The sequence below is a fragment of the Tauraco erythrolophus genome, chromosome Z, assembly GCF_009769465.1.
Source record: "Tauraco erythrolophus isolate bTauEry1 chromosome Z, bTauEry1.pri, whole genome shotgun sequence".
Lineage (NCBI taxonomy): Eukaryota > Metazoa > Chordata > Aves > Musophagiformes > Musophagidae > Tauraco > Tauraco erythrolophus.
This window is the reverse complement of record NC_141496.1, coordinates 79,010,489-79,154,667: the sequence shown is the minus strand read 5'-3', so window position 1 is coordinate 79,154,667 and position 144,179 is coordinate 79,010,489. Positions and strand designations below refer to the sequence as shown.

At 41.7% G+C, this 144,179-nt stretch overlaps 6 protein-coding genes across 13 annotated transcripts in view; 1 reads left to right on the top strand and 5 right to left on the bottom strand.

The window, feature by feature from the left end:
• FRMD3 (FERM domain containing 3) overlaps nt 1–1,359 on the bottom strand; it is a 156,162-nt gene extending 154,803 nt beyond the window's left edge. The window contains exon 1 of the mRNA XM_086629910.1: nt 1,261–1,359. Within this exon, the coding sequence (XP_086486036.1) occupies nt 1,261–1,359 (99 nt within the window). The remainder of the gene's footprint in view (nt 1–1,260) is intronic.
• A 15,957-nt stretch (nt 1,360–17,316) lies between these two features.
• Nucleotides 17,317–22,231, top strand: IDNK (IDNK gluconokinase). Its single transcript, XM_086629745.1, has 5 exons — nt 17,317–17,357; nt 17,536–17,566; nt 17,961–18,047; nt 19,600–19,643; nt 21,871–22,231. The coding sequence occupies exons 1-5, from the start codon at nt 17,317–17,319 to the stop codon at nt 22,229–22,231; spliced, it is 564 nt and encodes a 187-aa protein (XP_086485871.1).
• Nucleotides 22,232–28,965: 6,734 nt separating this feature from the next.
• Nucleotides 28,966–62,411, bottom strand: UBQLN1 (ubiquilin 1). Of its 4 annotated transcripts, none has more exons than XM_086628691.1 (11): nt 62,242–62,411; nt 43,819–43,970; nt 39,672–39,787; nt 38,233–38,495; nt 37,281–37,439; nt 36,404–36,647; nt 35,791–35,933; nt 34,707–34,790; nt 32,097–32,212; nt 31,594–31,762; nt 28,966–30,158 (listed from the first exon to the last, which is right to left on the bottom strand). In XM_086628691.1, exons 1-11 carry the CDS (start codon nt 62,398–62,400, stop codon nt 30,003–30,005), a joined length of 1,761 nt encoding a protein of 586 aa, XP_086484817.1. In that variant the 5' UTR covers nt 62,401–62,411; the 3' UTR covers nt 28,966–30,002. The 4 variants fall into 4 exon arrangements, with proteins under 4 accessions (XP_086484817.1, XP_086484818.1, XP_086484819.1 ...); XM_086628692.1 differs by having other exon boundaries at nt 28,966–30,155; XM_086628694.1 differs by having other exon boundaries at nt 30,087–30,177.
• A 2,487-nt stretch (nt 62,412–64,898) lies between these two features.
• Nucleotides 64,899–96,220, bottom strand: GKAP1 (G kinase anchoring protein 1). 4 transcript variants are annotated; one of them, XR_015222932.1, is made up of 13 exons: nt 96,144–96,220; nt 89,367–89,630; nt 82,901–83,044; nt 75,615–75,692; nt 73,866–73,995; nt 72,823–72,845; nt 71,979–72,131; nt 71,468–71,569; nt 69,486–69,549; nt 67,899–67,969; nt 66,914–66,991; nt 65,220–65,509; nt 64,980–65,002 (listed from the first exon to the last, which is right to left on the bottom strand). XR_015222932.1 is itself a non-coding variant. In XM_086629414.1 (12 exons), the coding sequence occupies exons 2-12, from the start codon at nt 89,583–89,585 to the stop codon at nt 64,955–64,957; spliced, it is 1,110 nt and encodes a 369-aa protein (XP_086485540.1). In that variant the 5' UTR covers nt 89,586–89,630; nt 96,144–96,220; the 3' UTR covers nt 64,899–64,954. The 4 variants fall into 4 exon arrangements, 2 of the variants coding, with proteins under 2 accessions (XP_086485540.1, XP_086485541.1); XR_015222933.1 differs by having other exon boundaries at nt 72,030–72,131; XM_086629414.1 differs by lacking the exon at nt 65,220–65,509 and having other exon boundaries at nt 64,899–65,002.
• A 2,917-nt stretch (nt 96,221–99,137) lies between these two features.
• On the bottom strand, nt 99,138–130,703 carry KIF27 (kinesin family member 27). Of its 2 annotated transcripts, XM_086629397.1 has the most exons (18): nt 130,341–130,703; nt 128,090–128,290; nt 125,831–126,789; nt 115,194–115,337; nt 113,093–113,299; nt 111,630–111,805; nt 111,141–111,274; nt 110,477–110,632; nt 110,046–110,183; nt 109,201–109,406; nt 107,084–107,281; nt 106,613–106,726; nt 105,376–105,552; nt 104,530–104,745; nt 103,304–103,510; nt 102,283–102,481; nt 101,654–101,818; nt 99,138–100,000 (listed from the first exon to the last, which is right to left on the bottom strand). In XM_086629397.1, exons 1-18 carry the CDS (start codon nt 130,648–130,650, stop codon nt 99,537–99,539), a joined length of 4,371 nt encoding a protein of 1,456 aa, XP_086485523.1. In that variant the 5' UTR covers nt 130,651–130,703; the 3' UTR covers nt 99,138–99,536. The 2 variants fall into 2 exon arrangements, with proteins under 2 accessions (XP_086485523.1, XP_086485524.1); XM_086629398.1 differs by lacking the exon at nt 110,046–110,183.
• A 2,184-nt stretch (nt 130,704–132,887) lies between these two features.
• Nucleotides 132,888–143,307, bottom strand: QNG1 (Q-nucleotide N-glycosylase 1). The gene is made up of 4 exons (XM_086629464.1): nt 142,971–143,307; nt 141,693–141,952; nt 134,598–134,793; nt 132,888–133,357 (listed from the first exon to the last, which is right to left on the bottom strand). The coding sequence occupies exons 1-4, from the start codon at nt 143,305–143,307 to the stop codon at nt 133,125–133,127; spliced, it is 1,026 nt and encodes a 341-aa protein (XP_086485590.1). The 3' UTR covers nt 132,888–133,124.
• Between the last annotated feature and the right edge of the window lie 872 nt (nt 143,308–144,179).

The following is a 144,179-nucleotide window of genomic DNA, read 5'->3' as shown; positions in this document are numbered from 1 at the left end:
TGCCCTCAATACCATGTTTTAAATTTTGGTCAGACCTGAATTGGTCAGGCAGTTGGACTAGATGATCATTGTAGGTCTCTTCCAGCTGGAACTACTCTTTTCTGTTCCAGTATTAAATGGCTCCTTTGGAACTAATAAAAAATAGAATTTGGTCCAAGCGAAAAATGTAGCTTGCGTCTCATGGCACTTACGGTCTCTATAGAACACCAACTTGATTTAAAGCTGTGGATACTACCATAGAGATAGAAAGATCAACTTGTGAGCGACAAACAGCTTCCTAAAAGACCACTCATACCTTCCGATCTGGATGCCAAGCTCATCTCAGTGATTCTATGAACACCATGGAAACTTCAAAGTGAGTAACCTGGTTTCTAATGCTGGCAGTTCAAGAATCTGTAAGACTTCCACAAAGCATCACAGTTGGGGTCTTGTCAGGACACCTAGAATACCCCTGCTTGCACACACTACAAACATCGCTGCTCCACCAGAAATCCACAGCCTCCTTACTCTTTGCCTCCTTATCCTTATTACTTGAAGCATAAAAAGGGACTAAGTAATTAGGAAGAGGGACTACAGTAAAATTGCTTGCTCTCCAGCTGCACAACTACTATCACTGAAAATCCCTCTGTAAGTTATCTTTTGCCTTAAATTAAGAGGAAGGGGGAGCCGCACTTCGTTTTGAACTCTGCCCGCTATCTTCGGAACAGCCCTTCCCGGCACCGCGGGCCTTGCTCCCAAGGCAGGGCTTTCCCGGCTCCGGAGACCAGGTCCTCCCGGCACACCGCCTCCGCAGCAAAAAGTGCCCACCGGGGCGCCCGGTTACCGCGCCGCGGGACGGGGCAGGCGCCGCCGGGGTCTCCCTCCTCGCCCGGGCCGCCGCTCCGCGGGAGCGCCGCAGCCCAGCGGGCTCCTCCTGCCCGCGGGGGTGCCGCGCAGGGGGTACCGGAGCACGGCGGACCCTGCGGCTCCGGCAGCCGCCGGGCGGGTTCCGCGCCGTGCTGTGCTACGCCGTGGCGCAGCGCCGGGCGGCGGCGGAGAAGCCGCGGCTGCCCGCGCCGCAGGTGCGCGGAGCCCCGCGCAAGGGAACGGGGCGGGCGGGCAGCTCCCGCCGCGGCCGCGCCGAGCCGCCGCCCGGCCCCTGCGACCGGCTCCGCGCCGGGGCTCCGCTGCCCGAGTCCCGGCCCGGCTCTGCGCCCCCGGGCCGGGGCACCGCTGCCCGCCGAGCCGCCCCGCCGCCGCCGCCCCTTTCCGCGCCGGCACCTGGATGTGGCAGGAGATCTCGGAGTCGTCCAGCAGCCGCACGGTGCATTTCATCTCCGGGCTCAGCGACCTGATGCTGGAGCTCCGGAACCGGATCATCCCGGCAGCCCGCCCGCCGCCGCCGCCGCCCCGCAGGCAGCCGCAGGGGGCCAGCCTGCAGCGGCGCCCGGCCGACCACGGCACGGCGCGGCGCGGAACGGCGCGGAACGGCACGGAACGGAACGGCGGCGGCGCCGCCCCTCAGCCCCGCGGCGCCCCGCCGCCGCCCGCCATCCGCCTGCCCGCCGCGGCTGGGGCCGCCGCTGCGTCAGGCTGCGCTCCGCTCGCCGGCCTGAGCATCCTGCGCCCGCCCCCGGCACGACACGACCCGGCCCGGCCCGGCCCGCGGGGGCACCTCTCCGCCCTCACCTACTCCCCCCGCTCCTCCGCCCCACCGACCCCGGCTGGGCTCCCTGCGGGGCTCCGCTCCCCCGGGCGGGGGAAAAAAGGCAGCCCCGAGAGGGAAATGGCCAGCGCGTTTGTTTGCCTTCCCCGCCACGGCGTGCTTCGCCCGGTTTTGAGTGCACCTGGGCGACTGGTACCCGCGTGGGAGAGCCCGGTCCCCCTCAAAAGGGGGGCACCCCCACAGCTGCCGCCGGGGAGCGAGGTCCCCAGGCTGCCCGCCCGCCCCTCTCGGGGGTATCCCAGCGCAGCCCGACGCAGGAGGAGGACTCTGTGAAATACATGTATATTTCGTTCCACGTATATCACGAAATTTACCAAAGAAGATGGGTGCACTGTAAGGAAACAGGAGGAAACGTAACGCAACTTTATGTAAGAGTGCAAGTCTTGGAAACTTGTTTCCTTAGGGAAAAAGAATGGTCCGTTAGGGAGGAGGAGCCTCATCCCGTCTGTTGTGTAAGTGGGAAAGACAACACAGCATTCGATGGCATCACTATCATGTTTTCCACCACAAAAGGCTATACGCTCATGTGCAAAACCATGCAGGAAGCAAGCACTGAAGTTGACCAGCCTTGGAACAGGCATCAAAACTGTGGCGGAAAAGGGGCACTTCCTTTTTCGGCGTTAAATGAAAAACAGCCAGTGCCAAATGGGATGTGACTGGGAGTCTACGAAGAGAAAAAAAAATACTGACAGACACACACAAGGTGTATTTCAATCATTTTGCCTATTGGTCCTTGATCACCTGTAAACTTCCATGTTATGAAAACAGTTCTGTGTGAATGTAACATTCTTTTGAAAATCTAATGGTAAAGCTGAAGCACCACTACTCCTGTAAACCCTTCCTTTGGCTTTCTGCTGGACTGCTTAACAGCAGGAAATACAGACAACCACAAACAAATGAGAAGTATATAATGCTCACTGCCATCGGCTAATAAATATGCAAAGCCCTTTAATGTGGCACATAAAAGAAAATCTCTAAGTATATGCTTCTCGTAAATGATAAATGCTTCCAATTGCATAGGGAATAGCGAAGCAAACCAGTGAGTGCTTAAAAGAGATTATTCACCTCAATAGCCACAGTCAGTCCACAAAGTATGGAAGAAGGTCCTTATCAGCCAAGACACCAGCTGTGGACACCCACTCATTAATAATAAAAGAACATTTTTTGTCCTACAGTCCTGCAGTATGGGAGCTCAGTAGGGGCAGGATTTCAACCCACGTGTGGATTGACTCTCAGATGACACAGATTTGTTTCCGGCCTACAATAGAGAAGGAATCTTTACTTTCTAAGCTGGATATTTTACCTTTCCCTTCAGTCTCTGCGGCACGCCTTTCTCCATCCAAAACGCGAACTAAAACAGGGAGCTGAGCCAATGATGAAGCTTTAGGGAGCAGGTCAAGGTCCACCACTGTCAGAGTGGTTTCTGTTTTACTCTTAGGACCATGTGGAGAGAGATGAGCTGCTCAGGAGTTCTCAGAGTTACACAGTGATGACCTGTCCTGGTTTCATCTGGAACAGAGATTGTTTTCTTCTTAGTAGCTAGAATAGTGCTGTGTTTGGGATTCAGTATGGGATTTGGTATGAGACAAATGTTGACAACACACTGATAATTATAGTTGTTGCTAAGAAATGAAGGACTTTTCAGCTTCCTGTGCTTTGTCAGTGTGCAGGAGCACCAGCTGGGAGGGAACACGGCCAGAGCAATGGACCTACAATAGCTGGCTTAAGATGTGACCTTAGATTTAGGATTGAGGCCCAAATTGGCCAATGGAATATCCCATATCGTGCAATGTCATGCTTAGCATATAAATGAGAGTTGGCCAGGAAGTTCACTCTCTTTGGGGCTCTCGCTCCTCTGGGATTGCAATTTCAGGACTTCTCTGTTTCTGGATCACTAGCTGGGGACAGGCCGGGCATTGGCCAGCAGATGGTGAGCGACTGCACTGTGCATCACTCATTTGTATGTATTATTATTTTTGTTAAATATTACCATATACTATTATAATTTTTATTATTTTTATCATTATTACTTTTACTTTTATTTTATTCCAATTATTAAATTGTTTTTATCTCAACCCACAAGTCTTCTTTCTTTCTCCCCTTTGATCCTCTTCCCCAACCCCTGGGGATGGGGGATCAGCTGCGTGGCTTTTAGTTGCTGGCCGGGTTAAACTACACGACAGCAGCGTAAAATTTGCATCTCCAAACTGACTGTTACACATCAAGTGTGACCTGGTGTCGTGGTTTAGGCCGATCCAGCAACTAAACTCCACACAGCCGCTCTCTCACTCCTTCCCTAGTGAAGTGGAGAGGAGAAAAATATAATAAAAGGACTGAGGGTCGAGACAAGAACAGAGAAGGAGCACCCACCAACCATGGTCCCGGGCAAAACAGACTCCGCTTGGGAATAAAGCGAAACAATTTATTAACAGGTACTTGAAAAGATAAACAAAACCAGTTACTTGAGAGGATAAAAAAAAAAAAAAAAAGAAACAAAGCCAGATCTTAAAAAAAAACACCTCCCCCCATTCCTTTTCTTCCTGGCTCTACTTCCTCCTCAGCGGCGCAGGGGGACTGGGAACGGGGGAGTGCAGGTCAGTCCATCCCATGTTGTTAATGCCGCTCCTTTTCCCAAAGGAGTCCTTCCACCCTTTTCCCTTGCTCCAGTGGATCCCCTACTCACGAGAAAAAATCCACAGACTTCTCCAACGTGAGTCCTACCCGCAGGATGCAATCCTTCCCCATCGGATTGCTCCAGTGTGGGCCTTACCACAGTCTCAGATTCTTAGGGAGTTGTTGCCACTTGCTCCGGCGTGGGTCATCCCACGGGCTTTAGATGCATCTCTACCTTGTCGTGTGTCCCATTCTCCACAACCTCTCCAGGCTCAGGCATCTATTCTCTAACGTGGGCTTCTCCACAGGCTGCGAGTGGGTCTCTGCTCCACCGAGTTTGTCCTGGCTGCACCTGAAGTCACCAAATAAATTAAACCATCAAAACCAAATACTCCACCCCATAGAAAACAAACAAACAAACAAACAAACAAACAAACAAAAAAACAGGCAATGAAAGCAAACACTCTGCCAGTCAGAACAGCAGAATGAAAATTCATCAGATAGATTTTGCATTAGATATTAGGACTGCCATCCCATCCTTGTTCAAAACACATTATAGGCCTTTATTTTATTTCCTGCAAATAGGAGTCTCTTAAATGTCTCATACCATTACAAGTGATACAGAAAAACCCACAAACATATTTCAACAGCCATGCTTGACTGAGTGCAGCCCTTTGTGCCGTAACTTGGAGGCCAAATCATCCTTATGCAGGTAGCATTCAGAAAGATCACCTGAAAAGTCAGGTAATTAGCATTAACTAGTAGAAACCAATATTAGAAAACTCGGAGCAACACATAGATAAATTCAATTCAGTTACCAGTGAATGTTGAGCTGATGGAGTATAAAAAAAAAATACACTGCTTGTACACTTTCCACTCTTAACTGGTGGAAGGTTATCAGCTACTGCTTTTGCTGCCAAGATCACGGCATATTTTAGAGAGGTCTATCCAAGCACTCACCTGGCTTCATACTGCAGGGCTTGGGAGATCTGATGGGAGAGCTCAATGCCAGGTAACTATGGCTGCAGGAACAAATGCCGGTGGGTAGGCACATACTTGACGTGCATCTGGTATCAGGACTGTACACTCAGTGCAATAGCTGCATTCTCCATAGCCACATTCCCATTCTTTCATCTAACTATTCATAGAATCATAGAATCATAGAATGGTTAGGGCTGGAAGGGACCTCAAAGATCATCTAGTTCCAACCCCCCTGCTATGGGCAGGGAAATCCTCCACTACACCAAATTGCCCAAAGCCTCATCCAACCTGGCCTTGAACACCTCCAGGGATGGGGCATCCACAACTTCTCCGGGCAACCTGTTCCAGTACCTCACCACCCTCAATGTAAAGAATTTCTTTCTTATATCTAACCTATATCTCCCCTCTTTCAGTTTACATCCATTACCCCTTGTCCTGTCACTACACGCCCTTGTAAAAAGTCCCTCTCCAGCTTTCCTGTAGGCCCCCTTTAGGTACTGGAAAGCTGCTATGAGATCACCCCGGAGCCTTCTCTTCTCCAGGCTGAACAGCCCCAACTCTCTCAGCCTGTCTTCATAGCAGAGGTGCTAATTAATTCACTGAATTAATTTGCTTTCGGCTAAATACATCTGGATAGGGTAAAGGACAGTAGCCTATACTTCCTAGGAATTGCTGTCAGATATGAATTTAGATTCAGGGATAGCAGGGAGCACTAATGAGCTTGAATAGTACTTTGATTTCTGGATAATTCTGCATGGAGCCGAACTACAGAATATAATAGTCAGGGGTTTTTCCTTCCAGTGGCTGATCACTGAAGCAACTTCAGTTCTTTAAATTAGTGTTTATAATTTAAGCAAGTACACACACACATATGTATTTCCAAGTACTCAAAGGTTAATCCATAAATGCACCTGCTGCAGCTATAAACATGCCTGCCGTGGGTCAGACACTGGGTTCCGCCATAAGTAGAGCACAATTCATTGTCCCTCCAAGAGTGCCCCACACAACACATTATAACCTCCTTCTCCCAGGCCCATACCTGCCCATCGCCTTGGGCACTGGCCCCTGGCGAGGTTCTCACAGCCAGGCCATGCAGCACATACAGCAGTGAGCTGTGGCTAGGACTCTCAAGAGATCACAGTGCCACAAGAAAACAACAGTGACTTCATTAAAATTAATGAAGTCTAGTACAGTTCAGATTTGACTCACTTGCCTTCTGCAATAGGATTATGATCTACAACTCTGAAACATATCCTAAAGAACAGAGGGTGGGGGCTGAGCTAGCAAGGAACCAGTATTTGAGGAAGCAGTTTATGACAGCAAAGGGAAGGGTAAGTTTTGCTCTCAAAGTCACAAAGTCCACAGGAAAGCTAGCTTCCTGGGTTCCTAGAGGTCCTATTACACAGAAGATTCGGATGACTTCTGAAGGACCCAGTTCAGCAGGCAACTTGTTCATATGAACACCCCAAATCTTTGTGCATGTGCTTTGTTTTATTCGATGGAATTGTTGGTGAGACACACACTGTATTTGTGTAAAATGTATCCAGAAGCCAAGCTGAAATTAGCAATGAGCTAACTGAATAGAGCTGAGCATACCGGCCAGCACTCAAAACATGAAAACAAACAAGGTCATCAAATATTATGTGCACAGAGATATCCCACACCTACAGAATGCTTTTATTTCAATCTTAAGTAAGCATTTGGAAGGGAAAAAAATCTATTTCACTTGATAGCAAAAAACAATTGTAGGGAAAAAGGGAACTTTTGCATTTTGAAATAAAAGGTCTCTCACATCTGAATATTACATCAGTAATTTGAAAACTGTATATAAAATATTAATGCATATTTCTATAATGCCTATTACTGTACTGACAAACCCTGAGAGTACTTAAAGATACATGATTTACAAAGAAAAAATATTTAAATAGCTGAAGTCTTACTGATTGCAAAGAGGGCAGAGTTGAGCCAAAAGCTGAAACTTTAATTCACATAGGGTTTCTATTTTCTTTTACATTACAAACACAGTACAAAAACATCACATATTCATTGCATGAATGAGAGGGCAACAAGATCCGTAAAATATGGCATTATTTGACAGCAGTACCAAAGCACTAGGGATTTTCATGTTTGTACTTCAAAGGGAGTTTCTATTGTGAGCCAAACGTGCTCTCACTTCAAATCTGGTAAGAAATACAGGGCTATTAGTGATATATTTGGCTACAGTCACCCCAGCAAAAAGTTCTATTGAAATCTGTAGGGATGTACCACACCTTGCATGGTGCTGGTGGTCCTGCTGGCTTCCAGGTTCCCTGGGTGTAGTTGTGAGGGCAGCTGCAACCGTGGCTCACCGAGGGAGCAGAGGTGAGTCAGAAGAACGCATTTTCTTCAACTGCTGAAGTTTAGCAATCTCTGCAAAGACTCAGAAGTAAGTATGGGAAGAACGTTACAATACTCCCTTCCAGAGGAGAATGATGGGTTGAATTTACTGCACAAACTTCTTAGTAAACTTCCTGCAGATGTCACCTGGAAGCTCAAAGATCAATCAGCATTTGTCCAAGTTAAACCATATTGCATAATACCACACTTGAAAGTTGCTTACTGGAGCAAACTTTACATTGGTTTTAATTCACATGAGACAACTACCATGAAGGCAACTGTCAGCTGACAGCTGACAGTTCAGAGTGTACAAAGTCAGTGAGACGATTATCGTGGTTTGCTGGGTTCTGGGACTTGCCAACATGTTTTTACCAGTAGGGATCGATTTGGTACACTCTTCTCTTTTCAGGGAACATACAGTCAGTCTTGTTTTTCTAATACCACTGTCAGAAAAACTACAGAAGGCAGTGTACTCTCTCAGAGTTTGGCATGCTGCCTCTCCAAGGAGTTCCTCACCTCTGAGCACCGTTTGTTCCCAAATACTTCTTTTGCTACTGGTTCTCTCTAGCTGCTTTCACACAATCCATGCAGTGAGCTTCCAGGCTTGTTAACAGCCCCAGAGAAACACTGCAGCTCGCACCGCTGAAAGACTAACAGGTTTTACATGTGACACAACTGGTGGTTTCAGATGTCTGCAGTTAATTCAGTACCTGCAGGAACCTGATTTGCCTCTTGCTGAAGGCAGGGTGGCCGCCACATCAATGTATCTCCCCAGCCTACGATGAATTAAAAAAACGTTCCTGCACCAGTGACTTAGTAATCCAAATACAGATACTCTACATCTCCTGATCAAGCTGAAAATCAGAGCTCTGCTCTCCTGTGTTTTTGCATAGCCAAAGAATATAGCAATGCACGTCTGCCCATCAGAAAAGTTTTTTAAAAGAATTTTTTAAGTAGGTAGAGGTATATTTGCAGACAGCATTGGCAGGTGGAGAAAAGACGTATTGCCCACCTGTCACTTGAACAGATCCTCTTTTTAGTAGTGTTTATCTAAATGAATGTTTAGTGAGGCTCCAACTCAAAACACAGGATAATGTTACACCGAATAGTCAAGTTTTTTCAACTTTGTCATTTCAGGGAGGATAAAACCAAAGGTAAATGTTAATCTTTACTGTAACACTAACACTAGTCATAAAATATACAAAAAACTGTATTAGCATCAGTTCCTAGGTGACCAGTCCAGAAAACTCTTCAGAGCCGGGCCTTGAAGAGTTCTCGGTATCCCAGAAGTGTTACTTAGTGCACAGAGAAATAATCCCCACCACACACCTATTTCATGTGTTCTTTTATACTGTCTTGTTACTGGGTAGAATTTGGAGGCTGATGGGCAGAATTCGCTTGCAGTAACATCCTGTTTCCATCACTGCTGCACATGCACTTTGAAACAGCTGAAAGTGCTTAGACCAGTTTTGGCTGTTTCCATAGTTCCCTCTTCTCTTTTGGAGTTATTCTGATTTTTGATACTCCCGTCACAGAATTCCTTTGTCTGCACTGATAGTTGTTTAACTTCAAATGTGTTTAAAGCACTTTTCCAACCAGGAATGCTCCTCGAAGTTGGGGTCTGTATGAACAATCAGATTTCACACCATGTCTAATTTGCACAAATCAAAGCGAAGTCTAGCAAATAAAACTTCTGCTTTGCACATGAGGTAAGTCAGGTTCCTGGTACATTTTGTGAACAAAGTAAGTAGTGCAGGAAAAACGTGTATCATATACAACAGGTATTTCAAGTTTGTTAATCTTGCCTGGATCTAATCTCTACCCAGAAGCTGTTATTGAAATAATTAGCACGGTGATTTTTAAATAATAATATGCAACATTATTCAGTTTCTGACACAGCTCTCTTTATAGCAACTGATTTTTGTCATTAATTCGTTTCCAAATTACTGTAAGGACTATTGCTCTTTGTTGATCTGGCTCTTTTAATTACGTAAGAGCTAACAAGGACAGTATTTAAAGTTGTAATTACCTTTGTTGCCAAACTTCCTTGCACATGAGAGGCTCTATGGCGTAAGAGCTAAGTATGTTCATAAGTGATTGCAGAATGAAGGTTTGGCTAGCGAGGGAAGAGATGTGGACTAAATGAACAAAAAAAACCATCAGAGACACTAAGAAAGCACACTTCAAAAGCATTAATTAGTAACTGCTCAGTAATAGGAATCTTATGACCGACTTGTAGGAGCAGCATTTTAAGATACATGTATTTTCTCTTTGCCACTTCCCAAAGCCAGTGAGTAGCTACATCACACTAAAGCTTTGCGTGCTTTCAAACTTAATGGTTCTACATCAGTGTGTCCTGTTGCTATCATAAGTAATATCGAAATACAGAGTATGTTAACTTTACATCCTGGGTGTTAGGAGACAAATAGAAGATGAGAAGATAAAATAATAAATCTGTTGCAGAACCTGTACTTCCAAGGGAGGCCAGAAGCCTTCAAAGTAATCCTGGAGAAGCTACTTATAGTCTCACTTAGACTGGAATAGAAACTGTACAGCTCTCCTGATGTCCTCTTTAGCTATGCCTGGCTTCTTTAAGAAGAGACCAAAGAAAAGAAAATTGTCTTCCTATACCTCTTTGTTTCCAGCCTGCCCCCGCAGTAACAGCGAAATTACTCCAGACTGCACGTGGCTGTGGCCTGCCAGCAGTAGCTGCACACTCGCCGTGAGCGCTACGTACGTCGGCAGCCTTCCACACCTGGGTAGGAAGATCCATGTATTTTCCTGACTCTGCTCCGAGCATCAGATATAACCCCTTGACTTTCACAGTCGCTTTTCAATCACACTGCTGCAGCTCTATTTGTTACTCTGGACTGAAACCACTTTAATTTTCCCATTTTTTTACACCCTCAACATGACAAATATTTTATGACCTCAAGGTTTCAGACAGATTTTGATTTTTTGAGCACTTAAAAAAGTGCTCCGGAGTCTTTATGTTAATGCATTGATTTTGGTCATGTCAGATGGAGAAATTTTTATGTGGGAAAACAGACTTTGCTTTCTTATACACAAATAAATCTGGCAAGATTCTTGTGCAAACCTGGAGTTGATATTGAAAGATTTACTCTGGATTACACTGTTAAAGTATAGCCCATAAAATGAAAATGTTTTCAAAACCTAACAACCATGTAAAAAGACAAATAATCTTCCACCACTTATCTACATTAATTTTCTTGAAAGTGAGTCAACTAGCCATTGCATAAACACATTATACTATTTCCTTTGCTACTGCGAGAAAAATAAAAATGAATTAACAATAGCTCCTGTGTTTAGAAGTATGTGTATTTAACTTTTAGACCAATGTTTTCTTAAGCTTCTTTATATGGAAATTAGCGAGCTAGGACACGTACAGGTTATAATATGGTATGAAGCATTGCGTTCTCCTTTTACCTATAGCTAGGTTCAGTTAATTTCGTCATTCCTTCAGCTTCACAATCAAGCTGAGAACATACTTATGTCACTTAGAAGCAACAAAGTAAAGTCAAAGTCACTCCCATTTCCTCTTACCTGTTTGAGTTTTTTTTTTGTACTGTAAACTGGAAAAATAAGAAAGTCTTATTTTTTCTTTCATGAACCTCATATCCTAAAGCTCTGCACTTCGGTATGAAAAAATAGGATGAAGTAGCAAGTACAAATACTTAATGTGGTTTTGAAAACCTATAATAGCTTTAGTTTGATTTACTGATCCCAAATGTCTGCAAGCTTCACAGATTCATCAAACTGATGATTTTTTTCCCGGTACTGGGAAATCCTGTTGGGTGTAGAGAGCCAGTTTGTACTAAGTTCACCTCAACCCCCCAGGTATCTACTGTACAATCAAAAGGAAAGGATTTCAGACAGTGTATTGGTGGACTTTGCATTGCATAGAACAAATTCTGAAAATTGTTGGCACAGTTTTGATTAACACAGCCATAATTTGAAGCTGATTTACTTGATAATGAGGACTAACTGTGACTAATGGAACACCCCAGCATAGGCTATTTCAGCAATTCTTTTCACAGTGAACGCTTCTTACTGACACTCTGTAACTTGTATTTACTGTCGATACATATCCAGGATTTAGTCTGAACCCCTAAAAGTCTAAATAAGTTTGGGCCTTAGCTGCTTGAAAGACAGTCTTTCTCTCCTTAAGGTTCAGGAAGCTGAGATTACCCAAAGTATCTGAGCCCTCACTTTTTTAAGGAACACACATCCATCATGCTGGGTGTTGCTGGCAAGCCTTGAGAGGTCTGTGCAGTTTTACAGTAGTTCACCATTATACTTTGATAAGTTTCAATCAGGAATTAGAGTGAGAATGGGTTTTTTGTCTACTTTGAATTTGGCAATATTCTGAATACAAGAGTCTTTTCCTACTACCTTGGAGCGGGTGGCAGATACAGTAAAAGCAAGTAGAAATAATTCAGGAAAGTAAGATTATTTCATTCATATTTCATGTTACCCTTCTTTAAAAATAAGCAGATGATTTAAGTAGGTGATAAAGCTTTACTGAATTCCTCAAATTCAATATCAGACAATTAGTCAAACTAGAGAGGCTCAGAAAGACACTGAAAATACTCCGAAAAGCCATAAAATAGACTAAACACAATTTTTAAAAGTGTTTTAAAATACAGCATCTGAAAAATTCTTTAGGGGCTAGAAGGACATGATGGGTTTTCTGGTAGGTATTCTTGAGGTTTTTTGCCTTTTAATTCTGGACTGTTCATCCTTCACCATTATCTTTTCATTTCACTTATTAAATATAACAAATAAAACATCGGAAGGCATTTACATTCCATTGTCTCCTGTTTCAGCTATCTGAGTGCACCCTGGAATTCATGAAACCATACAGATTTTTTATACAACTACATCAGAGCTTCAGAATCAAGTTATGTATTTTGCCAACGTTGGAAATAACAAAAATTTTAAATGCTAGCGAAAAAGCAGCCATGCCAATTACGGCAAATGGTCTTTGATGGAATGACGGCATCAGAATAAATTTCCTAAGATGTACATACATTATTAAATGACAAAGACTAATATGAAGCTCCTGCACGTATTAAAGAAACACTAGGTGCAAAAAACATTTATTTTGTCTGTGGCTAGGATAGACTGGAAGGGAAATCCTCATTCAACTCAAACCAAAAGGATTCACATATCTTATTGGATCTACAAATTAATTAAACATATCTTTTTGTCTTATCCAGTCACGTCTCCAGTTGACTACTAACATGAGTTATATCTGCACAAAGCAAATGAACCACACAAGAAGGAAGTCTGAATATAATTGCCTTGTTCACGTTGCCTATAGGCACCAGTGTTTGTACAATTTGATTAGTTTTCACCCTCTCCTTTTCCCCTCCCTGCAGCAGCATCTGCAGAGCACACTGCTGCCTGGACAGCTCTGTCCGTGCGTGCTCATGGCTTGTTATCCTGGGCTCGAGTAAAAGAGAACTCTTGGCAAGACTTCCTGCAAACACACCGATATAAAATAGCTGTTAGGTGACATCACACCAGCCCGGCATGGAACTTTTTATAAAATGCAAAGTTATGCATCATGAAAAAAAGCTGTCAAATAGAGAAACAGGTGTTTTCTCTGCTTTGTAGCAATCAAGCCGGATAAAATTGTGATAATCTGGTTACAAAAGCGGTTGGGTACGCACTGTAGGTGGAGTAGTCAGTTGCTCTTGATGTTAACAAAATCACAAGGACTGTTGTGATGTGCAATTAAGGTTTTAATTCTGGGAACGGGCATAGCAATTGTGATAATGCTTCCAGGGTCAAAGCAACCACAGTTATTTTTGGGTTTGTTCATTTGGATCTCCCAAGAGCTCTCATCCGAATGAAACATTTTCTCCCACCTCACAATTAATCAGCCAAGAAATTGAAAAGATACAGGCAAATTCAATTACTTTAGCACAATCATACTGCTATTACAGCATAATTCGTACTCAGTCACTGAGCACCTTAAAGGAATCATTGTGGTCTGTTAGTAATTTGAGGACTGGGCTGTTTGAGTAGTAGCCTAATAACTTGGAAGGTTCTGGTCTTTGTTAAGAAGCTTGTAATAGGTAGGTGAAATACAGGCAGTTCCAACCTCAATGAAATGGTCAGAGACAGATAACAGTAAAAAAAATCCAAGGCGTCCATCATTCATAACGTTATTTGAAGTGCTCTGCGAAGGAAATAAAATTTCATGCAGACTGGGAGACTTAATGTACTTTCTGAGAATTTCTTCCAAGGCTTGATTCATCTAAGGTCACACTACCCCTTTTAGCTTCAGGAACTAGGATTGACTCAATATCTTCTTCATTTTGGAGAAGGACTTCTATTTCAGAAACTAGTGATATAATCTACTTAACCGATGCACATTTAATAAGTCTATTCCTTCAAAGGAGGAGCTAACTTGAAACACTAGTAAATAAGAAACAAATGTAATTTATTTCATTAAGAATCACCACCACTATCAGATCTCTTATCTAAGTAAAGTTTTGGCTTTGGTGTTGCTTTTTTTTTTTCTGTCTAGTGTAATCAATTTACTTATTTTGCAATCACTTAGATAGCCTTTCCTTACAGGAAAAAAACAAAGAGGAAATTCAATGTATATAATGAAAACAGGTAGATATTTTCCCATAAAAGCAAATTTTCAAATTTCAATACATCTTTCGTTACGGCAGTGCACATTAAACTATTTTTTTTAATTAAAGAAAAATAAAAAAACTCTTCCATCTATCCCTACGCTAGCAGAGAAATCAGAAGGTGAGTTGCAGAAGGAAAGAGTTAAAACTAACTGGATGGAGCAGCATTATTAATAACATGTTCATTTAAGATCTCTTTTATTATTTCGAACCACAGTTTCTCATGCAGAAGCTTGAAGCCATGGATAAGTGAGCAAGGTACAGCATTTCAAAATCTGTACCACAGCATATTTGAGAAGATATTATAAAAACACCATGATTTTGAAAATCCAGGTTTTTTTAAACATGGATAAGTCTATTATATTATGTCAAAGAATAATGACCATGCACGAAACATTCGATCAGTATATTCCCAATTAGCACTATCCCCTGTAGCGGAACAACTCAGTACCTGTAACCAAAGAACATACTAACTACGCACTACTCCACAGTGATAACTGTGGCCTCCGAGGCATTAGCAGTGGACTTCCACAGCGACAGTGAAACATTCAATACGATACGATCACCTTCGGTGTCCAGCCAGTGTTGCCGTTTTCTCAGTACCCGCCAAGTCCTTCCCTCTGGTGGGATTACAAGACGTCTCAGCTCAATTGGCCGTTACCTCTGCTTCCACCAGCAAATGGTGTGTACATGGAATATATGGACCTTGGACAAGAATTTCCAGACATTTGGTGGTTTAGTTGAAGTGCCAATTCAGACTAATCTGCCGAAGTCCATAAATCCCTGCCATATGCACTGTGCATGGACAAAGCAACTTTACCATTCACATATGGCAACACGTGGCCTGTGCAAGGGTAACACACACAGTGTCTACAGTAACTGGCAACTCGCTGTTCACGCACAGGTGTCCTGGTTTTGACTGGGACAGTGTTAGTTTTTCTTTTTAGCGGCTAGAAGAGCTCTGTGTTTTGTATTTGGTCTGGCATTCACAATGAGAAGAATGGTGATAGCGCACTGATGTTTATAGTCGGCACTGAGACATTAAGGACCTTTCAGCTTTCTGTGTTTTTGCCAGTGTGCTGGAGCACAACAGGATAGGGGGATCATGGCCGCAACAGAGGGCCCTCAACTCCCCTTATGATTTGAATTTAGACTTAGGATTAAGGGCTAAATTGGCCAATGGCATATTCCATATCATGGAGCATCATGAACAGTATATAAAGGAGGGTTGACTGGGAAGAGGAACTCTTGCTCTCCTGGGAACTCTGTTCCGAGGGCTCTCTCTCACAGACTCTCAGTCTCTTGGAGTTCTCTCTCTCCCCCCCACCGCCTCTTTTTGGGCCTCTCACTTGTCTAGGATTGTGGTGTCGGGACTTACCTGTTGGTAAGCAATTACACTGTGCATCCCTTGTTTGTATATATTATTATCATCACACATACGTATTCATACATTACATACATACATATCATTATCACTTTTAATTTCCTATTATATTGTTATCTCAACCCATGAGTCTCCTTCCCTTTTCTCCTATAATTCTCTTCTCCATTCCGTGGGGGTGGGGGAGGATGAGTGAGCAGCTTCGTGGTCTTTAGTTGCCCCCTGGGCTAAACCACCACACAGGCCATCAGTCAGGAGCACGAGGTGCAAGTTTGGGACATCCCACATGCGTCAAATGTGCCCGTTCCTCTGACTCTCTCTACCTCATCTCTCTCAAGAATTATTGTTCCCTCCACACATCCACCTGAGGCTCAGACCTACTACGACACTTGCAAAAAGGAAAAAAGAAAAAAACTCACATTGCTCTGCTTGCACACTCTTGTCATCCATATTCTCTATTTAGGCTGCAGCTTTTCCCGTGAGGAGACTGTCATTATCTGAGTCTTCTGTACGTGCAGGGATTTCTGTTATTCCCAGCTACTACCATGCCACAGTCCTGTTTTCAGCAGTAGCTGTAGGCAGCAATTTCTCCACCTAGGACATGGTGCGGTCCTGCAAAGATGAATCTTAAGAGAGGCAGCTGAAAACAAACAAAACGCAGAACACAAATGCTAGGTGTTTTCTTGGTTATGTTTCAAAATACATGTCTACAGACAGCAGCAGCCTTTTTCTTGCCTGACACGAAGGCAGGGCACGCACCAGGCTGCCAACGCTGCTCCTTCACTCACAAAAAGTCCATCGACGCTGGTCGGCAGCACCACCGCGTTTGATCCTTATACAGCAGCCCAGATATACCAACGTGCTCATAGCAGGAACACTTGCTGTCGAAGAGCATGTCCACAATTTAAAAATATGACTTGATTAATCCTTAAAAAAAAGAAATACTCAAATAGAGTTAGCCACGGCATGGGTAATGGGTTAATTGAATTGTAAAGGTAGACCTTTACGAGCAAAGGGGAAAGTAGCGTGCAACAGGCATTAAGGCACGCTTTAACACGCATGGCTGAAATTATTATTTCTATTCATCCGCGTGTGTCACCGAGGCTGCAGACAGTGAATACAGTGCCCGGGATCGCTGGGAAAGAGACGCCCGGCCGGACAGAAAAGCTACGGACCAGAGGGGTTCGGGACAAAGAACATCACGTAACTTCAGCAGAAGGAGAAGCCGCTTGGACAAAAGCGCGGTGGACACCACACGCGTGTATCGGTGTCCCAGAGACGGTGGGTGCGAAGCGGGCGCCGAGGACCCGCGCGGAGAAGCGGGGGCGAGGCAGGAAGAGCCGGTTTCAGGGCCTCCCCCCGCCCCCTTCCCGCGGCGCCGCCGCCGCCAGGGGGCCGGCCCTCCGCGCCGCCTGGATCCCGCGGGCGGGCCCGCACATGCCTCCCGCGGCCGAGGGCGGGCCGGGGCGGGCGCCAGGTGCCGTCCCGTCCCGTGCCGCCCCGCCTCGCCGCGCACAGGGCCGGGCCGGGGTGGCTGGAGCGGAGCGGGGCGGGCGGAGCGGCGGAGCTGCGCGGCGGCCGGGCTCGCCATGGTGCTGGTGGTGGTGATGGGCGTGAGCGGCTGCGGGAAGTAGGTACGGGGCGGGCGGCGGGGCGGGAGAGCGGCGGAGCTCCGGCGGCTGCCCCGGGCGGGGGCCTCCGGCTCGCCGTCGCCGGAGCGCGACCGCGCGGGGTCTCGGCCCGCTGCCCGAGGGCCGGTGGCGGGGCGGGGGGCGGGGTTGTAACCCGCTCTCTGTGCTTCCCTGCAGGACCACGGTGGGGTCGCGGCTGGCGGCGAAGGTACGTACGGCTGCGTTCCCGCGCGGGTGTGCCGCCCCCGTCCGCGCTGCGCGGCGGGAGGGCTCCCTGCCCGTGCCGGGCACGCTGTGGCCGTCGGGCGGCGGCGATCGCGCTCGGCGTGCCCGGCCCCCGGGCGCGTTGCGGTGGCCGTCGCCAGCGCCGGGCCGCCCGCGCCGGCTGTCGCCGAGTGCCGCGGTGCGTCGGCTGTTGCTGCTACTGAGCTGACTTCGTAATTTTTGCTAATCGCCGTGGCATAAGCGGTGATTCATGCGGTGGTGTGAGAGGCGCGTAGCTTGTTAGGTGTCGTCTTTGTAAATTCTGGGATCCTCATTTGCTCACCTGGTTTGACGGAATGATCCATAATTTTACTTTGTTTTGTTTTTTTTTCCTTTAGCTGGGATGGAAATTCTACGATGCAGACGATTATCATCCTCCGGAGAACAAAAAGAAGATGGCAGAAGGGATACCACTAAATGATGAGGTACCTGAAAGAACAATTATCGACACGTTTATCTTTGTAACCTCTGGCACATCGTGTTGTGCTTTATGTGGACTCGGCTGACTGTAAGCATAAGCTGAATTTATCTTCTGTCTGCAGCTGGTAAGAGCGGGAGGCTTTTTGTGTTATCAGGGATTCTGCATTAAAAAGCAGGTTTATCAAAGTGTGCTTAGTAGCTCACAAACGATTTGATGCTGAGTCAGGATTTGTCAGAAATCTCTCCCTCTACATCAGTATCCAGTATTGCAGCTTTAGATTACATGCTGCTTCTTTGGGTGAAATACATAAAGACAGACAAATGTTTCTGCTGAAGTACGTTTCATCACTTTCAGTTACTGCAGTGATTACTCCACAATCTTCTGTTTTATGTGCTCCTACTTAAAATGTGCTTCCTTCCCTTCAGCCTGTTCTATAGCCTAAACAGAGAAATTGATCAGCTTTAGTTTTACAATACTTATGAATTCAGAGACTTGAGAAATTAGAAGTTACAAGATTACACCTCTTAAACATTTTCTGGACAATCTCTAGAAACATAAAGATGAACTCAGGAGTTCTTCAAAGCACTCTCCATAGACTGAAAAAAAAAATTATTGATTCTTGTTAAAAACTTAATCTTTCACTAGTGCTTGGAAGCTCATATAAGCCAGTACGTTGCCTAAAGCAGCACTGCACAACTGAATGACTAAACCATGGGTGTGTAGTGCCCAGCAAGAGGGAAGCATCTCTTGTGAAACACCAGACATGTAAAATTGTGAGGGCATTCTTGAATGCCAGCGGGAAGTTATTCTGTAATGAAAATAACAAAGAAAATGTGGCATTTATTTGTCCATTTACTATTTGTTGTGCTCACCCAGCAGTAACAGCATTGAAAGACGAAATGGGACTGATTATTTAGTGCTCAATAGGTATCACAAAAGTTTGTGGGAGCTTAAAACTTAAAGTGAGGTTTATAATGAGAAGCTGATCAACCACTTGCATAGTGTTTGCTTAACTACTGAGCAAAGGTGTTGCAAAATTGTGGCTATGACTATGTTTATCTGTGATTGCCACTGACATAAAATGATAGAATTAAGTTATTGCAGACAACTAAATTTAGATCTGTCTTTTCCTGGAAACCTCAACTTCAATCCAAAGCGTTGTGTGTGTATGCCAAGACATAAGGAAAAAGAAATAACAATTTGGGCTGAACATTGAAATTGTGTAATAAAAGCAAGAGAGAAGTTGACTGTCCTTCAAAGGCTTACAAGGTACATATAACACGTAAATACATATTACTTCCATCAGATAATTGTAGGTATCTATAATATAAAAAGTATCATTCCACTAAAAACATCTTATTGATAACATGCCTAGCATGTCTCGTTAGCCTCCAAGAAGTGGTAGCATATCTATGTTAGGAAAAAAGAGAATCAAAATTGAACTTGCTGTACAGTTTAATGCTAATTTTCATCTTTAGTCAGTGTTCTAGATGTTAGAAGCAATTGTTTCAAATCAATTTCATAAACAATTTTGAACTAACTTGTTTTCTTTCTAGGACAGGATGCCCTGGCTTTGTGTATTGCATGATATCCTAAGGAGGTAGGAGAACATCTAGCTTTAAGGAGTTTGAGCTAAAGACAAAAAAAGTAACAGAAGTATTTTCCCCCTTGCATTCCAAAGCAGAAATGGATGTAGTAGTGTAAAAACGTTCTGCAGGTAGCAAAGCGATTTTGTTTTCACTAATCTGAGCCGTCATAATAATTGCTGAAGGTGAGATAATCCCTGAATAATAGTGTTGGGAAAATTGTTGCTAATTATAGTTGTTTTTCTACTGTCTATGTAAAAATAATTTCAAGGATCCAGTTTGACAGTAAACCTGACAGTAGCTACTTACAAAGGATATAACCACAAAATACACCGAATATGACAGTAGGATAAAATTTTGTAAAATATCATTAGTTTGAGTAAGATATGTGTCAAGTTTGCTTGACAGCATCTGCTGTAGCATCTTCGTAGGGAAGCTGATGGAAGTATCAGCTGAATGAGCAGACAGAGGTGGAGTGAAAACTGGCTGAACAGCCAGGCCCAGAGGGCTGGTGATCTGCGGCACAAAGTCTAGCTGGAGGCCGGTAACTAGTGGTGCACCCCAGGCATCAGTACTAGGTCCCATCCTGTTTGACATCTTCACTAATGATCTGGGTGATCATTAATGATCTAATGATGGGGCAGAGCTTTCCCTCAGCAAGTTTGCTGATGACACCAGACTGGAAGGAGTTGATCAAGAGGGACCGTGAGAGGCTGTAGAAATGGGCTGACAGGAACCTCATGCAACTTAAGAAGTGCAGAGTCGTGACCGTGGGGAAGAACAACCCAGGCACCAGCACAGACCGTGGAGGGCACCCAGCTGGAAAGCAGCTTTGCAGAAAAGGACCTGGGGGCGCTTGGTGGACACCCAAGTCGAACATGAGCCAGCAACGTGCTCTTCTAGCAAAGCAGGCCAACAATATCCTGGGCTGTGTTAGGCAAAGTGTCACCAGCAGGTTGAGGGAGATGGTCCTGCCCCTCTCCTCGGTGCTGGTGAGGCCACACCTGGAGTACCGTGTCCAGTTCTGGGCTCCCTGTTACGAGAGACATAGACATACTGGAGAGCATCCAGTGAAGGGGCACGTAGGTGATGAAGGGACTGGAGCGTCTCCCAGATGAAGAAAGGCTAGGGGAGCAGGGACTGCTTAGCCTGGCCTTACACAGTGGCTGTTACGTGCCTGTGCAGGTCAGGTGAGCATGGGTTAATTCACTGAGAAATTTATCTAGCTGGGTTGTTAGCTGGATCTGTTGCTTTATGTTACATGTTAGCCCAAGGCCACTGCCCAGCTCCAGAAACTTTGCAAAATCAAGTATAATTTTAAAAAGCCCAATGCCAATGCTTGACTAGTAGTACTTGCAAGTAGCTGAGGCTGGTATTGGCTTACCTAGATGATAATAGTAGGTGTGGTAAGTTTTTATTTTTCTGTGAACCAGTATCTGATAAACACAGCATGATTTTTAGATAGGTTTTTACCTAATTTTAATTTGATTACAGAATGTATTTTTCTTAGGCAGACGTTTCAATCTCTCTTCATAGAGACAACTAATTCTGGATTTGCTTTTTGGTGGAGCAGGCACACCCCCACAGTTTAATGCTTGCTTTATTTTAAGAAACCTTGCCAGTAAAATACACATGTGCAAGGCAATAATTTATCTGCATCCATTCTCTTGTTTAACTTGAAATGGGCATATATGCAGTGCTGCCAATGAGTATGGTTACAGGAAACATAAAATGTAACATTACAGCTAAATCTAAGACAGTAAAAATAAGTGTTAGAAGTATACCAGCATATGTATTGAAGAACAGAGCTTTTTACTGTTCAGCAGCCACTTACTCTCTAGACAGATTAGTATAGTAATTTTATAGATAATGGACGGGAGTTTGTATAGATATTCTGTTGCTGCTGTTCTCAGCAATTAAGGAAATGATCGTGACACTTCCTTGTGCTAGAATTGAATTTAGTTTAGGAAGGAACGGTGGCTAATAAAGAAGGTTCCGAGATGGAGGTTTTACCAGGAGGCTGGCTAGCCTGACCTCACTTTCAAATCACTTCTTTTCCCACACTGGAAATTTGGTTTCAAAATCCTGTCAAAATGACAAAAAAAAAAAAAATAGCCAGTACTCCCAAGGCTGCCCTCTGCAAGGATCCAGAGCTTGTCTCCCTTGTTCAGCAGAACTGACGAGCCATTTTGTTATACCACATATGGATGTTTGTTTTTTTTTTTTTTTCCTTTTTGATAGAGAAGACTCATCTAGACAAGATGCAATTCTGGCCTGTTCTGCACTGAAGAAGATGTACAGGCGTGTATTAGTTAGTGGAGCATCTGCAATGGAAAGCGACCAGCGAGAGCAACTAGGAGAAAACGCAGCACTGAAGATCCTCTTTGTTCATTTGGATGGGCCTATAGACATCGTTGCTAGCCGCCTGGAGAAAAGGAGAGGACATTTTATGCCACCTGAACTTCTCAGGTCTCAGTTTGACACTCTGGAACCTCCTTGCGCACCAGAAAACTTTATTACTGTCAGTCTAGAAAAATCTCTCCCCGAAATAGTGCTGGAGATTGAGCGTGCCATTTTTCAGGGTGAGGCTTTTCTGGAGTAAGTTTCTGAATTACACATACAGAAATTCCATTAAAGGTATCAAGGATATGAAACAGCATTTTAATTATTAAATTGATTATTAAATCAAAACAACTCATTTTCCCAAAAATTAAATGGATTGCAATGTTAAGAGCTGTTGTTTTTTTACTACTGTTGGTATTTTTAACATGGCTCTGTAGAAGACATACCAGATGAAATTTTCAAAAACTGTCAGCTTTTTAAACCCTTCACCATATGAAGTTAAAACTCCCATTCGAGGAAGAGCCAGCTTTTGAAAATCCTGCCAAGGGTCATACACAATAATTTAACTTCTTCATTTTAATTTTTACTCTGTCAAACATGGAGATGGCTGTATCTGCTATTAAGTGATAATTTACAGCTTTGTTAGAAACAATACATTGATTTTTCTAGAAGTGTAGGACGCAGAAACACGCATGATTAAGTTCTATGGCTGACACTACCACTGTCTCACTGCTAGATTCTCAACAAGTTGTAGTTTCTGCGTTTGTGTCCTCGCTGACCTCACCAGGACGCTGGTGACTTCATGAGAGCTTTCATGAACTCTTCTCGTATGCATTTAACATCGAGTGAAAAACGTGAGGAAAAAAGGTAGTGGTGGTGAGACAACATACAAAATATAATTGTATGGAAAGCCTTAGAAATAAACTGTTAAGTGGCATCATATTTGCTCTGAACTCACATCTTTCCTGTACGAAGCATACCAATTGAAGTGCCAGTGTGAGTCCACCAGTGATGTAAGATACTGAATACAAGATTGATTCATGTTTCCTTCTTTTAGAAAAACTAACTTACCCTTTCACAGTTGGACCTTCTCTTTCGCTTCTCTTTTCTGGTGTGCTTTAGTCTTCCACCTCAACCAATGCCCAGTCCAATATATGCTTATTATTATTATTTCTACAAGTGCTTTAAAGCTTAAGATCAAACTATATCTAACACATTTTTCACATCTTTTGTGATCAGAAAACTCTAAATATCTAATCAGTTACCTAACTCTCAGAATTTAAGGTTAAAATCTTTTTTTATTGCCAAAGTGATTTCTAAAACTTAATTCTTTATGCCTTGTTACACAAGAGGTGTCTTTTAACTTAATGAAAACTGCAGATAGTTTCTGTAAGAAAGATTTGAGTCCGATCTGAATATCCCCATGTGCTGTTCCACATGGATTATTTTTAGTGTGTCATGCCTTTTTTTTTTTTATTTCCAGGATGATGGATGAACTCCTTTAGAAGCAAAACTCATGTTTCAAAGCATCTTTGGTGTAATTTTTACCTGGATAACTACTTTGGTCCTCATTTTGGATGAGTAGTAAGGGCTTTGTGGTTTACTAGGCAAACTACTGTGCTTGTATCAGTGCAATAAATGGGCATTATCTGACTGAAAGTGGGCATTTTTAGATGCAGATTTGAGATGGTAGACATTAACACACCCATCCAGAAGTGGCCTTTTCCTGTTTGTTTGTGACCTGAGGGGAGAATACCAGGCAGTTACCAGTTTTATTCTGCTGCTGTACACTACAGCAGCACTCGAAAAACTTGCTCTCAGTTCAGAGCCTGTTTATTCTGAGAGTTAAGGTGCAAGCTTAGGACTCGGAGGAAAGTTAAGTGCAAGAGACAGGCATGCCTGGCTGATTCTTGACACCCCCCTAAATTTCAGAAACCAAGCACTTCCTCAGACCAAGCGACTCGACTCGTCAGAACTGTAAAATTAAGTTCCGTAGCTATGAAACTCAAAGAAATGGCACCCTCTTGTGGTACCTCTGCTTTTAATGAAGACTTCGAATTTTCCCGATACGCCGTTTTACGAACAAAGAGCTTTTCTGATAAACTCATTACTAAGTACAGATTTATGCTCACTTTTCTCAGATGCAATAAAACTAGATCAGATCAGTGTACAGTGAGGGAAAGTAGCTGCATCCTGTCACAAACCGATGATCAGACCTTCAAATAAAAAGAAATACTGGGCATCGTTTTCAACTGCGAGTGCCAAAAAGGCTAGACTTTAATTTTCACATCTGCTTGTCAGCATTTATAACCTGCTTACGGAGTGGCTGGCACTAACAGAAAATTGTACTCAACACTTGAAAACCATTCTCTCTTAGGGAAGTCTGTGTAAGCACCTTGGGTTTTGGAAGTCTTTTCTAAACAAAATTAGTATGTTCTTTCTTACAGCCAGTTCATGCTTCTTCAAATTAGGTCCAGGTGTTTCTCACTCTTTGCACCAATGACGGGAATATTTCCTTCCCTTAACCTTTAAAATATTCGCAAAACAAAGTTATTTCCACAGTTGAAATGATGCTGGAAGGACAACAAAGTCACCATTTAAATTAACATGCCATTTATCTTGTGTATGACAGGTGCAGTTTTTACTACTGGAGTTCAGTACTTTAGTCTACTACATCCTAATTAGCGGTTCTTGAAGGCTGTAATTCCTGCTTACATCCTTTTATTAAAAGAAGACACCTCTGTACCTTCAGTCTTCTATCCTCTGTATTAACTTGAAATTATCATCACCTAAAGCTAGTCCTACTTTACAGACCTAGTGTTCATGAGAACCTCGTTTCCAAGAAAGGGCAGCTGGCAGTACATGGATGAACACAGTAAGATGTTAAACATACACAAGCTTTTTCCGAATGCTGATCTGAAAATAAGGCCAAGCATCTGCATTTCTCTCTGAATCTTTGAAGAGGAGGGAGTTTGCCTCCACCTTGCTCCATCTCAGAGCGTGACAGACATAGCCAAAATAATTGCAGAACCTGCCCTTCTCAACAAACAGGTAGAAACCAAGAAGCCTTTACTTTCTCTGGAAAGTGCGCATTAAATCTTCAGGAACACAACTTCTTATAGATGCTTTCCCCCTAAACTCCTCCTGCTTGCTTTTTATTTAGAAAAAGAAGGTTGCAAGACTCCTGGCAAACTTTTCATTAGCTCCATCTGATGCCTGATTTATTTTCCCCAACACAGGACCAGGCTTGTGTACTTAGCTGGAGAGAACCGTTGAAATTTACTGTTTCTTAAACTTTTGCCACAGTGCCACATCTCTGAGCTTTACAATGCTAAATCCACAGTGGCTTGCAGGAGCGGTCAGCTTTTTCCCTTCCACAGGGAAAGCCTGTTTGGTTGCCACCAGCCTGCTCACACGCACCTGCAGGAATTCACAAATTGCTTAAAAACAATATTGAACTTGCGTTTTGCAGGGCAATCTGTTGACACCAGCTCCACAATTTCAGACAGTTCAGATACTGTATAGAAAGTTGTTGTCAGCTTAAGCAGTCGACTGTTACCCGCTATTCTGAAAGACAACAAAGCGTTACTTCTGTTCACTTATATCCTGTGCATCATAAATTAAAGGATTAAAACGTCAATCATCCAAATGCTAACCACATACAACTGCTCTCCCATTTTAACGATGCTGTGCATGTGTACAGTGGAAGGAAAAGATCGCAGAACAATCCCTGTACTTAAGTTTGCTTTACCTGCCCAAACACCATCCTACATAATTTCATTTACTTACTGGGTTTTTTTAAACTAATTTAACACTGTATTAGGGATGTTGCATTCAGATGAGCTGCAATTCATGTTAGTTAGGCAGGTGTCGTGGTTTAACCCAGCTCGCCAGTAAACACAGCGCAGCTGCTCGCTCACCCGCCCCCACGCCTGGGGCCTGGGGAACAGAATTCAAGGGGAAAAGGGAAGGAGACTCGTGGGTTGAGATAAGAACAATTATCAGAAATAAAAATTAATAATGATTAAAAATAATAATATATAATCATATATACAAAGAAGTGGTGCACAGTGTAATTGCTCATCAGCCACTGACCAACACCCGTTCCATCCCTAGCTAGTGATCCCAAAGAAAAGTCCTGAAACCACAATCCCAGAAGAACAAGAGCCCCAAAGAGAGATGCGAAGAGAGAGCTATTCAAAGACAGTGATCTGAAGACAGCGAGCTTTCCATAAACCCTCATATGCATACTAACCATGATGTTGCATGATATGGAATATTCTGTTAGCCAATTTGGGGCCCAATCCTAAATCTAAAATCAAATATTAAGCCAGCAATTGTGGGTCCGTTGCTCCGGCCGTGCTCCCTCCCAGCCTGTTGTCCTCCTGCACACTGGCAAAGCATGAGAAGTCCTTGATTTCTTAGCAACAACTAAAAACATCAGTGTCTTATCAATATTATTCTCATACCAAATCCCATACTACATCCAAAACACAGAGCTCTTCCAGCTACTAAGAAGAAAACTGTCCCAGCTGAAACCAGGACAGCAGGTTATTTCTATGTAGCTCAGGTTATTTGGATCAAGTTTTCTGTCCATATTTTGAAATCCATTTAGCAAAGGCAGCAAAAACTAAGGAGAAAACATCTGAAGTTAGAAATTGCTTTTACTGTCTCTGCCACGAGCACAGTTATCTATGGAAGGTTAATGCACTATATGTCCTCAAGAACGTGTGCGGAGCAGTTTGTAACAAGCTGTGTGAACACTGTACCTACTACAGTACAAGCATTTTGCAATGCTATAAAGAGGAAATAAAAATGAAATGTTAGATCCCAATAGCAGTATCCGTTCATACATAAAACACAGGAAGGGCAACGGAGCAGAGCCAGCTGCCAGCCAACTCAGCTCAACACCGAGGCGGTTATTTTACTACATAGGCGCTGAACCGAGACGAGAATTAGACCACATCCTTTACGAAACCAGCCACCTTGCTGTCACATTCCCAATAACAGTGTTTGATTTGAATGTATGCATCTGAAATCTTTTAAACAGCATCCGTCAGTTCATACTTCCGTGACTCAGCTCTTTTCTTTCTGCAGCAGTTACTTTCTCTAGCAGTAGCTCGATGATCAGGCAAGGCAGTTTTGTAGACGATCCTATCAGATCATTTGGTCCAATGCAGGGGAAAAGAAGAAAGTAGGAAAATAAAGAAAGTAGGAAAATAAAGAGACAAGGCACACATGCCCTTCTTCTGGTCCAAGATGCGAGCAGCAGTTTTCAAATACAAGTCACCAAACTGATCAGAGTTAACTACACGATTGCATCTGAAAGGTGATGCTTCTGAAGAAAGAATTTTAAAAAGGGACAGGAAAAGGGGCAGCGATTATGAAGGTGGCAGGCATGAACAGCAACATCGTAATAAGCTATTAAACCAACAAGCGTGATCTTCCTTGTATAGTTAAAAGATGTAGCAAAAAGTCTACCTTGCCTATAAACCTTGTTCTACTTACTGTGTGTTCTGACAAAAGTAAAATTTCTTCTGTACAAAAGATGTCTCAGTGTTTTACCACTACTTACCAGAAAGTTAGTGACTGTTCTTACTAGTCGACAGTAGTTAAATACCAACGGTTCTTCAAGAAGGAAACTTAGCTCAAGGGCTCATCATTAATTTAGGTCAAACTTCATCTCTTGTTGATCTGCAATTTGCCTTCAAATATAGTGTCTCTTAGTTTGTATGTGCAACTGAAATACACGGCTGAACTGAACGTTGTCTCAAAACAGGTGTTCACGCTTGTTAGATCCATTGTTTTAGTGTCTTGGTAAAAAAAGGTTATTCCCATCCCCACCTCGCTCTCACCCTTTCATTTGGCAGTAGCCTTTTTGGATGTCATGCATTGCATTCTTAAAAGGACCTGCCTTCTGAATGACAAGGGGTCTTACTTTTTTAAAGCGAGGTCCCAGTAAGGCACACTATAAAGTCAAGTTAAATTAGTTACTTTGAAGATCCTAATAAACAGTCATTGTGAAAGCAACTGCAAAAAGGTAGTGATTATTCTACAGAAACTACTTGCTGTCTGCCACTTCCCTATCACAGCGTTGTACTCAGTGCAATGAAGGCTACCCGCCCAACAGAAGTCACGGTGAAGGTATGATGATGGGCCTGATCACTGGCTAGGAAATAAAGACGATAATAATTTTGTACCTAAACTGTAGGTATTTTAAAAGGTTTTGATTATATGACATTCATCTTACCAACAGATTCTGTTTTAGTTTATTTCTGTTTATTTAACACTCTGTGCTGCTGCTGCAGCTACGCCACTCTGATCCAAAGGGCAACCAAGAGATTTTCTTGAACTTTTCCACTACCATGCATCAGCAGTATTTGATCAATTTACTTACTGGCAGAGTAAGAGACACGATTACTGGGCAGTGAGTGAATCTTCTCCTCTGTGATAACAATATAATGCAGTTACTGCCAAAAGTTTTTGAAATTTCTCTATAGGCTCAAGTGTGCTCAACTTCTTCCTTTAGATCACATTATAATTTTGCTTCATCAAACTGATTAACAACTTTGAGTTAAACTGGGTAATGCTACAACTCTTGCAAGCAATGATTTTTAGAGCAAACTGAATTTATACTAGTACCATCAAAAGCCAAAGATTGTTCAAACCAAGTGTTTAAAAGCAATACAGGAATTCAGTGAGCATGTTCACAGCCATGCTTACGTAGAAGACCAATAAAAAGCACATGCTATTCAGTAACATGCACCGTAGTGTCCTTTTTTCTGCTACCCCCACTTTATCTAGCTAGTAGTCTTCAACATCACATGCCTCTTACTCTCTTCCCTCCACCATATGCTCCAGGAGTTGTTTACTAATCTTGGCTCAGAGCTGGTGAACATTTCCAGAGTTTACAGTAAAATGCCAACTCTTAAGCTGGTCAGTCATCTTGAATTCTAGGTAATCATCAACTGCAAACACACTGAGACAAGATGCTTAAAGATTTTTTCATTCATTTATTACCTGTGCACAAGAGAAGTAACTACCAATAAAACTTCAAAAGATATACAGTATTTTTTACATGGTGATTAAAAGTAATTAGAGTATCACATGACCATGAATGAAAGTAATGATTCCAATTACAAATCAGAATACATGTGAAAATCCCAATGGAACAAGCTAAAAAGCCTTAGAAGCAGTTCCAGAGCACAAAGCAGTGCCCCTTTATTTGCACAATGACAAAGGTAATGTACACTTAATCTGTGAATATTGAGACAATGTTACAATGCAAGTTTCTGTACAGTTAGATGTAAAGAGATAACCAGAATAGTAACTAGTGCATTTTAACTGAACTTGCTTAAGCATTTTTGCTGAGATGTTACCAAAGATGCTGGAAGATTCTACATCAAAAACATGTCTTACGACTTTTTTTTTATTAATATCCCCAGTTTTTCTGCGTTGCTTATAATCTCATTCTATTGCAACGTGTAAATCTCTAGAAATGAGCTGTCTCCATTGTATATATTGTGTTTATACTTTATACAAATTAAAGCAAAAAATGGTAGATTACTCAAGTGGTATAAATCTTACACCATTTTGCTAGCAAAAAAAAAATACATGCCAAAATCACAATAAGCAGTATTGGTACCCACAAATTGTAGCTTCAGTTAATTTGTTTCCTTTTTAATCTGTATTCTACATAAATTACTACTGAAAGCTAATGTTTAAGTAGTAAATAAATTGGACAGTTGTAGGTCAGACAAAACCTGTTCACCCAACTGTGAAAGCTGATATTTAAAAAAAAAAAATCACAAATAATGAAGAACAAAAGAAATGTGATGCATGCAACAGAGTGAAAATGCATTGATTCCCACTGTTTGAAGAAAACTACTGCACTCCACCTTAAAATGCATGACTGATTTTAGTTATAACAAGACAATCTCAAGAGTCAGAATGAAATAAAGCAAATATTTTAAAGATTTAAGAGCTGTTATCAAAAATAAATTACATTTTTTCAAGTTAAAGAAACACTGCTATGAAGGCTGAGAGCCAAGCAGCCTTTCAATAGCTGCATTGATGTCTCCTCCTGTTGCTATTAGCGCTTGTAAGTTTGCTTCACGGTTCAGAAAGCCCATTGCACTCAGCTGCTCCAGTTGTTGTTGAAATCTAACTTCTGGATTTTGTAGCTGCTAAGAACAAAATTTCAAGCTATAAAAGCATAAACACACATTTATCAAAGTACAGGACTTAAAACATAGTTGGTTCTGCACCACACCCTGTCTTTACTAATTTCTGACTACAACTTTTTCAAGATTCTAAAACTACACTACGACATAAACTCAATGCACAATTGAACTATTTTTTTTAACAAGTCAGAGCAGCTTCAAATCCTAGTAGTATCTACACTTAACATAACATTCTTGAACTACAGGAAAAGAGGCTTTTTTGATAAAAAAAGATTAAAATTAAATTGGGTAAATTTATGTCCCATGAACAGTTTCTTAAAGATATGCACAGAGGTATTCTTTTTTAAATTAAACAGAGTTCAACCTAGTAACGTGCAACAGCAAGGATTACAGTGATGTCACTGTCAGCAATCGTGAACATCACAGGCTTTTTTTTTTTCCTTGACATAAAAATCATCTCTTTTTTAATGCTCCAAGTATTTGTTGACTAAAATTACAGAAATTATAATTTTTAGAAGGCTTCAGTCTAAGGCTAACTGATAGTTGTGCTTTATGGGACGATCCTGCTTACACAAACTCATGGCAAAATTCTGCGTGATTTCAGCAGTATGATCTTCGGTTCAGAGGCATTTTTGAATCAGAACAATTAGGTTAGATAACAAAAGAACAAAGTCTGTCAGATCAGCAAACTGAACTAACTCACCCTGTGGCAACAGAGGAGGAAAAAGCAGGACCGCCTCTTCCACCAGCAGTGTGCCACTACACTGGGTACGTATCATGGTGCAAGGGTGCCATCTCACACAGCTCTCTTGGCAGTTAACAGCATGTCTCCTTTAAAGCCAGTCTTGCTCACCACCCTACAACTACTGGCAAATCTGCTACCTGTGCTTGACCTCTGGAACTCTCCAGAAATCCTTAATTCCACTCAGGATGTTAACATAATGCACTGCAGTCTGGACCTGCAGGACGTCAGTGGAGCCATAGAACAAATTCAGTCTTCAAATAACCAGCGTGTGGCTATTCCAAAGTGTGGGGCAGAGGCTTAGTCACAGCTAGAGAGTAACAGCCAGCAATACAGACAAAAAAACAGAGGTAATGGTGCTCAATATGCTTAAGCTTTTCTCTTGCTGGAGCCCACACTTCACGTGCCAGTGAATCTTAGCACCTCAATCTGTCTCAATCTTTCCAAGCATCTCAGAAATTCAAGAGTATGATGATAAGTATATAAAAATCAACTGTTCAGAGGCCACCTTTACTCAAATTTGACGTTTTTCCAGCATTTACTTGCACAGCTGCAACACCACTCCTCCTCTGCTCTCTTTCGATCAGAAGCATCCAAAGAGCTCTCCTCTCAACTATCAGCCTCCTGTCTAGTGGTTTATAATGAAAAAATAAAGTAAAAATTTAAAAAAATCCATAATATAGTGATGTAATTTACCTGAGCATTTGCACCAGCAAGTGCCTGCAACATCTGCTGGACAAACTGCTGGTGACCAGGTTCAGCAGTACCTGATGCTGGACTTGTATTTTCACTGGGAACAGAACTGGGTACAGTGGACCCTGTAGGAGCGCCGGTGCTTCCCAATCCACCTAAACCAGGATTAAATCTGCATAAATGACAGAAAAAGAAATACACCATTTGAATAGTAAATACTAGCTTGTCTCTTCTCATGTATTTCATTAGAGGAAAAATGCTGCCAAAGAGGGGATGACAATTTAAGCAAAGTACTGACTGAGATAAAGATCAGAGTCATCACTGTTCAGAAGCCCATGGCAGGCAAAAAGGTAATAAACTCTAAACCAAGTTTAGTTAACCTAAAAAAGGCAGGAGGAGGAGAAGGAGTCTTTGATAAAGACTTAGTAGATGTGTACATGTAAGAAGAACGAACAACATAAAACGAGATAAAAGTTCTTGTCTAAATCTGAAAGATCAATTCTTACCCTGGTATAAGCCCCGGTGCTTCTGTTGCTAGTGTCTGCAAGCCCTGTTGAATCTGTAGCAAAGCCTGCATTGCTCTAGGGTTAGACATGGCTGACAACGTGTCAGGATTCTGCATCTAAGACAAGGAAAGAAACTGTTAATTATATGCAGGTGTTCAAAGTTAATCCTTCTCACTGGACATTTTATAGAGCCTGATATAATCTCAGAACTTGTTTTTTAACTTTGTGTTTGAATATATACATTGAATCCTTCAGGTATTTTTTTTTTTCTGAGAAAACTTTCACAGGAGATGATCAATGAACTCTCTAGATGCAGACAAAGCATTTCAAATGAGAAGTATGCAAGGAAAAGTATTTTTCATTACCTCTTCTACCAGAACTCATCATCTTTCAAAGCCATAGGACTGTATTAGTCCAACATCATTCTAGGATTAGTCTCCTGTATCATACTACTGGTAAGCAACAACGCTGAATACAATGAAACTTGACCAATAGATACCTAAGAAAAAATTATAAAGTATTTCTTTTTCCTAGCTAACTTCAGGCCACAGCAGTTTGAGCATGACTATTTGTGCTTGTCTTCCAACCTCCAGTGCCCTCACAGCCTAGAGAAATGCAAACAAATACACTGCAAAACATACTAGCAGGAAAACATAATATTCACAGGCTCTCACTCTAGTGTGACTTCAACTAAAAACTGGCTTTCATATCCACAGATAAACTTTCCACTTCTGAAATTAAATGTCCAGAAACCTGAATATTTTAGATACAAAACCAAAACTAATGGCCTATGCCTACCTCTGCTTAGAGATGCCACAGGTAAGCAAAAAGTAATATGATTCAGTCACAAGAGACAGTCTTGGTAGCCAGGTCTACTTCAAATAGCAGACACGCTTATTATCTTAGCAGCCTTCACTTGACAACTAGACCAAATTCCTTCTGCTACAAAGACGTTTTTGATTCATGTAGAAACGTACAGATTAAGGTCAAACCTCCTCTGACGCAGAGCAGAATTGCAGAATAGGACACGAAGAACTCTGATCTCGAATATGGGTGCATAACAAGACTTAAGGACAGCAAGTTGTTAATAATCTCCACTCATCTCTTGAATTTTATCTTCCTGATAGCTTAAAGTTAGAGAACAACTAAATATGTAGCTGGCAAAGTTTACCCAAATTTTAAAGAGGAAAACGTTTTGGGTTCTCCAAAAAAAGCTGCTGCAATTACTTTAAGAAAATATTTAAATCACGACTTAATGTCTGGTATTTGGAGCTGTTTTACAGAAATAGTGGTTCAACAATTCTCAGAGCATTTAAGTGACCTGAACCTTGTCTGTATCAACGTTATTAATTCCACCTGTTACGTAGCAGCAATTATTGTTAAGCCTTGCATAAAAGCTGCAGACAGAGTAGCTCAGAGATGAGTTTTCTTAGTTCTGCTGGGCAAAAAGATGCCTTCCATTATGCAGAGGAACATTCCATGGTCACCCAATCGCACAATATAAATGCCAGTGGATAAGCAAGGAAGTACAAGCTGCAACATTGCCAACAATCCGAGAATACCCCGGTATTTCTTCACTTTACTTAAGCTGCTAGTCATCTGACCTAACACAGAGGATACAACGGAGAACTAGCTGTGCAGATAAACTCCAAGGTGATACTGACAGAAGGAGATGTTCAAAGGAAATAGAAATGATTCCTACTGTGCCTTCATTAATTACCATTTATTCACAGATTTCAAAACGTACATGTGGTACTACCTCTTCAGATCCTACTGAGTCATCACAAAGCAGTGGCATTATGAAACACTACAGCCATTCATGTAGTTGAAACAATCTGAACACTGAACTTGCTACTGTAAGTCATTTACGTGTTAATTATTTTACTTATAAAACTGCCTGTGTTCAATCAGACCTCGGCAATGCACGTTTACTCTGATGGAACTCATGCACTGGATTAAGTTTTTGATTTCTCCCCCAAAAAAAATCTTGTTTGCTTCTACTTAGGGAACACAGTACTACTACACACTGTGACAGCTAATATCAAGTATACACCTGGGCTGCAAGCACAATGTTGTTAAAGAGGGGAAGACAGAGGTAGGGCAACATTTACAGGCAAAACACTTCTTAGCCCACTTCTTTTGCATTAGCTAATGAGTTGGGCCTTTCAAGGTATGCTGTAAGATCTCTCTACCTAAGCACCCAAGGCAGGTTTGAAGATGTAAAAGAAAAGCACAGCGAACTTTATTCTAGTAGAGGGAAAAGTACCAATGTTTTTAATTTGTGAAACAAACCATGTCACAAACAAGTGTTCTCTGGCTAGTGTGCAGTAAAAATGATTATTTCTTCTTAGCAAAGAAGCAAGAGCAAATCTAAGTGGTTACGCTAGCCACAGACAAAAACATTCACTAAAAGTCAGGTTTAACTTGTGAAAGGGATGGAGACATTAAGAAAGAATTTATTATCAAGGGATAATCTAAGTTAGTGACTAAAGCTAATGAGAATATACTACACATTCTAGCTTTTAGCCAGATCAAAGAAAGGCACCAGTTTATTGAAAATATTGCTCATTGACTTGCAGATGTTTATCAACAGCTAGTATCTCATCTTACTTGCTGAAGAAAAGTAGGAAGTTGTTGTCTCATTTGTTCCTGAAGTTGAGGATTTCCAGCAAATAGAGGATTATTCAACATCATCTATGGGACAAAGATATTGAACTTCAAGATCAAGCAGTAAAAACCACAGGGGGTTTTAAGACAGTATTTACACAACAACAGTCTATGAAAATAACCTCACAAAATAATAATAATCTACCTCTCCTTTGGCCGAAACTTTTTAGGAACCACCAGCCTGAACATATTTGCAGGGGTTTCTGGGTTTTGGGTGTGTGTTTTTTATTTGCTTGTTTGTTTTTCGTTGTTATTTTGGTATCGTTTGGTTGGGTTTTTTCATCTTTTAAGTGAATGGATTGCAAGACACTTGCCAAGATAACCTCATTTGTATTACAAGAAAATCCTTTTCTGTCAGCCTCTCCTACAGATCTAAGTGATAGTTTCCCTCTAAACATCACTTGAAGTCAGAGAGATTTTCCAAGTGAGTATTTAATAGAGAGAAGATAACATTTTTTTTAATCTTGGTTCAGGATTTGACTTTGGATATTACTGCTTTAAGCAAAATTTGAAAGCACTTCTAGGATACCATTTATAAAACAGCATATGCACTTTTACACTGAGCACAGGTCACAAGAGAGAAGTTAAAACCAGAATAACATCTAGATATGGCACCAACTCCCTTCCCTTCTCTTCTTCCCTCCCAGGCTCCTCAGGGTATTTATTTACCAGCAGATCAACTTTAATTTACATCCAAAGCATTTGTTTTGTCTAACTGCTTCCTATGCTGGGTCACAAGTTTAGGGCTGTACAAAACATATACAAACTTACAAGTTACTTTAGAAGCATGTCTAGCATGATGTCCAACTACAAATTGAAGAAGCTTGCTGCAACAAATTGTTAAATGTAGGTAGATCATAATTTCAGTGAGTTAGGCATTAACACTAAAAACCGGGCCATTCACTACAGACAATCGTTGAGATGCTGGCACAAGAGAAAATTTAACTCTATCACAGGTTCAAATCTTCTTTTTTTTTTTTTTCTAACTTCAATGCACACAATACATTACTACACCAAACGCATTTACCTGTACTGCGAGATCAGGATTCTGGCTTAATGACTGCATCATGCTTCTCATATAGGGCGCAGACAACATATTCTGCATAAGTTGTGGGTTTTCTGTTATCTGCTGTAATAAGCTCTGCATTCCTGGTGTGTTGAACATACCAGCTTAAAAAAAGTAAAAGGCCACTTTAGTAAACGTCCTGACTATCATCACATGAATTAGACTACCTAAAACCAGGACAAAACCATTTAGTTTCTATGAGTTTTAGTCCCTGAAATACACCTCAGTGTGGTTCTGCTTACAGGGACGCATCTACCCTAGAAGTTAAGGCAGAGGCTGTACCTAAAAGCAGTCCCACAAAGTATCTACATTATTAGCTGTTTTAGGAAAAACACTGTCATTCATCCAGGAGATTCCTCTACCTTTGCCATTTTAAGGCAATACACAAGCACTATTACCACTCTTCGTTTACTTTTCATGTTTGTTTTTCTCCAGAGGACTTTGATACTAGTCAAATGTTCTACAAAAGTAAATGGTAATAAAAACTTTGAATTGAAAACTCTCTCTCTAATGAAAGAATCTTTTCAGCAAACTCCCCAGTACGTGCAAATACATGCAATAACAACAAACACACCTCCTAGTCCAGGTCCCAAATTCGGTACAGTCGAGCTCTGTCCTGCACTGCCAGAAGTGCTATTTCCAGCACTACTACTGCCACCGCTCTCACCACTGCTGCTGGTACTTGTCGTGGAAGTCTGTGAGCTGGACTGAGGAGCCCAGGGATTTGGTAGAGGATCTCTGTTTTCTGTACGAGATGGCTGACTTTCCCCTCCTGCTGATGCATTGCTCACTAAAGAAGCAAACGGGTTACCTCCAAACTACAGAGGAAGGAAAGCAAACATGTATCATCTACTAAAGCCAGCTGTTTTTAAGTCTGCTATAAACAGCAAGTCACCTTTCCAAAACTACACATGAAGATAAATGTTGATGACAGCTCTTGATCAGTTACAGTCACAATCCTACAGTAATTCTTTGTAACTATTCTGAAAAGACACCAACATTGGAGAGATACAAGACCTCCAAAAAATTAAGTTTGTTTTTGAAAGCAGTGTTGCTACTACGCTGGTGTTTTGATCACAGCAACATTGTATCTTGCATACTGGTTTCCGACTTCAAAGCCTTTTTTTCTTCCAAGTTACTAAACATACCCTTAAAGAAATTTTCTTGGACCTCAGAATTTTAAGGCAAAGAATTAAAGGAATTCAAACTTAAGTAATACAGAAATTCATTAACTTTAAAATAGCTTCTCAAACAAGCAACATCTGTATTTCTTCAAGCTTAGAAGAGCACAGAATTTTTAAAGTTCTTTCCTCTTAAGAATAAGAGGTCACATAGTCACTTCATGCTTTAAGAAATGTTTTGTCAAGCAGACATTTGAAAATTAGCATTACTTACACGCTTTTAATTTTAAAAAATATTTACTTTCAGTGGCATTTGCAATTTTTCCTCACCTGCTCCTGTGCTGCATTCAACATTGGCTCCTGAATATCCGTGTACATACGTCGCAGTGCATTGTATCCACCTGGTATGCTTTCCAGGTTGCTCAAGGCTCGGTCCTGGTTTCGCATCATTTCCTGCATCATTGCAGGGTTTCTAGCAAGCTCTAGTGTCTAGGGAAGTGGAACGTTTAATCTGCATTAATAAGAAATTCATTCTAAATTTAAAACATCAGCATTTGGCAATATCTCAGTTATCACTGTCTAACCCAGTTTGAAATTAGGATAAAAGCCAAATCAAGATGTCAGCTTAGTGGGAGTCAACTAAGATATTTAGCCAGCATTCTGCTGCAACCATCACTATGCTGGTTGGGTCACAAAGCACAGCAGAAAAACCTTGAATGAACTATTATTTTCTTTCCTCACCTTTTCAACACAATATACTTCTACCAGTTCTAACACTGTTAGAGCAGGTAGCCTATAATACTAACTTTAAAATCCTACATCTTCACAAGTATCCACTTGTTTTTTGATACCTTCTGCCACACTGCATATCTTACATAAGATTAAATTTTAAAAGCCCTCAGAAGTACCCACAGTTAGATAAAATGAAAATGTGTAGTATTTTGGAGAATAATTACTTCTGGTAAAACTCGTTGGCTAGACAACAGAACGTTGCAAGTACCTGCAGGGACATCCAACTCTAACCTCAGCAGACATGATTACACAGTCTTCCATGTCTTTCAAAACTATGCTGCAGATTTTCTGAATTACCAGTCTATGTTGGACCTTAACAACTAGAAATACAAACATCAGTTGCCTACAGCAACCTTTTCTGAATTTCCTAACAAGCCTAAATACTTCAAGAATGTTTAAGCACTCAATTAAGCCTGTCCAACTCCTACTCTGCTGTTCACAGTTACAGTATCATCAAAAGTCATGAACTTACAGAGATTCTTCTACATACCTGTCTCATTATATCTGGATTATTCAGCATGTGACTGATTTCTGGATTTCTCTGTATCAGTTGCTGCATTTGAGGGTTAGCCATAATTAACTGTCTCATCAGGTCAGGATTTGAAAGCATGCTCTGAACAAATGGATTTTCCATTATCTGAACCATCATTTCTGGGTTGGACATAAGTTGTCGTTGCATCTGACTTTGCAACTCTGAAAAGTTTGACGTATTTAAGCCCAGGCTACTCAGACCTGCCAAACCTCCAAGGCCACCTTTAACAGGATGAAAAAAATATAATTGAACTTTCAGCTTCTAGTATACTTCTAAACACATCCAGGTTCTTTCTAAACACAAAATACTTGAACATATCCCATACTTCAAAATAATGAAAATGAATGGAAAGACCATCTTTGAAAGGCTGTTAAGGAGTTATGCACTAAGAATTTGCTTCTTTAAATAACAATACACATAACTAAAAATCCAAACCGCATCTGAAATACAATTTATTACAATTCTAATGGCATTTCTTCTCATTTTCTACAGCTAACATACACGGGATGTTTGAGTTTTGGAGCCTTAGTTTCCATCCCCAGCCTCCACAACATTTTCCAGTATATTTTAAATAATCATTTATCTGTCTCCTCTTGGTTAAACTATGACCAAGAGAGATCTCCCAACAAGACTCATATTCCTTGTTCTAATGAAAAGTAGAGCTGGTCTTACTAATGCACCAAGAACTAATTATGTTTTGAATTCCCCTCCTTTGCTGAGTCTAAAGAACAAAATTTAGGAGGTACTAGTCAGTCTGAAGAACTGTTTACATTTAAGAAAGTAGTTGTTTACTATGGTTAGCTTTTCCAATTCTGTTTCTTCCCCGCCTCCTGAAAGCAAATAAGATGAAAAAGAATGAACCAAAAAACCCACCGTGATTATGGAAATAGATAGTATTTTTAAGTCAATAGACTGCAGCCTCTCTGTTAATGAACGAGAAGACTGATAACGCTATCAGACTTGGAACCTGAGAAATACTGAATTGTAAGATTAACAGCAATTTTGTTAGTTCTGTTCCAGATCTTGGCTTCATGTTACAGGTCCAACTTAATCAATGCACTCCTCACAGTAATTCAGATGCACTTTTGAGGAGTGCAATGACACTGGAAGGAGTTTCATTACTCATAGTGCCAGAATATAACACCAGTGGCACCTTACTACTGAAGGTGAAACAGCACAAGCCTAAAGTTCTGCATATAAAATTAAGGATATTATTTTCCTCTGATAACTTACTGATCAGAAACCTTCTACAACCAATATCATAGATATCTGTAATCATTTTTTTGGGGTAGTGCTTTGTTTAGGGTTTTTTTTAAGTTCTGTCTACATGGAATAAAGCTTCCATCACCTGAATCCAAGAGAAGATACCCACCATGCTACCTAACAAACATTCTTACCCAAGCCAAAAGGGTTACTATTTGTTGAAGCTGGTGTTGAGGTACTACTGCTTGATGTTGATGTGGTAGCAGTACTCCCAGTGGTGTTTGTCTGTTGAGCTGGGTGGTCTTGTGATCTAAAAAAGCAAGTTTAGAAGTTGCAAGTTTAACAAGTTAATTTAAATAAAGCCATTAAATACAGGGATAGTATCATACTTGAGAATCTTAATTTACATTTTGATTATTTCTCAAAAAAAAAAACAAACCACACTATTATCTCTAGATGGCTTCCTGTAACAAATCTCAGACATTCATAATGTCATGAGTTCTTCAGAACAGTAGTTTGAAACATTAAGAAAATGGATGGGCACCACTGCAGCCATTACCGCCTTCTCACCCTGTCCCTGGAATGTCCCCCAATGAATTGTTTGCTCTGTTCTTACCTTGCTTTAAGGATCCTTGCTTTACTCCACTATACTCAAATACTACTGATTACATGCCCCAAGCTTAAAGAAATAAAGCCTAGTAAGACTTATTTCATGTGACATCTTTAATAGGATCCTTTACTGAATGTGAGATACAGTTAACATCTTACTTCATTAGAAGACAAATATCAGAATCTCAATAACCTTTAAGAATTCAAGAACAGAGTGAAAACATAGTTACACAAAGTTAAAGCCAGCGTAATTCAGCAGAGGCACTAAAGGCTGCCCAGGTCTCATACTCACCACACCTTTCTACTGCAGAGCCATAAACACAGGTGCTGCCATGTAGTAGAAGAGATCAAGAAACTGAGCTTGTGTAAGGCTAACCTGGCTTTTATTCAAAAGAAGAGAGGCTAGTTTGAAAACTAGGTCAGTTCTCCAGCCTGATTCAACAATCAGTCTCAAATGTCTGTATTTGCAGAACTACAGCATCAAATAACTTGTAGAAACTATGAATTCAGACCTCACACAAAGATTTGAGGATTCAACAGTACACTAAATTTCATATCTCATCTCATCTCAAGAGTACCCTTCTGCTATAATAAAATTCTGTGCTCGTTCCACTAAAGTGAAGACCGGGACCAGGGCAGAGGCAGAGGGGGATATCACAACCAAAAAAACCCCAAACAAACAAAAAAATAAACCCCAAGCCCAAGAGATGCCTCCAGTTCAGAGGTTTCCCTGAGGTTTCTACGTGTTCTCTGACTCCAGGCCAAACATCAGCCATCAAAACCATACATAGAAACCAAAGGAAAACTTAAATACTTTGCGCCCTTCACAAGTTCTTTCACCAAATCATCAACACTAGCTTGTAAGTAGCCCATCTGTTGGTATACCCTGGTGATTTGATCAGTGTTCTTGCAAGCAGGTAAATAAAATAAGGCATGCAAAGTCATGAAGGTAAAGGATGCCATGGGACCCAAACATCTCATTCAAGTTCTTACTCATGTTTTGGGTTGTGAAGGAGGAGAAGTAAATTTGAGTCCACAGGATCTAACAGTTCTTCTCAAACTTAAGCCCATAGTGATTCCTATAAATTCAGTTCTGTGTGTTTGAATTTGTACTCCTTTCTTGTTTACTTTCTGGTCTACCAAAACACACATAGATTCTGTTAAATGAACCCATTGTAGAAGAAATTTTCCAGATAGACGCTAACAATCCAGAAAAGGGAATACCTGGATAATTGGCTTTGACATAAGCTGCCCTGACATACGTCATTGGGTGAAAATCTGTGCTCCAGAAGAATGAGAATTAATATTCTATAACGTTAACAGCAACTGCGAAATTTGAACACAAGATTGCTACTTGTTAGCAGCAGAGTCTAAGTCTTGCCTTGTGGGTCAAGCATAAAATCTAGATATTTTAGTAAGAAGAATATTGAGATGGTCAGGACAACGTTACACTTTGCCAAAGGCGATTTTCATCGTGCTGGCAATTCTCTTTAGCAGGTCTTAAGAGCATATTTTTCACTTAGGTAAGCAAAGCTAGCAAGTGAAAACATTACTGCCTCATTTGAAGACAGGGTAGATACACGCAAAGGGTCTGTAGTTTTTTGTTTTTACTTCCTTGTCTGAGACACGTTTAAAACATTCAGAAGATAACGGTAACACACTTTGCTAAAATTATTAAAAAAAGGTGGGAGACAGAGGAGGCACGGTTTGCAGTGCTGACAGGACACCACAAACTCCCCAAAAGCCATAAATGTGGCATTGCACATGGGTGCTCCTTTGCCCAGAGGCAAAGTGTAAGAAGGTACGAGAGACTGGCACTGGTGTTTCAGTACGTATAGTTACTGTAGGTCCAATCTGTGAACCCTCCGAAGACCGTGCAAGTCAATTTTAACAGAGACATGACTCCAGGACAGAGAAGACAGGCCTGCTACGATGTGAGCACGGAATTGAAGACATCAATTTCAACACGTGTCTACATTTAATGCTGATGTTACTAATAGGCCTTTGTGACTTTGTGAGGCTTGGAAAGGGAAAGTCCTAAATTCCATGCTCTTTCCCTCATAGAATCCTCTGGTTGGAAGAGACCTTCAAGATCATCGAGTCCAACCATTCACCCTCCACTGTCAGGGTCCCTAAACCATATTGCTCAACACCAAATCCACATGGCTTTTAAACACCTCCAGGGATGGAGACTCCACCACCTCCCTGGGCAGCCTGTTCCATATTTCACAACCTTCTCTGTAAAGAAATTTTTCCTAATATCTAACCTAAATTTCCCCTGGAGCAACTTGAGGCCATTCCCTCTCGTCCTGTCATTCATAACATGGGAGAAGAGACCAACCCCCATCTCCCTACAACTTCCTTTCAGGTAATTGTAGGGAGTGATAAGGTCCCCCCTGAGCCTCCTCTTCTCCAGACTAAACAGTCCCAGCTCCCTCAGCCACTCCTCATAGGACAAGTTCTCTAAACCCTTCACTAGTTTCGTTGCCCTTCTCTGAACCCGCTCCCGCACCTCAACGTCCTTCTTGAAGTGAGGGACCCAAAATTGGACACAGTACTCCAGGTGTGGCCTCACCAGTGCTGAGTATAGGAGGACAATCACTTCCCTGCTCCTGCTGACCACACTGTTTCTGATACATGCCAGGATTCCGTTGGCTTTCTTGGCTGCTTGGGCACACTGCTGGCTCACGTTCAATCAGCTGTCGACCAGCACCCCCAGGTCCTTCTCTGCTGTGCAGCTTTCCAGCCGCACTTCCCCAAGCCTGTAACGCTGCAGGGGGTTGTTGTGGCCCAAGTGCAGGACCCGGCACTTGGTCTTATTGAATTTCATACAGGTGGCCTCAGCCCATTGATCCAGTCTGTCCAGGTCCCTCTGTAGAGCCTCCCGACCCTCAGGCAGATCAACACCACCTCCCAATTTAGTGTCATCTGCAAACTTGCTGAGGGTGCACTCGATCCCCTCATCCAGATCATTGACAAAGATGTCATCATCTGACACTTTCCCACAGGAGGAGATCCTCACCACAAACAAGAAGGGCTTAAGTAGAACAGGAGTAAGAACACTTTCAGTCTAGAACAACAAACACGTTATTGACTAAGAAAGCTAGATTCAGCTGATAGATATCTTACCCTACTTGCTGAAAGGATTTTTTAGTTAGGCTTTTTCTTTCTGGGCACTTCACAGGAAGTAATGCACAGATGACATAGCTCATGTGACATAGCTTAGATGTAACTTTCTCATCATAAAGTTGCCTCACCAGAACAAAACAAATCTTCAAACCCAAGTGTTTCTGTTCAGCCAGGTAAATGAGTTGCACTAAAGCAGTTCTCTAATAAAATTTTTCTCTCCTCCTTTTACCAAAACAGTGAAAAACGACTCACCACAAGTTTTCATGTGTGAAGAGCAAAGCTGCATAATACATCTTTATGGACAGTAAGAGCTGATAGATATCTAAGAACTATGGAGCTGAAACACAGTCAACAGTCAGCACTAAAACCAGAGAGTTAAATAACAAAAAAGTAAGAGACTTAAATTTAGAAACACTAATCCAATTAAAATACAGGACAAACCAAATAAAAGAGCACTGTAATTTCAGACTGTTATTCTGTACCAACTGTGACTAAGGAACTGATTAAAGCAAGTTAGTCAAATCTAAGTTTACCCAAAAGAAAGCTGTTAAGAATTCAGAGCATTTTTGCTTCTTACAGAAGATCACTCATCAGTAAGGTTACCTGTTTTGTGTTTTGATAACCAGGTGAACAGTGAGTCCATCGTGAATTCCATGCTGAGTCAAAGTATCTTGGTCTTTTAAAATTTTTCCAGCAAATATCAACACAAGCTGATCAGTGTGGGTCTTGAAACGCTTAGAGATTTCTTCCTTGAACTAAACAAAAAAGTTAGTATCATACATTTATGTAACCGAATACAGAACTATAACTTTTTTAATGATTTAAGGACAAGTTGTTCTGTTCACCTTTAACGCATTAGCCCACTTGCACTGTTCATTCTGGTTTACACCACCTACAAAAATTTTGTTAAGTTTTCTCAACTTTTTTTACCATAGGAAGATGGGAAATAGTTATTTCTCTTTTTTTGTACAATAAATATAAGATTTTCATGTCTAGCACACTAGTTATGTAGCCAGCAATAACAAAAATCTGATTCAACTTAAAGACTACTGTGGCTTCAATCTGGCGCACAGCCATGACAATAAATATATACTAGTATATATACATGTATATACACACTGGAAAGTATGTATATAATTCTATACTAGTAAGTATACACTAACATATATACACACATACACACACACACTCGCCACTGAAGACATCTGTTGCTGAAAGACAAGTCAGTAGGCTAAGTATTTTTAAAAAAAATCCCAGGCAGTTAAGAAGTCCTTCAGAAGTTCACCCTACTTAACATTTTAAAATTAAGTCAACCATGCTACTTTAAAAAACATCCCAAATGTCCTAGGGAATTCTCACTTAATATAGGAAAATAAAAGACTAATCTTGCAGCTAGTTATAATAATTACATTTTATAAAACAGAGAACTGAAAGTAAAATCCTGCTGTGTTATGCTTTGAAGGTGAGTGTCTAATTGAATGGGTTTATAGTATAAGAAGAGGAAAAAAAAACTTTAAAAAAAGAAAAGGAAAATAAAAGAGAGAGAGAGCATGAGCCTGAGAGATAACAGAGGTAAACAGTTTCTATGTTTGGGAAGCAGGTTGTCCTTGGTTAGTTACAAGTCTGCTCACACAGAGCTAGTTCCAGTACTTGGGGAAACAACTTTTAAGTGAGCCTTTATACTTGCAATATTTAGAACTGCAAGTATTCCATTAAGTCCCTCAGCCTATTCCTTCCTAAAGTGGGTTACTTACCCAAATTATTCCTGACATGCTTATCCACTCTGTTCTCTGAGGTCTCCAGTAACTTTTTTCCAATAAACCTATTCCAGTGTTTCACTATCCTATTTCTCCGTTGTCCTGCCCGCAACAGAAAATGCAAACAGATTGTTGTTCTTATATTAAAGAGCAGCAATAAGGCTAACCTTTCCTTGAGAGTTGTTTTCTAATTCCATCATTCCAACCACTCTCTGGATTTTTCAAATCAAACTACATTGTTTGCTAAGCGTGGGGCTCAAAACTGGCCAAAATATTCCACATCAGTTCTTATCTATACTTAGTGGAACAACAGGATAAACTCCACATCCTGCAAGCTATGTTTCTACTTATAAGAAAAAGTGAAAAATCCATGTGGAAAAATATTCGTCTAACAGTGCTGACATTTAACAGCTATGAACTCTAGAACATTTTCTGCACAGCAACTCTTCAGCCAGTTGCTTCCTATTCTGCATTCTTCTGGTTAATTATTCTTAATACTCTCCAGAGGCTTGACTGAACAAAGCTATGTATGTCTTGAATTTTTTACAGGTTTCTGATGATTCTCAGGAATCCCCGATAATACGTCATTTTGGCTCATCAACCACCACCTGTGGGATGTCCCCAGGAGTCAAGGTTAGGGTTCGGGATCTACAGACAGGTCCATGGTCTGATCCCTGTGATCTGATAACCTGGGGACGAGGGTATGCTTGTGTCTGGACAGACGGTGACCCCCAATGTGTTCCTGCTCGTTGTGTCCAGGCTGTGCTGGAAAGTTTACCTCACTGAAGGATGGATGTTGGCTGAGTAAGCAAACCAATGCTACATCAATAGCATTGAGTGTTTATTAACTGATGTAGATAGTGTTAGGCATGCTACACTGCAAAACAGAGCTGCAATTGATTTTTTATTGTTAGCGCAAGGACATGGATGTGAAGATTTTGAAGGAATGTGTTGTATGAATACACAGGAGCATACAGCTCCTGAAAGATGGAGTTAAGAAATTGCAAGCAGATGATGGATGTGACTAGCTGAATAAATTGTTCAGGGGATGGGACTGTCTGGCTGGTCGTTATCATTGCTAAAACCAGGGTTGTTAATTCTGGTTATTGTTGTAGTTGTGTTATTAATGTCACCCTGTCTGGTCAGTTTGTTGCAAAGGGCCCTGCAGCGAACTGTCAGAGCAATTTTTTTAGCACAAATACAAAAAGGGGGAATTGTGGGAAACTACGTCGGGTCCGTGGATCCCAGGACAGAAGATGAAGAAATTGACCTTGGAGAGACTGCTGTGTACCCCTGAAGATCTGGAAACTCCCTGAACAGAAGAAATGGAAACAACCTGCAGGTGCTGGGAGAGCCAGGGAACCGTAAGATAAGGAGGAACTGTAAGATAAGAAACTGGACTGTGTTTTTGCACTAATTGCATGATGTAATGGATTTCCTTGGATTATATAGAGCGCGTGATCACCAATCATGTATTAGGCTAAGGTGCATGAACAGCTGTGGTTAACCAATCACCTAATTGCTTATGTCGTGTGCACTGTTAGAATTAGTATAAAAGTGTGCTGGAACCTGCAAGAGGGATGGAATTAATTATATAATAAATGAATACTACTTGAACCTGTGTATGTCGTGTCCGTCTCAACAGCAACATACAGCGACAATACTCATTCCAAAGTAACACAAAACCAGCAGAAATACTCACAATTTGGCACAAAGCTAATGCATAAGAACAAAAGAGTACCATACTGTGCCAAACCAACGAGTAACGTCATTCACCCAAACTCGTTTGTCATTGTATTTTCCATAATATGTTGTGACAGCGAGATCTACAACTTAATTCTCATCAGAAGGATGATGACGTAGTATAAACAACATTCATAGATTCATAGAATATCTCAAGTTGGAAAGGACCCATAAGGACTATGAAGTCCCTGCTAAAGACCACCTAAAACTAAACCATATGACTAAGAGCATCATCCAGACACTTCTTGAACTCTGACAGGCTTGATGCCACAACCACTTCCTTGGGGAGCCTGTTTCAGTGACAGACCACCCTCTCAGTGAAGAACCTAATTGTCCAGTCTGAACTAGAAGCTGCTATTTACCCACAAATTCAAGGAAACAAACCAGTGTTTCACAGACCCAAACAGTATCTAATATTGCTAGTATATAGGCATCAAAGGCTATACACTTCCTTTTCCCCACTTGCAAGTAATGCTGTCTAGAGGATCTGCAAAAACAACACTGCAGTAAAACATTAATGCAACGGCCAATGTACCAGGACCCCCGAAACAGCCTCTACAGCAACATACATGCATGATACAAACGGACAATAGACCTCTTTCCAGCCACAATAATAAATCCGTCAAGAATACTGAGCCAATTTTGGCTAACTGAGGCACATTTACATAAAAAGCCTAGCTGAGAGACAAAAAGAGCCAGATCTCTTCAGCAGCTTCACCCAAGTTCAGCCCAACCTTGAGACTTCTGAAACGACAAAGTATAAGCAGGAGCAAGCCCTATGTTTGACACTTCATCCACAGAAGACTAACACATAAAACCTAGGTCACCATGCAAAATGGTTTGCAAATGAGTCTGCTAATTACGGTTAACAGTCAAAGATACCATCAATGACAGAGTAGGTCCGCACACTTTATTTTTTTTCTGAGGCAGGGGGAAGAGAATCTTCTATACATTTGTAAAACAGAACACCAAAAATATTTTCAATATGTGTGGGCTGGTAAGTGTCCTGGGTTTGGCTGGGATAGAGTTAACCTTTCACAAGGAAAAGTGGGAGGCAACACAGCTAAGGCAACTGACCCGAATCAGTCAGAGAGCTGTTGGATACCATACTCATCATGCCCGGAGACTATATATTGAGGGAGCTCCCCAAGGAAGGGGCTTTTTTGCATCTTTGGTGATCGCTAGCAGGCGTGGCGAGCATTTGTACTACTCCTTCTGTATTTCTCTCTTTTTATCAATATTATCGTTGTTACTACTCTGTTCTCATTTTTTGCACTGTTCTATTAAATCGTCCTTATCCCAACTCATGTGTTTTACTCGTTTCTTCCAATTTTCTCCTCCCATCCCACCGAGGGGGAGGAGCGACCGAGCGGTGGCGTGGTTGCTGAGCTACCGGCTGGGCTAAACCATGACAGTCCTTTTTGGTGCCCAACATGGGGCTCCAAGGGTTGGGATAACGACAAAATCGACTAAAGTGTGTTAGAAAACAAATTTGTTACGTATTATTTAAATAGTCACCGGTCACAATGTTGTTTTGGCTGCTCACGTGGCTGTGCTATGTAAATGTTTACATGCCCCATGTATTCCCGGCAGTGCTGTTCATCACCGCTGGGAGAGCGGTCCGGGCTCTCATTGTGCTGTCCTGTGCAATATCGGTGTGACACGATCGCGGCGCTGGCCACGTGGCTGGGCTGGTCCATGTGTGTGGCACTGGCATCGTGCCCACATCTCAGTCCTCACCTCTCACAATTTGCAGATAATCGAGCCCAGTACCTAGGAAAGGCAGGGGAGGATCCCTTCCCCCAGCTCTTCTCCTCACCCTTCTCATTTAGGCTAATTACAACGGCCTTTGAGGATTTTGAATACTCTGGGAGTGTCCTAGCCAGTGCGGTGTTAATGCTCTGTCTCCCAAAGGTACTTCAGGTTTTGCTGGGGGTTAAACAACTATTTAAAAATACGACAGAGAGATCTGCTCTGAGGCCACATAGTTATGAGTGGCAGGATGTGTGGGAGAACATGGGCAAATGCCTAAGAGAGTTGGCACCGCCAGTGTTTTGGAACTTCACCTCTGAACAAGTGCAGAATCCTGAAAAACTAATAGAATGTTTGGGAAAAGTGTGCTGCCACCCTGGCAATCCCTGGGAGACGTCGATCAGTGCAATATGCTGGGGCCTGATCCATGCCTACCGAGCTGCCTTGTCTAACACTATTAAGCACCCTCAAAGGGGAGAGAAGGTCTCTGAATCTGATGATCAAACGACAGACACTGCAGCTGAACCAGAGAACTCACCTGGTCCTGTATCTGTCACCCCTGTACAGAAGAAAAAGTGCATAAAGAAACCAGTTCACCTAGCCTGAATGAAGTCACAGCACCACTGAATGCTGCTGTCCTGGATACACTGGAACTTCAATATGAACTGGAGTCAAAGGCAGCCCAGTGGTACGCTACGACTGATATCACTAACGTGTTTTTCTCGATCCCTTTGGCAGCAGAGTGCAGGCCACACTTCGCTTTCACTTGGCAGGGTGTCCAGTACACCTGGAATCGACTGTCCCAGGGGTGGAAACACAGCCTCACCATGTGCCATGGGCTGATCCAGACTGCACTGGAAGAGAGTGAAGCTCTGGAACATCTGCAGTACATCGACAACATCATTACATGGGGCAGCACAGCAGAAGTCTTTGAAAAAGGGAAGAAAATAGTTTGGATCCTTTTGAAGGCTGGATTCGACATAAAACGAAGTAAGGTCAAGGGACCTGCACAGGAGGTCCAGTTCTTAGGAATAAAATGGCAACATGGACATTGCCACATCCCACTGGAAGTGATAGCAGCTATGCTCCCACCGACTAGTAAGAAAGAAACATAAGCTTTCCTAGGCATTGTGGGCTTTTGGAGCATGCGTATTCCAAGTTACAGACTAGCTGTGAGCCCTCTCTACCAAGTGACCAGGAAGAAGAATGTTTTTACATGGGGCTCTGAGCAACAACAAGACTTTGAACAAATTAAACAAGAGATTGTCCATGCAGCAGCCCTTGGGCCAGTCTGGGCAGGACAAGATATCAAAACCATGCTCTACACCACTGCTGGGGAGAACGGTCCTACCTGGAGCCTCTGGCAGAAAGCACCAGGGGAGACTCAAGGTCAACCCCTTGAGTTTTGGAGTCAAGAATACAGAGGATCCAAAGCCCGCTACACTCCAGCTGAAAAAGAGATACTGGCAGCATATGAAGGAGTCCGAGCTGCTTCAGAAACGGCTGGTACTGAAATGCAGCTTCTCCTGGCATCTGACTGCTGGTGCTAGGTTGGATGTTCAAAGGAAGGATCCCCTCCACACACCATGCAATCAAGGCCACGTGGAGTAAGTGAGTTGCACTGATCACATAAAGGGCTCGGATAAGAAACCCCAATCACCCAGGAATTCTGGAATTAATTACAAACTTGCTAGAGGGCAAAGATTTTGGAATGTCACCAGAGGAACAGGTGCCACATGCTGAAGAGGCCCCACCATACAATGAACTATCAGAGAGGGAAAAGTGACATGCCCTTTTCACGGATGGGTCTTGCTGCATTGTAGGAAAACATCAAAGGTGGAAAGCTGCTGTGTGGAGTCCTACACAATGAGTTGTGGAAGCTGCTGAAGGAGAAGGTGAATTGAGTCAGTTTGCAGAGGTGAAACCCATCCAACTGGCCTTAGGTATTGCTGAGCAAGAAAAGTGGCCAGTGCTCTATCTTTATACTGACTCATGGATGGTGGCAAATGCCCTGTGGGGCTGGCTACAACAGTGGAAGAAGAGCAACTGGAAATGCAGAGGCAAACCCAGCTGGGATGCCCCGTTGTGGCAAGATATTGCTGCATGGGTAGAAATGTTATTTGTGAAGGTATGTCACGTAGATGCTGACATACCCAAGAGTCAGGCAACTGAAGAACACCAAAACAAGGTGGATCAGGCTGCTAGGATTAAAGTTGCTCAGGTGGATCTGAACTGGCAACATAAAGGCAAAAAATTTTTAGCTCAGTGGGCCCATGATACCTCAGGGCATCAAGGAAGGGATGCCACATACCAATGGGCTCGTGATCGAGGGGTGGATTTAACTATGGACACTATTGCGCAGGTTATCCACGAGTGAGAGACGTGCGCTGCGATCAAGCAGGCCAAGCAGTTAAAACCTTTCTGGTTCGGAGGTTGATGGTCAAAGTATAAGTATGGGGAGACCTGGCAGATGGATTACATCACACTCTCACCAACTCTCCAAGGCAAGCGCCATGTGCTCACAATGGTAGAAGCAACAACTGGATGGCTGGAAACATACCCTGTGCCCCATGCCACTGCCAGGAACACTATCCTAGGCCTCGAGAAACAAGTCCTGTGGTAGTATGGCACCCCAGAAAGAACTGAGTCAGACAACGGGACTCATTTCCACAACAACCTCATAGACTCTTGGGCTAAAGAACATGGCATTGAGTGGGTGTATCACATCCCCTACCAGGCACCAGCCTCTTGGAAAACTGAATGATACAACGGGCTGCTAAAAACAGCACTAAAAGCAATGGGTGGTGGAACTTTCAAACACTGGGACACTCATTTAGCAACGGCCACCTGGCTAGTTAACACCAGAGGTTAAGCCAAACAACCTGGCCCTGTCCAGTCAAAACTCCCACCTACTGTAGAAGGGGATAAGGTCCCTGTAGTGTGCATGATGAATATGTTAGGGAAAGTGGTCTGGGTTAGTCCTGCCTCAGGCAAAGGCAAATCCACCTGTGGGATTGCTTTTGCCCAAGGGCCTGGGTGCACTTGGTGGGTGATGCAAAAGGATGAGGAAGTCCAATGTGTACCCCAGGGGGGTTTGATTTTCAGAGAGAATAGCCAGTGAATTAAACTGTATTATGTTAGTTACTAAATAACCCTGTCGCTGTATGTCATCATCACTGCTGTTGCTGTACGCTGTATCAATGGTATTACAGTAAGAATCAGCCGCATCAGCGAAGGATGGAGTTTGATGAAACCGAGCAGAGCACAGCGATGATGGAGCTAGAACAGGCTTCAGCAACTGGTGTCCAGCAACTGCCCTGAGACTGACATTTTGAACCCACAGACATGAATGGTGCCAGATAAACCAGCCGTGAGCGCCAGATGCAGTGTGCAACAACCTAACACCACACACCATCTCTCCTGACCTAAGAGACTGTTATGACAGATGGAGCCTCGAAGTCAAAGATTAAATGAACTCAACAGACACATTAGAGGGATGGCCTGTAGACTAAGAGGATGATATCTGCAGATAGATAGGACCAGGGGTGGTGATTAAGTGGAAAATGTATGATCTGAGCATGATGCGAACGGTATAGAATAAGGGGTGGATAATGTCCTGGGTTTGGCTGGGTCAGAGTTAGCCTTACTGACCGGAATTAGTCATAGGTCTACTGAATACCATATGCGTCATGCCCGGAGAATATATATTGAGGGAGCTGGTCAAGGGAGGGGCTTTTCGCATCTTCAGCACTCATGAGCGGCCAGGGCTGCGCGGGGGCTCTGGCTTCCAGCGTGGTGAGCATTCGGACCGCTCATTTTGTCCTGCTCTCTTTTTGTTAATAAGAGCATTGTTATTACTCTTTTCTCATTTTTTTGCACTGTTGTATTAAATCGTCCTTATCCCAACCCACGTGTTTTACACTGTTTCTTCCAATTTTCTCCTCCCATCCTGCCGAGGGGGAGGAGTGAGCGAGTGGCAGCGTGGTTGCTTAGAGACGGGCTGGGCTAAACCATGATAGTGGGTTTTTTTAATTGTCAGCATCTAATTTGTTGCTTCAGTGGGGAGGGGGAGGTGGCGGGGAATAAATAAAAAGACAAATAAGTCAGTCTTCAGCATCACCTGATCTCTGCCAATACTAGAAGACAATTAGCCTTAGGTTAGAGTTCGGCACGAGTCACTGCTGTTTGCACTGCGAAATAAAGTCAAGGAGGGCAGAAGAGATGACTCTTTACTATCTTCTGGGGCAGATATCTATCTTCAGTATTCTCAGTCTCTCATGGTTAACAGTAACTGAACTGCAAGACCACTCCCCCCCTCTGAAGGGGAAAATCCAGAAGTTTCTTGAACCTCAGACAGCAACAGGACAAGAGAAACAACTGGGAATTGCTTTCTTACTTCCACAGACGTTATCTGTGTGGTTTTGATAGGACTCTCACTGATCTTACTGGCAACAAATAATTTGGGGGATAAGGTGCTACAGTGATATGGTAATGAAAGACAGCATAAACACTGAAGACAACTATCTCAATTTTCTTTTCCCTAAACAGAACCAAAAACATCCATCTAGTATGTATTGCCACAGAACTTCAAATTAAACATACATAATCAACAGCAAAGGGAATAAAGGAAATGAGATTATAATTATGGAATTAATACATATTTAGGGAGTTGTAAGAAAATAAACTTTGGTATTGTTTAAATCTTCAGTTTGCATAACTGAGCTAAGTAACACTCAGTAAACTACAGTTAAAATACTTTGTCACCTGGGAAAACCAAAAGCAGGAGGAGTTGAAAGCGTCACAGGCTGGAATTGATGAGCATTTCTGGCCAATTCCCGTACTGCACTAATTCTTCCTTTTTATTAGCATGTAAGACTCCAAGCAACGGTTTCAGCTGATTTGCTTTACTGTTCTAACATACAGAATTTACTTCACTGTAATAATACTAGGCATTGTGATATTACAAAGGTGTTCAGTTACACCTGAGCATAGAAAAGTACTTGAAGTTGTAAAAACAAAGAATGTTTCACCATACCTAACACCCAACATATTCACAGAAACCAGTTCATTGTAGTCCTCCAGTAACCGAATACAATAAAAATAATGTAAAATTGTGTCTATTTTAGACATTATTAGACGAATCAGTGAAGGGAAACACAATGCGAATCAGACTGAAACACAAGACTAACATCTAGAGAGAGGCCTGGTTTCCCTAGGGAGAAAAGGAGAAAGTATTCTTAACCAGAGTGAATTAATTTAAGGTCACAGCCGCCTCAAAGCATGGCAAGTTGTAGATTTGACATGAATTAGAGCAAATGTAAAGCTAGTCTTGTTGAAGCACCTTCCCCATGTTCCCATTTTACCTCAAGTTAACTTGTTTCTACCAACTTTTTTTGTTTCTGAAGGACAGGAACAGTGTACTTTTTTAGCAGCACACCAGCACTTCTTTACCCTCTCAATTTCTGTACCACACATCCTCATCTTCACACAACTTTAAAAAAACTCAGCCCAACATTCTGCTAACAAAACTTCGCTTTTTTGTTCCATGTTAATACAAAAAAAAGGCTCCATGAAGCAAGTTGGGACTTCTATCACACCTGCTCAACTTGATTGCCTCCAAGGGTTTTTGCAAGATAGGGATGGACACCACAGTGTTGATGCCCAGTGCATACTGGTACCTAAGCTACCTAAGGCAAACATTCTGTCACTCAACAAAGCAAATGTCTGAATACATCTGAAGTAGTAGAACAGCTAACTAAACCAGAGACTGTTCTGCACTGCCACTTTACAGAGCAGATCCATACTTTAAACATTAACCTATGAACATGTGACAAGTTGTCCCAGGAAGGGCCTGGTAAAAAGTTATTCGAAGTAAGGTAGAAATCTTAACATGCAAACTGTCCTTTGATAAGTTACCACCATGTAATGTGCTGACTCACTCTATGACATCAGAAACAGCAACTGTAATAACATTACTATCCACTCACATGACAAAGTGCTGTGAAAAAGGAATAAAAAGAGGAAAACAAATAAATGAAAAATACTTTCCCAAATCCTCTCAACCTTGGCTTAACAAGACATATTTAAAAATTAAACTACAGCAACAGTCTGAAACAGGCTGAGGCTGAAAGGGAATTAACATCCAATTCCCACTGAAAAGTAACAGAAAACAGGCCCCTAAAAACTGCAACTACTTTGAAAACACTAAGCTACAACTTTATCTAGATAACAATAAAAAAGCAAAGTTGCTGACTCTTCCCACACAAAACTCTATTTTGAACACAGCAGTGGATGACATGAAAGCAAAGGTTTGTATCTAGAGGGCTGAACTGCAGTTCACGTTCCCAGCAGTCCCTCCCACAGTTCTACTGCAAAGAAACATTTTTCAAATCCCATCATCTTTTTCAGCACTGCTGTTTCAAAACACACCCATAACCATTTAAACTTTCAACTGCCATTCCTAGTAACACACACAGTTAAGCGCATTAGCTGGACTCCAGGTCTTTCTTATACCCACATCCAGCAGTTTCAACAGAGGCTGACTTTGATGAGCTCCAGCTTTCTTTTACTCAACAGAATTAATGGCTACAGGTCTTCTTGACCCAAGAAGTAAGGAATCAAACACACTCACGGTGATATAACTGCTGAAGGCATCATCCTTTCCTGATAAGTCATACCTGGTAATCCTGTGACTGTGAATTGAAGTGAGCCAGTGAAAACAAGGTTTCATTGCACAATTCTTGGACACTATACAGGAAGGGGGACAAGAATTTGTGATTTCAAGCAGGAAAGCACTTTTGGCCCACAGCCCACAGTTTGCAGCAGATAAAGCGTGGTTAGAAAGCACACCCAAAATTAAGATTCTATATATGTGTGTTCTGTCTTTCATGACTCGATAGTTACTGTCTTCCTGCATCCTTGCCAATAACCCACGCTAGTTTCACAATCAAATTATTTCCTCAAATCTCTTGCAACCAAAGCAAACTCACAAAAAACTGATCCCGAGAAATAAGTTCAGATTCTTGAGAAGCTTACAAGGCTATTTGCCCATAAAGAAAAACTGTGGCAGTGCAAACTAGTGGAAAGGGCTCTGGACTCGTGCTCTAGCCAGTTCTACCCCTTCCAGTCATGCTTCAGCAAGCCACTCCACTCCTCCACGCTTTGACTTAGGAGAAATGGTTAGCAATACTTCCCTTCTCCATAAAAGCACTTTGCAGTCTACCAGTGGGAAGTGTTGTACTTGCAACAGAACCAGTCTGTTCTCTAGCAAGTCACTGAGACTGGAAAAGAGCATATACAAGGATCATTAGTAAAACGGGATTCTTGCACTAGAGCTCCTTCTTGAGAATGTTCCCTATACTTTCTTCTTCATGAGACAGCATAAGATGTTTTATCCTTCAACTTAACTGTGAGGATCCTGGGCAACATGCATCTTTCCTGAGGAAACACTGACATGTGAGTTGCTGTTGATAGAATCCCTTCTCATCTGACCTTCTAGGTAAGCATCTTTAAATAGTTTGACTTTAGCAAGCTTTATATTTAAGGTGAAACAGTACGTAATCACGACTGGACTACAAATATAATACCTAACATTTTTTTTAGCCTGTCAGCCATAGGAAACAATTAACCCCATCAACAAGAAGTCTAACCAAAGGCATTTTTCTCCATGTCACCATGTATTCTCAATTCTCAAGATTTCGGCCTCACCTTACTCCCAGGCAGTGACCCTCCTTACACAGTCAAGCTTTATAGTCACTAGACTGAGATGTTGACTGGGCCTCTAAAATAAGTATATAGAATATCTTTCCATGACACCTCTGTCACAGCTGTATATTCATTAGGGTTTTCTCTGCTGTTGGCAATTTTTAACAGTATGCAGGACAATCTTTAAAACGCCCTTGACCCATGACTCAGGTTGAAGGACGCTGGCAAAACAGACCCAAAGGAGATCATAGGAGGAAGGCGGGCCCTATTTGACATGGATACAGTTTAAAAATAATTAAAAAAATTGAAATATCAAAATGAACCTGCTATTGTACAGAAAAGCATCTGCACACAAGACACTTCACAGTATTATTTAAATAGATACTTTTATTTTTCTGATAAATGACTAGCCTATATAGTAAACACTTGCTAAGTACCATGGTTAGATAACTGACACTTTAGAGTTGCATCTAAATAAACGATCTGTCAGGAAAGTCAATATATTTTCTTCTAAAGATTTTTATTCTACCAAATAGCCATCTACTATTGCTCTAAAACAATTTTTAATAATTTGCCAAATGAGAAAAAAAAATAGCTGAAGAAACATGAATAACCAGAGTACACTGCAAGGTGGACTTTATAAAGTCACATAGATGTGTTTCAATGCACTGAGACACCACACAATGGAAAATCTAACACTAAACAATTCATGTACTCAAGTGTGTGGAGCGCCAATAGAAAGCTAAATCATAATCCCACAAAAGAAGAACAAACTGGACTCCGTTATATAGTTTCAACCTCTATTCGTTCTATCATTCAGTAGTCCCTGGACTACAGAAAAATACTGAGACAGAATTGGATTAAGTTAAAAGAATTTACATTAAACTGTTCTTACGAAGTAAAGCATTACATAAAACATTAAAAGCATATGCAAGTCAGGAAAGATGCTGCACTACCAAATCATCCAAAGTTCCTCTTAACATTTACACCTGTGTGATCTTTATAAGCAGAACATTACTAATTTGGGATTGTGAGAACCAGACATAAATCTGAAACCCTGGATTTATGGATTTAAAGCTTCAACTAGAAACTGTAGTGAAGTTGTAATCAGAGAGTACAACTTCATGAGATCCCCACTTGACCAAAAAACAAGTCTCAACATGTGTTGGGTGTGCGTGGCAGGTTTCGGTAGCAGAGGAGGGGGCTACAGGGATGGGCCCTCTAAGGAGCTGCTAGAAGCTTCACCGTCTCCAAAGTGGGACTCATCCCTGGTGAGGGATGAGTGAGCCAGTGCCTCCATGAACGGCATATTTAAGAACGGAGAAAGAAACTTGCGCCATGCTGGACCTGCAGCTGAGAGAAGGGGAAGACACAGGCGGTGGTCTGCACTGGGCTGCACGCCCCTGCCCCTGCCTGATGAGCGTGGGGGCAGCAGGGTGGCTTCGAGCGCTCCAAAGCTCCCTGCTCCCGGAGCGCCCACTGGGCGGAACTTGTCCCATTGGGGCTGCCGGAGTTCGTCGCGCTGGTCAGGCCACACGCAGCTGCAGCAGAGAGAAGAGTGAGATGTGAGAGAAATAACTGTGCAGAGACCAAGGTCAGTGAAGATGGAGCAGGAGGAGGTGTGCTGGAGCTCCGATTCCCCTGCAGCCTGTGGCAAGACCGCAGGCAGAGCCCCAGCAGCCCGTGGAGGTTAATGGTGGAGCAGTTCGTGAAGATCTGCGGCCATGGAGGACCCCATGCCAGAGCAGGTGGCTGTGCCTAAAGAAGCCATGACTCTGTGGGAATCCCATGCTGAGGCAGTCTGTTAGTGAAGGTCTGCACCTCACGGGAGGGACCCACATCAGAGAAGTTCATGGAGAACTGCCTCCCGTAGGAGGGACCCCACAGTGGAGCAGGGGAAGCGTGTGAGGAGGCCTCCTCCTGAGGAGGTAGGAGCAGCAGAAACAACGTGTGACGAACTGGCCACAACCTTCATTCCCTATCCCCTTGTGCCGCTGCTGGGGAGGAGGTAGAGAAATCAGGAGAAAACCTGAACCTGGGAAGAAAGGGAGGGGTGGGGGGAGGCATTCGATCAAAGATCTGGCTTTGTCTCTCATTATCCTATTCTGATGTGATAGGTAATGAATTAAATTGATTTTTCCCCAAGTTACATTTGTTTTGCCCATGACCACAACTGGCAAGTGAGCCCTTGAGCTTTTTGTTATATTTTCTCCTCTCCACTCCACCAAGGGGTAAGAGTCAGTGAGCAGCTGCGTGGTGCTTAGCGGCCGGCTGGGCTAAACCACGACACAACACAGCGTATACGCTTACACACATAATTCAGTAGGTCGGGTTTTTTACCCATAATTTAGTCCAGTACAGAAAGCACAATATCTGTGTGTTCGCTTAGTTTAAGAAACATATTGCAAGCTATTAAATATGTGATTACTGAAAACTGTATTCCACACTGAAGAGAAATTCCATAAAACAACTGAAGTTAAATAAAAATGAAAAAAAAACCACAAAAGAACCAAATCTGTTTTTCTGTGAAACTAAACTCAATTTCACTAATTTTTCCAGATGGACATTACTCTGAAATTTTCAGATAATCACAGGACTGACAATAATTCTCTCCAAGAACTGCAAGCTTCTGAAATTCTTAGTGCAGATTTGTTATACCCACTCTTTGTTGGCCTAGCAGTTAAAAACATACAGCAAGGAACGTTGTTTGGTTTCAGAGTTGTCAACACTCACAAAATGCACAACTCCGTATCTTGCAGTTTGCATACACATTGGTGGACAGTAACTCTGAAACAGTTACAATAAACTCTTGAACACTGTAAATGTCAGCACTAGGCATTACAAGAAGTGCACCATCAAGTCTTAGCAAACTTCAACTCTTTTAAAAATCCCTTCTGGTGTAAACAGCCTAAGTGATAAAAGTAAAACTGCTTTTCCATGTAACTGGTTCCAGCATCTCATCACTGAAACAACTCGTCATTCACTAAGACATTAAGATATGAGTTGTCCACAATAGCCTTGTGAACACGTTTTACCAACACACACTGTACTGAGCCAAAGTGTCAGCACCGTTAGGGTCAGTTAAAGTCAGCAGGCTTACAGGCACTCATCTTTACCCACCATGTATTAATTAAGTCTCTGCACAGAGCAAGATCAGTATCAAACCCAGTCAAGAAAGCAAGTATTTGGTCCTTGTCCTAATACTGAGCCAAACTGTGCTCAGCACAATCAATAAGGTTCCACAAAAAAAAGACAGATGGGTGGCACTTGTAATCTACTGACCACACAGAGTGGCTTGGTACTTAGAGGTTATTTTCCATTCCAACCTGCATACTCACTGTTTTAGCCACACAACACAGGATCAGCAATAACAAATTCTGCATTGCTGAAGTCTTCCAACACAAGGAAAAAACTTCTTTCACTTAGGATGGTGGCAAACCTGATTTATGTTAACAGAGCAACAGAAAACAAGCTTTGTGTAGCCCTAAATTTGGCCCTGATGACCAAAAATATTTACCTGAAAATCTACACTTTTTCTCTGGCAGTATTCTGAAATGACTGCAAATATATAAACAAATCAACTCACTAAGGCACAATATTAATTACAGAAATACATAACTGAATGGGGTTTATTTTGCTGAACGAGTTCAGGTTGGTTGTTGTTTTTTTTTTCAACCTGCAAATACGGCAGGTGTATCTATGCCAACAGAACAAACCACTTGCTGATCCCAGATGCATTTGAACAGATGTTCAACTTGTCTTGTATTTGAGATTAACCTATTTTCACGGCTGGCTCTAGAAACACCACATCTACTTTTGATGCTTATTATTAACAACAGCTCAATTTTACAGTTTAAGAGAGACAGTCAATACTAGTCACACTACAGGGACTGCATTTTTCAGCGCTAGCTATGGCATTGTGTGGGACTCCAAGCAAACGGTCGACCCACTGAGGCCATCAGACTTCACAGGAATCAAGATACAACTGCAGATACACTCTTTTAACAACTGGTCCAAGAGAGACAACATTCAGCATTTAATATGTCTGTGGACAACAAAGATATTTTCAGCAGTGCGTTCTATTAATTACCTAAACTTGCATGGCTGCTCTCAGTAAGAATTCATGTTCTTGCTAGGCTGTGTAACTATTTCATTTTTTTAAGACAATTGCTTATTTGAAAACCTGGCAGCCCCACTGCCATTCACAACTGAAACAACCTTGCTAGAGTCGAATATATTACAAAATTCACATCTTAAGTAAATCTATTTGTAATTCCTGAAGGACCCAAACTAACAGCAGATTGCTTTTCAGGATAGATGTGATCCTCAGGTTAGATCCAACATATGAAACTCTCTTTTAAAAATAAAAGAAAACAAAAATCCCAAAATCTGAAAAGACTTTTACAAAAACTGCATTGACACTGATCACAAATCTATGGAGAACAGAAAAGTGAAAAGCATCCCTTTCAGACTGAGAGTGCTGGGAAAGCAGTGGACAACACTAAAAAGCAAACACAGTCATTTTACCTTCGGGAGAAATGCCTAGATTAAGCTTGCAGAGAGTAGCTGACAGCACACAATACTGCAGCTGTCAAAAAGACAGAGTAGTCTCACCTCTGGCAGCTGGAGAGAAGACCTCAATGCAACTTACGTCTGGGATACTGACAAGCCAAATTCTGACACAAAAAAAACTCAATCTAAAACAGACTCAGAGGTAAAAACTTGAAAGAAATAACAGCATTTTGTCTCTTCACAGAAACTAGGTGGAGCAAGAGTCTGACATTCCAGCCAAGGTGCTGGCAGTATATTTTACACTTGGGAGCCTTTACTTCATCTTTTGTATACCCCTTTGATAACCACAAGGTATCTTTCAGCCCATCCATAAGGAATGATTTCAAGCTCTGTATCTAAACACTAGTGGCACTCTCATACCTGTAAACCTTTTTTTTGTGAGGTTTGCAGTTACCAACCATACCAAAAAAACGTGAAGTCAAACTGAATTGCCTCATTCCAAGACATTTCAGTGAGAATTTCAGAGAAATTCTATGGAAAATTAAGTAAGCTCGAAATCTCCTTCAGGGAACTTCACTTTCTGGAGCACTTTAGCATAGCAACATCTACATTCTTCACAAGCAGGACACTCTGGCTTTATAGAGCCCCTGCCTTACACTTTGATTACACTTTTTCTATGATTTGCATCTTTTTAATCTGAATAAGTGAAGTTCTAGTCAATACTAGCATGGAAAACCTCCAAGGAAAACAGAAGAGTTGCAGGAAACAGTGCCGATGATTCAGTAGGTGTCACTGCTTCTGTTGAGCCAAAGGCACCACGGGACATTGGCGTTCGGGAGAACACAGAAAAGACCCTAATAACTCAGAGTGAGCTGACAGTACTGCCATGCCAAGTACTGTATTAATAACTAGCACATTTAAGTACAGCAGAAGGCACAACTTAATTTGTATGGCAAATTTCACAAACACGGCCGCAAGACACGACTTCCCCAAAACGAAGACATCTTTGCACAACCTGGTAGCTGTCTTTAAAGCTGGTTTTAGATGACGACAACCACTGGGAATACAGTGCTGCAATGCAGGAGGCGGCGTATGTTTTCTATAGCCATGTCAGCTCGCCAGCCAGCCTCCTACCTGCAGACTGAGTCAGCTCGACGGGGCAGCTCGCAGTTAGAAAACGAGCTGCATCCGCTGGTCGGGCCAGCTCTCGGCATGGCAGGAGGGAGGAAAGAGGCTAGGGAGGAAGAGACGAGGCGGGAGGGAGGTTTCTTCACTACCTCCGCTAGCCTCAGATGGCAGCAGTCCTCTCCCGGGCTGGGATCGGCGCTGGTGCTCACCCAACAGCGCCCAGAGCAGCCCGGGCGAGCAGGAGCTGCTTTGTCACCGGGAAGGGCCCTCGCCCTGCAACGCTGGAGGAGGAAGCCGCGGGCCTGGGCTCTTTCCCCGGGACGCGCTCCGCCCGATGCCGAGCCCTAACCCGGCCGCGCCTACCGCCGCCGGGGCCCCGCTGCCCGTCCCCTCCTCCGCCGGCCCCCCAGCCAGCCCCGCCGGCCCTCACCTGCCGGATGCTGCTGCTTTCGGACACGGCGAACTCCTCCTTCTCCTTGGGAGTCTTTACCGTGACTTTGATGATTCGCGGCTCGGAGGCGGCGGAGTCTCGGGTGGGGGAGCCCGGGGGGCTGCGCCCCCCCGCGGGACCCTCCGCGCTCTCCGACATGGCGGGAGGGAGAGAAGCCGCGGCCTGGCCGGCTGCGGGCGGGCCGCTCCCAGCACTTCCAGGCGCGCCCTCCGCTCCGCCCGGCTCCGCTCGGCTCGGCGACACCCGCTCCCACAGCGGCGGGCGGAAACAGCCCGGCGGCCGGCGGCGCGCGCTGATGACGTCCCGCGCCGGGGAAGTTACTAGAAAGGGGCGGGGCCCGCGCGCCGCCCTCCTGCAGCGCGCACGCGCCGCCCGCCTCCCGACGGGCGAGGCTGCGGAGCGGCGCCTGCGCCCGAGGTTCCCTGCCTGGGAAGCGATTCCAACTGCCGCAAGGACGCTTGAGGTTTGTTTCCAGGTGCACGGGAGCCCTGTGCTTTTCGCGTTTCAGGAAAATCATGAAGGAGGTGACCAGGAGTTTCCCATGCTGCGGTTGGTCCGCGAGAGCTCTGATCCATAACGCAGCCCTCTCACAGTGTGCCGGGTTTTTGTGTTGGAAAAAGCAGGAAAACGTCACTCGGGACAGCTCGTGAAGCGACACCAAGGAAACAAACCCCGCCTCGTGCTTTGAAGGGACGAGCTCGGCCCCAGCCGCAGGGTGATAAATACCAAATGTTTGCTACTGCGGGAGCAGAAATGCGGTGTGGGTTCCACCCAGCCGGCACCCAAACGCAGCTGTTGGCTCACCCTTCCCCGCCTCCAGGCCACAGGGAAGAGAACAGACGAGGAAAGGGGAAGGAGACTCGTGGTTGTGATAAGAACAATTTAATAACTGAAATAAAATGACAATAGTAATAATAAAAATGGTATGTACAAGCATGTGATGCACAGTGTGACTGCTCAGTGTTGGCTGACCAGTGCCTGGCCCGGCCCTGGCTAGCTACCTGAGAGGAGAGAAATCCCAAAACAGCAGTTCCAGAAAAGATGGCTAGCTTCCCAGCCAACCCTCACGCATACACTGAGCATGACATTGAATGATATAGAATATTCCATCGGCCTACTGGGGCCTAAGCTGACATCCTAAGGCAGGGATGGTGGGTCCGTCGTGCCAGCTCTGTTCCCCCACAGCTTGCTGTGCACCTGCACGCTGGACAAAGCATGGGTACTGGAAAAGTCCTTGATTTCTTAGCAACAACTAAAACCATCAGTATGTCAGCAGCAGTTTTCATGCCAAATCCCATACTAAATCAAAATGCAGCAATAGTCTAGCTACTAAGAAGAAAATTAACTTAATATCCACCCCTTATTCTGTATCATCCACATCATGGTACATTTTACATTTTGCAGCTGAAACCCATGTTGGTATGAAAAAGATACAGATCACAGAATCATAGAATGGTTTGGGTTGGAAGGGACTTTCAAACATCATCTAAATCCACCCCCTGCCATGGGCAGGGCATCTGTCACTAAATCAGGTTGCTCAGAGCCCTGTCCAGCTTGACCTTGAACACTGCCAGGGATGAGGCATCCACAATTTTTCTGGGCAATCCGTTGCAGTGCTTCACCACCCTCACAGTGAAAAATTTCTTCCTCAGATCTGATCTAAATCTCCCCTCTTTCAGTTTAAAACCGTCACCCTTTGTCCTATCACTACACTCCCTGATACAGAATCTCTCTCTTTCCTGTAGGCCCCTTTAGGGACTGAAAGGCCACACAATAAGGTCTCCCTGGAGCCTTCTCTTCTCCTGGCTGGACAACCCCAACTCTCTCAGCCTGTCCTCACAGGAGAGGTGTTCTGGCCCTCTGATCATTTTAGTGGCCCTCCTCTGGACCCACTCCAGCAGCTCCATGTCCTCCTTGTGCTGGCTGGGAGCCCCAGAGCTGAACGCAGTATTCCTGGTGGGGTCTCACGAGAGCAGAGCAGAAAGGCAGAATCACCTCCCTTGACCTCGGCTGCCCTTGTTTTCAGGCAGCTCAGGATCTTCTGGGCTGCTAGCACACATTGCTGGCTCACGTTCAGGTTTTCATCCACCAGTACCCCGCAGGCCTCCTCTGCAGGGCTGCTCTCAATCCTTCATTCCCTAGTCTGTACTTCTACTGAGTGTTGCCTCAGCACCTGTGCAGGACCTTGCACTTGGCCTTGCTGAACCTCATGATGTCCTATACAGGGAAAGGAAAAAATGTCAGTTGACTTTTTTTTTTTTTTAAACAGATCTGGATTCAGCAACAGCAAGATGCTTTTGCATGAGCTGTCCCATTTTCAGTTTTGACTTGGTGCAACTCTGACCATTGGCATACCATTTGGATCTTGATAGTCATTAAATGAAGTCTTCTTAATTGAGAAGTTCTGTGAAAGCAAGAATTCAAACATAGAAATGGAAGAGTAAATTTTATTGAACGATGGAAAACTAATGGCATTACAGTTAGTTTCAGCTCTGCTTGAATATTATTTTTCTAGTTTTTCTGTAGCAGTGCAACAAATCAGTTATTCAGACTGTTAAACAAACTAGTAATTGTTAATTTCTGTTCAAAAACTGCATAGTTGAGCAGTTGTACAACAAATATATAAATTTCTGTAAAACCCTGAAGAAAGATTTCTTTTTTTTTTCTGCTTTGAATCTGGTGGCAGTGGAGATCAGCTGCACTGGTCAGATTTTAAGTGCCTTTTCCCTTTTTTCCCACTCTGTAAAAAAAGAATTAAACCAAACATTTAGTTAATATACTAGACAGGACACTTTGTATCTTAATTTATTTTGTATATTAAAATAGTATAAACGAACAAGAAAAAAAAAACAGGAGTTAAGTTGTATACTTCTCTTAAATTGTACAACTATTATGGGATATAAACTCATCCAAATATGAAATATTGCTATACAAATTGAAACAGTCAAGGCACTTACAGAAAACACAAATGAGATGCCAACATCTAGGGATAAAAACACACTGGCTTATTTTTTTGTTGTTGTTGTTTGTTCCTTTGTTTTTATCCACAGATTTTGGTTACTTTTTTTTTGAAAGGCATCCTTATCTTTCAAAGCAGCATTCCATTAAAGAGGTGGGCCTCATATTAAAGATAATGCCACAAAAAGTAGCAATATAATAAGGGCTGTCCTGGTCAGCCTGCAAGATTACAGGAGAGAATAATAAAGGCAGAAACAACAACCTCCGCAAGGCAGATGAGACTGTTTTCCTAAAACAAAACACACAGAGCTATTTAAAAAAAAAGGCAAAAACCCAACGAGCCCAACAACAACAAAAAAAAACAGGGTGATGAATTCAGCAAGAAATACAGCAAGATGTGAAAACATAAACACACATTAAACTGAGGAGCATCAAGGGGAAAAAGAGCAACAGAATAGTTGATTTTGCAGTGATTACTAATCATACAAAAAAATACCTTTTTTGGTAATTTTTCTACTGTTATTCTTTTAATCCTATGTATTACAATTAACCACAAGATAAGCTTCTTATTCAAAATTTTCTATTTACAGAGAAAAATACTTAACATCAGCAGAGGCATGGATGGGAGGGGAAAACAAACAGGAAGACTGAAGTGGTAAGTCAGAACAGTGATGTAAATGACTGAATTTGACAGGAGATTTACTTTAGTTTCAATTAGTGGTATGAACGCTCAGCTTGTCTATAAAGGACTGAACAAGCATATATATTTGTCAACTGCTGCAAGACAATTTTAAGGAACTTGCTCATTTGTGGTAAGATGACAAGGGGAAAAAGACAACAGAAAAAGACAAGATTACATACAGAACCCCATGTAATGCTAGGCAAAGAATTTGATGTAATCAGAAAAGAGTAATTATGGTTTAATAAGCCAGTTTTCGTAAAATTGTATTTTTCCAACACAAACAATGTGTTGCAACTTGAAATAGGATAGCTTGCCAGAGACTACTCGGCTACCTTAGAAGTCTCTATTATATATTACAGGCTCTCCTTGTAACCTATGCAAAAGGTCACAGTCAAAACAAACACAAAACACACCAAAAGAACCCCAAAAACCAAAACGACTCAAGTCAGGCACAAGTACAAATCCTTATTTGCAAACACTATTGCCCTTTAAATGAAAGTCAGAATGTGAAGCAGCATGCTATTAACACAAAAGTTAAGTGAAATTCACTAACACAAGTTGCCTTAGCAGCCAAGTTGAGCAAAACAGCACATGCAGAGTCAGCAAGACACTGATCTTATCACTTATTTCGACACAACTTGGTGTGAATCTCAAAGATTTGGCTAGAGACAGAACTAAGATACCAAAGAATGTGGAAAAAAAAAAGCCATGAAGTCTACAGTCAGTCCACTTACACACAGTTAGACTTAAGCAATGAAACCAACTTGTTGCTTGAAGCATGTTTATTGACCAGCATACTTCAAGAACTTTTAAAGTACAAAACAAGTGGTAGACTTTGACTTGCCAAAACTGTGCTTTAGTTTTGCCATTGGTTTTTCTTCTACAATATGAACTGCTTATTTTTTTTTTTAACTGGAAAAATTAGAGCTAATAGGTCAGTTCAGACATTACCTCATGATAGTCTCAACTACATCAAGAACAGGTAAACTTACAAACACAAGAAATAACTACCTGATATTTTGTTAATTCTGCCTGCAGTACTTTCACTTTGGATTTTTCTTGCTCTAATGCAACATGAAGGGTGGTTACCTAAAAACAGACGGAATATGAGTTTATAAAATATCCTTAACTTCTATGAGTTTATCAAGTCAATGCTGTTCTCCATCAGTATTGTGTTAGGCAAAGAGGAAACACATGCCGAGTTCAAGAGTGACTACCACTGTCATTCTGCATGAACTGGAAGTACAAGTAAAGTATTCTTTAATGACTTATTTCCCAAGCAACATTTAAAGGTTTACCTGTATAATGATACAGAAAAGCTATAAAGTTAGAAACTCTTCCACCTTTTGGACTCTGCATTAGTTTATTCCATAAAGCACATAACTGATGTCGTATTATGCAACACAGATAAGCTTATTACATCACCCTCAAAAAAACAGTACCGTGTTATATGTAAGACTTTTGGACAAGTCAAGGGCTTAGATCTAACAGTTGCTGTGGACCAAAAACTAAGCATAGAAGTCTTGCATGCTCTCTACTACAGTGACTTGCCAACTGACATGTCTTAAGTAATTTGTAACTCACTTGTGTTCGTAAACTTGAGACTAGAAACAAATTTAAGAAAAACAAACAAACAAATAAACAAAAAACCCCAAACACCCACGAAAGAAGCATCTTCTGAAGCACCTTTCTGAGCTTCCTAGCCTAGATTACCAGAGAATGATATTCCTAAAGTGCTGTTTAGGGCAAAATCACTTGAGACATGCTGAGGTCCGGTGTCTTTCCAGAAACAGTTCTAAGTGAGTCAGTACTGGAGATGTACATAATGCGTGTCCTCTGACACACACAGTGCAGAGCTAAGGATGAAACGTTACACTTTTTGTTTCAGAGAAGTTTTTGTTTCAGCTTCCCTCCCTCCCTTGCCTCTAGCACTGCCCTAAATAAATAGCATCTTTGAAACACCCATGGAATTTTACATTTAGAAATCCTTGCTTACCTGTAAGGTTAATTCATCTTTGATAGTTTGAGATTCATCAACCTGTAGGAGTATTTCTGCTTTGTCTTTCGCTAAGGAGAGAGAAAAATACAGCATGAGGATCTTTCTAGATTTAAACATGTTCCTCTGCAATAGCACCGTGACATTGCTTTATTTCACTCTTGTTACCTCTAAAAAAATACTGTCCTCACTAAAAGAACAGTAGATGCTGTAAATGAAAACCAACCATTAGCTACCAGTGCCATCTCTAGAAGCTTGAAAAATTCTGGAGATTAAACCCCAACCTTGCACTACTTAACCCACACTTAACCCTGTAAGCAGCATGGATTTTGGAGATATCCGTTGAGAAAAAAGTCCGTCAGAAAACTGAATATTGACAATGGATCAAGATTTTTGGATCATAAGTTTCACATATGAGCTCAGTGATAGCTACAGAAACTTCTATTTACTCAAACAGGGAGGTGTTTAAACTATTTAGCTAGTCTCTGAAGTATCTGTGGATAAATTAAAATTCTTAGTATGAAGAAATGAAGTTTTTTCAAGGCTCGATTCTGCCATGAACTTTCTTCTCCACAACATACAGACTACTCAGCCTGTAGAAAAACAGAAGATTGGTTGTTTTATAGTATGTTACTATTCCACGTGTCAAAAGCCTTAGGGACTTCACTTCTTTCCTTCTCAAGATTAAAATATTTCATCTTGGCCTCAGATATTGACCTGAAGTAATAAAGTCCCAAGTTAAAATTCACCATGATGAATCACATTATGAACGTTTGAACTAGCTTAGACATAGTTTTTGTAAACATCCTTAAAAGAAAAAAAAAATGAGCTCTTTCTAAGCTGAAAATTTAGCCTGGAGAAGAAACTACATTCAAGAGCTATATTTGAAAAGCAAAGGCAATTTTGTAGCAAAATTAGTGGGGCTAGCATCATAGACTCAACTTCATCAAGATCAGGAATATTAAAGGATAACTATGCTTAACAAGTATAAAGATACTAGGATATTTACATACATATGAGTGTATATATATATATAATTTTTTTCCCCACAAGCTTTGACAACAAACTCTGAATCATAAAAACTCTGAACAGTGTTGTAACAGAAGAAAATTACCACACAGTTGCATATATAATCCTGTGGTTTAACTATCCCTATTCATTGTGTGACAAAAGACTTGTTTAGGTGCAGAATGATGCTTCCAACAGTTCAAAGCCCAGCTTGCAAAGATGCAAGCACTGAACAGTTTCCTCAAGAGTGTCTAAACAGATATTATAATGAGATCAGTCCAGAACAGATAGTTGTCAGTAGCAAAAAAAGTCTAACTCAGTCATTGTACCTAAAACCTAACTTAACAGTTTATACTTCAAAGAATGTTCTCAACATACAACTGATTATTTCATTGTATAATAACAGAAATACTGTAGTATTGTGTGGTCCAAATTCTGTAGTTCACTGGAGTCACTGCAAATTAATAGCTTCTTAGTTCTTTATAGCTGTCACTGAGTCAGGTTATTTTTGAAAAGCTGCTTTTAAAGTTGTTCCCATGTTTTAAAAAGAACTTTTAAGTTTCCTGATAAAACACTTACTTTCACCTTGTTGCATCATCTTCAGCAGCTGTGCATTTCTTGTTTTCACTTCTTTACACTTTGCCTGTATTAAAGAGATTAAATAACTGCATGCATACCCGATTAAAAAAAATATTCTATAAAATAAGCATAACTGAGTCAGATTTAGTGTTTAAAATCATGACTGCAGAGAATCTAATAGTAGAATCATAAAATCATTTAGGTTGAGAAAGACCTTTAAGACCATCTATGTCTTAATTAAATCACAGCTAAAGTAAGGAATACACAACAGGAGAAGTGGATTAATAACTCAAAGTTGAGAAAAAAAGGCAACTTCAAGGCTTAAAGCAGGTTCAACTAAGTTATGTCAGTGCATCAATAGCACAAGAATGGCCATTCAGGGCTGCCTGAAGCATACAGGCCTGTTGCATCAAAGGCTTTGTGGTTTCTCCCCTGAAAAACTACACCAATAATGCACTTTGTAGATACCGAGATAAATAGTTTGCCTTGTCACTTGGCAAGTAGGACAAGACCTCACTGCTCTACAGATTATTTTACTCAGCAGTTATTGTTACTAAGTTAGTTTCTTTCCTTTTCAAGTCTTTACTACTCAAGAACCTATTTTGCTGTTTTTTCCAATCCATCTGGTGTCACCATACTTCCTTCATGTATCAGTCTTTTCCTCAATTGGCCACCAATGTCAGTTCTAGCCATGTATCATAGCTGTAAATTTATTTTTCCTGTCATAAGTCTCTTCACGTTCTTCAAGTTTGCTCTTATAGGCTCTTCAAAAAAGTTTAATTTCAGACATACTTTTGTAACAAAGAAGCTACTACCTTCCACTTGGAATATCACACCAGCCTTTGAGGACAATTAACTTATATTTAAGCCAGACCTTTCATGGCCACCTAAAACTGTATTAAGGTCTCTGGACAAGTTCATAAATTAAACAGCTGTATCATTGTCCATCACCTCACCAGTATCCTTATGCACAGTGTTTACTCTGTCAAATGTGATTAAGTGCTGATAGTGGTAAATATGAATAGGTTTATATTTAAAATTTCATCTGGGGATTCCAACTTTAGTACCCAGTGAAAACAGCTATTAACAAAGTTCATGTCTTTATAAGTAAAAGTACTTCTTCGAAGCACCAGAAAACTCTCAAACTGTCAGCCTGCTCAGTCTACCTTAAGCAATGAATAAAAATAATAAAAAAATAATTTAAAATAATTCTATGCTGCTTTACTGTATTTTGTTACAATGCCGGTTCCTCATGGAAATTTTGCCCTTTTTTGCTCTAGATACTATCCAGACAATGCTAACATGGACTGAAAACAGGAAGACAGAGACATTTTTCCTAGCTGCTTCATTATATAGCAATGCCATGTAATTATATTAACAAGCAAATCTTCTTTTCCTGGTGTGATTTAGCATATGGTGAATATGATTTCCAGTTTCACTTGTATGTAATAGGAAAAGATAAAACAAAATACAGGACTCCATTCTTGTCACACTGCAGCTTTAAAGGAACTTCTCTTAAACCTGACAAAATACTCATTGATTTATTGAAGCACTTCAAATATTGGACTGAATCTATAACAAATCTCAACAATATGTAGTTCTTGAAATACAAGAAAAGCTAAAAAGAATTCAAAAAATAAACAGGTTGGAAGAGACCCAAGAAAGTCCAACTTCCTGCTCACAGCAGAGTTGACTTCCAAGGCAGATCCAGATACCAATACTAGAAGACAAGTGGTGACTGATATGGCAGATAGGAAGTTTATTTCTGGATGTTTGTCTTGATTCTTTTGATTAGTTTTAAATGCTTAACTAACCAAGAAAGACTGCTTAATATGGTACTGAAGGAATAATTTGCTCTGTAAATACATAATCTCTGTCCAGTTCAAAGCATCTCTACAGACTGGTCACATTTTAATAAATACTTTGTTTCAAATGTATAATAATGTTTTGTCTACTACTTGAAGATATCATCACCTACATACCTCCCATTGAGTTATTACATTTTTCAGTTTTGCAATTTCTGCATCTTTCTTTTCAAGCTCGAGCTTTAGTTGTTCTGTTTTTCCGTCTTTCAAAACACACTCCTGTAAGCAAAAAAAAAAAAAAAAAAAATATCACTTCTTAATAATTAAGTCATATGCATTTGATTCTAAGGAAAGGCAACTCACATGTTTGTTAAGAGGAGAATTTTTCATCAAAACTGAAGAGGTAAACGTGCACAGATACCAAAAGGATAAGAAACACAGTAATAAATATTGGCGTTTTCTGTGGAGCAAAAATTATTTCAATCACAAGTGTTTCACGTTAAAAAATTTAAGTCATTTAAATACCTCTTCAGACAGACAAAAATATTAGTGTTGTGGATTTTTTAATTCTTTAATGTTATCATGCTTTTGATTTGTGCTTTATTCTACTGAGGTGCTCCCTTCTGATCACTGAATAAGCTTCATTAGGCAAACGTCTTCACTTGATAATGACTGTTGTTTTACATGCCTGGTTGCATTCATGAGATGTGCAGTTATCTGCCTCACTGTAATCAGTGACCTGGACTCTTCTCTTCTCTCGTTCAAGTATTTTGTGAACATCATCTTCCAGCCCGTTGAAGAATCCTCCATCATGCAATGAAGACTGAGAAGAGTTCGGTTTCTGTCAGAAATGCGTACAATACATATTTTCCTTTACATTTAAGTTCATACTGAGCTACAAATCAACATGTTTAAAAAACAGCATAAGTCATAGAAAAGCATTACATCTAGATACTGGTTTAGGTTGTACATTCTGAGAATACTGTGCTTTCCACTTAGAGAATGATACCAATTGAAGAGCCTAGAAATTAATTAACAGTTAAAACTTAGCTGATGATGAGACTACACAAAAGCTTGAATTTGAAATTTAATAATTTTGCACTATGACTACACTCATTCATCTTTTGTTTCACTGTAAAACTATACTTCCCTATAAGAGTTTTAATATTTGTGGACTGTAGTACAATATAGTAGCCTCACCATACTTCATTATCTAATTTGCTTCTCTTTTTTGTATTACATTTGTATTTTTTTAACATGCTTTCAAATCTGCAAGTTGCATCAAAGACATCTGAAAACTAAAGAAGAGGTAGTTCTAAGCAAGCCAATACTAAGTTCTTGAGATACAAGAACTGCAGACATACATCTCTATTAAATCTGCATCTGTAAGAATTTTCCAAATGGAAATCAGCCAGTTTCAGAAAGTACAATTTATTGTTACTACAGAAAGTGCCAAAATAATTACCTTCTAAACATATGAGGTTAAGTGTGGGTTTTTTTTTTCTAGCTATACTAGTTTGAGTAAGACTTACCTCATGTTTTTTAGCAAGATGATCTGAAAAGGATAGAAAAAAATGCATCAATAAGTTAATCAATCTTGTACAGCTGGCTATTGAAGCAAGACACTTTGAAGAGCAGGGGAAAACCCATTTATTGGAGTTTTTCGACATTAACTCTCCTCTCAAAGTAAAAATTAAAAAAAGTCATTACTAAAGCATTAGAAGCCAAATCAGTCCCTGTATCTGCATCTTCTCCCAGATCTTTCAGATTATTTAATCAAAAGCAGCATCCTATATTCATTTGCTTCGGTTACAGTGGAAGGCAATGTCTTTGGTACAGACACTTAAGGAATTTGTTGGTTTGTTTCTTTTTAAGTCTATTTATGCTTTTATAGCATATATCTCACTGTATACCTGAATGTCTTCCATGCCTTCCAGATTGCTGTGCTTTTAATCTTTTTCCTCTATTCAGATTATTTGGAAATAATGTGTTTACTAAATATTGTAGATTTAGATGAAAACATTCTTAAAAGAAAAAAATCTTAGAAAACATATTACTTTCTTCCTTTTGTAGCATCTACCTTGATTTTGTCACTAAAATTCAGAATCTCTGCTCTACAGACACAGATGAAGGAATTTTAAGCATACAAATAATGCTCAGGTAATGAGCATGTATAAGTTATTTAAATATTTACTCATCTTAATAAAAGCCAGTATCATGAAGAAAGGCAAAAAAAATTACTTGCTGTTATCCAGGAAACAGAGAAACTCAGTTGCCTGAGGAGTGCAAACTCAGTAATACAAAAAAATGCACTTAGATTTTTAAAAAGTTACAATAAAAATGTTTGAATCCACCACCCACACCAGGGATACTACATGAAATTATGTTTTCCTTAACCTCTTCTTTTTTTCCTGCTAACACGTAGCTTTTAGACGTGGCAGGACATACTAACTGCAACTCATTTAGTGTTTGTTTAAACACAGTATTAATGAATAGAGACAGAAGGGCATTATGCTGTTAGCACACACACTGAGAATTCCAAGTAGAACAGCTCATATGGTATGATAAGGCATACCTATGTTACTGTCTGACTGAAAGTCTTTCAGAGACACAGTGAGAGGTTTGTCTTTTCCTTGCTGGTTCTTTTTCTCTTTCTTATTCACAGACTTTGACTGAGATGAAGTATTGTCACCGTTTTCATATTCCTAGAAGAATAAAGTCCCACTGGTGTAATTTTCTTCAATACCCAAATATTTTTTCCTGAAGCTTTATAAAGTAAAAAAAAAAAAAGCGATAATGCACTAAAGGAGATTTAGCCTGAGTAATTTGCAGGCTTCGGACTGGTTTCAAGAGCGCAAGACATATCAGCAATTAAGCACCAATTCTGTTCTCTGAAGTAGAGCTTTGCTCTTCACTAAACAGCAAATGAACTATCAGGCTAATACTTCCTCAGTCACCTACGTCAAACTTCATCCAGAAATTCATAAACTGAGAATATACAGTAGTCAAACACAGGAAGGCAGAGTGCTACACAATGCAGGTTAGCACTTACTTCAAAAAACAGGGGTCTACTGTACCTTCTTTTTATTCTCAAAATACACTTTCTCATTCAGTAGAAGTCAGACAGCTGTTAGTGTGCAGCAATGCTATACCGATGGACTTTACTACTCTTGAAATCAGACAGCCAGGCACATGATAGGCATCTGAACCAGAGTCCCACCTCCCCACACATCTACATTAACATTCTTAGCAAATTATCAATGTCCTAGTTGTTAAAAATAATCTTAAATACTAATTAATCAAATATTTTAATAAAATTTAAAATAAACTTACATAAGAAAAACATTGTTATATAGAAAGCAAAGACGGAAATTATTTGCTTTTTTTTTTCCCCAGAGAAAGAAGATTTGTTCAGCGTACTCATGTACTGTGTATGTTGAATATATAGTATATATTTTAAATTATTCAGAGGTAATTCTCCAAAACTCTACAAACGATGCTATGCCACTATGCTTGAAGATTGTCTTCACTTTAAAAAAGCACTTTTAGAATCTATGCTCAAAATTTATCCTTGGTTTTCAGGAACTGTGGTACTCTCACCCTCAAGAAACTCAAGTATTGCACAGAGATATTTGCACAGAAGTCCATGTGCAATTTTTATTTCTTTATGATGCATATTAAAATTTACATGTTTTCATAACATTTCATTGGCTTTTTAATAAAATTGGCATTTTATCGCAAATAAGAAGCAATTTCCTGTTAGAAATAAAAATTTCATCTTGGTATACTTTTTTGGAACAATTCTTCCATGATCACTAAGAACCACTCAGAAACAGCATCCTGATCAGCCAAGAAAATGTACACAGCTTATTAGAACCAAAATATTTTCACTCAGAACAGAGACAAGATGTTAGCAAAAATGCAAATGACTCAACCATAACTAAGACTTTAAGGCCTAAGGTCAGTGCTTTGATTCTCTTACTCTTCAAGTGGGCAAGGATTTTTTCTGAGGAAGGTCAGGATCTCTTGTTGTGCTCTTAAAAAATTTCAGCACATTTATATGCCAGAAAATTGTAAAAGTAAAAATAATTTTCCACCTTTGCAGGCCAATTAAAAAAAAAAACACATACACAAAACCCACCCAATACCATTATATACGGTTTCTTTCAAATCCAGTGTTTCTCTAAACTCTGAAGCATCTGAACAGTGTAAGCAAACAATTTACATGAAGAAAATTGTACCTTTAGAAGTTTTTTTGCTTTATTTTTAAAATTCAAGCCTCAAACCTGTACAGCTTTTACATTAGGATGAATTCAGCAAATACCTTTTTGTGCTCTTCATATTCCAGTTTGCTTAGCAGCAAAGCTTTTTCAAGATCAGCTTCAAACATTTCAGATGTCAGCTGAAGAAATAAAATTAACATATTTCATGTGACTAGGCTGTTAAAAAAAAAGCAGACAAACCCTCTATGGCCACACTAAAATTTCAGTTTCAGTACACATATCACCACAATTGCCAAAAAGCTCAGTTTCACTGATGTGACATCAGGCATTATTAAGAGCCAATACATATGTTTGTAGCACAAGTAATAAAACATCTTGCTTCAGGAAACTTTGTAATGGAGGTAAGCATACAGTAAGTTATGCACATCTTTATGTAACATAGTTACCATCTTGATGATTTGGTTACATGAGATTTCTTTAAAATAGTTTTTATTTTTAGTCTGAAACATGAAAACCCAAGGATGTTAAAAGATGAAAAAATCATCACTGCAGACCACCAGAAAGTCTAAGCACTCATGCATTGCATAGAAAAGATTATATTAAGCATACTTTTATTTTCTTCTTAAAAGGAGAGCAAAACTATACTTCAAGACGTTTTCTCTTTCTCTTTCTGAGAAAATTAAGTATGTAAGTATTCTTGGGAGATGGAAAGAAAATTTGAAGCTTTCTAGGTGTGAGCTACTAAGAAAAAGAACTAGGAACAATACAACGGGAATGAAGGATGGGATCTCTCCTTTTTTTTTTTTTTTTTTTTTTTTGAGTTATAGGAAAGTGTAGAAAAGTCCATCTCCTGCTGCATAGAAGGCTGAAAGATTGAATTGAGAAGACCAGTACCAGCAACAGTTCAATGGAGCCAAAATAAGAGATTTACCTAGAGGATACAGAGGCTATAGTTGAGGTAGATATTGGATAATCTAAATGTATAAACAGCTAATAACTTATGTTACTGTTTACAGCAAACTTGAATGCAAAACTCTGCTCCTTTGAGGTCTTAAGGAATCACTACAATCTCCTGTGTGATGTGCTGCCAAATGCGAACCTTATTCTTCATCTTAGCTCTCTCCTTTTCTTGCCCTTAACTGAAATATTAATTAGTAAAAAATAACTACTTTAATCATTTTCTTGCTCTTTGAATTTCAAATTGACATCCTTTTCATTCATTCCAGAATAAACCACAACAGCTGCTAAAGTGAATAAATGACTTAAGTGGTCTTAATGTACTTGGTTCAAACTGGGCTGTGTGACGTACACTAACTTTTTTGGCTATAGGAACCATGTTCTGAAAAAGAACTCACAAGTTCTCACATGCTTCACATACACCTAAAAGTGATTTATCATATGGTGTAAAAGCACACGCATTCTTCCTAATCGTTCATCAATTCACACGATCAATCCCGCATACGAGAAAACCAAAGAGTGGCTTCTCGTTTTTTCCACAGTAAACCAGCCCTTTTTGAGCAGTTTAGAACACAGTAAAATAGTGCTCTCAGCATAAACTGCTAAAAAATTTCAGATACACTTCAGGGTGCTGCCGCTCCTGGCTTTGTGTTTGATGTGTGGTTCACGCTCAGCACCAACTGACTGCACTAAGCATCGCTAGCAAGGTTTTTGTAGCAGGTGAGGCGGAGAAAAGCAACGGACCTGAGGGGCAGCCAGCAACGATGACCTTCACCGGAGGGTACCAGTGGGGGAGCCCCTGCGAACAGACCCCCGTCTTCTGTGCCACCCACAGCCTGCGGCACGGGGACTGGCGCACAAAGAGTGGGGAGGAGGGGTTTTGCAGCAGCAAGGGGTGTTTTTTTCTTCAGTGTTTGTCTTCTGTATCAGAATCAGTACTTAGGTGTTTGATAACTGACAATAAATTAAATGGACTGAAATTCCTCCAAAATTAATGAAATGCTTTTACCCACAGCTGTTGAATACAATCTGACAATGAGTTATCTACCAAAAATTCAGCCTTGTAGTCTACTACACCGGAAAACTCAACATGAACATGATGAAAAAGGAGAGAATGGGGATTTAAAAAAAAACAGACTACCGAAAAGATAACAATTATCACACAAAAAGAAGGTAAACTCACATGAAAGATGAACTTTGTATTTTCACCTTCGTGTGTCCAAAAGTGTTAATTTAGCACAAAAGCTCCTAAACAATTATCAAGAATTAGTACTAACACAATGTTGTTATAGCTATTAAACAACTGCAGAAAAATCGCATTATGTGATCTCTAACACAATCACCACCCTATCATAATTTGCTTACCTAGCAGTCATTCAATTCAGGGCAAGACTGAGTGTTTGAAGCTGACTACACAAAGGTCGCTACTTCTAAGCAGCAGCTGAGTTGAGAGCTCTAGACCTACATGTTCGCAAAGCCAGTCATCTCTCTCAGTTTCCCAAGCACCTGCCTGGCTCTCTCAGAATAGCTAGCTACAAGCTCATTACCACTTACACCTATTAAAAAGTTTAGAAACCACAGGTTCCTTCCCTTAGTTATTGGGAGTGCACATCCAATAGCCAAGCTCTGAAGTACCCTTACTTGTCATAAGAAACTGAGATCCATGCACAAAGCTTACAGTGGCTCTCTTAAAAGCTTTATCGAAGAAAGACCATGCTATTTATGCAACAGCTCCACAGTTAAGACAAATGTTGACAATCCTTTAAAAGGAAAGTGCTAGGCAGTATGGCAATTCACAGAGTCAATACGAAAAGAGGAACTCTTCACGAACTAGGAGATGCCCTTTGTGGAGCTTACCTCTGTGGAAGCAGGGAGACAGTTTCTCACCCAGTGCCGACTATCACCCTCCATTGCAGTATATCATTTAAAATTTAACTCTTCATTATCAGTACTGTATTACTGGACAAGGGAAACTGTGGAACTGAGGCTAGGATTTCGAGCCTTCTGAATGTGAAGAATTCAAACTCCTGTATCTCGTCTCAGATAAGCATGTGCCAGTTGCAGTTTGAACCTTCCTGCCCATCAGTTTCTCCAACTCCAGCATAGTTTCTTCACTCTGAGGCTGGTGAAGCGCTGCAACAGGTTGCCTGAGAAGTTGTGGGTGCCCCATCCCTGGAAGTGTTCAAGGCCAGGTTGGATGAGGCTTTGAGCAACTGGATCTAGTGGAAGGTGTCCCTGCCCATGGCAGGAGGGTTGGAACTAGATGATCTTGAGGTCTCTTCTAACCCAATCCATTCTATGATTCTAACTCAAAGAAGAGATGCTTTTATTAAATCTTATGATACAGTCAGCATGAACAAAACAACATAGGAACAGCAGAACAGTTCAAAGCACGTATTGACATTTGATGCAACCTTGACTAAACAAGGTACTCTGTCAAATAAACCTTTCAAAAAAAACTGTCAGATGTGGAATAATGCCATTTTGTTTGGGAATTCTGCATTCTCAAGTCTGCTGAACCCACTGTGCAGCTGATCCCATCTTTCCCGTAAGAAAATTCAGATTTTTCATCAGCTTCCAACACGTCATCTTCTTTGCCTCAGAAGAATAACTTAGTGCTTCTTCCTACTCCAGGGACCTGCTGTAACTTGTAACTACCATCTCTTGCTAATTTTAAGAGTGGTGATATTGTGGACTTTAAGATAGTTTAACTGACTTTTCTTCTGATGCATACCACACCAATGTAAGCATAGATTCTGCCTCTTCTCCTTTACCTTTTTTTCTCTGTGTCCACCTTTAATAGAGCAACTTGTTCTTAAAAAGCTACGTATAGACCCTATCAAGTTTATATTCCGAAGTGGTGGCAATGATTTAAGAAGCCGGTACGTGTGCAACAGCTGATAAGGACTTTAACACCCTCCTTGTGAGGCTTCATCTCCATCAGAATTCAAGATTCAATGGGCTAAGAAGAGCAGGACCTCACTGCTAAATGGCTAAGACACTCAACTTAGGTGTATGCAGGGATTACTCTACCCATATCTACCATGCAATATCCCTTCAACAGAAGTAAGGAAGCTTCAGCGGGATGGAACAGTGCAGGTGTAAGTCACTCTCCAGTCACGCTTTTGGCAGAGTCATAGGAAGGGAAAGAACTTGAAATAAAATTCGGGATGTTCGTGCTCCAAGTCATTTAACAACTAAACTACACAGAAGCTAGGCAAGTGCCTGGCCCATCTCCTCCTGGGTTGTTTAGAGAATACAACCGAACGGACCACGTTTTGAACAAATGTGAGGAAAAAACACCTGTGGCCCTCGGTACTGTATCAGGTCCGAGTCCCTGCACTCAGATTGACTACACAGATTATTGCTCAGCAGATTTGCCTTTTCAGACCTACTCCAAAGCATACGCTTTTCTTCACTTATTACTGTGCTCAAAGCAGCAAGTCTCTAGTACTTGTGTCTGTAATCAAATCTACCTTAAGATCACAGAGTTATCCATGGATTCTTCAAATTACAATTTTACAGAGTATAATAAATAATAATTTAACTGAAGTGGTACACAAACACTGTAACTCATTACTTCAAAAAAGTAACACTGAATGCATATCCTGAAATGGAACTGTTACAACAATTTGGGCAACAAGATTACAGACAATAGGACAAGTTATTACTGAAGCTGTTGGTGGCAATATTAAACAGAAATAATAAAGTATAGCTGTGGATATTGAAGACTCACAGGTTTGTGACACACTGGCCTTTATTTCCTAATTTTTATTTCAGGTTCACAAGCCCTTTACTGCCTTGTTAGTAGGCTACTGTGGAAACCAGTAGAGACTCACAGGCTCCTAGTAATTCTCGTTAAAAGCCTAAAAACGTATATGCTGTAATTAAACTTTCTCATCATTTTCACTCATGTCATTCTTTCCACTCACGTAAGAAAACCCAAGCTAATTGGTTAAATGCCTGCCAGCACTGTAATACCTGGGTGGCATCTACAAACAGTGAAATACAGTTTTAAAATAAATCTTATTGATTATCCACATTTTATTGACAATATCCTAATGAGACATGCACTACATGTTATACACTTCGAGCTACGAAAAATTTCGATTGTTGTTCTAGGAAAGGAATCACAAGTAGCAATTTCTTTTTCCACCCATCAGACACCAACAGTTACATTTTTACGAGTTTCTGGCTAAAGTTAAGTTTAAAGCAGTTTGGGCAACTTGGCACTCTTGATACCGAAAACCCAATGCTTTGAACCTTTTATGAACCAAAAAAAGGTCACTGTAACCTCTACAGTTGACAGTGTAAAAATCATACCAAAATCATACCTATAGCGTCAAAATCATACCAATAACTTGAAATAAAGTTAATTATTTCTTGTTTACAAAACACCAACACTGCAGTCCAACAGTGAACATGCCAATGTCGACCATTTCACTAGATGTTTAGTGTAGCGAAAGAGAAGTTAAGGCAGGATTTGTTGGAAAAATATCGACAGTCCACACTGTACCTCCATTCCTTACGCTCAGTCCACTATGACCCCAGAAAGCTGTTCAACATGTAGCTCTGCTGCAAAAGAGTCTGTTCTTCAACCTCAAGAACTGTGATGCCATTTGGCTATTCCTTTTTCTCATAAAAATGAGACAGATGTCTTCAGAACTGTAACTATTTTATGTTACAATTATGGTAATTGCTATAAAGTTATTTATACAATAAAAGAATGTCAAGGTAACTTCACAGGGTATATGTCAGTAAGATCAAAATTAGTAAGAATTGATTGTTTATAGCTGTGTTTACTGTCTGACCATTTCATCACCCAGGAATTAGACTGTGAAATTCTTTTTACTGAAATAATTGCTTCATAACACACAATAAAAAAACCTGGAAGTACTGAAGGTTTTTTACTAAGGCGAATCTGTACCTTAAAAAGCAATTCTGAAGTTAATTAGCTTTGGAAATTTTCAAGAGGCTTATTAGGTCATCACTCCACCACTAGGACAACCATCTAGAACTCTGAAAAGTTAAGAACTTGGCTATACTCTGTTAAAGAGGCTCCTGCACCAAAGCATTAGCAACATACAAAAAAAAAAAAAAAAATCAAGGACAATACTCAAATGTCAGTCTTTCATCAATACAGCTTTCTGTATCATGTCTTAATTAGAACAAGAAGCAGTTCAATACCATCTTTTTTTGTGAGACAGAAGTTGAAAATTTCTCTGTAAAAGAAAATAACATCCTAGCAGATGCCAGCATAGACATTCAACATCTTCATTAAACACTTTTTAACTCCAGTTGGTGTCACTTATGAGCAAATTGCCTTGAAAAAGTTTGTGCATTACATACCCTGAAGGGCATCTTCAAGCATAGTAAGATGGCCCAAACTATCATCCACAGTGAATGAGTGCATAGCAGACAATTATTTTGAAAGAATCTAGAAGAAAGCGTGCCAAAACATTTCTTTAAGCACCATCTAAAAAGATGCACAAAAAAAAAAAAAAAATCTTTCTTTGTCCATCTATGCTATTTTGGCCTAATATTGTTGAAGTACCTCTAACAATTCAGAACATTCATATAACTTAAAACACCATACAAGAAAAACCACTGCATATGCCTCAGTATCAAAAAAGGAGTATTTTAAGTGCTAAATTCAAGATGAGAACCAAAAAGGCTAATTTTAACTCTTCCTAATTGACATCACAAGGACAAACTATTGTATTTGTTCAAGGTGAAGATTATTTTACTGTTTTGGATTAGGTGCATTTTGCTGTGTAATTTTGGTTTGTGGTAGCTTTGGCAAGAAGAAACAGTGAAAACATATTCACGTTTACACAGGCACAGTCAGCCTTTGCTTTCTCTCTGTTGTATTCACGTGTCAATGAATCCTGCTAAAAATATTATTGCCAAAAAGATGTTCTGACATTAGAAGCAGAGGTTCTTAACACTGACAGGACTACCCTAGTGTGCCAAAGGACAGTCAGCACTTAAAGAGTTCAAGTGTTCTTTATCACCTAGAAAGGAACTAGTTATTTCACACCTAACAGAACTAATCAACCCTAGTTTACTATGGATCCCTATGGTACATCCATATATTGCTCCACCAAAACATCCCTAGCTTTGCTCCCACCACAGCATTTCACCATCCTTCCATGGCAGTACTTCTGCTTGCTGTCCAAATGATACAAATTCTTCTTACCACATCCCAGTGTTCACAGTCCAGCTATGAGGTGTGCAAAAAGCACCATGTGCTGGCTCTAAATTCTATTTGACAGAAGATGTGGCCTTAGTTTCCACTGAAACCTTCATTTCTGCGCATCAGTATTATGTTGCTTCCTCTCCAGCCATCCATCTCTATCCATGAGATATAACTTCATGGAGTAACATATTTCAGAAAAGCCAAAGACAGCTAAACACAGTAAGTTGTTACCTGCTCATCTCTTTGTCTCCACTCCTGCCAATTTTCTTCCTTATAGTCCTTCTGCACTGCAGTGTGTGGTTTTTGTTCATGCTGAGATAGACAGCCTCCATGTGAGGATTTCTGAGGAATCTTTTTAAAAGCTAGGCCTCTGAGCTGAAAGAACAGTTATTTTTAACAGTAATCAAAACGTTGACAAGTACACAGAAACAGTCTTGATGGACTAACAAAGGCATTCAGATACATGTGCAAATAGACATGCATGTGCTTTACCTTACTCTGTAGTCAGAGATACATTTTTGTTTAATTGTTTAAGGTACACATCATAATGGAAAATTATGGAAAACTGTGGATCAGAACCACCGCAGTCACATAACATAAACCAATGAAAACATAAATCTATTTTGTCACCTGGAAACACTTTCAACAAATTCGAAGAGGTAACTGTCTGACAGATTTCATGCTGCATCAGGCATGGTGGTGTGCTCACACCTGATCCAAACTGAATATAATGCCAAAGAAAAGGTAGTATACACAGATTTGGCATCAGCAAACAGAGGAACTAGAGGTTCAAGTCGAAAAAGAACAACTTAGACAGTCCTTACAGTTTGTCAACAATCTAAAGTTGGTCAAATTTAAGAACCTGCAATAAGAATTATTTTTAATCGCTGCACCAGACAGATACAACGCCACCATAAAAATACATTACATAATTATAAAATTTGATAGTGAACAAGTAACCTGCAAATTTGGCAGCTCAAAGATATTCATTGCTCAAGCTTAAAAATTAACTGACAGGCTTGTGCTTAATTGAAGCAAAAATATAGGCACCAATACGATCTACTATCAATTTAGAGACAGGGATTTCCTTAACATAAATGCTCCTGGAAGGGAGAAAGAAGCTATTATCAGATGAAAGACGAAACAAAGAGAAATAAAGTACAACAACAGTGTTCTCCTTGACATGTTATAGTGTCATGACTCCTTAAAATTACAGAATCATAGAACGGTTTGGGATAGATGAGACCTTAAAGACGATCTAGTTCCAACCCCCCTGCCATGGGCAGGGACACCTTCCACTACACCAGGTTGCTCAAAGCCTCATCCAACCTGGCCTTGGACACTTCCAGGAATGCAGCACCCACAACTTCCCTGGGAAACCTGTTGCAGTGCTTCACCACCCTGAGCGTGAAGAATTTTCTCCTGAGATCTGATCTAAATCTACCCTCTTTCATTTTACAACCGTCACTATTTGTCCTATCACTACACTCCCTGATACAGAATCTCTTTCTTATAGGCCCCTTTAGGTACTGAAAGGCCACAATAAGGTCTCCCCAGAGGCTTCTCTTCTCCCAGCTGGACAACCCCAACTCTCTCAGCTTGTCCTCATACGAGAGTGCCTCCAGCCCTCAGATCATCTTCATGACCCTCCTCTGGACTTGCTCCAGCAGCTCCATGTCCTTCTTATGTTGGGGACTCCAGAGCTGAACGCAGTATTCCAGATGGGGTCTCAGGAGAGCAGAGTAGAGGGGCAGAATCACCTCCCTCAACCTGCTGGCCACGCTTCTTTGGATGAGGCCCAGGACACAGTTGGCTTTCTGGGCTGCCAGTGCACATTGCCGGCTCATGTTGAGCTTCTCATCCACCAGCAATCCCAAGTCCTTTTCCTCAGGGCTGCTCTCAATCCATTCTCCGCCCAGCCTGTACTTGTGCATGGGATTGCCCCGACCCATGTGCAGGACCTTGCACTTGGCCTTGTTGAACTTCATGAGGTTCTCACAGGCCCATCTCTCCAGCCTGTCAAGGTCCCTCTGGATGGCATCCCTTCCCTCCAGCGTGTCCATAACACCACACAACTTGGTGTCATCTGCAAACTTGCTGAGGGTGCACTCGATCCCACTGTCCATGTTGCTGACGAAGCTGGTTAATATTCAAGGATCACCTCCTCCAAGCTCAGGAGCGGTGCATCCCAACAAAGAGAAAGTCAGGTAGGAACACCACGAGGCCTGCATGGATGAACAAGGAGCTCCTGGACAAACTCAGACACAAAAAGAAGGCCTACAGGGGGTGGAAGCAAGGACAGGTAGCCTGGGAACAATACAGAGTGATTGTCCGAGCACCCAGAGATCAGGTTAGGAAAGCTAAAGCCCTGATAGAGTTATATCTGCCCAGGGACATCAAGGGCAACAAGAAAAACTTCTATAGGCATGTCAGTGATAAAAAGAGGTCTAGGGAAGATGTAGGCCCTCTCCGGAAGGAAACAGGGACCTGGCTACCCGGGATATGGAGAAGGCTGAGGTACTCAATGACTTCTTTGCCTCAGTCTTCACTGGCAAGAGCTCCAGCGGCACAGCCCAAGTCACAGAAAGCAAAGGCAGGGACTGGGAGAATGAAGAACCTCCCACTGTAGGAGAAGATCAGGTCTGAGACCATCTAAAGAACCTGAAGGTGGACAAGTCCGCGGGACCAGACGAGGTGCATCCGTGGGTCCTGAGGGAACTGGCAGATGAAGTTGCTAAGCCACTATCCATCATATTTCAGAAGTCGTGGCAGTCTGCTGAAGTTCTCACTGACTGGAAAAGGGGAAACATAGCCCCCATTTTTCAAAAGGGAAAAAAAGACGACCCACGGAACTACAAGCCAGTCAGTCTCACCTCTGTGCCTGGCAAGATCATGGAGCAGATCCTCCTGGCGAATATGCTAAGGCACATGCAAAATAAGGAGGTGATTGGTGACAGCCAACATGGCTTCACTAAGGGCAAATCCTGCCTAACTAATTTGGTGGCCTCCTATGATGAGGTTACAGCATTGATGGATAGGGGAAGAGTAACTGACATCGTCTACCTGGACTTATCCAAAGCATTTGATACTGTCCCACACGACATCCTTGTCTCTAAACTGGAAAGACATGGTTTTGAGGAATGGACCACTCTGTGGATAAGGAATTGGCTGGATGGTCACACTCAAAGAGTTGTGGTGAATGGTTAAATGTCCAAGTGGAGGCCAGTGACGAGTGGTGTTCCTCAGGGTTCAGTACTGGGACCAGTGCTATTTAACATCTTTCTTGGAGACGTGGACAGTGGGATTGAGTGCAGCCTCAGCAAGTTTGCAGATGACACCAAGTTGTTTGGTGTTATGGACACGCTGGAGGGAAGGGATGCCATCCAGAGGGACCTTGACAGGCTGGAGAGATGGGCCTGTGAGAACCTCATGAAGTTCAACAAGGCCAAGTGCAAGGTCCTGAACATGGGTCGGGGCAATCCCATGCACAAGTACAGGCTGGGCGGAGAATGGATTGAGAGCAGCCCTGAAGAAAAGGACTTGGGAGTGCTGGTGGATGAGAAGCTCAACATGAGCTGGCAACGTGCACTGGCAGCCCAGAAAGCTAACCGTATCCTGGGCTGTATCAAAAGAAGTGTGGCCAGCAGGTCAAGGGAAGTGATTCTGCCCCTCTACTCTGCTCTCGTGAGACCCCACCTGGAATACTGTGTTCAGCTCTGGAGTCCCCAGCACAAGAAGGACATAGAGCTGCTGGAACGAGTCCAGAGGAGGGCCACGAACATGATTCGAGGGCTGGAGCACCTCTGGTATGAAGACAGGCTGAGAGAGTTGGGGCTGTTCAGCCTGGAGAAGAGAAAGCTCCAGGTGATCTTATTGCAGCTTTCCAGTACCTAAACAGGGCCTACAGGAAAGCTGGAGAGGGACATTTTACAAGGGCATGGAGTGATAGGACAAGGGGTAATGGATTTAAACTGAAAGAAGGGAGATTTAGATTAGATATAAGGAAAAAATTTTTTACATTGAGGGTCGTGAGGCAGTGGAACAGGTTTCCCAGAGAAGTTGTGGATGCCCCATCCCTGGAAGTGTTCAAGGCCAGGTTAGATGAGGCTTTGGGCAACCTGGTGTAGTGGAGGATTTCTCTGCCCATGGCAGGGGGGTTGGAACTAGATGATCTTTAAGGTCCTTTCCAACCCTAATCATTCTATGATTCTATGTTAAACTTCTACAGTGGGCGGTTCTTCATTCTCCCAGTCTCTGCCTTCGCCTTCTGTGACTTGGGCGGTGCAGCTGGAGCTCTTGCCAGTGAAGACTGAGCAAAAAAAGCCACTGAGTACCTCACCCTTCTCCATATGCTGGGTAAGCAGGTCCGCTGCTTCCTTCCAGAGAGGGCTCACATTTTCCCTAGTCCTCCTTTTATCACTGACACACCTATAGAAGCTTTTCTTGTCACCCTTGATGTCCCTGGCCAGATTTAATTTTATCAGGGCTTTAGCTTTCCTAACCTGATCTCTGGTTGCTCAGACAATTTCTCTGTATTGTTCCCAGGCTACCTGTCCTTGCTTCCACCCTCTGTAGGTTCCTTTTTGTGCTTGAGTTTGTCCAGGAGCTCCTTATTCGTCCATGCAGGCCTCCTGGTATTTTTGCCCAAATTTCTGTTTGTTGGGATGCACTAGTCCTGAGCTTGGACGAGGCAATCCTTGAATATCAATCAGCTTTCCCAGGCCCCTCTTCCCTCCAGGGCTTTATCCCATGGGACTCTACCAAGCAGATCCCTAAAGATGCCGAAGTCTGCTCTCCTGAAACTCAGGCTAGTGGGCTTGCTGTGCACCCTCTTTGCTGCCCTGAGAATCTTGTACTCCATCATTTCATTGTCACTACAGCCCTTGAGCTTCATGTTCCCCATGAGCCCATCCTTTTCACCAACAAGGTCTAGCATAACCTCATTGGTTCTTCTATCACTTGGGGAAGGAAGTTATCATCAATGCATTCCAGGAATTGGAATTGCTGGGTTGTCCCTCCAACAGATATCAGGGTGGTTGAAGTCCCCCATGAGGGTCAGGGCTCATGAACATGAAGCTGCTCCTATCTGTCTGTAGAGGGCCTATCCACTCGCTTCTCCTGGTCAGGTGGCCTGTAGCTGACACCCACTATAATGTCACCTGTCCCTGCCCTCCCTTTAATCCTGACCCATAAGCTCTCTGTCAGCATCTCATCTGCTCCCAGGCAGAGCTCCATGCACTCCAGCTGGTCTTTGACATAGAGAATGACACCTCCTTGTTGCCCCTGCCTGTCCTTCCTAAAAAGCCTGTATCTTTCCATTACAACACTCGAGCCATAGGACTCCTTCCACCACGACTCCGTCATGCCAATAAGATCATAACCCTGCAGGCTCGCACACACCTCTATCTCCTCTTGTTTATTCCCCACACTGCATGTGTTACTTAAAATCAGGCAATCATGCAGACACTTGAGAAGTGTTTTCCTTTCCTTCTGACCAGTCCCTTGGGTTACTGCCTTTTGCTTTGCTACTTTCTTGAAGCCTGCACCAGCACTACAACCCCACCTTCCTTTTTCCCATTACAATGCCGGCAAGAACACCGGTGCAGACCATTCTAGTTTATCATTTCAGTGGAGTGTAGCCATAGACATGGCACATGCTGGGGTGAAGAAAACGAGTCAGCCCTTACTTGCCTCTCTGCCATGAAAGGAAGAAGTATCATTTCCATGCAAATGAATTTCTGTACATATATGCAACACAATACACACATAGAATTATTTTGATGGCATTAAAAAGTTTTGAAGGCTTTCAGGCAGACATAAGGAAACATCAGAGTATACTTATGGAAAACTTATTCTTCAGTATAAAAAGAACAGCATCAAAGCTGAAAAAAAAATCACTTAGCATTACTGTAACAACTAAAATTTCAAAGATTTTAAGTTTAATAGATACTAAAAAGATAAGTTTGGCAGTTTTGTTTGTTTTACATAATAAATTTGTTGACATGTGTACGGTTTCAGAATTATAGCCATCTAGAATTGCAGTTCTCAAAATCTTGGAACAGTGATTTCAGTCTCATTTCAGAATTTTCATTTCATCTGAGGTTTAAGAATCTCAACGTCAGAAAATCACCACTGTTCTTCACTCCACATCCTGATTTACAGGAGAAAAAAAAAAAAAAAGAGCTCTGGATTTAATAGATTAGGGGGTTGGAAAGATGGATAAACCTGAAAATTACAATTTAGGAATCCAGATTTTAAAACTCTTCAGACAGAGTTGTTAGGTGTGACTATCTCCTAAAAAGAAAAAAATACCTTGAAAGCATGTTTGATTTTTAACATGCTGACTGCCCAAGCAGGCAACTAGAACTGTCTGCCTACAAACCTCTTGAAAACAAGCTGTTTACTAGCCATCACTTTTTAGAAAGGTAAGCCCTTTCATCAGAAATTAATTATTCAAATGGTGCTGTCAAAAAAGTAAAACCTAGCAATTTGTTCTCATTAAAAATTTTCAACTTGTATAGCAGGGAGTATCCTACTTTTACACAAAGAATTCTTAATAAAGCAGAGAAAAAAATGCAGTTTCTGTGACCAAGTAGCATTTGTTTCATAAAAAAACAAAACAATGACTTGACAGAGACAGCAAAAATTACTTATCAGATGACAACCTTACCCACTACTGAAAATATAATCTCTTTACCTCATTGGCCTCAATCTGCTGCTGTTCTTTCTTTTTTCTCCTTTTCATTTTTTTTTTCTCATTTGCAGATGATCTTCCCCCTGACGCCTGAGATTTACTGGCACCTCGGCCACTTCTTCCTTTTCCAGACTTCAAATCAGTATCACTTTCGACTTGTAGTAAAGCAAAACGAGATGCAGTGGTAGGAACTGAACTGATTACAGTAGATGCCATTGCCATGTCTGAAATTCTACTGAGCTAGCTTCTTTTTAATTATTAGGTTTCCTAGGAAAGCAGCACAAAAATAAGAATTAAACCAGTGTTTGACCAAACAATCAATAATTTGTATCTGTCTGTTGCACGACTGGTACAAAAAAAAAAAAAAACAAACTCAGTATTATTTCTTTATTTTTACTAAGTTGTGTTATCTTAAGTTTATTTGAACAATGACTACAAAAGGAAAGAATAGTCTATAAAACAAAACTTATTCCAGCCTAATATGTTTAATCCTGAGAGATTATGTTTGATGGAAAAAACAAATGGAAGGCTCTAAAAGAAATTGGCCTTCATGATCTGGAGGAGAAAAAGAAAGCCAAAACCAATGAAACAAACAAAAAAAAAAACCATCTCACAAAAAAACCCACAGGAATAGTGTATTGCTCCAAAACTGTTTGAGAAGCCACTCCTGGAGCCTGACAACCGTACCGTTTGAGAAAGCAAGCGAGTAGATGTAACACACATGCAGGCTCCAGTTTTGGGTAAGCAGGCTTATTTGTTATTTTACAAGTAGTATACATTTTTTTTGCCAAGCCACTGGATATTTAACAAGCAGTTTTCCCCACAGGGAAGCAAGCCCAGCATTATGGCTGGTATTGCTCTCAAGCATCAGGCTCATCTACTCCTACAGCACAACACAGAGGCTGTGCTGCCGAGAGGCAGAACTGGGAAACACACTTATGCCTCCCGCTGCTCCCTGTGCCTATAACCCATGACACCATTCCAAAGTTAAATTTTTAGCGTGAGAGTATTTGGCTAATTGCAATTTTCCATGCAAAGTTTAGTGAATTAGAAGCCTGAAAGTGATGTTATTTCATCACTGATTATAAATGTCATAGAAAACAGACATCTAGCTATGCCGATGTACTACAATGGAAAGGTGTAGCGAAGTAGTACATACTTTTTGAACGCACTGTTTGAAAGGAATCCTTACAGTTTGATAACTGTAAACGTAGGAAGTTGAATGTCTGCTTAGATGGTCTATAAATCTGTTGCTTGTTAACTACTGTTACAAAAGAAGATGAGAATCTGCAGAAATTTCAAGAGATTGTTTTTATCGCTAAATTCCAGACTTTGTCAAGGACAAGCCTGTATGGGTGCTCTAAAGATGCTCAGACATATCAACAGCAATCAATGCTGCTACCAGTGCTATGGTAAATGGTCACCATTGTGACCATTACCCAAAAGAACTATTAAAAAGTAATATTAGATTTTATTTCTCAGAGGTGAAATAACAAGCAAGTGAGCGAGTACTGTTCTTACTCAAGTTTACTGAAGACAAAAAGTTACAGTCAACAGCATTCTTGTCATACAAAAGTTACCCTACTCTCTTTCAAAAAAGGAAAATGACGCTGATAGTAGGGTTGTTATCCTAAGACTAAAACAAACTTGACATCAAATTGTGAATCCACCTGATCCTGACATTCAGACTCTCTGATCGGACTACAACCACGGATCTAAAAAAACACATCAGTCACATCGAAAACACCGTAAGTAATTAGTACTTGTTACTCTCTTTAAATGATGAAATATCAGGTTAAGTTTGGATTTTCCTGGGTTTGTGCGTATGTTTTTACATGCATTTTAATAATCAATAACTCTATATATAGTTATCCTGCTCAGGAGCTTAGCTACAGCTGAGAAATGTTGTGCTATTACCACTTGAACATGCAGTTCAGTTGAAACCTGAAACTCAGAGGAAAAGATGAAAGACACACAGTTTCACAGAAAAACACCACCCAAGCACTCACTCATGCTGTAACACAAACTCTTAATACTGGATGGTGCTCTTGGCACTACGACAGACTGCACCAGCCTCAACACCAGAGGTCTGTAAACTCTCTACACTACAGGATGACTCTTGTCAGTCAGAAGCTTGGCATTTCTAGTCTCCATCTACTTACTGTGACATATAAACAGATAAAAGAGCACAACAGTCTTTACTGTCAGCTGCTCATAGTGCCAAATACTTCTTTTTGCCCATACAATTTGAAAATATTTGATATTTTTGAGCTGCAGTAGTAGCAGCTGGACCCTCTGGACATAAAACTCAAGAGAAAACATCATCAGGATACAATGACTAATTTACCCTAGAACAACACATAAAGAAAGACGAAAAGAGGTCAGACACAGCAGCTGAAGCTCTACATCACTATGAGGTGAGACCGCAAACTCCTCTCTCCCTTTCCAACAGATACAACAAAAATACAACTTTTGCAGTGACTGTAGTTGCCATGCAATTAAGTGCCCAGCTGACAAGCACATTAAACAAGTACCGCCCATGGAATTCTGCTGTTAATAATTCACTGAAATACTTCAGTGACAACACTAAATTAATTTACTGAAGTTTATTCATGAAATATGTTTGTTTCCACAGAACAGAAAAATGGACTGTAATGAGGTTGTAAAGGAGACTGCAAATACATGAGATTAGAGATTACTTTCCAGTAGTTTGCTACTCAGTTAGTAGGACATTTCAATACAGCTAGTCATATTACAGCAGCATCTAATCATCTCGCTTCTGCAACACTTAAAAGACGGATCCAGTGATTCACTGAGGCCTACCACCATGCCTTGATTCACGTTTTAATGCCACACCTACAATCCTGACAGACAAATTCTACCAAGCATCTAATATTTCACTCCCAAAACTGGACCTTCCTCCCCGCATAGGAAACCAACAGGCTGGTCCCCAAAGCTTCCAGCTAAGCATAGATGCTTGCCGCCCTTTTTACAAGATTTTTTTTTTTCCTTTAACAGAGAATTATAATTTGTGTTGCTCTTCATTATTATAGGTATGAACAGTCTTAGAAAATTAAAGCACTGATATTCTTGAGCTTGAGGCTCTGCTCAGAGGCTTTCTGACCACACAAAAAAAGCGTTCAGATACCAGAGTGTAATTCCACACACCAAACTAGTTGACCAAAGCCTATCTATCTAAATAGAAGACAATTCCTTTCCTTACGATACAGAGCACAGTGAAAATCTCCAGCAGGAGTGAGAGCAAGCAATGTGTGCTTGTGCCATCTACAGAGTTCATTAACACCTCAAGCGAGACCACAAGTTAAAAGAAGCCCAACAAACAAATATCAGTACTCGGAGTTGTTTCCATGTGTGCCATGCATTAGTGCTAGTCATAGCTTCTGAGAAGACTTTCTCTAAAGAAAGTTATTAACCCTCCATTTTTACGTTAATGAAGAGATCACTGATGATGGATTTCAGAGTTGCAACATCACCACGGCATCGATACACAGATGGCACCAACAAATTACCCCATTTCAAAACCTGCTGCTTTGCAAGTCACTAGCAGACCATTAGTTCAAACGTCTCTGCAATCTGTTTCAAACTACAAAGTTGGTGAAAAGGCTTCCCACAACCTAAAAGACATATTATTCAGATTCATGTGCTAACAACATAACATAAGCATGATACACCATATAATTTCACGACAACATAAAAGCACTTGTTAGGGCTAGCAAGCAATATTTTTGGTGCTCTACTCATTCTTAGATCGTACTCCTCTATAAATCACGTTAGCCTACATGAACAGATTATTTTTGAATTTGATACTAAATCAGTAGATTATACCAAGTTGGTCCCATTTATGAGACATGTAATGTATTACTTTAGCATGTCAGATACAGTGATCTGTAAGCACAAAGTGCTTACTCCACCTTAAATTCTTGGTAAACGATGAGACGTATTTAGAAAGCTAAATCGTGACATGACAGCAAAGAAAAGGTACCTCTTAACTTCAGTTCCCTGAAGTGTACTAAGCATTACTTCAGAAACATGAGATCAGTTGATGCCCTGAAGAGCTTCAGTCTAGTTTTAGACATGACGTGGAAAAGATTACAGTAACAGAAGTAATGTGCTCATCTGGAGTTACCGTAACTTGAAATCCCTTCTGCAGCAGTTCCCTACACTTACTCACGTGTCGCAGGTGAAACAGCTGTTGAAATACCAAAGTTTTAAAAGCTCTGCTGTAAACTGCTCAATACGTACACTAACAAGAGTTTAGCACATATCCAGAAGCTTATTTTGTTGGAGCATCAGCAGCTTCCTGGCCTGTGTGTACAGCTCTGCATGTGTGCAAGAATTACCATTTAAGTGTTCGAGCACCTCTCAGGAGCGAGCAGCACATCACCATTCAGACACCTCTCGTCTGATGCTAGTAGTGCACCTGTAAAATACATCTACGAAATAGCCACACAGCTTCAAATGTGATGCTTTCTTAGCTCAAGGAAAACATCCTGAAAAGCCAAGAAATAATAACCCGCTTCCTATTTGACCACTTTCATTGCCAAATAAAACACTAATAAAGACTTTTTAGAAAGCTTTGATAACAGGGTATTGTCATGCTAAAGCTACTTCCCACATATAATCTATCTACCACTAAAATACATATTGATAATCTACAATCAATATATGTTCTTAGCAAACACCTGAAATCTTGGCTGACTTCAGGACTCACTTGTAAACCTGAAATAATACTAAAATACACAATATACATCTGTAAATGAAGGAACACTTCCATTCCCTGCTGGCACTGATCAACCTTCACATCTTCTGCACACTACATATTGATCTTCGCCTGTTTATATATTTACCACAGCAAGCTCAATCTATTTTTCACATCACTGCATTTACAGGAAGTTTTGCATAGGAGGTCCTGCCAGCTGGACGAGCTTTCTTCATTTAAATTGCTTTTGGTTTATGCCATCTGATCAAAAGCTGTAAAGCTGCATTAAACTGCTCTAAATCCTTAAAATTACTTAAAATCAAGTCATCTGCTTATCAAGGAGTTTCACGAGAAACTTCATAGCCGAAAAACCCCAAACTCGTTCAAAAAAATCTTCCTGAGAGTTGCAGCACCCGCACACAGGGCAGCAATTTTTTACCATGACAGGTGAAGGGCCTTGCACGGTTTGAAAGGGGAATATGGCGAATTTACCGCTATGCTTTGGGAAAATTAACGGTTTTGAAGAAGAGCAGTTTTTAAGACATTTTTTAAGCTCATAATTAAAACGCAAAAGCAACCAGTCAAATCTGACTTTAGTTCGAGCATAGGATGCTGACTGCCAGTGTTAACCTCCCCTGCTTTTCTTCCCGTGATTCCCACCCACCCCCGCCAAAAAGAAAAAAAAAAAAAAAAGAAAAAAAAAAGAAAAAAAAAAGGAAATTAGTTAGGAACGTTTATCTAACAAACCTTGCAACTTCACCCTCAATTTACGGTGCACGACTGAAGCAACAAAAGATACCAGCTTTCTTAGACACCAATACGTATGAGCAGCCTTAAATCCCCAAACACGACCGTGTTCGGTAAACACTGCGTCCCTGCCACGTTCCGGCTCCTAATTGCGACCAGCGCATTTGCTGCAGCTTAATTTTTCCAATTAACGCATTTCTCTTCAAAACGCGCGACCAGAAGCGGCCGCCCCTCTCTGCGTGCCACTGCAGACAAACGACCAGGAAGGAAAAGCCGTTTTTGGGGAAAGGCACCTGCACTCCCGAGCCAGGCAGAACGGCCCCCGCCCCCGGTGCCGGGAGGCTGGAGAGAGCCGCGGCTCCGTGCGACCCGACGGCAGCGCATGGGAAGCGGCGCGGCGGCCAGACCGGGGCGGCTCGGCGCGCTCGCCAGCCAGACCCCCCGGCGCTCGGCGCTGCCGGGGCCGTTAAATCAGCCCCAGCGCGGCGGCCCCACCGGCCCGGCAGCCCCACCGGCCCGGCCGCCCCGCGGCCGACACCTCCCGCCCCGACACCCGCCCTGGGCCGGGGGAGCCGCTCTCCCGCCGGGCCCCGGTGAGGCCCGCACGGACGGACGGAGCCGACGGGATGCACGGCCCCCGCCCCCGGGTGGACGCCCTCCTTCCCCGCCGCCACAGGCCCGCGGCCGCCCCGCTTCCCACCGTGGGCAGTGCGGAGCCCCGACCACCGGTGAGGGGGGGCAGGTGGCGAGCCGGCCGAGCAGACGGGCACCCTCTACGGGACGCTCCCTCCGGCGGCGGCGGCGGCGCTACCCTCGGGCGGGCGGTTGGTTACAACGGACCGGCGGGGGCGGGGCGCGGCGGGCACGCGCGCCGCTGGCCGGTGAACGCCCCTCCCGCGCTGGCCCGCGGGGCACCGGGGCGCGCGCCGCCGCGCGTCGCGGTGGCGTTACGAACTGCGGCCCAGCAGCCGCCGGCCGATACGGGCTCCTGCCGGGATCAAAAAGCTACAGGACGCGATACGGGCTCCTGCCGGGATCAAAAAGCTACAGGAGCATGCACTGCGGGAGCCCCGCCGGCCCCGGTGCCGCGTCGGGAGGTCGGGGCGAGCCGGAACGCGCCGTACCGCTCGTGGGGCTGCCCGACACCCCGGCGTCTCCCCGGGGCGGAGCTGTGCGGCGGCGGCTCTCGGGGCGGGGCCGCCGCGGGGGCGGGGGGCGCGCGCCTGCTCGCGGGGCCGGGCGGCGGGCAGCGCGCAGTCCCGCGCGGGTGGGGGGGCGGCAGGACGGGGAATGACGGCGAGACCGGGAAGTACCTGGAGTCTCCTTCGGTCCTCTCCAGCCGCGGGACAGCCTACAGCCTGCCTGCGCCCGCCGTGCGGGACGGCGAAGCGTTTCCTCGGGCTCCTCCAGAGTTCCGCCCTCGGCGGCTGGACGGGTCACGTCCGGCAGGAAAACTCCGGGAGAGCGGAGTTGTTGTTGGTCCTGTGCGCTGCCGGAGGTTTTTAACCGGGGGCGAATTACACCGCGGTGCTTTGCGACCGGGGCGTCCAGTCAGTATGGCGGAAAACAAAACACAAACAAACACACCAAACCCCCACCCTTTTCCTGGGTTCATTTGCTTGTAGCTGGTGCGCTGTCCATGTGTCGTGTGGCTATAGGTCATCGCATAAATAAGCCAGGTTAATGAGGCTACCGTATAACGAACTTTGCTGTATTGCGTTCAGTGTTCACTGTGAACTAAAAATTACGCGATAATAATAATAATAATGCTTGAAACGTGCCCTTACTGAAGTGGTGCCATGCAAATAGTTTTTCTTGCAAAATGTTTTCAGGCTCACTGGGAGCCCTACATAGAGTGACCTACTTAATCAGCACACTGACCCTGAAAATAGGAACTGATGTACTATTTATTGGCCGTGCAATAAAAGTACACTCGAGCTGAAACCTTCAAATTAGTCGTGTTGAAAATTGCCTTGCCGGGATAAAATATCCCTCACTGTACCCACATCATCAGAGTTTCAATAGCCGTTAAATCTCACCTTTAATTTACTAAAAACGAAACTCTGTTTCAGTATATATAGATGGGGTGAAACTCCCATTAACTTAATAAAAGCCAGATTTTCTTCTTGAAGGTGATGCAATGTTTACACAAACCAGAGAACGTCTGCAAGCTGCTTGCATGGGGTTACTCTGCCGTTAATGTGCAGTACTAAGCAAAGAGTCAGTAATGGAAAGGGCAAGAGTCTGTTACAGAAATGCAGCCATCACAGTGTTCAGATAATCATCACAGAGAACTCGGATCACAAGTAAAGGTAGTTTATATGCACAGTTACTAGCTAGACAACAGAACAGATGATATGCATGGCTTTTTTTTTTTTTTTTTGTAGGTGGTTTTAGCGGGACATAGCAGAAGAAACAGCTATTAGTGAAATAGTGGCATGATGAGTCACTGCAAATTAGCTCCATATTGTTTTTACCCCTGTATTGCACGTCAGCGAAATGTTGATGAAGGCCATAAAGGTCAAAAGAAAGTGATAATAAAAGCCTGTCAGATAAAGTATTGTTTTTAATTAGCAGAAATAAGAGGAGCTACATATTGTCTGAAAGTGGTGAGCTGTTTTATTTGTTAGCTCTATTAGCGTTACATAAATGAGAATGTAAATCACTGTTTACTTTTCTCTGTGTGACTGCCCTACTGGGCTCTCATTGCTGTGCTTACGTTAGGTCTCTGTCATCATCAACAATTCTTCCACTTCTCCAAAGATCACAAATGTATCTGATGTGTCTACCTACCCTAGCACGAGGTGACGTTGTAGTTATGTCTGGAAATGCGTATGCATGGTACACAGAATGTAATGGTCGAATGACCACTTCATCTGCAGCGTCACAGCTACAGAAACCTCCAGAGTACCAGCCGGCATCTACCAGTGACTTGAGCTGCACTTCCCTACGTTCTCCCTTGCTTATTTTGCATCCGTTAAGAACAAGTTTTTCATTTGTGGAACCTTCAAAAGAAGAGGAATTCATGTTTATTTATAAGGTAGTATGTGGTGTATGATAATGCATAGTATTATCTTGAGAAGAAATGCCTTCAACAATTCCTTCACTTAATATGGAGATGTTGTAAGCAAGTACACATTTGAAACTGCATTTACTTGTTTCTGTTTATTGCTTTTTGACTAGAAACATGAAGTGAATGATACATACAGTAATATTAACTTAACATTAGTTAAGGCTCAGTACTTCCATGACAGTAAAAGCAATCAAGCCTAATCCTAAAACGATCAAAACAGACCCCAATCCTTATCTCATAGTTCAGCTGAACAATAGATAATAATTAGGTATAGTTGTGGAAGACACAGTCATTGGACATGTTAAGTGGTTATCTATCTGATTAGAATGAAATATTTTGTAGTCTACTCAAAAAAATTTGAAATGTGCCCCAAGACAATAGGTCCACTTATTGTGCTGTAATAGCATCTTTGTAACGCGGAGAGATTCGAACTGTGCTTGCAGCGTGGAAAAACGCAGTTCTTTTATTCCTCTAGCCACGCTTGCTATGCTCAACATCTTGCCTAGACAGAAGCAGAAAGTAACATTCCTTTCCTAAGTACAACTAATGATCTAAGACAACATTTTCAAATACGAGTGGCTGAAGTCCACCACTAAAGTAAAACTAACCTTACATTCAGTACCGCCTCTTTTTACGCAGAAGATAGACAGGGTTAGAAGTGTTAATCCCATTTAAACGCAGACATTCTGGTCTCTGCCTTCACATTTGTGCAGCTGTTAAGCGTATGTATGCTTTTCAGTGACCACTGTCCTCTTACAAAGAAGATTTGCTTTTCATCCTGAATACATTCCCCCAACAGTGTAGCAGTAAAATGAAGGATATGTATAGTCCTTGCTCTGAAGCAGACACGGAATCCAGAATAATTTGTGAAAGGACATGACTAATTAGTACAAATGAAGTAATATATTGGTCCATCTGGCTTACCTAGAGGATTCTGAATTTGGTCCTCTGCTTTTTTTCCATTTTAGTAGTACAGAAATAAATATTACACTTTGAGTTGCCAAGTGCAAAAAGCCCAACAAACAAAAACAAAGTGAAATAAGCAATTATCTTAATTTCATAAATAAGCTGTAAAGAAATAAAAAAGAAAAATAAGTACTTTTATGTTCCTTTTCAGGAATAAAATTATCTTTAGGTACCGATTTTGATCTCAAACATGTCTCATATAAAATGTTTTTTAGATAAAAAGTGTACAGAAGCCAGTCATTGTCAATTCTAGGTGACAGTCTGGCAACTAAATTTTCTAGCTATATATCCAAATAAATTTAATAGTTTGTTATTGTTTCTGACCCAAGAGAGTGAAGTACAATGTTGTTCTAGGAAACCTAAGTGCAGTGCACTTCACAGTGCAATTTTTGAAAAACATATTTTTTGAAGTTACTGCAAAAAAAACCCAAACCAATATAAATAATTTCTTCAATTTAAAAGGCATATGAATGAGAGTTCTTAGATACTACGTTAATTAAAATCCATCTTGGATTCACTGAAACTGTGAGCATAACACCTAACGACTTGGTAGTAATCAATAAGAACTAAAGAACACTTACTCATTTATCCATGGTCGATACTTAACACAACCATCAACAATGAAATCTAATACAGTTGCTTCAGTAGCAACTGCAATGAAGAGTTACTATGTCTTAGTGACACTAGACTTTTTGTCCATTTCAATGGAATCTGGAGCAATAAAACTGACACCAACTCCAAGGCTTGAGCGTCTGAAAGATAATTCAGAGGGAGGAATATGACGTAGCTCTCGGCGAGATAGTTTTACTGGAGTTATTCCTTGAAAATGCACTACGGTTTCTCTTCTCTGGGTGACAGAAGGTAGCTGAGGATGAGATTTTGAAGGCTGAGCTTCATCTGTTGCTGTTTTGTCATCACTAGAGCTCGACAAACACTCTTTGTTGCACCCAAGTTCTGAAACATCTTCTCTAAGCTTGTATGTCTTCTGCTGTGCTCTTAAAATACTTGTTCTGTCTGTTTCTTTTATTTTCCCTGGTTGACTGTTGGCTTCAGGGTTATCTGTCGACTTGAATTCTTCAGAAGCAACTTCTGCTTGATCTTGACTGGATGCCTTGTCGCCAGCACTGTTACCTACAATGAAATTTATCAGGAGATAAATAGTTAAAAGTCACAACTCTTCTGAGTGCCTGCTGTCAAGAAATATTAGTCAATATGGTTTTACAGCATCAGTAACTTGTAGTGCGAATATGGTAAAAAATTGTCTGCACCTCACATTTTGTCCTTTCTGTTAAAAAGTTTGTCATGTACAAAAACATCAGAGGCATTAGCCGTTACTTTCCTCTGACCAGGTGCTGGTAAAACAAGCCTCCCCATTCTAACTTGTAATGTATCCTAGTAGGCAGTCTTAACTGAACCATGACAGCCAAATATGAAATTATTCATCTATTCAAAAAAAGTCAGCAGTTACACTAGGACAACACACTAAACACATTCTGCAAATTTGACTGTAATGTACACACAGGGCTTTATTTAAAGCTCTGCAACAAATTTTAAAGCATTTTATTATTTTGCAATTATGTAATGTTGTAAGTATTTTACAATTATGCTGCCTTGTATTGCAGCATGCCTCAAAATGTATTCAAAAGAAAAATAACTAAATACGTAGTATTCTTACGAAATTTATGAACATATATGTTCGAAAAAGTCAGAAATTGACAGGGACCTTCTTCCTTCTTCTCCTTGCAGTAATTTGGCTAGGATGGGTGTTTCCCTACACGGATGCATGTCATGAACTACATGCTTCTTTGTGTACTAGACACAGAATAGTCTTTCCCACGCTTATTCATAATCCAACCTCTAGAATATTTATGTTCACAGTTCGACAGTGTACTTTATAGTAATGCATGTATTGGCTCATTATCCTGCCTAGAGGGCAAGGGCTGAGCCTTAATTCACTCTGGGAATTAAGGGAGCAGCAGATCTGTGATCAGCACGTACGTGTTAGGAAGGCATGGCCCTGTTCCCTTGGAAAGAAATAGAAGCAGCCGTTGGGAGGAAGAACCATGTGCATATGAGGTATTGGTGGTGGCATCAAGAGGTGTGAGACAAGCAAAACAGTGACAAAAATTGAACCTTCTTTTCTCCTCCACCTGAGTAGCTCTGTTGTAGGTTTGGATTCTGGCAAGTAGGATATGGAACAAATAAAAACTTATAGTAGCAATTGGTTGTTGGTTTGTTTATTGGTGTTTTGTTTTGGTTTTTTTTGTGTCAAAACACAGAATCACATTAGAAGGCTCTTTTTTTATTCCTACAAACGTATAAATCCTCTCTTTTAGCCTTAGTAAGTAAGTAATTAAAATACGTTAGTAACTAAAAGTTTGGAATTCTCCACTGGCAGTCTCCCAATAAGTAATTTACGAAATCAAGTGCTGGGAGCAGCCTATCTGAAAGCATGGCATATGACAAAGCTGTTAGTTATGTCAATCAGACCCTTTAAGATAGTAAAATTCCTTTTTCTTAACCATGGCAGTTTGAGGCTGTAGATACTGAAATTATGTTCGAATCTAGAAAAAACACAAGAATTTAAACCACTGGTATACCACTGCTACAGCTACAAACCACTATTGTCTCTCCTTTGAAACTGAGGGAGAGGTGTAATATATTCCTGGAGAACAGTTCAGTAAAATTATGATGTTTATGTTTATCTGATACACTTCTGTGTGTTCACCACTCTCCAAATGGTCTACTGACAACTGCATAACTATTTTAAATTAATATACTTACATTTAGTGGATGACAGTAATTGATGTGATGACTCTCCAAAGAGGCCCTTCAGTTTCTTTTTCAGTTCTCTGCTGGTTTTCTTATAGAAAAATAAGTCTTTTTCCAGTTGCTGAACTTTTACTTCATACTCTTGCAAGGTTTCTGCAATACCTTCGCTATCTTGTTCTAGGACAAATAAAACTAGTTTAAGAACCACGTAGCTTTGTGCCAAAAATCAAGAAGCCTGACTACACAGAATATGTCTTGTATCATGCTGACACTTCACTTGCAGTGTGTATATTTTACCTAGTATGACATTGGATCAAAAAGGCCATGCCAACCCCGCTTGTCAGTTTTAATAGGAGTTTTTAGAAGATCAAAATCAGCAGGACTGGTATCTTTCAACTTTCCAGTATCAGTAAATTCAGTATGAAAATACAACCATTCTTATACTGCTTTAAACAAATACTCAATTTTCCGTTCTTACAGACACCATGTGACTGCTCTTCAGCATCCCACAAAACATCAGCATTACTGACAGCCAAAATACCTCTCTGAACCTTGTTCTTTTTTTCCAGTTGGAGTACGGTACTTCTCAGTAGTGACCGAAGGTAATACTTGCAGTACGATCCCCCTCAAGAAGCAAATACCTTTGAAATGATGCAGTATTAACTGTAGTTTTTTCTCGTGTTCTTTGTGTTGTAGCGTCAGCTGCCTGTCACACTGCAATTTGACGTGTTCAAGTGCAGATTCTAATTCACGTATTATGTTTTCCAGGTCTGTGACCTTCATTTCCTGTTCTTCGATCTGCAGTTGTAATTTACGTTCAGACTCACGTAGGCCAACTATCTAAGAAAGAAATACACTTCTTTTGGTTTATGAAACCATTCTCATAAAAGCTTTTACCCTTCTGCTTAACAGACTGAAGCACACAAAAGCAATGGTCTCTATAAGCCATAAGCTTACACTGAAAATGGACTTGCCCGCTGCTACAGGTTCACACTTTAGAAATGAGTACATTTTGATCACATGGACTAGTGGATTTTTTTAATACCCTGTGCAGAATTTAAACTGAAACAACAGTGTTTTCCTGACTCTGGAAAACTTCCAACTTGCATCCCACAGACAACTCATTCACAAAATCACCCAAGGTTCATCCAAGGTCACAAAGACACACCATGTCCTAATGCATTTCATTTTTATGTTTCCAGGTGTCAGTATGATTCTTCAGTATTTGGCTGTACATGCTGCAGGCAGTGTATGCAGAAAGAGTTTATATTGGATTTAGAAAAAAAATAGGAATACTAGCCTGAGCTTTATGAAGCCTGCAGTTGGGAAGAATTTCAATACGACACCTCTATCTAAGTATGTTGCTGCTCCAAAATTTAGCAACACAGAGCACTGGAAAGGAGCAAGGAAATTTCCAGATTTGCAGCACCTTGTAAGCTAATGACCTCAAAACAAGATATACAAAGTTAACACACAAGTATCCTATTTAGGTTAATGTAAAAATTAAAAATATCTGAAGTAACAGCAGATGTATGTAACCTGAAGAGATTTTCACTGGAAGCGTGCTAAATTTATTTTTATTTCTTGACACCATTTCATTTCATTATCTAGAATACTAACAGAAAAAAAAGGATGAAACATTATTCATTAATCAAATCAAACCTTGTTGAAATATTTGAAGAGGATGGCTCTGAGCTCTGCAGCAGACAGGGAAACTAGTTTTCCTATTACATTATTCTCGCTCTGTGAAAGAATCTGAGAAGATGACCTAAGCAAGTGCTGGCGATTCTCAATACTTTCATTCTTGTAATCAATAGCAGCTTCCAGGGCTTCAATTCCTTCTTCCAGCTGGAAAAGAACATGTTCTTCCTACAGAGAAACACGAGTGAGATCTTTTTAAAAAATGTGTAGAATTAATCTTTCTATACATAAGGCATTCTTTAACTTCATTCTCAAGAATGAAAATAACCTTAAAGGCAAGACAAACTAGTAGTAGTACAGAGAACGGAATGAGAAAAAAAAGAGGTAGAGTACAAATCTAGAACATTTGTCTTTTTCTGTCATAGTACCCCTTCCATGATACAGATGTTGATCAAAATGGGTCGTCACAAAACCAGAAGTCATGTTTCTTTTTTTATCCTCCCTCATGCTCCTCACAGTTTGACGTCTACTGGCTTTTTTTGTTCTGCAAGTTTTCTGTTGGATTAATGAACGAATCAGGTCAGTAAGGAGTTTGGTGACCATAACTTGTGTAGGAAAGTGGCAGAAATGCATGGGCTGAAGCACTGCAGAAGATTTTGAAGAGAGAGGCAAGTAGGGTTCTTTCTGGCACATTATCACCTCAGCCACATGGCCATACAGGTTCTCCAGACCTAAAAATAATCTGTACATTTTATATGAATTTATCATATCCTTCAACATAATTATACTGATCAACTCAAGTGTGGACCATCCAGGTAATGACTTATTTTCACTGTAAAAATATGGAGTCCTTCAGGTGCAGTATGCTTTTTCACAGAATCCTATGAAAAAAATCAAGGGGCGTCACTATGCTAGTACATTGCCTTGTTCTATGTCCTGACATTAAAGTATCTGCTTGTGATAAACTGACGAGCTTCTTTCCTTATTTCTGATTACATGATCCTTAGGCCAGTGGAGTTTGTCAAGGCACTAGCTGAATTAAGTCCCTCTGAACTTAAACTTTGTTCACTGGTATGTAAGTAGGGTTGCCATAGCAGTATTTTACCATTGCTATTTACAAATGTGCCTAACCTCACTTCCTCGGTTCTAGCTTACCTAATAGTTGGAGACATTTTAGGTTCTGGTTGGAAAGCTTTATTATTCAGCACTACCTAAACCCCGTATTTATCTCAGAGGTGCCTACTTACTTCAGTTGACAACACTTTACCAACTTTCAGTTTCTCATCCACACTGTTTCTTCTTCTGAGCAGCTGATCCCTTTCCGACTGGAGAACCTGAATTTTTTCCAAAATGTCTGTCTTATCTTCAGCGGTGCTGCCCTGAAGCTGCAAACCTTTATCACACAGTTCCCGATCCAGCATACTTAAACGAGTAGACAATTTCATACTGTCTTTGTTTAAAGCCTGAAAAAAACACAGCAACCATAGATATAAAACTGAGATACTCCTTCCAGTAAGAAAAACGTAGGTGAGACCATCACATTCTGCAGTGAAGGACTCGCCTGCTTCCTGCAATGGGACTCAATTTATGTTGAGTAGAGAGCTACCATAAAATTTACTATATACTCAAAAGATGAAGGAAAATAGACATGCTCAACATGCAGTTTTCTGCATACTAAAAATTAAAGGGGCTGGTCATTATAAGTGACAATGATACTTCAATTTCTATTTACTTTTGCTACTGAAAAACAAATAATACAAAATGTTTCCCTGTCATGTTCTCTAGTTTGTAAAAGGACTGACTCATTTTTAGATACCATTATTACTTGATGCTCTGCAATAACAGAACTCCACAGTTCAGAATTTTTTGGTTTGTTGTTGGAATTTTAGGGAGAAAAAGTGAATAAAAATTACTATTCTGTGCTATTCACATTTTAAAAGTTCAAGCCACACACTAACTTTATGGCAGTGGTAGAGACACAGGCCACATGGCTTGAGCCTCTTCTGCTCTCTCTCTCTCTCCCCCCACCCAAGTCTTTCAGTCAGCACTAAAAGAAAGCAGTGTGATGAGTTTCATGTTTTTTCTTAAATCACCTGGCTAGATCTCAGTTTCTTGATTTCCAGGTGGCTTTTCTCTTGCAACAGAGCTTCTTTTTTGGCTACAATGGCTTCTCTTTTCTTTAAATCTTCTTCTAGTTCTGCCAACTGTTGGTGCTGTTGGAGAATTCTCTCAATTTCTTCATCCAGCCATTTCTTTTGCTCTTCTAATTTCTGAAGTTTAAGTAGAGATCCAGAGAGCATTAACCAGGACTTTCAGAGTCAGAATTTTATGCTTATGTTTCTCCTTTTTTAGAATAACCGATAAAACTGTAGAAGAAATCGACCTTTCTAATGGTAACATTAATTCTCCAACAGAATCTGGACTCAGAATAATACAGAAATTGGACTGACTTAAAAAGAGGCTCATCAATGTTACACTGCTACATCTTGTATAAACAAATTTATATCAGATGCCTTTAATGAAATGTATTATTTTTCTAAGAACAGTTATATAAATAGAAGTCCTCTATATAATCACAGCAACTAGGTTTGGAAGATATCACAAGAATTCAGCTAGCCCATCTGTATTGCATTATAGTTGCCCAAGACCAGCTATTTGTGGAAAAAACATTAAGCAACAAGAAATCATGATGTTGACAGAAAGAAAGACAGTAAATGAGAGTTCTGATACTGGTAGCAGTGACCATTATATATTTATTCTGAAGCCACAGTTTATCAGTGGATATATTTCTGGTAAGGCTAAAAAGTTGCCTTTATTTAACTTTAAAAATTGTCACCTTTAAAGCATTTGAGTAACTTATGAAACTCTCACGTTCCAATGTCCACATCTGAAACAAGGTATGTGGCACCTGTAATGGCATAGGACACCTACTTTTCTAACCCTGTTAGGAACAACCAAAACCACAGACCTCTGTCATTTATATCAGAGGGGAAAACAACAACAACAAAAAAACAAACCATGGAACATTTATAACAGAGAACGTTTACATCAAGATCACCCTCAAACCTACCAGACAACAAAACCTGTTGAATTCCCAGGTCTCTGAATCAGCATCTTTGACAAATCAAAGCAAGAAAAGGCATTAGACCCTCTCCTTTCCTTCACTCAAAAAGAGTACAAGCTTCTAGACTATACTCCCAACTTTTGCTACAGCAAAAAAGAAAACAAAACTATGATGGAATACTCTTCTTCTGAACACTTTACAAAGATGACTATGGATGAAGAAATATTTTTTTCAGGACTGACACAGATTCAGAATAGATTAGCTACCTGTAGCTTCTGTGAAGCCCCCACTGAGTTATTTTTCTTCTTTTTAAATGCAGCAATCTCTTTATCCTTAAGTTTAAGGATCTTCTGTTGTTGCTCCATCTTCAGTTGAAGTTCCTATCAGCCAACAAAAAAAGACATTTTCCCTGCCTCAGTCAGTCTGTTTTTAAAATGCATTTAATGTCAGAGTCTGCGCAAGTATACAATGTGAAACGCTGACCCTAAATTTACATGTAAAATTGCAATTCAGGCCTAGACATCATGTAATAAAACAACAATAAAAAAGCTGAAGAGAAAAGCAAACTGAAGATTTCTGTGAAAATGTTTATAGACAATTTCTTCAGTGCATTTGTCAAGAAAGTCATTACTTAAAACTATGGAAAAGCCTGTCAGTATAGTTGATTGTCTTTGGGGAAGCAGACACAAAATTGGCTCATCTCATTCTTCGTCAAAAAGAAATAGGAAGAATCCTACTTTAATTTGTTGCTGGTCCCGCTGAATCTCTACTTCTAGTTGCTTCTTTTTTTCACTCTCCTCACATAGTCTCTTCTGTAGCTGGGTCTGCTGCTGCTTCATCTGAGCCACATTCTGCTCAAGTTCTGTTGCTTGTCTCTCACTTTGGTTAGCTAACGAAGCCAGATTCTTAGTGTCTTGCTGCTTCTTCTGTAAGGCCTGTATGTTCACAGGAAATTTCAGCTTAATAGCAGGAAAACTTAAAACTGAAATATGACTTAGCTTCATTCTTTACTTCACTGAATTCTTAAGACTCAGCAAAACGTACTAACTTCTGCCCAAATATTCACTCGTTATTTCTGTGGTTTCTGAGCTATCTGGCAAAGCTGGCACAGGCAGAATTAATCTCGAGGCACATGCAAAGGTAAAGATACAGTTCATGCCTGGCAATACAGTGAAAGTAGTAAAATCTAACGGAAATCACAGCTCTGAAAAATGTGCAGAGACATAATGGTGCCAGAACACTGGTCCTGAGCTCAAGTCAATAAGCCAGATACCTCTTTCTGCACAGCCTTTGTCTGACTCGCCGTCCTAGGACTGAGAGGCAAAGAGCACCTAAGCTAGCCCTGCACAGAAGTTAAACTTACGTAAAGCAGAACTTAAAAGTAGCAGGTCAGTGCCAAACAAGTATGACTGTATTGGAGCTGGTCTTGAAAACCATCACGCTGATTTGCTTAAAGCTGGAATTTATGTAATATTTTCATAAAACATTGATTTTATTTATAACAGGTAATAAACTCGTAATAGTCTCCTTTCATAGGTTCTTTGACAGTACTACATAAAATGGTGTATGGCTGGATGGTCGTTCTCAAAGAGTTGTGGTCAACGGTTCAATGTCCACGTGGAGGCCAGTGACGAGTGGTGTTCCTCAGGGGTCAGGACTGGGACCAGTGCTATTTAACATCTTTCTTGGAGACATGGACAGTGGGATTGAGTGCAGCCTCAGCAAGTTTGCAGATGACACCAAGTTGTGTGGTGTTGTGGACACGCTGGAGGGAAGGGATGCCATCCAGAGGGACCTTGACAGGCTGGAGAGATGGGCCTGTGAGAACCTCATGAAGTTCAACAAGGCCAAGTGCAAGGTCCTGCACGTGGGTCGGGGCAATTCCATGCACAAGTACAGGCTGGGCGGAAAACGGATTGAGAGCAGCCCTGAGGAAAAGGACTTGGGAGTGCTGGTGGATGAGAAGCTCAACATGAGCCGGCAATGTGCACTGGCAGCCCAGAAAGCCAACCGTATCCTGGGCTGTATCAAAAGGAGCGTGGCCAGCGGGTCGAGGGAGGTGATTCTGCCCCTCTACTCAGCTCTCGTGAGACCCCACCTGGAATACTGTGTTCAGCTCTGGAGTCCCCAACACAAGAAGGACATGGAGCTACTGGAACGAGTCCAGAGGAGGGCCACGAAGATGATCAGAGGGCTGGAGCACCTCTGGTATGAAGACAGGCTGAGAGAGTTGGGGCTGTTCAGCCTGGAGAAGAGAAGGCTCTGGGGTGATCTTATAGCAGCCTTCCAGTACCTAAACAGGGCCTACAGGAAAGCTGGAGAGGGACTTTTTACAAGGGTGTGTAGTGATAGGACAAGGGGCAATGGCTTGAAACTGAAAGAGGGGAGATTTAGGTTAGAAATAAGAAAGAAATTCTTTACATTGAGGGTGGTGAGGTACAAGCACAGGTTGCCCAGAGAAGTTGTGGATGCCCCATCCCTGGAGGTGTTCAAGGCCAGGTTGGATGAGGCTTTGGGCAACCTGGTGTAGTGGAGGATTTCCTGCCCATGGCAGGGAGGTTGGAACTAGATGATCTTTGAGGTCCCTTCCAACCCTAACCATTCTATGATTCTATGATTCTATATCACCCACTTCCTTCTTGGTTTCTTATCTACCAAGAAAATACTGTATGTATCTAACCACATGTATATTAAATAGCATGCTGAATGTAATAGTATTAAGTTTCTCATTAGCTAATGCAATCCAACCAGCTTCCAATATGTAAAACTGGTGAGAGTTTTACAAGCAGAGTGTTAAGCTTCAAAGGTGATAGTGAGACAGACATTTGCAAATCTAATGGTCAATCAGAAATACCTGCACTTTCAACTTAGCTGCATCCATCTTCTTCCGGAACTCTTTTTGTAACTTGGCTTTCTCAGGAATGTCTCTCAGCTCCTTGCTCTCCAGCTCCTGAAGCCGCTTTTGTGTTTCAGCCAGTTCCATTTTGGCCTGCTCAGATTCTTGCTCCACTTTAGTTATCTTCAAAGAATATTGTCTGCTTACAGACTGAGCATCCTTACCTTAAAGACACCATATCCAAATATTTTAAAAACAGCACGCTAATTAGCTGAAATGTAATACTTACATTTCTACTTACATCTGCAGTTGAATCATTACTTACTTCATTCAAGCTAAACCAGTCATTTCTGAGATGTTTTAAAACTGTAAAGGAACATACAGTACCTTTCTAACTCTGAAATACAGATAAAGGAAGGAGTCTTAAATCTGAATTTTTCATGGTTTACCTCATGTCACCAAATAAAGTGCCATCTGAGGGCAAATGAAGTGAAACTTTTCTGTGTACTGCAGTTTTTGCCAAAATGGTTCTTCTGTATTTCATAAATTTTGCTTTTTCCAGAAGAATATACCATTTATTTATTGCTCAACTTTCAGTCTAATAATCAGTAAATAACTTTGGATTGTGTTTCTACTCTCTGACTTGCCCTGATTGGGCAATCTTTCCTAAAGTACTATTTTTGGGGACACAGAATCTTTCTCAGTGCCAAACGACAACCTCAACGGAAGGTATGCACAGGAGAAGAGTGTGATTGAAGGGGCTGAGCAAAGAGATCCTTACTGTCATCATAAGGCTAGTTTCTGGCAGGCATGTATATACCAGGATAGATGTGTAAGGGATGTAGGCTAACAGGGACACTAACCTTTTCCCTCATCCACTTCTGACTCCTGCTTCTCTACTGCAGTGCTAGGAATACTTACATTCCCAGCATAGTGATGTATCTTCTCTCCTATCCCAGACACCATGTGACAAATACATGTCCATGAAGAGAGGAATATCACTGAGCATACATGAAAAATTACACTATTGGCAAATAAAAGCAATAATCAGCAAAGCACAAAAAATACTTAACAAATACATCTGCGCATCATAGCAGAGTAGGCTGTAATCAAAATTTACAGCCTTCAGCGCAATCATAGCAAGCAATTAATGAAAATGATGAATCTTTAAGTTATTAAAAGTACTCTTGCATAAGATAATTACATAAAAACTAAGACATGCAGGACTTCAGAAGTGTTATGCCTTTTGCTTCTGAACTTCTTCATTATAATTTTCCCTACAGTAGCCAGTTACCTGTTCTTACTAATTCCTTAATAAGTTCCTCTTTCATTTTGATGTTAAGTGCAAGTTCTCTCATTTTTCGCTCAGCCTCAGTGAGTCTCAACTCTGAATTCTTTAACTTCTGCATGTTAAAAACATGACTTTTCTGGAGGCTGTCAATCTCTTCACCTTGAAAGAAAACAAAGCAATATGGACATAAACATCTGGAATACATCCAAAAGATAGTGCTCTGGAACACTGAACGTGTGGAGTTCTTCCATAGGTCTTTTCCCTGCCATATATCTAATCAGGAAAAGAAACGATGGCATGCACTAGCATTTCAAGACCCTAAGTGGGAAGAAAAATATTCCCAAAAGCATTTCAGTGCATCTCTTATAAGAAAATAGCATTTATTTTCTTTCATTGAAGCATTACCAAATATTTATATCTAAACACATCTTTTTATGCGTGAAGTGCTTTCTGGCTAATAAGTGTTACTTTAACATTCGGGTCACTGACATCAGTTTCAGAAAGGGGAGGAAGAAGAGAATCTTGAAAGCTTATGTTGAACTAAAACAAAAAAAAATACTTGTATCAAATGCACATCTTTTTCTGGGAAAAATAACTACATGTGCTAAAGACACTGTTGCACATTCTGATACTGTAATAAGATTTGCTCTCATGACTTCCATTTTACCTGTGGGTGTGTCAGTCTGTAGCACAGATTTGTTGGATAAATCAGACTTGTCTACTTGACACTTGATGTCACTTAGATCAGGAAGAAAGCAGAGAGAAGCCTGTTTTCGTGTCCATGTTCTGTTTATGGAATGCCTAAGGAATAATGAAAAATATGCTACATTCCAGACACACAGAGATTTTTTTTCTTTAAGCTTCATGCTTAACAGAGAAGAACCCCAAACTCATATAAGCATTTTTACCTTCTTTCTGATCTACTTCCCACCCCTCCACTCTCCTCATCTTTATGGCAGATTCTGGCCCCAAAACAAGGATTACGCAATCTTTATTAAATCAAAAACCTAAGCTTATTAAACTTATTTTATAATATACCCAGTTGATCCCATAAGTGACATCACCAATGGTCTCCTATTATGGCAGGATTAGTCAGTAATACTACCTTTGCTATACGTTTGTCTGTAAAAAAACTAAAGAATAATAAAAAAATTACTTAAATGAGCTTTTCTTTTTGCTGCCTGTATTTTCTTCCTCTTCATTGCTCTGATCAGAGAGGTGGCAGTGAAGGACTTTATCCTGATCTTCTATGTTGCTCAGTATCATCTGGCTGCGAGCACGGAATGCTGCCATTACCCGAGCCAGGGAGAAAGCTGGGGGGCTGGTATACACCTGTCAAAAAGAACACAAAAAAAGTGATGGGTAAAAACATTTACAACAATTTAGCAATTCCTTAATCGCATTTAAAAAAATATTCCAATTTAAAAGTCTGTCATCACCTCAGCTTGTAAGCAAAGTTACAGAGCTTTTTTCCGTAACAACTCTGAATACCTTTGTAACAAAGGGGTTTGTGAGGGCTTAGAGCACTTCATCCACATGTGAAAGAAGGCACTGTTAGCAGCTCATTGTCCAACGTATTCAATGTATCAGTAAGAATAATAATTAATTTTTGGTAATGCCTTGTATTTGAACCCTCAAAACCCGAGGAAAGCACCAGAAAATATTACAGCTTAAGTGCTTGTAAGTGACAATCTTAAGCCTGAACATTTTGGACAATTGTGGCATAGCATAAGTTGCAAGCCATTAATGAGCGATTTTTCAGGATTTTCAATGGGAAGCTAAACAGCATCCGAGAAAGCCACCATAATTTGTCACATCAAGCCTAACTATTGAACTATAACCATGTTGTGGGTTAGGCCGTTCCGGCAACCAAACCCTACACAGCCGCTCACTCCCCCTCCCTCACCCCCAGGGATGAGGGAGAGAATCAAAGAGGAAAAAGAAAAGAGACCCGTGGGTTGAGATAAGAACAATTTACTACTACCGCTACCAATATATATACGTACGGATATGTACAAGGATAAATATATACAAACAAGTGATGTACGGTGTAATCCCTCACCACCCCTTGACTGAGGCCCGTCTCTTCCCACAGCTGCAATCCCGAAACAGATAAATCCCGATACCACAATCCCGGATGAACGGGAGGCCCGAAACAGAGAGTGAGAGAGAGAGAGAAAACACCCCAAGAGTCCGAAAGTGAGAGTCCCGGAAGGGCAAAAGCCCTTCTTTCTGGCTGACCCTCACTTTTATACTGGGCATGACGCTGCATGATATGGAATACTAATTGGCCAGTTTGGCCTCAATCCTATGTTCCACCACAAATCACAAGGGAATCCGTGGCCCCCTTGTCCTGGCTATGCTCCCCCCTATCCTGTTGTGCTCCTGCACACTGGCAAGAACACAGAAAGCTGAAAAGTCCTTGAGACCTCAGTGTCAACTATAAACATCAGCTTGCTATCAACATTCTTCTCAGAGCGAGCCTCTGAGTAAAACCAAAACACGGAGCTCTTCTAGCTGCTCAAAAGAAGAGCTAACTCTGTCCCAGCTAAAACCAGGACAAACCATTACAAAGGAAAGGAAAAAAAACTGGGGAAAAAACATTTGGGTAGACCTTACCTTTCGGGTCTCTGTCCCTGAAGGCGGGTGAAGGGAGTGTAGCAGACTCTTTGTCAGTGGGACACTGTATGGCCTCCTTGCAGATGCCACAGCAGCTGGCCCCTTTCCACAAGCACTTGAGGAGCTCAAAGTTTTCACATCTGTAAAATTCTCTAGTTTTTCTTTTAGCTGATCAATAAGCATTTGCTGTTCCACCATTTTCTCATTCTCATGGGGGAAAAAACAAAGCAAAACAATTGCTGATGACGAGCTCTGTATCAGAGTCACCATTTCTAAATTCCTTACAAAGGTCATGAATGCTATAATTACTCACTGACCCTAAATTCTTCTGCAGTGCACAGGCAAATTCTGCAACAAACTGAAAATTCTTTGACATATCATTAATCTAACACACACACCCCAATTCCAATAAATTTTAGACACATTTTTGTCCTGAAACACCTATCCCAGTCACATTAGCTTATCTACGCATCTAGTGAGAAACAGACGACATACTTAGCAGCCCATGCTTGCTTTATATGGATGTTTATGGAGGAATAAAATGGAAATTAAACAAAAATGTTGAAATAAAACACATGGTCTGAGCCTAATTAGTTAAATATGTATACAGGCTTCCTATTTCTCTTTGAGCAGTTGCACTTTAAAGATTATTTATATTAATAAACATATACATGATCCCAGGATCCTTTGTACGGGCTACTTCTTTTTCTTCTAACAAGCCTCAACTTTGCTGGTGATGCTGGTTTGGAGAATTTACTTACCTGCTTCTCCTATAGCAGCCTCCGTACATTGTTCAAAACTACTTATCGTTCCTAAACTAAGTCATCCGTAAGGCTAAGATTATATCCATTTTCAAATCCCTCTATTCTTTTCAATTCTTTTCAAAGTACTAAATTACATATTCCTGTGAATAAAACTTAAAATATTTGGCAGAAGCATTTGCTTTCCATTATTCTACCTATTTTATATGTTTTTAAATAAAAGTGACAGTTTAGTCGATTAAGTACTAAAATGGTGCCTGAGAGCTCTCAAGCTTCTCTCCTGTCTCTGATTTGGAAACACTCATGATCTTTTACCTCTGCTGTGACTCCTTCTGTTCATTACCTCTCCTTCGTATACTCTAGAATTTATATACACATTATCTCAGTGTAATAAATTGGCACTATGCTGTACAGGTTAAAAAAGAATAAAATATCAATCTAACCAGAAGTGACAGAAAAGAAAGAAAGTGACAGAGGGAAGAAGAAGATGGTGACTAGTATACTTACCTTTCATTCATCGACTCTGCCCAAGCCATCAGCAAAGAGGAGGAAAAAGGAGAAAAAGTAGAATAAAGAGAAGAGTACTAGATAGCTATACTTACGCTTTTCTCCTTTAAAAAGTCTAGATAAATTAACTATCATCCACGTGGCAGGCAACACCAGGAGAAATCAACTATTTATGGTCTCTTAGATCTTGAAATGTTATACACTTACTACCCATCATAATTTCATTAGCAAGCACAAGATCTAGAGAAGGAAGGAGGCAAACAGTGTTTCCACCATGTCACTCAGTTTTCTCTAATAGTAAACGCTCAGAAAATTAGGATGAAATTCTGTCTTATAAAGTCAAAAGGGAACAATACTCTAATTCTTAATAAATCTGTAACAAAATACGTTTCTATACAACCTTTCAGTTAAAGCATTCTATAGGATCTTTATTGTCTTTTTTAGATTCTAAAGAATCTTTAAAGGCTTTTCAAATCTTAATCCATTAATCATCCTAAAACTACTTAGCAATAATACACGTCTGGGGAGAAAGGTGTGTGTTATGCTTTTGGAAACATGGAGGGGGGGTGAATGATTCACCTCATGTTATACAGGAAGGCTGTGGCACAGCTAGACTGATACAGAATTTCAGGAATTACACTATTGTGCTTCATCCACTAGATGAACTCAACTCAGTAAGTGACACAGCTCTAATTCAAACAAAACGTGCATAAGATGACAGGTAGTTATGTCTAAAAAATCCTGAGGGACCTGTTTTGAAATAATGAATGCATTCATACAGTAGAAGGATGGTTCAATACAGACAAATATAATGTGTATCAGAGGAAAAATACCTGTAATCTCTGTGTTTCTTGAGCCTCCTTTAAAGATTCCAGTTGTTCTTCATTTTCCTGTAGCAATGTCTTTATCTGTTTCTGCAGTATCTGCAGTTCATGATCCTTCTGGCTGAATACTTCTTCATCCATAACTAGAGCCTGCTAGATAATAAAAAAAAAAGTTCAGCTACGGAAAAGAGAACATTATTCTTCTTACAGTTGGAAAATTAAAAACAAAACAAAACAAACAAAAAAACCCAAATCAAAACCAAAACCTCATTTGTTATTAAAAGATGTGCCCAGAACTGCAAAGTTTTGAGGTATGTGAGACAAATTGTCTAAGTGGTTATCTGTGGTTTCTACCAGCTGTTTCTTCTCTTTGTTTCATCTATTGATTTTCTTCCGACAAGTTTCTTCCTTCCAAAGGGAATAATGTACCCATAATCAAAGCTACTTTATTGAAGTAGATATCTAAATCCAATTATTCTCTTTAGGGTGCTGTGAGATGTAGCCATGAGATGTCAGCATCAACCACAGGATTAATACACTTCTCAAATGAAAAAAGAAGGACAGCTGTCCTCATTTTGCAACTCGGATTAGGCTGTTAAGATTAAAGAAACCATGAGAATGCTTCTTCAGGTGTTCTTGTGGATAAATAATCCAACGCCGATTGAAGGAGACTTCCAAATGTTTTTACTCTTCCTGAAAGCTTTGTAGAAGCCAAATACCAAGTATGGAAATGTCATGTCTTATTGTTCTAAAAGTGGATACTTCCGTACAATTAGCTTACCTATATCTTTCTTCCAAGAAAAGACAACTCTTATTAGGTTTTAAGAATGCACTCAAGAACCTGATGTTTCTTTAGCACTTTTTTCCAAAGTCTATGTACCAACGCAAATGCTCTACTAAACATAGTAGACAAGTGTATCCTGTCTCCCATTGATGCTGTAGCATCATGCAGAGTTAAGCCAACTACAGAAGAAAAGAAGCTTGCACAGATGACAGCATGCTGACAGAGTGGCGCAGGATGAATCATAGAATCATAGAATTTCTAGGTTGGAAAAGACCTTAGAGATCATCCAGTCCAACCGTCCCTAATCCCTCATTAAACTATGTCCCTAAGCAGTTCATCCACCCTTTTCTTAAACACATCCAGGGATGGGGACTCAACCACCTCCCTGGGCAGCCTATTCCAGTGGCTGACAACCCTTTCAGAGAAGAAATACTTTCTAACATCCAACCTGAACCTCCCCTGACTAAGCTTATACCCATTTCCTCTTGTCCTATCACCCATCACTAATGTAAAGAGCCCTTCCCCCATCTCCCCACCATCTCTTCTCAAGTACTTGTAGGCCATAATCAGGACTCCCCTCAGCCTCCTCTTCTCCAGGCTAAACAGCCCCAACTCCCTCAGTCGCTCCCCATCAGTTTTATTTTCCAGCCCCTTGACCAGTTTAGTCGCCCTTCTTTGGACTCGCTCCAGGAGCTCAATATCTCTCTTAAAGCGAGGGGCCCGAAACTGGACACAATATTCCAGGTGCGGCCTCACCAGTGCCGAGTACAGGGGCAGGATCACTTCCCTGTTCCTGCTGGTCACACTATTCTTGATACACGCCAGTATCCCATTGGCCTTTTTGGCCACCTGGGCACACTGCTGGCTCATATCAAGCCGATAGTCAACCAGCACCCCCAGGTCCTTCTCCGCCAGGCAGCTCTCCAGCCACTCCTCCCCAAGCCTATAGCGATGCTTGGGGTTTTTATACCCCAAGTGAAGGACTCTGCACTTGGCCTTACTAAAGCTCATGCCATTGGCCTCAGCCCAACGATCCAGTCTGTTCAGATCCCTCTGAAGGGCCTCCCTACCCTCCAGCAGATCGACACAGCCTCCCAGCTTGGTGTTGGCTGCAAACTTACTGAGGGTACATTCAATCCCCTCATCCAGGTCATTGATAAAGATGTTAAACAGAACTGGACCCAGCACTGAGCCCTGGGGAACCCCACTGGTGACCGGCCTCCAGCCGGATTTAGCCCCATTTACCACCACTCTTTGGGCCGGGCCATCCAGCCAGTTTTTAACCCAAAGGAGGATGTGCCTATCCAGGCCAGCAGTTAACCAGTTTCGAAACCAGAACACTGAGAGACTGTATCAAAGACTTTTCTAAGGTCAAGGAAAACTACATCCACAGCCCTTCCCTCGTCAACCAAAAATTGAAGTGGCATATTGTCCATACTGTATTAAAGATACATCACTAAATCAGAATATATTTGCTCAGTTGTATCAGGTGTAGGTGTCAAGGATTTGGTGGAGGTGACTGCAGGGGTGGCATGTGTGAGAAAAGACCAGGGTTGCCCCATGCTGGACTCAGCCAATTCCAGGTGACTTCAGGGGACCTACCGCAGGGAACAGCTGAGCTCCTCATCCAAAGCTGTGGTGCCTCTGTGAGAATATACTCAAGAAAGAGCACAAAATGCCGGACAGGCAGAAGAGGAGGGAACAAAAACAGCGAGAAAGAGCAGAGGGAACACAAGGAGGAGGAAAAGGAGGAAAAGGAGGAGGTGCTCCATGGTAGAGCAGATACCCATGCTGCAGCCCAGGGAGGACCCGCACTGGAGCGGATGGGTGTTCCTGAAGGAACTGCTGCCCATGCAGAGCAGGAAAGCGAGGAGGAAAGAGCAGCAGAGAGAAACGGCTACGCACTGACCACAAACCACCCCGCTGTGTCCCTGCACCACTCGGCACAGAGGGGCAGGAGTATGGAGTGAAGGAGTAAAGATAAGCCTGAAAAAGTTTTGGTGTTTGTCTTTTTGTTCCCCACTATGCAAATGAGTAATTAATATTTTTTTTCAAGTGGCAATACATTAAATAATTTTTCCCCAATTTAAGACTGGTTTTTAATTGGTGAGCAACCTCCCTGTCTTTATCTCAACACACAAGGCTTCTCATTCCTGTTCTTCCTCTTTTCTCTCCCTGAGTCCTGCTGATGGAGGGGTGAATGAGTGGCTGGGTGGGAGTCTGGCTGTTAGCTACAGCTAACCCACCACACCAGTATTTTTATTTTGTGGAAGACAGTGCTATCCAGGCAATCATAGCTGTTAGCAAAGAAATGTGTATGTACACATAAGAATAGGTCCACTATCAGCTATTACATCTGTCCACATGCAAGCCCTCCTCTGGAGTCTGCACTGTCTTGTTTATTTTAGCCTCTCCCTAACCATCTCCTCCAGGCTGTGGATGGCATACTTACCCGGGGAAATTTAAGTTTAAACTCCGCTCTTACACTGTTTTGAACCTGGGAAACAGAGGTTTAAAATAAGCTACAGAAGAAAATAAAGAAGTAAGGAGAAAGCTGTTATTTAGATTGATTGAGGACAAAGAAAAGACAGAATTTGTATATGCAATTGTCTGATAACAATCTGCAGGCTTAGCACAGTTTAGTGTGCAAACTGAAAAGGGGTGGATGTTATAAAATTCTAACTTATTGAAGCACTGTCTCCTTCTACTACATGACAGACTCAGTTTTTCTGAGCTGTTCATCTTACATCAGAACTTCACTCAGTTTCAAACTAGTGTAATTACAAAATTAATTTTCCTTTGAGGATCTGTTTATTGTACACTGATCTGCATTATTTTGGATGTTTTGTTATTCATAGTTAACATTTTAACACAGTACTTCCTAAAGGTATATGGGGATGTTCCCCAAAAGAATTATTTGTCGATCATGTGTCAGTTCTGTGAGGAGATATTATCATGCTTCAGAAAGCTGACAGCTTTTCTCCTCATAGGTCATTGTCTAGCACTATTATCTGCTGTCTGAGAAAGAGCTAATCAGAGCTACTGGCATGACAAGATCTTCATGGGATATCTGCATACATCTTGTTTGGAAATTCTCACCTCAGCTAGAAAACTGTAAAGAAGTATGATGCCACCAGAAAGCTGACGTACAACACAAAAGCCGGTGTTAGAAAAGTGATGAGACAGAAAAATCTGTAAATAGTTTAAAAACTCAGCTGAAAGCATGATAATGAAAAGGAAACGCAGGAGTTCTTGGTAAGGACATTGCTGAAGAAATACAGGTTAGGAAAGTAATGATAATAGATGAGGTACTTGCAACTTCATAGTATTAGATTGGCTAGAATACTACATACATGGTATTAGATAATATTAGATAAGTTGCAAAACTTAGCCTATAGGTTATCTGTAAATATACTGATATCTGTGCAAATATCTGTATTGTAGTAATATTTGTAATGATTCTGACAGACTCATTTATTTGCAGAATTCAAAACAATTTCTGAGTTTACAGGACAACTGAAAGTAGTTGTCATGGGTTAAGCCCAGTAGGAAGCCAAGCACACACAGCTGCTCGCTCACTTCCCCCCTGCCAACCCAGCGGGACCAGGGAAGAGCAAAGGAAGAGTAAAAGCAAGAAAACCTGTGGGTCGAGATAGAAATTGTTCAATAAGTTAAGGTGAAGTGGAAGAAGAGAGAAAGACAAGTCAGACAAGTAATGCAAAGGCAATTAATGCAAACCAAATCACTCATCACCTCCCACAGGTAGACTGATGCCCAACCAGCTCCTGAGTAAAAGATGGTTGATGTACCAAGCCCTCCTCCCTATCCCTTTTTGTTGCTAAGCATGTCATGTGGCGTGAAACATCTCTTTGGTTGGTTTAGGCCATCTACCTGGTTGTGCCTTCCCTGCCCCCGGGTGCACCCCCTAATCTATCCACGGAGGTGGCAGGGGGAGAAACAGAGGCAGACTTGATGCTGTGCACACACTGCTCAGCAAGACCTAAACCACTGGTGCGTTACCAGCATTGCACTGGTCACAGATCTAAAACACAGCACCCTACAAGCTGCTTTGAAGAAAATTAACTCCATCCCAGCCAGACCAAGTACAATCTCTCCTTTCCATATTCCATAACATTTATGCCATGCTCAAGTCCCACACTATCCAATACAACCTCAGTAACCATCCCCACCTTCTCCTCCTTTGGTCTATACAGAGATATCATTCCATTAGCCTATATGCCATTCCTGTAAAATGTTCCTAAAATGGCCATTGAGTTCATTTAGTCCATGACTTGGGTTCTGTCTGTTATGGTGATCACTCAGGACAAGAGAGCATGTTATGTTGAGTTACTGGACATCAAAACCAGATCAGGCTGAATCACCGCTGCACTTGACTGTCTTTTTGTGAGGCTTGTTCACTGTTGGTTTAGGTGACTCCTGCTGCAGTAATTCCTAAAATATACAGCTCAGATCATGGATTATTTTCCCCCAAGATTAGATCTCTTGAGGTACACATCAGACTTCCCCATCCTCCCACATTATCCACCAAGCGTACCTGGGTCCTTGAGCAAAAGCAGTCCCACAAACAGGTTTGCCTTTTCCCAAGGGAGGAACAACCCATGCTGTCTTTCCCAGCCAGTTCTCTACACACAGCACAGGGACCTTATCCCTTTCTGCAATACATAAGGTTTTTGTGTGGGCAGGTCCAGGTTGGTTAGCTAATCCTCTGGTGTTAAATAGCCAAGTGGCTTCTGCCAAATTTGCATCCCACTGCTGACCCGTACCAGTGCCCATTGCTTTCAGTACAGTCTTCAACTGTCCATCGAATCATTCAGTCTTTCCGAGCCTGGTGCCTGATAGAGCATGTGATGCACCCCAGCAATGTCATATTTCTTGGCCAGGTGCTTATGAGATTGTTTCAGAAACGAGTCCCATTGCCTGACTCGATTCTTCCCGGGGTGCCACGTCACCACAGAACTTGCTTTTTCAAGGCGGTGGTATGGGTACCATACTGTGTACTTTTCTTGTTCCACAGTATCTAGGGCCAGCTGGATGGCTTTCGCTCCTGCACATGGACTCAATTCACCTTTCCCTTCTGCAGTTTCTGCAACTTGTCATGAGAGACTCCATGCAGCAGTTTTCCACCTCCAGTGGCTTCCTACAATATGACAGGACTCATCAGTAAACAGAGCACATTGTTTATCATTTTCTGGTAATTTATTATACAGTGGGGCCTCTTCAGCACGAGTTACTTCCTCAGGCAATGCTCCGAAGTTTCTGCTTTCTGGTCAGTCCATGGTCTCTTCCAGGATTCCAGAGCAGTTGGGGTTCCCATTGAGACCCATGGTGTGACTGGTGCCACCTACTTACTCCACATAGCATTGGTTGCATGATGGGTAGAGGGGATGTTTCTTTTGAACATCCAATGCAGTACAGACAACTGCAGTGCCAAGGCAAGCTGAGCTTCAGTATGAATTACTTCTGGACCATCTTGAACCCCTTCGTATGCTAGTATCTCCTTTTCAACTGGTGTGGGCCTAGGATCCTCTACTGGATCTCTCCAGATGCTTTCTGCCAGAGCCTCCAGCTGAGGCAGTGCTCCCTGGAGGCAGCGAGAAGCACATTTCTCACCTTTGGTCCTGTCTGGACTGGCCCAAGGGCTACCGCATGAACAATTTCCCTGTTCAAATGCTTGTTGCTGCTTGGGGATCCAGTTGAAATATTCCTCCCCTCAGGTTGCTCGATAAAGAGGACTTACAAGTTAACTATAACTCGGAGCATGCATTCTCCAGAATCCCACAATGCCTAGGAATGCCTGGGTTTCCTTTTTGTTAACTGCTGGGGACATGGCTGTTATATTATGGATCACATCTGCTAGGATGCGATGATGCCCATCTTGACATTTTATTCCCAAAAACTAGATTTCTCATAAAGGTCCTTTGACCTTGTTTTGTTTTATGGCAAAACCAGCTTTCAGAAGAATATGGATTTTCTTTTCCCTTTCTCAAAACACTTCCTCAGCTGTGCTGCCCCACACAGTGATGTCATCAATGCATGGCAAGCTTTCTTGGACCTTGCCCTGTTCCAGCACAGTCTGGATTAGTCCATGGCAAATGGCAGGGCTGTGCTTCCACCAATCCATGGCAGTTGATTCCAGATTGGACTCTCTTCCACATCAAAGCTAACTGTGGTCTGCACTCTGCTGAAAAAAGGACTGAGAAAAGTGCATAGGCAATTATCAGTTACAGCATATCGCTTGGTCACCTTTGACTCCAGTTCATACTGGAGTGCCAGTGTGTCCGATATGGCAGCACTTAATGGTGGTGCGACTTCATTCAGGCCACAGTAGTCCACTGCAAACCTCCATCCTCTATCAGACTTTCACACTGGCCATATCAGACTATTAATGGGCAAGTAAGTCTTGCTAATCACTTGTTGGCTCTTGGGTTGACAAATCAGCTCCTGGATGAGAATGAGGGAGTCTCAGTTGGGACAATATTGATGCCAGGGCACTATCATGCTAGCAATTGGCACTTGCTGTTCTTCAACACACAGTAAGCCCACAACAGAAGGATCATCCAAGATGCCAGGCAATGTAGACAGCTGTTTAATCTTCTCTGAACCTGCAGTGGCCACATCAAAGGCCTAATGGCATCTCTTTGGATCCCTGAAGCACCCACTTTTAAGAGAGTCAATGGCAAGGATATCTGGGGCCTCTGGACTGGTGACAATAGGATGCTTCTGCCACTTCTTTCCTGTTAGGCTCACCTCAGTTTCTAACACAGACAACAATTGGGATACCCCTGTCACCCCAGGGATCCAGATGTGTTTTTCCCCCTTGCATCCTGATAGCATTAGGGTACACTGTGCACCGATGTCCACCAAAACCAAAGTAAATCCAATTGTCCCTTTTCCGTCGCTTGGCCAGAGGCAGGGTCCACCTGTTCCAAATCAGAGCATTCATTACCTGACTCCTGTAATTGCAAACCAGAAGTCTTTACACTATGAAAGGAGCCCATGTCTCTCTCTGTTGCCCAGGCTATGCTACAAGGATTCACAGGTGTGATCCTACTACAGATCAGCATGGTCCTTCCATGGTAAAGGGCATGGGGTTCAATCCTACATGGACATAAGTCCATTGGATCAGTACCAGAAAGAGGAGAGGGGTCCTCAGCCCATCTGTTGCATCTCCGGAACTGCTTGACAACAACCACAGCAGTAATCTTCCCGGAAGGAACCTTTTTAACCACTGCTTTTTCCCACAATTCATATACACAGCCTTCCAAAACCAAGGTAGGTGCACTGTTCCACTTCCTCACATCCTCCCCACAGTCATGCAGGTAGAACCACAGGGTGGCATATGTTATGTGCCCATGGTTCCATTTCCTTTGAGCATGGAAAGGCTGACTCGTGGTAGCTGAGATGCTGGCCAGCAGAGGCAAGGAGGGAGAGAGATTATCCACCTTCCCTTCAAGTTGCCGAACCTTGTTGAGCAGTCTTTCTGCAGCTGACATGCAGGCCTGTAGCAGGGAGGCGGAGTAGAGATTCCCTTCAGAGTTCACTTGCCTCACTGGGCGACAATATCTTCCTTAAGAGGGAACCTTGTATGAATGCTCAGTAAGAGCCGCCTCTGGAGGCTGCAGGTGGCTGACCCTCTTCCAATCTCTCCGTCAATTCCACAGTCCCTAGGAATGGGTCCCAGCTGCTGTGCTTCCCTACCTTCTAGTTCCAGACTGTTAGCCCCACTATTCCAGCACTGGAGCAAGCAGGTAGCAATTTGCTCATCTTGGCAACAGATTAAATCTTTCCACTTATCTTGCAGCTTGGTCATGGATAGGGACTGGGTAGTTTCCACCTCTTGCGATTTCTCTCTTTCCTCCCTGTCCTGCTGTAGAATAGGCTGCATCTTCTGTTTCTTCCTCTCTCAGAAGGAGCTGCTGCTTCTCTTACTGAGTTGACCTCTGCTTCTACTGTTTCTTCTCGACTAAAGGAGCAACTATTACAGTTGAGGGTTTGGTCCCTGGTTTGGTGTCCGTTTGTCCGGCCTCAGAGCAAGAGACCTTCTCAGTGCCCATTTGTGGGGCACTGAGATCCATCTTGCATTGGGAGACCCTCTTGCATCTCTGAGGGCACGGGACAGTGGCTTGATAGGCATGGGCCAGGTCCCAACACAGCTTTAGAAGCCACCGTGTTGCACCTCCCCTCCTCCAAATGGTGTTATCATTTTGATGGGATTACAAGCCTATTCAGGTGTAAAATCCCAAGCTATCAGAGGCAATAAAGGCCCTGTGCACCTGTCCAACTGCCCCAATAGACCCTGCCACCCCAGGGACTGATCACCTTAGATCGTGTTCCTGTATGGCATTCCCAATTAGTTGTTTAACCTTATGAACAGTAATCAAAACCAGGATCACAACACAGACCAGGATGAACAGCCCGATTACGTGAGGATCTTGAAGGAATGGAGAAGCCATTACATCAAGGCTATAAAAACCTATCCTGGAGGAGAGGAAGGGATAGGAGCCATTCTTTCCTTTCTCCACAAAATGTCACTCAGAGGAGAAAATGGGAAAGGTATAGCTGCTGGTTTTGTCCATGAGATGGTTCTTGGAGTACCAGGACACCAGTGATATATGACCCAAATATCACATTAGGCTGAAGTCCAGTGGTTTTATCACAGCTCTCCCAAGCAAAGGAAAACAAAGTGATAAACAACACACCGAACAGCAAAATCTCAAAACAATATTAATGATTCTTGGAGCCCGTTGTACAGCAATAAAGGAATCAAGCATTGGAATATTCGAGGAAACACGTAAGTCAACACCCAAAGTAAATATGCCAGCATCTGATCTGCAACAGCCGTTCAAATAACAACTTACCTAAACAGGTTTAAGAGCTAGAAGTTTAATCTAGCACACTCTTACAAAATTTATTATTATCTTGAGGGCCTCCAGCCCCATGCTGGGTGCCAAAAAGGACTGTTGTGGGTTAACCCCAGGAGGCAGCTAAGCACACACAGCTGCTTGCGCACTTCCCCTCACAAACCCAGAGGACGGGGTAAAGCAAAGGAAGAGTAAAAGCAAGAAAACTTGCAGGTCGAGACAGAAATCGTTCAGTAGGTAAAGGTGAAGTGGAAGAAGAGAAAAAGAAAACAAAACAAAACAAATGATGCAAAGGCAATCACTCACCACCTCCCAGGGCTGACAGATGCCCGGCTGGTTTCCAGGCAAAATAGGGCTAACCTCCCTAAACCTCCTCCTCTCCCTTTTCCCTGCTGAGCGTGATGCTAAATGGCAGGAAGTATCTCTGTTTAGTGCGAGTCCTTTGCTTGATTGTGCCTGCGTGTCCCCGCAACCCTTCGTGCACCCCCCAATCTTTTCATTGAGGGTCAGAGGCAGAAACGGAGAAGGCCTTTTGCTGTGCAAACACTGTTCAGCAAGACCTGAAATGTTCGTTATCAGCATCGTATTGGTCACAAATCTAAAACACAGTACCCTGTGAGCTGCTGTGGAGAAAACAAACTCCATCCCAGCCAGACCCAGCACACTAGCACAGCTAAAACCAAAAATGCAAGGCGAAACAGCTCAGCCTCATAGAATTATCTTGAAACTGACTAGCCAAAATATGACATTACTTTACTTATCTCTATCATGATTAAGATGATTGTCTTGTTCAATCATCCATTAAAATAACGCTATGCCCCAGGGGTTAGACAAAATTATACAAGACTGTGAATGAAATTTAAATTGTCAGATGAAGTACAGGTAAGTTTAACAGTTTCACATCTTTCAAAATTGAATTCAAGTTTTAGCAGATTGCTCTTTCACACAGTTATTTAAATAGCTAACTTTTAATTAAATACCTGGCATTTCTTTAGTTCCCTATTTAGCTGAAGAATTGTGATGTGATGTGGCTCTTGGCTGGCCCCAGTCTCTGTATTAGTTTCCTGCATGGTGAGAGCCTCCTTCCTTACTTCCTGTACCATCGTGATCCAGCTCTGCAACCTGTCCCGATGACTTCTTTTTAAGCTAACATCATCACTCAATTCAACCAGAAATGGGAAGGCTTCATCTACACAATTTCTGTAACTGAAACATTGAACCTGAAGCCGGGTGAGCTGCTCCTCGAGTGAACTGATACGAGTTCTTTCTTGATTTAAGTCATGTGAACACTGATTATTGACTTGCTGGTTCTGCAAAGCTTCGCGAAGCAATCTGATTTCAAGTTCCATCTCATCAATCCGGTCTTGGTCAGGGTTGTAATTTACAACTGGTTTATTTCTAATGTTTTTGGCTCTGTTGGCATATTTGAGGGAATTTAAAGATTCATCAAAGTCTGATGAGGATGGACTTATACACGTTATCATTACAGTCTTGGCATTTCCTCCAAGAGAGTCTTTCAGAATACGAGTGATTTTAGCATCCCTGTATGGAATATGTACACTCTTCCTTTTCGGGTCTCCAAGGGCACTGATGACATTTCCCAAGGCCAGGAGACCACTATTGATCTGAATTGATTCTTTGAAGCGTTCACCAGTATTTCCAGTCTTTGTCACTCGCTCTGATCCTGCCAAATCCACAAAATGAAACTTTGAAGCAATCATCTGGACTGATCTCCAGGATGAATCCTGTGCAGCACTAGTATTTTTCTGAGATTCTGCAGATTGTTTCTGACAAATACTGATGGTGAAAATGGCGTGAGATCGACTAGAGTGCTCATTCATTTGGGTTGCGCCTGTGTGACGAGCTGCATTGCCACTCTCCAACAGGCTTATCACTTCCTCTGCACATTCTACTTGGAATTCCTTAGCACCGACAATCACTTCAAAGAAAGCAGGAATAATTCAATTAATTCTACAGTCTTCGGAAGAAGTTTACAGCAATTAGGAATAGCTAAACTTTAAACACAAATTAGAGAAATATACAAGCCTGCATTATTATGAGGCCATAGCATATACCTACAGAAAAATAAGACATCGATATGTGAAAAGCAGGAGGTACAACACATCTGAAATCTGCAGATATTTAATATAAGGGTGTATTGTGTCACAGCATTTGAAACAATATCTTAAACACAATACACAGCTTTACTTATTTACACACTGCCATATGGAATTTGCAATCTAGTGCTATCTAGAAAAAGTATGAGCAAAGTCAGCTCAAAGGATATTTTGCTAATTTGAAAAAAAAAAAGGACTAAAAATAAAGAATTTTGCAGTAGAAATGATTCCTAGCCTACAGTAAGAACAGAATTTCTATTCTATATAGCTCAGGTAACTGGGCCTGTTGGACAGGTATATGTTAGTAGCCTAATAATGTGGAAGTATACTTCTACCAAGTGCTCTTACCAAGAATATTTTTTGTTCTTTGTTTTAATGAAGGATGGAAAATATCCTAGCACAATCAACTGAAGCTCACTTGAACTGTACTGAAGAAAATAGATCGTTTAAAATATATTGCGGGGTCCTTACGAAGCAATGATATTGTCTGCAGGATTTGTGCTAAATTAGTGCCTTCTTCCAGCTACAGATAAGAAAACCATGCCAGCTCAAGGCAGCAGTATATTAATATTAGAGCAAACACAACAACTGGATTATAAAGAATAAAGAAAACAAAAAACAGATTATACAGTTTCAGAATAAAATATCTCTGCAGTGGATTCTTCCTGTCATGTAGTGGACAGAAGAACTACAGAATAATTGTTAATTTCAAAGTTTCCAAAAAATATCGATGCTATTCTTAAGAAATGTTCTCTTCCACTCATTTCATAGTGAAACGGGGCAGATGTTTACAGTATAAGTGGCTTAACAATTATAATTTTGAAGAGAGAAGATTTAACCTTGAAATACTTATCCAGGTGAATAATCACACACTATCGTGTTTCTAGAAGCAATAGCTGCATTTCTACTTTATCATTTGTTGTTGTTTCTGATGGAATATCTATACCATTCACAGGCATCTAAACCCAAAACTGCTTCAAATCAGCTGAACTGAGTTTATATTCTGAAAATGTAACTTTTTTCCTAGTATTAGTAATGAATAAGCACTCTCAAGAGAAGGCAAGAATAGCTTGGGCACACAACTGAAACGAAACACACCAAATTTTAGAGACTAAATCCTACCTGTATTTCCCTTTTCATCTTCTCGGATATGTAATTCTTTCACAGTGGTCTCCAACTCCAATAAATCTCGAAGTCTTTCCTTGTAAACCTCTATGTAAGATACCTTCACGTGGAAGTCAACGTTACGGTTTTCAGAAATGTGCTGAAATAATTCCTGAATAGCCCGTGGGATTATGCCCTTCTCATCCGCTGCCACAGATGCTAAAATATAAGCAAAGATGTCACAGAAGCTTGCAGTCATTCTGCTACGTAAATTACAAAGACTGAAGATAGAGACAAGTCTGTGAGATTTGCTACTCAATACACTAAGGAATCTGAAGAGCTCAGTGTTCCCAAGGATTTTTGTAAATTTTTTTTTTTCTGGGATTCGGAATATTTGTTTGCATCCATTAATAGGATTCAAGGTTAAGTTCCAAATTACATAATGTTATAGTCACGCAAATTATGAAAAATAAGGAGTCTACTTTAAACTCATACTCCTCAGAGTATAGATTTCTTCTTTATTCCTATTCAGTATGGTTGCCAATGACATCACAGGGGTTTGAGAAACTATAAATTCCACTGAAATACAGCAAAGACCATTAATAACTTGATGAGACAAGATTTATAACCAATATCTACAGAAATTTCCTACTTTTTCAAAGTAGGCATGGAATTCTAATGCCAAACTTTTTACTTTTTTTTTAATATTCAGCATAGGACAATGCTTCAATAATTTGTGTTCTTTATTCAAGAATATGGAAACTAATTGTTTGCCTGTGAGAGGATACAAAGAATCTTTTTTACCAAAAAAATAAAGGGTTGCTCATATCTAACTATAAATTTAGTAAATATACATATAAAACCAAAATTGCTATGAACAGCCTTGAATTGTGGCATCCACTAAATAAAGAATTTGACTGGCAATGGTACTCATACAAACATGAAATAACTACTACTAGACAAGTGAAGTTACATCAGTAAGCAGAATTAAGAGGTCAACTGTATGATGTTCAACAAGCCAAGTGCCGGGTCTCACACTTGGGACACGACAACCCTGTGAAACGCTACAGACTTGGGGAAGACTGGCTGAAAAGCTGCCTGGCAGAAAAGGACCTGTGGGTGGTGGTCGATGGCCCACTGAACACGAGCCAGCAGTGTGCCAAGGTGGCCAAGGCGGCCAATGGCATTCTGGTTTTATCAGAAATACAAGCCAGGTGGCCAGCAGGACCAGGGAACTTGGCACTGGTGAGGACGCACCTCGAATGCTGTGTTCAGTTTTGGGCCCCTCACTGCAATTAAGACATTGAGGTGCTGGACTGTGTCCAAAGAAAGGCAGTGAAGCTGGTGAAGGGTCTCACGAGGAGCAGCTGAGGGAACTGGGGTTATTCAGCCTGGAGAAAAGGAGGCTGAGGGGAGACCTTATCGCTCTCTACAACTACCTGAAAGAAGATTGCAGTGAGGTGGGTGTTGGTCTCTCCTCCCAGGTAACAAGTGATAGGACAAGAGGAAATGGCCTTGAGTTGCACCAGGGGAAGTTTAGATTGGATGTTAGGAAAAGTTTCTTCACTGAAAGGGCTGCCAGGCATTGGAACAGGCTGCCCAGGGAAGCAGTTGAGTCACCATCCCTGGAGGTATTTAAAGAACGTGTAGAAGTGGCACTTAAGGACCTGGTTTAGTGGTGGACTTGGCAGTGCTAGGTTAACGGTTGGACTCAATGGTCTTAAGAGTCTTTTCCAACCAAAATGATTCTGTGATTCTAAATAAAAGGAAGATTTCAATACCTATAAAGAAATTTAGAACAATCTATTTATATCCATCTTGAAGACTTAAATCACACATTTCTATGATGTCATAGAATTGTCTCAGAAAAAAAAAGCAAAGAGTGAGCAAGCAACCAATTAATTTACCTAACGCAGACATTTTCAAGATAAGATAAATGTAGCAAGAATCTCCAAAACACTGCATTTCAGGAAGAAATTCTAATTTAAGTTGCTAGTTAAAATGTGGAATGAGAAAGAGCATTTTATAAATCGGGGGGTTTTTTTAGATATTTTTTGTATACCCTAATTTATGGAGAATTTGATTTTAGAAGAGTTATTACATAACAATTATAACAATTAGTTATTACAATTATCACATAAACTTTGGAAGCATTTTTACTCTATCTTTCTTCATTGGTCCTTAAAAATTCTGCAGCACCATCTGCTATGATTTAACTTGCACAAATAGATTGCCAGTTTAAAAAAACCCCAAACTTTCTACAACCTACCAATGTGGCCACCTCCGATGGTGTAAGTCTTCCCAGAGCCCGTCTGTCCGTATGCAAACACTGTAGCGTTGTATCCCTCAGTCAAAGACACCAGAAGAGGCTTAACGCAAACAGTATAAACTTCTTCTTGGGTTGAGCTTTTGCCAAATACAAAGTCAAAAGTGAAGACACAGTCTTTCCCAATGATAATTTGTTGTGTGTTTGGGACCAATCTCACACACACTTGGTGGTTGTGAAGTACTTCTTTGGAAAGCAGAGGTCTAATTCGAACTGCAACTTTCACTGGGATCTCCTCCATGCTGGGCTCCATCCCTGTGCTTCCTACTCAGCACTCACAGAGTCAACAAGAAATCCATTACCATGCCTGCGTTCACCTTGTTTGCACTTGTCTGCAAGTAAGAAAAAAAGTTTTCCACATTATATAATAAATAAGAATTAATTTCCTCCCACAGTAGAAAGCTGACATTTCCTAAGCATTACTAAGCACCATTATACTCTCGAAAAATACCTGATATAAAAAGCAGCAATATTAATAACTGTTAAGCTTGTAAATTTATTTTGCCTCTATTAATTTCCAAGCCAGCAGACTTAGCCTTCAGCCTGAAAGCTGCCTGATTTTCTGTTTGAACACAACACAGCCATACGAAGCGGCAGGACCGTAACAGCTTGTTAATGAACACTGCTGATGAAGCACATGCTTACAATGGATCCTCTCATTTTCCTACTCCTGCATTCATGCTGCATAGGCAACACGACTCAGTTAAACAAAGCCTTTTTCTCCAGAAGTTGCATGTACACACACACACATGTGTTTTAAATCCCTCTTCCACTTCAGAAGCACCAAGCATCGTAACTCGACAAGAACAGAGAAAGTAGCTGCATTGCCTGCAAAGGGGGTATGACTTTAAACCTATCTAATTACTACACACAAGGCATTCCCCTGATTTCAATCAGCACGTTTAATCACATATGTAATTATTAATTGCATATTTTAGCAACCGTGGCTCCTTATGCTGCTTCCCGTGTATCCATTCTTACAACATTAGCACTGCACAGTAGCACCACTGTGAATACCAAGGAACAGCCCTTCTTTACAGCTGTCTCTCATGACCATTCAAAAATCCCCACAGGAACCAAGTGCTGCTGGATCTCAAACACTTTTTTTTTTTCTCCTAATTCTAAGAATCTTTGCAGTGCAAGGGAAAGTCTGCTGGACTTCCTGCCTGCTCAACTCCTGCACATTGCCTTTAAGAAAGCTGTATTACCAAGCTGGCAGAACTCATCAGCTAGGCCCCCAAAATTCAAGTTTGTTGAAAACAAACAGCTTTAAACTGCTGTCTTGTGGTTGCAAGGAGAACTTTCGCGCTTCATTTTATTCCATTTAGTTTAAGAACTTGGCCATCCAGAGTGGAGAAACTATCTGAAGTTGAAAAAACTAAAGCCCCATCTTATTAACTGAGCAGAAATAAAACAAATAAGCAAAGCATGAGATCGAAATCCGATCCAAGGTGATCAGAAACAACCACGTAAACTTACGAACTAAAGATTCAAAACACGTTTTGACAGATTTCCGTTTTTATTTATCCAGGTACATTGTTTTTATCCCCTAGCATGTACTGCTTTAAAGTGCTGATATTCCCCCTCTTAATTTCTTTTTTTTTTCCTTTTTTATAATTAAACCAAGTCACGGGGGGAGGCGAAAAAAAAAAAACCACCACACAACAGCGGGGGAAATTCTATTCACTTCATAAAATAAGGTGGTCATATGAAAAAAATAAAAGCGATTATGTTAGACATGGTAATACATATTTCAAAGCCACAGAAACGCTCTAGTGCTGCTGCACCGTGTGCTCTCGGCTGCCAGAAAGCGGGAGCCAATATCCCGGCAGGCTTTTTGCTGGCAAGGGTATTTTGAGAGCAGGCCAGCGCGTTTTCCACGTTCGCCGCGTGCCGAAGTACACCTTCTACTCCAAACCTGAGAGGAGCCGGGAACGGGATCACGCCTGCGTCTCGGGAGCCGCCCGGCGCCGCGGGATCCAGGCGCTCCGGCTGGAGGGGCCGCGGAGCCCCGCTACGGCTCCGGTTCCGGCTGTGCCGCCGGCCCCGGGCGCGGGAGGGCGGCACGGAGGGCGGCCGGCAGCGGCGGAGCCGTTCGCGGCGGAGGCGGCCGCGGCCGCCGGTCTCTCCCCGTTGTTTACGCCGCCTCGCTAGGCAACGGCGGCAACGGCGGCAACGCGCGACGGAGGCAGAGCGGCGCCGCCCGAGCGGCGCCCCCCCGCGCCCTGCCGCCACAGCGCCCCCCTGCGGCGCGGATGACTTCCCCCCCCCCCCCGCCTTTCCCCGCCCGCCCTCCTCCGGCGGCGTTCGCGGAGGCTCCGCCCGCTCCAAGGGAAACGCAGGAGCGCCCCATCCCATTGGCGCCACCGCGCCGTTTATTTCAGCAACGCGATCGGTCGCCGCTGGAGACGGCCCGTGGCGAGGGGCTGGCAGTCGGGGCGCAGCTGGCCGGAGGGCTGAGGCACGCGGAGCGGTGCGCACCTCGCAAAGGCAGAACTCACGGCAGCAGGAATCGACCCCGAACTAACGCGGATCGTCCAGCGGAGCTGACGCGACTAGTTCCAGTCATGGCCAGTGAAAGGTTCGGAGAAAAAAAGCAAGCTGCTAACACACCACCGGAAGATGAGCATTCCATCTAGCCAGTTCCCAATTAGTGCACAGAAAAACACTGTAGGAAAAGAGTCACTGCAACGCAAAAGAGAACTGATCAATACAGCAAGGCTGGACTTAGTAATATATACACCGCACTCGGTGAAACGGAACATCTTTCATCTCCTCCCTGTGATCCCGGGCATAGTCCCAAAGGTGATAATCGAGTAAAACTGCGTTGATCTTTCCACGCATGTCTTGACCCTTCTTCTCATACAGCTCCAGCAGGTGCTGACAAATAAGGGCACAACACCAAATGGAACAGCCACGGATCTCCACCTCCTCTTTATCTCCAGACTGGAAAATTGTTCCTGCAGGACACAAGAGACACAAATCCAATTTTGTTCAAGAGACAGAAGCCCCAGGATGGCCTGAATTTGCCTTTTTTTTTTTTTCCTCTCAACATTTATTCTGTTCTAGGACTGCAGTTTTCATGACTTATACTACAACTGCTAACACTGTTGCTATACGTTTTCCAATAAATGTTTTGATTTTATCATATACACTTACAAGTTTACTTCCCATTCAATTAAAACAACATCCTGTATTCTAAGAGAGTGGTTTCACAAAAAAAAAAAACAGGTGCTTGAGTATTATATGACTATTTCTTTGCTTGTGGAAACAAAAAGGATAGTCAAACATAATTCTCAGAGGGTGTATTTTGCCAGGATAACTCTAAGATTTAAAAATTAAAACAGAATTAATACAAAAAACTATACGTATCAAAATATAAAGTGACCTATTTCTTTGAATGACTTGGATGAGAATGTCCTTATCAGGATTCATGGAAATGATAAATTGTCTACATGGTCTATTTAATATTTAGATAGAAATAGACGCATATATATAAGTCGCCATTCCGTTAAGATCCACGGACAATTGCATGCATCTGTTTATCTTGCTGTGTAATTTTAAAATTGTGTAATAGCAGTTCTACCTCTAAATACAGTAATTTTACAGTGGAAAATAATTAGTTTATGTTTTTATTCTCTAAAATTCATAGTTAGTAAGTACTGGAAGGCAGAACCATGCTTAAAAATAAGTCTTGTGCATTTAACTTCATTTAAAGCAATCTTTCTTTTTTAATGGATGCTTACAATATTACCTTGCTTGCTGCTAGCAGTTCAGTACAGATAAAGAGGAATCCTCATGCTTTTACATCATATTTGAACTAATGAAGAAATTCTTGATCCTTTTATCTAAACCTCAAAAATCACAACTATACTCATGCTGAAAAGGATTTTTGGCAACAGCAGCCCTTCAGAAACTCGGAGATCAACTGTCTTAGAATCTCTTTAGTTCTTCCATTATCAATGTTTAATCCAAGGAACAGTGGATTAGATCTTTATAAAAACATAACCTTAAGGCCTCACTCAAGGGGCCATTGTTAGAGAATAAGTTCCTTCCTGTTACCTCATCACTTGTTCCCTGGAGCGGAAAAAAAAACCCACACATAACCCTTACCCGGACAAAATATTACATTTTAAAAGCAGCTTTAGTCTACAACGTCAGGAGGTAAGATTACTTGATATCAGTAAGAGAGGAACAAACCTTCACGTAGTTTCTTCATTAGTTCTTCAGAATACTTCATTGCTTTTAAATGTACAAGAACTTGAGGAATTCTGTAGTCAGCAAATATAGTCAGACTAGAAATGTCATCAAATGAGCCATCTCCTTTGCCTTCTAATACACTCCATGTGTCAGCCACAAGTATTTGTGCCCGTTTGTAGAAAGACACCTTTTTTTCCTGATGAAAGAAATTTATGAATTACTTAAGTGCCTGAAACATCACACAGCAAAGGACACGTACAGAGAGAGACAGGTAAGAGCTACATTGTTCTGTGAAACATAATCATTTAGTTAAGCAAAACATATTAGTTGACTAAAACAGAATAAAAGTGCAACACTCTTCAACACCTCAAAATGTAAACAACAGCAAATCACAAACAAGTATCATATGGAATGCTCATAAATAAATTTTAATAAAAGAAAAACATAGTAGGAGTCACTGCAGTAGAATAAAATTGTTCAGATTCTGGTTGGATCTCAAAATACACGAATGTTGGTTTACTTCCACTTGGCAAACACTGTAGTTGGGAGTCCAGCAAATATTAATTCTTTCAGAAACCCCAGAGTTAATCCAACCTTTTGTTTTGATAAGCATAAAAAGCCCTGTATTGGAATAGATAATTAAAACATTTCATTGATCAATTTATCTGTAATGTTAAGGAAATTAAATTCTAGTGAAAACTTTAATGAATGCTCCTCTGTTGTGCAGTGCATCTTGCTAGTTAGAGAGGAAAATTAATTCCAGTAGAAGGTGTATTCACAAATACGAGTTTTTCTTAGATACCACGCATGGTTCTATTTTTGTCATAAATTTTTTTTGCTGGTGCTAATCCTGCAAGCATTTACATGCTTGTGTGACTACTCACAAGGGGAAAAACTAAAGATACACTACAATCTGTATGCTGCTTGTTAAAGGAGAGGCCACTGCCCAAGCACTCACGCCACCCCAGACTTTTACCACCAGCACCACAGTCCCTTCGCAGCAGACGACTTCAGCAACCTGACGGATGCCTGTTTCGACTCCTTGCTCAAACACACACTCACTCTTCAGCATTTCCTTTTCCTTTGGACTCAACCCTAGGTTTCCCATGGCAAAGTCTCAGGCTTTGAGTCTTAAAAAAATATATTTTTTTCATTTGGTACAAGCGGAAAAAAACAGCTCGAGCTGGCTGCCTCCAGAGGGGGACCCCAGACAAAGAAATCCCTGGACAATTATACCCTACAACCTGTGCACCTGCCCCTCACATGCCCTTTTGGTCCTTCTGATGATTTCTGATGTGGGGTCTTCTAATGCTTTATAGGATTCTTTCTCTGTCTCCAGGCAGGCAGGCCATCAACTGTTCTTATCCTGCCAAGTTGCAGCTTCTGCTGGCAGTTGGAGCCTCCTTGTCTTCTGGTGCAGGGTTCTTGTGCACCTGCTCCTTAGTGGAATGTTTGAAAAAGTCCTAGACTTAGGATAAACACTGCTTAGCAAAGGCCAGAACATCAGTGTGTTACCATTATTCCCATGTCAAATCCCAAAGACAGCACTGTCCTGGCTCCTAAGGAGAAAATTAAGTCTGTCTCAGCCAAAAGCATACGTAGGAGAAAGTTCACAGCTTGTGGCCTAAGGCTTCAGCAAAGCTACCTCCTGATGCTGTTAGTAATGCTGACCACACAGTGTATGCTGTAACCTTTGTGTCCTAATGCCAAATGACTGACTCCGAGTGACTCATTAACTTAAAACTTACTGATTTGAGCTAAATGACTAAGACGTGTTAAGAGAAGTTGAGATTTTCACTGTATGATAAACAACATGTGAATGTAAACTCACATCTTTAATAAAAAAAGAATTAGTGGTTTATGTTTTTTTTCCCTCCTTTTATAGCTAGACAAGATTTTTCATTTTTGACATGTCCAAGTGGAGGCCAGTGATGAATGGTGTTCCTCAGGGGTCAGTACTGGGGCCAGTGCTATTTAACGTCTTTGTTGGTGACATGGACAGTGGGATCGAGTGCAGCCTCAGCAAGTTTGCAGACGACACCAAGTTGTGTGGTGTTGTGGACACGCTGGAGGGAAGGGATGCCATCCAGAGGGACCTTGACAGGCTGGAGAGGTGGGTCTGTGCGGTTGGCACAGAAGTTCAACAAGGCCAAGTGCAAGGTCCTGCACATGGGTCGGGGCAATCTCAAGCACAAGTACAGGCTGGGCGGAGAATGGATTGAGAGCAGCCCTGAGGAAAAGGACTTGGGAGTGCTGGTGGATGAGAAGCTCAACATGAGCTGGCAACGTGCACTGACAGCCCAGAAAGCCAACTGTGTCCTGGGCTGCATCCAAAGAAGCGTGTCCAGCAGGTCGAGGGAGGTGATTCTGCCCCTCTACTCTGCTCTCCTGAGACCCCACCTGGAATACTGTGTTCAGCTCTGGAGTCCCCAACACAAGAAGGACATAGAGCTGCTGGAGTGAGTCTAGAGGAGGCCACAAGGATGATCAGAGGGCTGGAGCACCTCTGGTATGAAGACAGGCTGAGAGAGTTGGGCTTGTTCAGCCTGGAGAAGAGAAGGCTCCGTGATGATCTTATTGCAGCGTTCCAGTACCTGAAGGGAGCCTACAGGAAAGCTGGAGAGGGACTTTTTACAAGGACATGTAGTGACAGGAGGGGCAATGGCTTTAAACTGAAAGAGGGGAGATTTAGATTAGATATAAGGAAGAAATTTTTCACTCTGAGGGTGGTGAGGCAGTGGAACAGGTTTCCCAGAGAATTTGTAGATGCCCCATCCCTGGAAGTGTTCAAGGCCACGTTGGATGAGGCTTTGAGCAACCTGGTGTAGTGGAGGGATTTCCTGCCCACGGCAGGGGGGTTGGAACTAGATGATCTTTGAGGTCTCTTCCCACCCAAACCATTCTATCATTCTATGTGCTAAATAAGGATATGTAACTGGAATGGTTAATCTGAAATACAAGTGGGTGAGGACTCGATTTATTTCCATTTTTTTTCTGCCAATCTTCGTATCACCACAATTTACAAATGGCATTTTTTAAGCTAATTTAATGATGCTATTCTTGAAGGAAAAGTATATTTTTTGTCATTAAACGGTATGCTCCAAAACCACTGAGAACAAAATGTCCAACCACATTTCACAGAACAACTTCTACAAACATCCTGGAAACTCCTTCTTTTCCTGTGCTTCATTCTATACTTGACACAGACGCAGAAACGTCATACACAATTTTGTACGTTAAATAATAAAACACCACTTGAAACATTACAACAGGAAGTAATAATTAATAGACCAAATCTCATGATAGCTCCTACTGCCCCAAAGCTAATGGGACCCAAGGACACAGCTCTTTTATAGCACTAAGATTTTTCCAATACAGTAAAGAACTGATCGTCTCCAGCGCCACACCATTTTGCAAGAGCAGAGGAAGGGAGAATTCAAACAGAACTTTTCATCTCATGCTGTGAAGCACCAAGGCCTCAGCAGCAGGCCCCGAAACAAAGTTGATCTCTAGATGAACACACTCCTCAACCAAACGTTATATAATATTAACGAAATATGTATCAATCATTAGCAAAATATGTTTGACTATTAGCAGAAGATGTAGCTTAGATAAAACATATCATTAGCGAAGATTAAATGTCATGAGAATGTATTTATTCCTCCTTTTCCCGTGTTTAGAGGCAGGATGTCAAGGCCATGGAACTAGATGTCTGGCCTTGTTCGGTGATGAGTGGTCACAGCCAAACAGATAAAGAAAGGCCCTTAGTTCCCCCTTGAGCCCTGGCCAGGCTTCAAGTGGGATCTAAGAGGAGTGCGAAAACAGATGTTTCTGCACTTGCAGTTACGGTAAGTTTGTTTACTCAAAAATATGAAAAGCTGGACCCTCTCACAGACTTTGGAGACCTCACCTACGAGTGGACACACTGCGTAGGACCTCCCAGTTGCCGGCAACAGGCTCTCCAAATCCTCACTGCAACCAGGGCTCCCCAGCGACTGCAGATCTGGACCATGGTAAAGCATGGAGGCAGTTGGTGATGTATCTCTGTTAATCTCTGTGGTTAACTGTATGTAATAATGATTAGGTGCATTACCGTGTTTTGTTTCATTGATTCTCGCTGTGTTCTTTTACTTATTATTCTATTCCTTAAACATATGTAAAAATAAGCTCATTCCTTTAACTTGGTGTCTGTGTCCTCTCTGCTGACCCCGTCCATTGGCAAAACGTGCTGCCATTTATTCTGGAAGAAAAATACTGTCTGGGTCTTGTCATTGAGCAGGTGAATTTATAATTTCACTGTTTCAATTATCGTTAATTTTTACTCTGCACAGAGCTTCTGAAGTTGATGTAAAATTCTCAATATGAAAGAGACTATTAAGCATTTCTAGTATATTTTCCCACCATTCTTTTCAATAGAAAGTGAGGAAAACATTAAGTGGATGATACGTCTCAAAGATAGTATCATTTGTTCAAAAATGGAACATTTTACCAGATGCCAATACCACTACACTTTTTTTTTTCTGCAACATCCTCACTTCCAGGAAAAGCTGGTGCATATAGGGACAATTGTGCCTCTTTTCCACTACAACAAGCCAGTATCAAGAGATATAACTAATTATGACCTACCAATATTGTAAGAAAGAAGGTGTATTGTGTTGGCAGAGCAAAATGTGATAGCATAAATAGTAAAAAAAAGCAAAGAATAGGAGGTTCATGAGAATCAGTCCTAGGTGACAGAAAATAAGAGAAATACATGCAACGTCAATGACTGGAAGCTCAGAAAGGACTTCACTGTCTCTATTTCAGAACATGAGAACCCTGGTATGCAAGTACAACAGTCTAATGTTCAAACTACCATCAGGGTTCAAATTAAGCACAGCATGTAAATATGAACTATCCACCCAAGGACAAAAAGGTTTCAGGGATTTTTGTTTTGGTTTGCAATTCACTTTTCAGAAGCAAAAGAACACTGACAACTTCTGTATTACATTCTGTAATACGTAATTATGAAAAAATATTTCGTGTATGTGTTTGGAAAAACATATTTCAAGAGAATTGTGTTAATTTTAGAAGCTCCCTTAGAAGGTGAGAACGTAGGACAGCTGTAGCAGCCTGTGATACTATGATGCCACTGTAGAATTTTTTTATAATCATATATATTTCTATTACACAGACTGACTGAAAAACACTGGTTTGCTAGTTTATTGAGGGCAAAGTCTTACTTGTGAGAGCTCACCCTGCAGCGATAGAAACGGTGCTGACATTGTGACCCACATCACCTCACATCAGGTGCTAACACTGGTTTGTTTTTTTTTTTAAAAATATCAAGTAGGGTGTAAACTTGGTCTACATTATTTCATTCACCTTCAAAATACATGTACTGCTTAGCGAAAGCTGAAAAACAGCTTCCACATTCATGCAACAGGTTATTACTACTACTCTGGTAGTCCTTACGCTCTGGGATCATTTTTGGAACATCTTTTCAATCTGTAGTCTGCTGCTGCTGCTTTTAGGGAGGGTTGCTTTAAAGCAGTCAGCATCATCTCATGAAAGACATTACATCAATGAACACAGTCACTATAAAGATAAGAAAATACTCTATTTATCAGTTTACTTGGAAAAAGATTTCCTTTTTGATGATAAAAAATCATCAACAAATTACTTTATATGTAAAAAAATCCCAATAATTTAATGAGTAGCTTTAAAGACTAGTTGGAAAGAACCACTGATTTTTCACATAAACATACCTTACTTCATAGCAGGAGACAAAGGAAAATAAAATCATGCCACCTATTGAAGGGCAGATTTAAGCAATAAATACAATAGGTTCAAAGGTCCAGTGATTAGTGTTTCAGGGAGTTACCTTGAAAAGGCTGCACAGATTGTCAGTATAGGCTGCACTGGAATAAAGTCTTTTGGATATAATGATGTAACAGCCGAATACTACTGCAGATGGATCTGAGCGCAGGAGAAGCTACATATGTCACTGGTGCTAAATAAAGATCATGCCTGTACAGGCAAAGCCAGAGACACAGAAAATACCAGATAGTCTGCGTTTACTTCTCATCAGTTTCTTTCAGGAAAACAGCTCCAAAAAGCTCCAGTGTACTGTCAGCCCTGCCAACAGCATGGGTTAATTCTGGCCTGTAGTCATTTGTGCAACGACTGTTGGATCAGCAACAGCTATGGTGTAGATTCCCAGTAGTTGTACATTTTCACAATTCTACCAGAGTTTCACTTTCTTTGTTAGCTTCAGAGATCCTCAAGGTAAAAGGAGACATAGAGATTGGGGGGGGGGGGGGGAGGGGGGGGCAGGCAGGGGCGTAGGGGAGTTGGTAGCAATTAAAAAAAAAAAAAAGGTGGGGAAAATGATTCTGATTTTTCAGGCAAAAATTATCTCAAATATTATGCATTTGTAAGGAGTACAAAGGAGTCGTGATCTAATTGGGAACTTGGAGCGTATCAAAATACATTACAAGAAAGTGATGAAGACAGAGATAGCGTACGAAAAAAATGGCTCTCCTCTGGGGAAAAAGGTGACTCTTGCCACTAGAAAGACATTCCTGACTAGTTAAGGACTTCTTAAGACAATCAAGATTCTTCTACTGTTAATAAATCATATAATTTTGTTTTCAGAGTTTTAGACTGACAGAGAAATGAAGCCTTAGCAATTTTAACCCAGCTCAACAGAAAAATGTACTGTGGTCCAAGAGTATCACTTAAAAAACCTTCTTCCCTATCTGTATGACTCACAGCAATTTACATAATGAAGATTGACTGCTTCAAAGCGTGGTGTTCCTTTCATTGCACAGATCAATATCTTTACTAAGTCAAGGTAAAAATATTATAATAGTAATTTTCCTTCTCATTTCCTTTTAATTTTACTTTTGAATACACCGAGTACCACAGAAACATTTCTGTTCACCTTCATTTCCTGGATTAAAAACCCCGACGATTCACAAATATCAGATCAATTCTGAACTGACTATCCTCTCAGAAAAATTCACATAGACAGCCTAAGAGCTACCTCTTACAGTTAGAATCAGTAAGGAGTAAATTCTTATCACAAGAAATTCAGTGTTAGATCTAGCTTACCTCAAATACAGCTTCATCTCTGTAAGAAGGAAAGTTTTCCAGTACTAGACGTAACAGCTTCTGAGCACTTCTCTCACTCATTTTAACACAGGTGAGGAAGGAGCCTCCAAACTTCTCTAACAGAACTGTTCCGCTTTCGTTCAGCACCCGGTGTCTGTCTTCAATCAAAGGTATGGGCACTTCTGTGTCAGAGCGAAACACATGCCTAACTTGCTCAAGTGTCATGGTGGCAAAATACGAAGCACTGGTAATGGGTATTCCTTCAGAAAAGCAAAAATAAGACGTTTAGGTTATCATAATATATCCTAAGACCTAACACGGGGGTCTGCTACAGGTAAGAGCATTTTTACGGTTTTATGTAAAGAGTCTATCAACTCTTAAAATCAACGGAGTGCTCAGCAATAATTACACTCATATAGCTGCTTAAAACTAAACTCGCGCTTTCACACAGTGCTTCCTCCTACAGGTAACGATTCCCAACACGCAGCCATGGAACCTTTCTTACTCTTTATATCTAGTTTTCCCCAACTGCTTAGTCTTCATCTTTGAGCACGGTGTTTACGTAGCACACTGGCAAATATAATTAGTGCATAGAATAGTCAGCGTAGGCCTGTTTACCCTTTGTTCCTAATCATGTTGTGCATTTACAAAAAGTGTCTTAATGCAAGCCTTCCTCATTTTACAAGCAAATACGTAGGAAATTAATTAAAACTCCCATCTTGTACCTACAAATAGATTATTTTTTTTTTCTGATGACAGCAACAAGAGCGAGCGCTAAAACATCGGTTTTGGAGGCATATACGTTTCCAGACTTCCTGGAGCCGCTTCGGTGCTAGATCGGCCCAGAGGATTCCCGGCGTAAGCCTCGCTTCCTCGTTTGTCACAGAAACAGGCAATTTATCTTAAGCGCACGTATAAAATCACAGAAGTCGCGAACGGCTGACCACAGACGTTCCTAAAGGCGTTTTTAACAGAAAAGAGTTAACCCAGCGAGCGCCACAAGTTACGCGTTTCCGCACGAGGTGCCGTCAAGGCGCTCCCTCCCAGCCGCCTCCCCCGAGCCCGACGGGACGGCCCGCACGGACATTTTGACCAAAGCGAGCGATATCTGGCAGAAACGGTTCCCGTCGTGCTTCCCTACCTTCTAGTTGATACCTGAAAAGGAAACTGAACTTTCCAAGACTTGTTTTAAAGTTTTAGAAAGCAGGTATTCTTTAACACCGCCGTTCCTATCGCCCACCCCCGCCCGGCGAGCCCCGCTCCCCGGCGCCCACTAACCCTCGTCAAGGGCCCTGTTGACGGCGGCGCAGAGGGACCAGTACCCGCTGTACGTCTTGCCCTTGTACTTCACCAGGTACTTCTGCTCCTCCTGCTCGGACCAGAAGGAGAAGTTGAGCGTGTCCACCAGGAACACCCAGTCCACCGCCTCCGCGCTAGCGGCGCGGGGGTTCAGCTCGTGGAGGCTCTTCCACCCCGCCAGCCCGAACTCCGCCGCCGAGGCTTTGTCAAACAAACTCTCCGCCACCCGCCGCGCCCCCTCCTCGTCCACGGAGACGTGCGTGCTCTTGCCGGCTATAAACCTGGCGGACTCCAGGGGGGAAGGGAACACCTCCATGCTCGGCCGCGTCCCTAGGGGCAAGAAACACGCACGGCTTTCAAAACCAGCCCCGCCGCCGCGCCCCGGCTCCGCCCGGATCCCGGTCAGCCCGCGGAGCACCGACGGGAAGCGGCTCGGGGCCGCGCCTGCGCGCCGCCTGGGCCCCCGCGCACCTCACGCCGCCCGGCCCCGCCTCCGGCTCCGGCCCCCGTTCCGCAGCAGCGCCAGCCGCCGCAGCACCCTCCGCCCACCGCCGCTGGGCGCTCGGCCGCCGCTCACGCCCCTCCCCGCGCTGCCGCCGCCGCCGAGTGCGCAGGCGCGCGGGGCAGGCGGGGCGCGGCGGGAGTTTGGCGCCCGCGGGAGCTCAGTCGAGGCGGGGCTCGCGCCCATGCCGCCGTCGGGGCCCGGCAGTCCGCCTCCTGAAGGCCGCCGCCGGGGCCTTTCACTCGGCCGCTCCCGCGCCGTGAGGCAGCTCTCCAGGAGGAGCCCCGCGTGGGCCGCGCCGGTTCAGCCTGCGCTGCGGGTACGGTAAGGCCGGAGGCGCTACCGGCATCCCGGCCTGCCTCCCCTCGGGGCTGGGCGGCTTTTGGGGGCGGCGGGGCAGGGAGGGCAGAGCGGAGACGAGACCCGAGGGAGGAGGCGCACTGACCTCGAGCCCGCGGGGGACTGAAGCCCCGTGGAGCATCCAAATCCATGGACGGGTATTCAAAGAAAACCAAACTAACAAAAAAATCCTGCCACTCTAGAGCAGCGCCCGTGTTCGGTAACGAGGAAGTTTTGGTGGTTCCAAAAGATCCGCATCACTGAAAAGCAAAAAAAAAGGCAAAAACATTCGTATGTCGATAATCGTGGAGCTTTCCTCCCGATTTAAAACCAGAAAAGTACCCCCC

Coding starts and splice junctions, on each gene's coding strand:
- IDNK (XM_086629745.1), top strand. CDS start 17,317: ATGGTGCTGGTGGTGGTGATGGGCGTGAGCGGCTGCGGGAA. Junction 17,358..17,535: donor GGCGTGAGCGGCTGCGGGAA/GTAGGTACGGGG, acceptor GCTTCCCTGCAG/GACCACGGTGGGGTCGCGGC. Junction 19,644..21,870: donor TTGCATGATATCCTAAGGAG/GTAGGAGAACAT, acceptor CCTTTTTGATAG/AGAAGACTCATCTAGACAAG.
- UBQLN1 (XM_086628691.1), bottom strand. CDS start 62,400: ATGTCGGAGAGCGCGGAGGGTCCCGCGGGGGGGCGCAGCCCCCCGGGC. Junction 38,496..39,671: donor TAGTAACCCTTTTGGCTTGG/GTAAGAATGTTT, acceptor ATCCTGTTAAAG/GTGGCCTTGGAGGTTTGGCA. Junction 35,934..36,403: donor TTTGGGACCTGGACTAGGAG/GTGTGTTTGTTG, acceptor ACTTTTTTTAAG/CTGGTATGTTCAACACACCA.
- GKAP1 (XM_086629414.1), bottom strand. CDS start 89,585: ATGGCAATGGCATCTACTGTAATCAGTTCAGTTCCTACCACTGCATCT. Junction 75,693..82,900: donor GGAGACAAAGAGATGAGCAG/GTAACAACTTAC, acceptor TTATTTCTTCAG/CTGACATCTGAAATGTTTGA. Junction 73,996..75,614: donor AATATGAAGAGCACAAAAAG/GTATTTGCTGAA, acceptor TTATTCTTCTAG/GAATATGAAAACGGTGACAA.
- KIF27 (XM_086629397.1), bottom strand. CDS start 130,650: ATGGAGCCCAGCATGGAGGAGATCCCAGTGAAAGTTGCAGTTCGAATT. Junction 115,338..125,830: donor GGGAACTAAAGAAATGCCAG/GTATTTAATTAA, acceptor TTTATTATCTAG/CAGGCTCTAGTTATGGATGA. Junction 103,511..104,529: donor GTAAAGTGTTGTCAACTGAA/GTAAGTAGGCAC, acceptor GTTTCTCTGTAG/GAAGAACATGTTCTTTTCCA.
- QNG1 (XM_086629464.1), bottom strand. CDS start 143,307: ATGGAGGTGTTCCCTTCCCCCCTGGAGTCCGCCAGGTTTATAGCCGGC. Junction 141,953..142,970: donor CAACAGGGCCCTTGACGAGG/GTTAGTGGGCGC, acceptor GCTTTTCTGAAG/GAATACCCATTACCAGTGCT. Junction 133,358..134,597: donor AATGAAGAAACTACGTGAAG/GTTTGTTCCTCT, acceptor TGTGTCCTGCAG/GAACAATTTTCCAGTCTGGA.